Genomic DNA, 133,404 nt, shown 5'->3' on the forward strand with positions numbered 1-133,404 from the left:
AATTCCAATTTAGGACTGCTTTCATGAGTACTATTTGACACAGTTTTCTGTAAAAGAAGAAGAGTTTCCAGAAATATTAGGAAGTTTGCTGTATTTTAGACTAATTGTTCGTTTAGTTGGAGTATGAATAAACAAACTGGTTAAATTTCATACTTACAGCACCGAAATAAAACAGAGGGAAGGATTGCCAGCAAAATAAAAATATTTATTGTTAATTTTAGGAGTGGGCAGACTAACACAAAAATAAATTAAATCATCAAAATGTCTAAAATGTTTCTATTGGACTGTTATTCCTTTCGATGACTTCGTGAATTGATCAAATGGCTTTATTCTCTCAAGATGTCATTCTGTAAACCAATATTTTTCTCTAATCGTTTTAAATTCCCAATCTGTCTCTAAAGACAGAAATCGCATGGTATACCTACATAGTTCACCTTATCTATAGTGATTTTCAAGTGTTCTCCCAGTGCTTGATTTATTTATTTGTTATTATTATTTAAATAACAACGAAACAAAAGCTATTAAAACATAGCCATTAAAAGTACAATAATATCTTTACAATATTTTACTACTACGAACAAAGGTATTGCCAAGTGCTTGAAAGATTCAGGCTTGGACCCATAGAAGCGAAAATTTTCGGCGTCCCCGTATGATATCAATGATTGTTTACTCTTCTGGTTTTTCAAAACGCCAACTGGAGATTCGGGTATTGTAAAATATAATCGAGGCACAGAACCTGTATGCCAGCGTCTAGTGACGCCTCTGACTATGAACAATTTAGAAATTCTCTAAATTTCAAAAAGTAAGTAATACACTGCCGTAAGCTTGACAACTTATAACATTAAAATTTGAGGTTTGAGCCCGTTTCATTGATGTGCACTAAATACAAATAAGTAAAAATAAATGGTGTTTTTATGTAATAATTAATTAAGAAAAGATCTACCACATATTGATTACAAATATGCTCACTGACAACGCAACACTTAAAAATAATTTATAAAAATGTAAACATGAAGTTACTTACTTTAAACTTTATGAGGTTATAAAAACTCCAAATTCATGAAAAAACCTCGAAAAGTTTATAGTAAGGAAGGTAATTTAAAACGTCATTTTACTTTCTTGTATCACAGTTTATATGGTAAATGTAAATATTCGTATATGAACTATTTCCCTTATTTACAGTTAATTAAAGTATCAATAAATAATAAGGCCATATGATTTTTGGTTGACACGAATCCAAAACATCGCAAAGGAATGGCTTTTCAACTGACAGCTGGATAAAAACCAACTATACGAAGCATAGAGTACTAATATTATTTTCTCCGTCAAAATGTTGAAAGGGAATGGAAGATATAGGTTGCTGTCGCTAGTGGTACTGCTCGAAAATAAAACCCGACTCTAAGAGAGGTAGGCAAAATATAGACGTTATGTAAAAAGAGTAATTCTTTGGCTTATTTTTATTTTGTGTAATTTTGTCTAAAAATTTAAAAGAATTAACCTTTACATTATTCTGAAAGGTTGTTACCATAAAATCAAAAGTGAGTCACTTATTCTAATTCTAGTTTTTTCACGTGAAACTCACATTGCCTAAGACTTTAGTAAGATAATTAAAAAAAAAAAATTAAGACTCAAGTTGAACGTAACATTCAGGCATTGTTATGTACAAAACACCATGAATCAGATACACCTGTTTGTATTGTATGTACAAAAATAAAAGAGACATTAGGTATAACAAAGCATCAATTAAGAAATGGACACCAAATTATTATGATTATTGTTTTTATGTTTTTTTTTTTGCAATTAAAAACAAGGATAATTCTCATTTGAGATAAAATACCAGAAACTACATATTAATGCACTAATTATGTCCCCACTACTTTGTGAAATAGAGTTGGGCATGTTGTATCCCCACCCCTCCCCTTGTTTTGTTTTGTTTTCCAGTTTTGTAGATAGAACATTTAAGGTCAAACTTATAAAACAGATACTATATACAAAGTTCAAAATTGATTAACTTTCGAAGACCATGGGTCAAACATTTGAAATTGTATTGTTTCTTATTTTGTGTAATGATTGTATGATAATGTTCTTAGTTTCAATGAACTAGGGGGTCAATAATAGTAATACTCTAAAATGCTTTGTAGTAATAACATTTGTTAGCCATTAGTCTAACATAATCTGCTTGTGTCTACTGTTTGATGAAGTTTGTGCATATTCCATTCAAAATTATTTCTAGCATAAAAATGGTATGTTAAATATAAAAAAACAAATTAATTAGTGTAAAACACAGTAAAAATTATAATATATAAAGTTATTTCATATTGATTACCAAACATATTTTTGGAACTTTTATAGAGTGTTCAGAAAAAATATTCAAAATTGTTATTTCTTGAATTAATTTTGCTGAAGGCAATTATGTTTATTATATTTTTAACTTAAAAATGGCTGTTCTTTTGGAACTTTGTTCCAAATAATGATTGTTTGTATAGTTTGTTTATGTATACATTCTTTTAGAACATAGTAATCTGACAGTTGAACACTGCAGAAATATGAACATCATGAAATTCATCTGTGCTGATTGCAATGTCTGAGAGAAGCATTTAACTTTGATGAAAAATAAATTTGTGTTTTACATTTTGTAAAAATTTCTACAACTTTTAGGTAACTGTTTTATGCTTTCAGTGAAATTGGTTTATTTTTTATGGCTTAACATTCATAATCAGAGATTTGTTTTAAATAACAATAATTCAAAACACAAATCTTGTTATTTAGAATTAATTTGTCATATTCTAATGAATTTTACTTGCAACATAGTTTATTAAGAACAATTAATTATTATGTATATTTATTTTAAAGGTAAGAATGACTATTTTTCTAAATAATGAAACAACTAAGAAAGTCACTGTGTTGATTTTCTTTTAAAAGATCTGATATGAAATTTCTTTAGTAAATTATTCAAATACAAATTTCACACTCTTAAATTACATCTGTTTTTAGTTCATTTTTGAAGTGATGTGAGGAATACAAAATTTTGAAGAATCATTGTAAAAAACAAAATTTGAAATAATTTAAATTTTACTTGATTACTGTGCACAAAGATTTTATTTTACAAACAGAGATTAAAGTGTTATATGTTTTAACAGTGTTTAAAATAGAAAAGTCTAACAGACTAGTTTGTTAACTTTGGTAAATAAGCACATCTGTTGGTGTTGAAAATATGTAATTTAAAGCCTTGCATAAAAGTATATTACTACTGGAATTTCTATGATAGCTGTCAATGAAGTTCAAGTAGACCTTGGACTGATTCCATAGGTTAGGCTTCAAATATTCTTTTACATGGGAGGAAAGTCACCAAGCAGTTTATATGACGTAGCAACACACACACACACACGGGCGTGCTGCAAGGAAACGTAAGATCTAAACTATACAGAAGCACTGATGTTCAAATATTCTGCTGTTTAACAGTGGGAAAAAATAATTTAAAATTAGAGTAGATTAAATATGAAATGAAAAGTATTTGGTGATGAAATAAGCTTTAAAATTTGTTTTGGTTTTATATTTTAACTATAGGTTATCACCTGGAGTAAATGGGAGAAAGTAAGAAATAGCAGCTTTGTCACTTGAAGTTTTTAACTGGAATTTATTTAAATACTTATTGATTTTATGAAGAATGAGTGGCATAGAAAAATAACTATGCTGAAGTTTTGGATGAAAACTATAAATGATTATTGATTAAGTTCTCCAAAATACTAACCTTATTCTTCAAATAACTGGTGTAAAAGTATGTAAGTAAAGATATAGTTAAATATAGTTTATGATGAAAAAGTAAGAAAGAAGCAACTGAGATGTTTAATATTTAAGCTCATACAGATGATAAGCATTTTCTTTAACTGTAAAATTAGTACAGGGGTGGTACTTATTTGATTATTGAAAGGTACTTGAGAAATATTCTGTTTAAAAATTATATAATTTTTCCACTTGTATGTGGTAAAAGAGGAATCTATAAGATCCTATGTGAACTTTACTTTTTAATTGTTCTATTTATTATAAAATTGATGATTAGCTATGGTGCTATATTGGGCCTTAGCTAGTGCAGTGAAGTTACTATTATATATCTGTTTCAATACCCTTCAGTGTGGATTCCTGTATGTGGTGAGAGGATCTCCCAGGGAAGGTTCTGTTCTTTCAGTTTACCTCCTCTTGGATCTAAACATCTACCTGCATGTTTACCATGCATGGTGACCTGTGAAGGGGAGGAGAGGATCCTGGTGGTTGAGGGGTCCAACTTCAACACACCACTTTGGCCTTGAATTCCTACAGACAGGCGGTCTTGGGGTGCCCCTCCATCAAGATCAGTTGGCTAGTCCATTTTGGGCAGGGTTAACTGAGTGCCAGTGTAGGACATCCTCATCGGGTGTTGTGGACACTATGTCTGATACTGGTATTTGGGTATAGTGCTCACGAAACCCTGGCATCACTGCAGTGATCTTATATGGCACTGTAGTACGTCCCCTTGTAGGGCTCCATGGTGGGTGGGGTCACTGGGCACCAAATTTTTTTTTTTTATGGATACCCCACAAATAAAAAAAACAAGCATGATAACATAGAGAAGAATTAGACTACTGGCAAACGACTACGCATTGATGATTCTGTACAATCAAATTCACAACTTGAATCTGCCCTGCAATTTTAATTATACATTCTTTAACTGATACACCCTTAGGGCAGATGTCTCCATTTTTTCATTCAGAAGGTTTTGGAAGGGCTTGCTGGCTCTCCTAAATCAGTGAAAAAGTTATGGTCTGGGGACATTTCAGTGGAAACATCTTCATCACAACATTCCAAACTCCTCTTGAAATCAAAGGCCATTGAAGATATACCCATTGAGGTTACTCCTCATTCTACTTTGAATTCTTCCAGAGGAGTTATAGTTGAGAGGGATTTAAAGACCATTCCTGAGTCAGAGATCCTTGCAGGTTTCAACAGTCAAAGTGTTACAGCTTTGTGCTGAACATTTACTTGTAAAGACAGGATTATGGACCTGACAAATGTTTTAATATTAACATTTACAACCTCACCTCTTCATACCACAATCAAGGCAGGGTATCTGAATTGTAAGGTATGACCTTGTATTCCTAACCCTGTTTGATGTTTCCATTAACAATGATTTGTTCATTTGAAAACATCTTGCCGTGGTCCCTTGACATGTGCCTGTTGTGCTGGTAAATACCATGATGCTTTTCAATGTCAACTAGAACTGGATTATATTAACTATAATGGTCCACATCCTTCCTATTTTACTTCTTGCCCTAAAAGATAGAAGAGAAAGAAGTACAACGTCTAAAGACAGTTCACAATATTACTTACCCAGAGGCTCGGAAATTACTATTCCCAATTCCATCGTGGACTTATGCTGCTGTAAACTGTTCCACTACTATAGAAGGAGTCCAGAAAGACTTTTCCATGCCTCTTACAGAATCCTTAACAGTGCATCTTAACCTAGTACCCTCCACAATAAAAAAAGTTAATGAATAAGTATTTACTTCTATCTCTGTCCCTACCACATCTTCTAGTTTTTGTCCAACTTCACCTTTTTCAAGCCAAGGTGTTTCATGGGGTCTTCCTCTCCTGACACCCCAAAAATTAAACAAACCATTCATTCATGTCCTCAGTCAGTGGAACATATGCCTGAAAACACCAACCTGCCTGCTTGATCCAGAGCAGGATCAACAGAGGGTGACAGACCCACATCCAGTAAAGAAAACAAACGTGGTTTCCAAGCAGAAGGCCTCTTTGCCATATTCTCCTCCAAAATAAATAAAAATGGCCATGCTAATCCAATGGAACTGTTGAAGTTTTTAATCAAATGTGAATGACATCAAGGATTTGATTGACTTTTATCATCCCAAATGTCTTTCTTTGCAGGAAACATTTTTAAAACCTACTGATACAGTCACAATTCAACAATACTCCTTATACTGAAATGACAGTTCATGTGTCGGACAAGGACATGGGAGAGTAACACTGCTGGTGGATCAGCATGTGCCCAGCTGGTCCTTGTCATTAAATATGCTCTTGAAGGTTGTAGCCATTTGTATCTGCATGGGTCATACCATCACTGTTTGCTCTCTGTACCTTATCCCTAGAAAAAATTATAATTCATCAGACCTTGATACCCTCATTGAGCAACTGCCAACCCACTTTTAAATTTTGGGAGATCTTAATGGGCATAATCCCCTCTGGGATGATTCTAGTATTTATGTGAGGAGTCGTGCTATAGAGCATGTGCTCTTGAATCACAACCTGTCTCTCTTCAGTACTGGCTCTTACACTTATTTTCATGCACCTAGTTAGTCATTTACTGCTACAGATCTTTCTTTCTGCTTCTCTTTGCTTTTCACTTGCCTTTCTTAGGAGGTTGACATCAATCCATGGGGTAATGATCATTTTCCTATCATATTAAGAGATATTGGCCATGGTCAGTGCCACCTGACTCTTATGCCTTGGTGGAAGCTGGACCAGGCCAACTGGCTCTTCTTCACTGCTCTCTCAGAACATGATCCTGCCATCTTATGTAAATCATCGATAGATAATTGTGTAGCAGCAGTAACTAACTGTAAAGTCCAAGCGGCTGCTCAGTGCATCTCCAAATCCTCAACATCTTTCTCACAACATCCCTATCTTTGGAGGAATTCTGCTTGATATATAACACAAAAATCTCAGAAACGTGCTTGAGATAAATTTCGTAGATACCCCATGCTTTCAAACTGCATTGCATTTCAGCAAGTCCTTGCACATGCTTGGCAAGTTAGAAATCAAAGTCAGAAGGAATCTTTAATTAAATACACCTCCAGCATTTCTTCAACCACCAATTCGAAAGTCATATGGGACAAGATCCAGAAGGTGAGTGGATGGTATTCTTCTGCCCCCCTTTCTGTCTTAATATCCAATGGCCATGAAGTTGCTGATGCTCAGAGCATTGCCAATACTTTTGGTGAATGTTTCTCTTATGCATCTTCAAACTCATCCCCTTCCTTCTTAGCTATTAAAACACAAGTTGAACATAAGTCTTTTTCCTTTTCAACTGATCATCCCTATGACTACAGTCTCCCTCTTACACTGGTGGAACTCAAACATGTGCTTCATCAATTTGGCAATACATCAGTTGGACCTGATGATATATATTATGAAATGCTACACCACCTTTCTCCTTCATCTCTTACTATTCTCCTGGCTGTCTTTAACCAGATATGGCAGAAGAATGTTTTTCCTGAGGCTTGGTGCTCGGCTATTGTATTCCCTATTCTTAAAGCTTAAAACTGTCCAATTGCTTTGATGAGTTGTCTCAGTAAGATCTTAGAGAGGACAATTAATGCTCCTCTTGTTTGGTTTCTTGAATCAAACAACCTTCTCTCACCCACTCAGTGTGGGTTCCAAAGACAATGCTTCATGATAGACCACTTAATTTGCCTTGAAACATCAGTCAGAGAAGCCTTTTTGAAGCGACAACATCTTGTTTCTATTTTTTTAATTTAGAGAAAGCTTATGATACAACATGGAAATATGGCATCTTGTGAAACCTTCACTCATACAGATTGAGTGGAAAATTAAAAAGTGAACTGCTGATTCCAGGTCCGTGTGCGTTTAACACTTTCCCATTTTTTCCCACAGGAACTTGGAGTCCCTCAGGGCTGTGTTCACAGTGTCACACTTTTCATTATAAAGATTAATGCCATCAGTGAACAGCTATCCCCTGGAGTTACAAAATGGTCTTTTCGTTGATGATTTTCACATCTCGTGTCAGTCCTCAAACATTAGGTTTATTGAGGGGCACCTACAAACTGCAATCAATCACAGACTTAAGCAGACCACAGCAAATAGTTTTCAACATTCTCTCTCTAAAACTGTTTGTGAACCATGAACCACCTCTATATATTCTCCATTTGCAACTGTCTCTTATGTATATTTCCAAACTTTGATCTTCACCACAGCATCCTACTTGGGGTTGTGTTTTCCATCCTCAGTGGACCACACTTTTTTATAATAGAAAATCTGTCATTGTTCCTTTTAGCCTTCGTATCCAGGCACAACCAGAAAAATTGGATTTATCTTTGAATAGCATAGGAGTATTCATAGATCAGCTTCTTCCACCATGGTTAATTACTATCCCCAACAGTGAGCTATCTTTAAGTCATCTGAGTAAGGCAGATACTCCTGATTGGAAATATCACCCTTTATTTGCTGAACATCTTTCAAACGGTCCATTCATTCCCATATATATATAAATGGTTCAAAATTAGGTGACTCTGTAGGCTTTGCCATTGTTTGTTACAGTTCAGTTGTAGCACACAGAATTCTCTCTACAGTTTCTGTGTTCACTGCCAAATTGTATGCCATTTTTCTTGCCCTGAATCATATTGAAACTATGCAATATTTAAGTTGTATGATCTGTACTGATTCATTCAGCTGTCTGTTGGCCCTGACATCATTCCATGTTAGTTACCATCCTATTCTTATCAATATCCAAAACAAACTGGCCCATCTCTCTCTGTCACCTATCTCTGTCCAGTTTTTTTTTATACCAGGTCACATTGGTATTCATGGGAATGAGCTAGCTGACAGAGCGGCAATGTCTGTCTGCACTGCATCTATCACCACCATAACCTGTGTGGAACATGGACTATGGTCCAGTTATCAAAACTGGACTGTAAACCAGTTGGCAGTCAACTTGGAGTGAGCAACGAAATAATAAGTTTTTTAAGTCAAGCCTTCTTTAGCTCTTTGGCCATCTTGTTTCTGTAAAGATCAAAGAGAGGAAGTTGTTTTGGCTAGGCTATGCATTGGTCACAGTTTATTAACTCACCACTTCCTTTTATCTGGTACTGATGCATCACTCAGGTCACAATCATACATATTTTATTATCATGCTGCTGTTACAACTAAGAATGATGATGCCATTTTAAACATATTTTTAAGGTAGGTTTGTCCTTAACATTAGCCAATGTCATAGGTGATACTGCCCATCTCACTCATGTTTTTACATTTTTAAGAGCCATTGGTCATTTTAACTTAATTTAAGGTTTTTATTGGACTTTATACTGTTTTAGCATGATTTCTTTTAAACATTTTAATTTTTATTTTTACCTGAACCCAGGCCAACTTCTGGTGACTGACAGCAAGTTTGAACTTAATGCTTCAGTCTTCCTGGCAGGTCTTAATTTTACCTACTTTACTTATTTTTAACTTAATTTCCATATACCATTATAGTATACTACATCTTGTTTGGCACAGATAGCCTAGTAGCTTCCCATCTGTGTAAATTCCTGTATGTGGTGAGGGGACCTCCCAGAGAAGGTTTTGTTCTTTCAGTTTATTTCCTCTGGGATTTAAACATCCACCCATGTGTTTGCTATGCACAGCAACCTGTGAAGGGGAGGGGAGGATCCTGGTGTTTGAGGGGTCCAACCTTAACACACCACTTTCACCTTGAATTCCTGTAGATGGGTGGCCTTGGGGTGGCCCCCTTGGGTCAATTGGCTGGCCCACTCAGGCTAGGATCAACAAAGTACTAGTGTTGGATGTTCTCAACAGGTGTTGTGGACATTGTATGTGATGCTGGTGTTTGAGTATAGTGCTCATGTAACCTTGGTGTTGCTGCAGTGTCCTTGTTTGATATTGTAATGCACCCACACGTAGGGCTCCATGGTGGGTGGGGTCAGTGGGCACTGAAATTTCCCTTTCTTTATTATGGATACTGCAATTAAAAATCTTAATAAAATAGTGAGAAAACAATCTATAGGGAAATGACCACATCTTGAGGATTCTGAGCAGCAATCCTCACCATCTGTTGTACCTCTTTTTCTTATACTACATTCTCTTTCAGACAAACCTTTAGGGCGAATGGCTCCCTTTTTCATTCAGAAGGGACTAGAGGGACGTGCTGGCTCCCCAAAGTCGGAAAAGATGCTTCAATCTGATGACATATTAGTGGAAACATCCACATCTTCACAGAATGAACTGCTCTTGCATTCAAAGGCACTTGGGGCTATACCTATTGAGGTTACATCTCATGTTACTTTGAATTCATCACAAGAAGTTATTGTTGAGAGGGATTTCAAGAACATCTCTGAGTCAGAAATTCTTGTTGGTTTCTCCATCCAAGGAGTTTCTGCAGTGATGCATATATCCAATCGCAAAGATGGAATTATGATGCCGACCAATGTCCTCATCCTCACATTTACATCACCACATCCGCCTGCCACCGTCAAGGCAGGTATCTCAATTGCACAGTATGGACATACATTCCAAACCCTCTCCAATGTTTCTGGTGTCAACTGTTCAGTCACTCGAAGACGTTATGTTGTGGTTCCTTGACTTGTGCTTGTTGCAGTAGCAAGGACCATGATGCCAACGAGTGTGAAACTGACCCTCATTGCACCAGTTGCAATGGCTCTCACCCATCGTACTTTTGTTTTTGCCCGAAATGGTTGGAAGAAAAAGAGGTGCAGCATTTGAAAACAATTCATAACATTACATATCCTGAGGCTCGAAAATTGATGTCCACCACTTCATCTCGGACATATGCTGGTGCACTTAGTTCCACTGCTACAGTGGGAGTGCAGACAGATATCTCTGTGCCTCCAAAAGAATCGTTCTCAAAACAAATGAAAAGCCATTTGACCTCCATGGTCAAAAAAGTTGATGAATCAACTTCTACATCCATCTTTGTTCCTTTCATACATTTTAACAAACCCCATGATCCACATCCTTTGGTTCCTGGTAAAGGCATTTCTTGGATACATCTTCTACTCCCATTTCAAGATGCAAAACAATCATTCATTCCTGTTTTCAGTCACTGGAATGCCCTTCCAACAACAAAGACCTATCGAATCGACCCATGGCAGGATCCATGGAGTTCAATAGACCTCCCTCAAATAAGGACAGTAAAGAAAAAAGATGTAGTTGTAAACAGAAGGGTTCTCCAACCAGTTTGTCTTCACGTCATTAAAAATGGCCATCTTGATACAATGGAACTGTTGAGGTTTACGTTCTAATCTGGATGACATCGAAACACTGATTGCTTTATACCATCCTGTATGTCTTTCCTTACAGGAAACATTTCTGAAATCTGCTGATATAGTCACCTTTTGTCAGTTTTCTTTGTACAGAAATGATAGGCTGTGTGATAGATGAGTGCATGGAGGGGTTGCACTATTGGTTGATCAGCACGTGCCCACCCTGTTTTGTCACTCAACACACTCTTGGAGGCCATAGCCATGTGTGTTTCTTTGGGTCATATCATCATTGTTTGTTCTCTCTACCTGTCACCTAGAGAGACATATGATCAATCAGACCTTGAAGCTCTCATTGAACAGTTGCCGTCTCCCTTTTTAATCCTGGGAGACTTTAATGGACAACATCCCCTCTGGGGAAGTGCTGTTATTGATAGGAGGGGTCACTCTGTAGAGCATATGCTCTCTGGTCACAACCTTTCTCTTTTCAATACTGGTTCTTCTACTTATTTCCATGAACCTGGTCAGTCCTTTACTGCTATTGATCTCTCAATTTGCTCCCCTTCATTATTCTCCCATTTCTCATGGAGGGTTGACAATAACCCACGAGGCAGTTATCATTTTCCTATAATTTTGAGAGAGACTGTCCGTGGTTAATGCCACCCAACCAGTGTGCCCCAGTATAAGCTGGATCAGACAGACTTGCCCACTTCCACTGCTCTTGCAGAACTTGATCCTGCCATCATCTGTTGGCCATCAATAGAGGGCTGTGTGATGGAATCCTGCTTGCCACATGGCATGGAAGGCTCAAAAATGGGCCTAGGATACTTTCCGTAGATATCCCACACTTTCTAACTACATTGCTTTTCAGCGGGCCCATGCACCTGCCCGGTGGGTAAGACGTCAAAGCCAGAAGGAATCTTGGATTAAGTTCACAACCAGCATATCTTTTACCACCAGTTCCAAAGTCATATGGAACAAGATTTGAAAGGTCAGTGGGCAATATAATTCTGTCCCCCTCTTGATCTTGCTCTCTTACTCTAGGTGAAAGCTTTTGCTGGGTATCTAGCACTTCTGCTTCTTCTTCCATTTTCTTAGCCATCAAGACTCAGGCAGAGTGATCACCTCTTTCCTTTCGAGCTAATTGTCTCTATGGCTATAATTGTCCCTTTACACTGGTGGAACTCAAACTGGCCTTTCATTGATCTGGCAGTACATTGGTTTGACCTGGTGATGTACACTATGATATGCTGCACCATCTATCTCCTGCTTCTCTTGATATTCTTCTGAATGTTTTAACCAGATCTGGCAGGAGAATGTTTTTCCTGATGCCTGGCACCAGGCTATTGCCTTATCTTTTTCTAAGCTTGGGAAGGATCCCAAGATTCCTTCAAACTACTACTGTCCAATGAACTGTCTCTGTAAGACCTAAGTGAGGATGGTTAATGCTTGTCTTGTTTGGGTTCCGACGACAGTGCTCCACCATGGACCATGTGATTTGACTTGAAATGTCTATCAGAGAAGCCTTTCTCAAATGACAACATCTTGTATGAGTATTCTTTGATATATATGGTTATGTGGCCATTTGCCCATTTTTATTAAAAATTTTTAATGGACAGGAGATTCCAAGTTCGTGTGGGTTTTACATTTTCCAATTCTTTTCTACAGGAACTTGGAGTCCCTCATGGCTGTGTTCTGAGTGCATGCTTTTCAGTATAAAGAGTAATGCCATCACTGAACAACTCTCTCTCACTGTTGCAAATGGGCTCTATATCGATGTTTTTCACATCTCATGTCAGTCTTCAAACATGAAGTATATTGAGCGGCAACTACAGATTGACCTCAATTGTTTACTGAAATGGACCACGGCAAACTGTTTTAACTTCTCTCTTTAAAACCATTTGCATGCACTTTTGCCACCAAAAGGGTATTCACCCTGATCTTGAACTCCGTTTTGGTGAAGTTGTGCTGCCTATGGTCCCTGAGAGAAAGTTCTTGGGGCTTATCTTTGACCATAGCTGACCTTTATACCACACATCAAGTAGCTATGGGTCAAATGTACAAGAGCACTGTCCTCTCTTCCACCACTTGGTGAGCAGATCGATATTCTGTGCTAAAGATGTATATCGTGCTCTTATTCGATCAAAACTCAACTATGGATTACTGGTCTTTGGCTCTGCCAGACCCTCAGCCCTAAAAATGCTGGACCCTATTTATCTTAAGAAACTTCGGCTCTGCACTGGGGTTTTTTGCACTTCCCCAGTTTAGAGCTTATGCATAGAGTTTCATGAACCTTCTTTGCTCCTCCACTGTTTGCAACTCTCTTTACTATATGCTTCGAAACTTCGTTCCTTACCAAAGCATCCTGCTTGGGGTTGTGTTTTTTTTCTTCAGTGGGCCATACTTTTTCAGAACGGAAGATCTGTTATTGCTCCTTTTGGCCTTTGTATCCAGGTGCAGTTGGATGAATTGGGTCTGTCCTTGGATAACATTGCTGTATCCACTGGTCAGCCCATCCCACCATTGCTTCTTACAGTCATCAGATGTGACCTTTTTTAAGTCATCTGAGAAAAGTAGACACTCCCGATTGGAAATACTGTCTGCTATTTGCTGAACTTCTTTCAAACCATCCTTTCATTTCTAATTATACAGATAGTTCATAATCAGGTGACTCTGTGGGCTCTGCCATGGTTTGTTGTAGTTCAGTGGTTGCATGCAGAATCTCCTCTACAACTTCTGTGTTCACTGCTGAACTGTATGCCATTTCTCTTCCCCTGGATTGCATAGAAGATAAGCAGTACTCAAAGTGCATTATTTATTCTGACTCGCTTAGTTCTCTACTAGCCCTGGAATCGCTTCACGTTGGTTCATAACCTGTTCTCACCAATATTCAAAACAGACTGGCCCATTTCTCTTTAACATCTACTTCTATTGAGTTTTTCTGGAAACAGGACCACGTTGGTATTCGCAGTAATGAGCTTGCCAACAATCATATAAGTCTATCTGCTCTGGTGCTATCTCTGTTGTACCTGTTCCATGGATGGACTTTGGCCCTGTATTCAAGGCTCAGCTCTGTGCCAGCTGGCCATCGGCTTAGTGTAAGCAACTAAAAAACAACTTTTCCAAATAAAACCTTGTATTGGACTATGGCCATCTTGCTTCCATAAGGATCGGAAAGAGGAAGTTGTTCTAACTAGACTATGCATTGGTCACAGTTTTTTAACTCATCATTATCTTTTAACTGGAACTGACACACCAGTATTTAGTGTGTGTAATACTCAGATCACAATAAGCCACATTTTACTTTTTTACTGTCGTTATGACTCTAAATGTCGGCGCCACTTTAAACGTGTTCTGTTTCAAGGTTTGTTCATAACATTAGACAGTGTTATTTGTGATGGTGACACTGTCCACCTTGGTAATGTCTTTAGTTTTTTAAAGGCCATTAATCTCTTTAATGCCATTTAAAGAGTTTTTAATTTATACATTACACCTTTTAAATGGGGCTCCCTTTTAAAAAGTACAGTTCATCTTGTTCAATTTGAAATTAAAAAATGGCCGTAACGTCAAATAACTGAAAACCATGACTGGAAAGGCCAACTTTAGGTGACCCACACTGCTGTTTGAACTACCCATTAGTCATCCTGGTGAGTTATAATTAAATTTTGCTACAAGTCTTTTAAAACTTTTGTTACTTTACTTTTCGAAAATGATCATGATGTCAAATAACTCGGAACCAGAACTGGAAAGGCCAACTTCAGGTGACTGATGGTGGTTTTTGTACTTACCTGTTAGTCTTCCTGGCAAGTTATGATAATTACAACTTTGAGGCAGAAAGTCCTTTACAACTTGTATTACTGTAGTTTTTTTTCTCTTACCATTGTAGACTAGATGTAAACATTGGTTTTAATGCTGTTTATGTTTTCTTTTTAAACTTTGTTTTGTTTTATCTTAATTTCCTTTTATGAATTTTACTAAATTTACTTTACATTTAACTTTTTACTGGATTTTTTGGTGCAGATAGCCTAGCTGCTTTGAGCCATAGAACACCAAACCAACCAACCAACCTTCCCACAATCATTTGTTGCTTACATCTGCCAGTTTTCGAAGTTGTTGTTCAGTAGTAGCATATTGAGGGAGTTGTACGCATCGCATAATGGAGGTGCTATCCTATTGGTGGAGAGATGATACTTGTTGATTTGCATGACAGACATGGTGGAATGTTTTATTCCAATGGGGGGTTGCAAAAGTGCTTATCAGAAATACATTTTCAATTTAGGAAAAGTATTACATTGTGAAAACCAACCAGTTGACCTTTTGGTAATGAGAACATGAGTTGGTTTTGAAACCTAAAGTATGATTAGTAAGAAACCAAGAAAGCCTAAATAAGGTTGGAATTGATACTCTTATAAATTGAATGCTACTGTTTTATTAATGGTTACAACCTCGGGAGCTAGAAATGAAAGGCCTGCTGGACTGGAACTCTTGGATTTCTTGCTAATGTGAAAAAGTCACCTGGTTATAGTTTACTTTGCAGTAATGGATGTCAAATGCCTACATTTGCCTTAGGTGAAAATTTACAAAGTTGGCTTTGATAAAATTGTATCTGATGTTATAAATTATCTTAGCAATGCGCATAAAAAAAGAGCCTCAATTTTCAATTCAATTCAATTCAAACATTCATTTGACAAATTTAACAGCCTTAAAGATTGAAATCTTAATCACAAAGGAATTGTTATGTCCAATATAGTGACACTGAATGAAACAGGAAGTTTTGTGATATTGTGTGTAGAGTCTCTATATGTGAAAGAGGTCATTTTGATAATACTTGCTGACTCTAAAAGAAAATTAAAATTAAGAAAATGATAAAGAATACTTATTTTTTGAGCTGTTAGCTGTTCCTTTGTTTCAACTGATTTTTTTTTAATAGGAGGTGCAATTGCTTTGTTGATAAAAATAATAAATCACTTACACTTCTGTTATATATTAAACACTTTTTTCACATATTCTTAAATTTTGTAAGTTAAATGTATAATATTTGCTAACTTACTTTTTTGAACTTGTATTGTTATGAAATAAATCTAATTAAAAATTAATCTAAATGCTACTTGAAATAACATTACATAGTGATCTTGAGTTTTATAATGTCATCAAAATACAAGCATTACGCACTTTTAGTACTTTTCTATGAACTTAATTCTGATGACATTATAAAACTCAAGATCACTATGTAATGTTATTTCAAATAGCATTTAGATTAATTTTTTAATTAGCTTTATTTCATAACATAGGTCCATATTCAGTTTTGATAATTTGTTAGTAAAAGATCAGTATTTGAGTTGACCGTGGGTTCTGCTGATTGGTTGCCTTCTGTTTAGCCAAGCATGTTTGGTGACAACAGGATTTGAACTTAAGATTTTTGAATCACAAGACAACGATTCTAATTATCAAACCATGCCAGATTGACACTGAACAAAATTGCATTAATTGAGAAAAATAATAATGAGAATTCTAATAATATCATCACTTGTATATTTGAAATAATCAAAAATAGTAATAATTGGGAAGCCCTAATGTTGACCATTTGATTATTTTTTTAATTGATTTAATTTTCATTTTTCATGAACAGCTATTATCCATGATACTAATCAGTGTAGTTGATGCTTATAGGTAATTGAGTTAATCTCCCAGTTCTACATTGTTGCTATAATGATTAGTAGGTTAGTGTTGGTATTTTGATTGTTCATAAAAGCAAAGAGAATGGTTTTACTTTGGTGTTTCTACATTGATTTCTGAAAGACAGTTAGATAGTACTAGTCATACCATTATCATCAGATGAGATGTGATTATGCAATATGATTCTCTCATCATCATATTCATCCTGCTCTTCCTGCTGTGATATTTGAGTAACCAGTTCTCAAAACATTCTTTGATACAGGGTCTGATCCCATTGACATATTCAGTGTGCATCACAAGACCATTGCAGCTGTTGACAGACAAGGTACAAAATTTCATGTATGGTGCTTGTTCATCCCATACCTGGACACAATCATCAGACTTAGAATTTTCTTCCATTACTGTTTTATCAAAATATCTTTCTTTGATATACACCCACTTTCCTTATTTGCTTATGCACAAATTTATAATAATTAATCACTCTAGAATGTGTCCATTTCATATATTCCTGTGGACAATGCAGAACATATCCACTGGGTGGAGGGTAATACATCAGACCCATTGGGAGCTGTACTTCTTAACTGAACATCAGGAGGTTCAGAAAACAACCAGTCAGCTGTTGCTTAATTATACAAAATGCTATGATATTCAATAAGTGCTTGTTCCAGTCAATTCAGTCAGAGTTCACATATTCTTGAATCTTTGCACAACTCATCAGATTGAGAATCGTATCTTGGAGTGAATATCTTCACTACCATTTAACAAAACTTTGCATTCAGTTAGCTTCTTGATTTGTGTGATATTCATTGTTTAGCCAACACATTTTTGATGGATTATGATAATGTGTCATCTAGTAAATAAACTTTAACCTGTCTGCTGAAGTAATCTGTAACCAGCACTTACCAATGACCTCCCAGTTTTGAGTATAAGACCAGCTATATCTGTGGTGATTCACTTAAGGGGAGAACTTCAACTCTGCAATTTTCCTTGATCTTCCTTCAGGTAATGTATGGGGCATGATGCTTATAGTATAACTCAATATCATTACACAAATGCAGCTGTAAAACTGCAAATGTTTGCAATGATGTGTTCACATGTGTATTCATAACTGCTATAAAAATGTGAGATCTAGCAAAAAAAAAAAGGATATAAATTTGCTTGTTTGTGATTATTGTATCTTTTCTTGCTGTATGGTATAAAACATCAAAGATATTCCTGGGTCCTCACTGGTAATTTGTGGTGTTCATCTAAATGCAGAATTAACACTGCTTATACAGTTAATCTTTACTGCTGTTGCAAATACTTTATGATTACAGTGTGCTAGATATGAACATTCACTAAATGAGTATGATCTCACCGCTTTCAAGTTAATGTTTTGAGATTTCTGTGCTGCTAACCTGAGCTGTGTTGTACAATACAATTGTACTGTTGCAGTGTCATTATCCATTAAATATTGAATTTTATTACAAATTTAAGCAAAGTCCACTCAAATTGTGTATTACATATGTAGAAAGGCTGGTATGGGTAGAGAAAGCACTATGTATAGGAGTGAACAATGTTTCAACCTTCTTCGATCATCGTCAGGTTCACAAAGAAAGAAAGAGGTAACTGACTGGTAGTTGACCACATGTTTGAAGGCGGTTGTGTAATTGAGTGTAGGAATGTAGAGGGCATGCTTAGATGTTGGATATATTTATTAATATAGGTATAAAGAGGTTCCTTTGTATTAGGCTTGAGTTGTTGTATAAGTAAGGCTTCTTTAATTTTGCATTTGTTTATGTTTGTTTCTTTATTTAGTATTTGGGTGTTTTCTATGGTTATGTTGTGTTTATTTGATTTGCAGTATATTCAAACATCTGTTTGTATGTAATAGAAAAATGATATTCAATGTATTACCATACACTATTCACCTGCTATCCAAAGAAAGACCTTGACATTCTTTCCTTGCATTCATTACTAGAGACAATCAAACATCCTCAGAAAGTTATATTATCATATTATATGATGTGTGATTGTTGTTCAACCCAGTTGGTAATCTGATTCCAGGAATTCATCAGGAAATTCTTGAACAATTCACTCAATTCACTGCTCTTTCTTCAGTTCACATTCTTTGCACTACAGACAAGATGTCTGGTGCTTTGGATTCTGCATGTTTATTTTAAGATGTTATTCAGTGACAGTAATACTAACTACTCATCTTGGTAATTTCACTTCTGTCCACTCCTGTGTCAATGATCAATCTGGGTATAAGCTGAATAGCTACACAATATGGTTACAAAATTACTGTGGCACAACTGCAACATAATCATTGTTTGCAAAAATTGCAATTTGCTTTCAAGGCATAAAACAGTGTTTAGAAATGCTGTTGATCTCTTATAGAACAAAGACTTTGCACTTATCCCACAAAGATTTTGCACTTGTATCGAACCTCTAAAGAAACTCCCAACTTTAATGTGTACTGTGTCAGTTTGTGATACATTCAGCATCAGACTAATTTCTTCACCAATTCCATACATTTTGCTTCCCTTGATCACCTTGTGTTTAACCATACTCCTTTTATTATAAATTATGGAATTCTTGTGATATTCTTGTACCTTCATTTTTCATAGTTTTGATAAAAAAAGATTTAAGTTTCTTCTGATAATCAAACTGTATAATTCTGAGATGCACATTCTAGAGTCTATGACATCTTCTTTGGCAAGAATATTCCCCATCATTGTTAATCTAGTGTTCTGATTTTATCAGTATTAAAATAACCAAAGCCTACATACTACAGACATACAAAACCTATCAGAATTGTATTACTATTCTCCATAAATTCGCTTTTGTGTATCTTATTGATTACAATTTCTAATATACATGTTTCTGAAACATTCTGTATAGTTATCACATTTTCTTGAAACCACAACTGGAGTAACTCTGACAATGAGCAATGTTATCTCCATTGTACATAATGTGGTTTGATATATCATTCATTTTTTCATTTCAGACTTTGAGGATTTACTCTCTCTAGTTTCTAAAATTTCTGTTGAGACTTTCTTGTCTTTGGTAATATCTGACCAAATCTCTTCGCCCAACCTGCCTGTGCTTTTGGGTTTTTCTGTCTCTGACAAGGATCATGTAACACACACTTTTGTCATTTGATAACTCAGGTTTAGGTCCTTCTGTGGCTCAGTGGTATGTCTGCGGACTTACAATGCTAAAAACCGGGTTTTGATACCTGTGGGGTGGCAGAGCACAGATAGCTTATTGTGTAGCTTTGTGCTTAATTCAAAACAACAACTCAGGTTTGTGAGATTTGTTCTTTTATTACACCTGTTTCTGCTAGTTTTTGAACAAGCTTGCATGCACCTGAACTCATGAGATGCCCTCCTCACATTTCCTCCTTCATCTGATTTTTGCATTATTGCAAATTAGTTCAGTTTTTGCTTTGTGTAGACTCTCAACTACTATATCATCCCTGAGCTAAAGACACCTTTTCTGTAGCCTGTGATTGGAATTCTTCCACATTTCTAATGCTCCTATTCCTTTACATCTGTCCTCAAATTCCATTGCTTGAACCCAAATTAGAAAATACTGTCTTCATTTGACTTATTACCTGGCCAAAATGGAGTCAGTTATGCATCTCTTTGCTTATATTGTTACCATTTGTCAAAATGGTAGTACCATATACATGATAATGTTGACTAGGTTTCTGACAACTCCATTATTTACTAGTAGTACCTCAGTCTTTCATCTTTATCTTAACATTGGTGACAACTGATTCCCAGTCCATAGTTCTTCAAACTAATAGTTTTAACCTGAGATGCAACTACTGTAGTATTCAAGCTTGTAGGATGATCCTACACAACCTCTACTTGTTTAAGCTTGTTTCATTACCTGCAACCATAGACCTTTAACTTTTTTGCATCTGTTGCTGTATAAGTAGAAATAGTAATAGTATCTGATGGTTGTATGCTGTGATGGAATGTGAACATTCCCAAAATCAATGACCAATTTAATCACAATTGAAACAATTGCTCTTTCTCTTGTTCTTAGGGAGAGTGGGAGTTCTACATGGGCCATATTTGTAACACCTGGGAAACCCTTTTGTCACATATAGAACTGTGATCATGGTTTTAACTATTACTCTGTGTTGATATTATAGACTGTTTCAAGTTAATAAACTAATAGAGTTCTACAATGAATTTATTGAGGAAATTCATTACTGAACCTGTAAATACATTCATATTTTAAGAAAGCAAATTAGGAACTTTATATAACCTAATTGCTTTTCCTTAAAATCATAATTAATCCATATTATTGTTTATTTAAACCCTAAGATTATATTTATTTACTCTGAAACCTTGTGCAATTTAAGAAATCTGTTCAAAACTTTTTTATAAATTCTGCTATAAACCAAATGGAGCCATTGTACTAAACCTTTGAAAGATCTTATTAAAATATTGTCAGATTAATATTTCTGTATATAATCTGATTAATACTACTTAATTAATAGTCTAGTTTAAAAAGGTGACTTCTTCAAATTAATTTATATAACTGTATATAACCTTCAAACTTATTACAGCAAATTTTCAACATATGCAATTCAAGTTTTTTCCATCTATAGGTGTCAAATGTCAATAATATTTATAGAAAAAAACCTGAGCATTAGACATGCTTATTGCATTTTAACTTTTACATCAAACTACCAGTTTAAGAATAGGCTTATGTTTAAAAATAACAAAAAGAGAAACAAGTAAATATGCATCAATTACACTGCACAAAGTTTTTGCTTCTTGAACACAGTTGGGTGTTCCTTATAGATTTTTGGCTGCTGATCACGAAAATCACATCCAAATTTGCCCATCACATATCATTTCATCGAAATCTCCAGTTTTGTCATGTTTTTTCTTATATTTATGTCCAAAAATTTTTAGTTTCTGTAAGAGACGTATGAACAATGTTTTGTGCAGTCGGGGCATGTCCAGGCATGAAATCAGGCCAGGGTGGAAGTTGTTCTGTGGAAGTATGTAGCCTGGGCAGGTCGGAGCCAGCTTGACACTGTCTCATCAGGGTATAAAAGTGGCTTGCATACACAGATGCTGCTCATTGGATTAATATAGACCTTATAGTGTGTACATATTGTTTCAGAATATAGTATTGCCTCAGTAGCACTGTAACAAGCAAGTTACAGACATTTTACAGGATGATTGGTGTTGGTCAGTATGTCTCGTAACAGCGATAAATTCTGCTATATTTGTGGCAAGTATACGCTTGTTCATCAGAGACGCTCAGTGACTGCTCTTGTGAAGAAAGTATATCATCTGTACTTCAGCTGTAAAATTGGTGATCAAGATCAGGAATGGGTCCCTCACATTTGTTGTGCAACATGTGCTGTCTGTCTGAGAGCTTGACTCAGAGGCTCTTGAAAGACAATGCCGTTTGCTGTCCCGATGATATGGCGAGAACAGAAAGACCATGTGACGGACTGTTACTTCTGTTTGACTAATGTGTCTGGTTTCTCTGCTAAAAACAAGAAGTCATTGCTGAAGGCAGATTAGGGTATTCAACTGAGACCCATGCCACATGACGACAGTCGTTCAATTCCAAAACCACCAGAGGAATGGACCTTAGACGAACCAGATGAAGAAACTGCAATGCAGGGAACTGGCAGTGACATTGATCCGGATTTTGAACCGTGATCCTCAGGCGATCCACACCTCATAACACAGTTAGAATTAAATGATATGGTCAGAGATTTGGGCCTGTCAAAAGCAAAAGCCGACTTGCTGGGTTTGAGACTGCAGGAATGGTGTTTGCTGTCACCAGGTATGAAAATTTCTGTTTTTCGAAGCTGCCAAGATGATATAACAGTCCATGTGACGGACTGTTACTTCTGTTTGACTAATGTGTCTGGTTTCTCTGCTAAAAACAAGAAGTCATTGCTGAAGGCAGATTAGGGTATTCAACTGAGACCCATGCCACATGACGACAGTCGTTCAATTCCAAAACCACCAGAGGAATGGACCTTAGACGAACCAGATGAAGAAACTGCAATGCAGGGAACTGGCAGTGACATTGATCCGGATTTTGAACCGTGATCCTCAGGCGATCCACACCTCATAACACAGTTAGAATTAAATGATATGGTCAGAGATTTGGGCCTGTCAAAAGCAAAAGCCGACTTGCTGGGTTCGAGACTGCAGGACTGGTGTTTGCTGTCACCAGGTATGAAAATTTCTGTTTTTCGAAGCTGCCAAGATGATATAACAGTCCATGTGACGGACTGTTACTTCTGTTTGACTGATGTGTCTGGTTTCTCTGCTAAAAACAAGAAGTCATTGCTGAAGGCAGATTAGGGTATTCAACTGAGACCCATGCCACATGACGACAGTCGTTCAATTCCAAAACCACCAGAGGAATGGACCTTAGACGAACCAGATGAAGAAACTGCAATGCAGGGAACTGGCAGTGACATTGATCCGGATTTTGAACCGTGATCCTCAGGCAATCCACACCTCATAACACAGTTAGAATTAAATGATATGGTCAGAGATTTGGGCCTGTCAAAAGCAAAAGCCGACTTGCTGGGTTTGAGACTGCAGGAATGGTGTTTGCTGTCACCAGGTATGAAAATTTCTGTTTTTCGAAGCTGCCAAGATGATATAACAGTCCATGTGACGGACTGTTACTTCTGTTTGACTAATGTGTCTGGTTTCTCTGCTAAAAACAAGAAGTCATTGCTGAAGGCAGATTAGGGTATTCAACTGAGACCCATGCCACATGACGACAGTCGTTCAATTCCAAAACCACCAGAGGAATGGACCTTAGACGAACCAGATGAAGAAACTGCAATGCAGGGAACTGGCAGTGACATTGATCCGGATTTTGAACCGTGATCCTCAGGCGATCCACACCTCATAACACAGTTAGAATTAAATGATATGGTCAGAGATTTGGGCCTGTCAAAAGCAAAAGCCGACTTGCTGGGTTCAAGACTGCAGGAATGGTGTTTGCTGTCACCAGGTATGAAAATTTCTGTTTTTTGAAGCTGCCAAGATGATATAACCAAATTCTTTACGCAAGTTGACAGTCTCTATTTCTCTGTTGACATCGAAGGATTGTTCTCTGCTTTGTGTTGTGACCATGACCCGCAAGAGTGGCATCTCTTTATTGAATCATCAATGTTAAGCCTCAAAGCTGTTCTGTTACACAATGACAACGTTCACCCTTCAATACCTATTGTCTATGCAGCATACATGAAAGAAATCTACGAGAACATGGAAATGTTGCTGAAGCACATCCAGTACAGCAAGTACAACTGGAATATCTGTGTAGATCTGAAGGTCGTTGCTCTGTTACTGGGACTGCAGCTCGGCTATACAAAGTACTGTTGTTTCATCTGTGAATGGGACAGTTGTGCCACAAAGAGTCACATTATTCTAGACAGAGCTGACCACTCTGTGAAAAGTTAGTTCCAGAACAGAAAAGTGTGGTGCATGAACCGCTTGTCAACCCTCCAAAGACTTTTTTTTGCTTCCTCTTCACATAAAATTGGGACTTATGAAGAATTTCGTGAAAGAAATGAACAAAGAAGGTGAAGGTTTTTGTTATTTAAGACAGATGTTCCAAAGAATAACTGAGGCCAAAATCAAAGAGGGCATTTTTGTTGGGCCTTAGATCAGACATGTTATGAGTGACAAGCGGTTTGAAGATCTGTTAGTTGGGCCAGAAAAGATTGCCTGGAAAGCCTTTAAAGACGTTGTTAACAATTTTCTTGGCAATTACAGAGCCCCACATTACATTCAGCTGGTAGACAAACTTCTCAAAGCATACAAAACAATGAAGTGGAACATGTTACTCAAGATTCATTTTCTCCACTCACACTTGGACTTCTTCCCAGCAATTCTCGGTGCTGTCAGTGACGAACACGGTGAAAGGTTTCACTAGGACATTTCTACAATGGAAAAACAGTATCAGGGCAACTGGAATATGTCAGTGCTTGCTGACTACTGTTGGACACTGGAACGTGATACGCCGGTCATTGAATACAAATGAAAATCAGGAGCAAAACACTTTCAATAGTGTTGAACTTAATAGCATATTAGAAACATAAATGCAATTAAATACATTATTGCCGGTAAATAGTTAACTGTCTATTTCACAAAGTTCCTATGTGATGAAGCAAAACCAAAACTATATTTGTGCATACCCACCAGGTACCTGTCACAATCAGCAAAAACATTTCAGGAAGCAAAATTTTTGAAAAAAATTGTTGTGCAGTGCACTGGCATTGATAGTGACACTGTTTGGAAATATTGGTATTTGTGGTTCAAATGTTTATGGGTACTGGTAGCAGAAAGTAAATTCATATTTAAAGTATTAAATACGAATAAAAGTACCCAGCTTTGTATGGGTTATTAGGTTGATATATTCTAGATGAGTTATTAGATCAACCAAAGAACCCAAGCATAGCCAGATATTTTTGTAAATTTGTAATATAAGAAACCACTTGTTTACTCTGTTTTTTTTTATTAGTTTGCTTCATTAAAAAGATGCACATAACTGGGATAAGTAGTAATATGTCATATAAGTAAGATATGTAATAATACATATTCTAACTATCCAGCAATCAAAATATAGTCATTATTATTTGATTAATTAAAATTGTTTAGCTTTATTAATTAATGTCACAACTTATGAGAATAATTAACTAATCGAAATTAGAGTTGCCAGTTGTTATTATTATAGATTATTCCAAGTATTGAAGTAGTTGAAACATTGTCATCATACTTCTTTGTTGTTATGTACAAAGCTATACAAGGGACTGTGTGCTCTTCCCATCATGGGTATCAAAACCTTATAGAGGTATAATTTGTTTTTTTTTAGTCAACTGATCCCTTTACTAGGATTAGGTGTACTAGTTTTGAGCTCTCCTCTTCAGCATCACTTTGGGTTCTTGTATATTCCACTGAGACATAGGAGCACTTTCTCACCACATCCATACCCTTGGATTTTGTTTCGATTATTACATGAATGACTGGCCCCTCCTTGCCTTTTCTGAGGAGGCATCTTTCTCAGTCAAGTCAATTTTCTGCCATATAGCTACTTACGTGGGTTAGTCGGTCAACCTTCCAAGTCATTCCTCACTCCAACATCCTTTATCCATCTCGGACTCCTTTTTTTAAAATTTTTTACTCAGTTGAATTTGGCCATCTTCCATTCGTCTGTGATGTGTGAAGCATTTAGTCACCTTGGCTCTTACTTTTATTGTACTACCTGTTCAGGAAATTCCATATTTTTTGAAAACTCTCATACCTCTAGAACTTCTTTCCACTTTGGCCCAAGCTTTTTCTGTGTACCTTAAAAGGCCAGTGGAATATCTCTTCTAATCCTCTGTTCTCTCTTGTGATACTTGTACTTTCTGTCCTCAAAGACATGTTTTAGTGACTGGACCTTGTTCATACTATAGTTGGCCTTCCACTGCTTCCTCATTGTCTGGATCTCCATCTCTTCACTCATGCATCATCTTAATAGTTGGGGTACATCTCTGAGTGACTACATGGGCTCAAGGACTTGGTGTCATGTGGATAGTAATTTCTACACCAGTGTTCTGGAACTCTTGGCCACATATCAGGAATGCTCCTATTTCCTACCTTGATTTGTGGACCATTTAGTGATTTCCCAAAACATTTGTCACAGTTCCACTGTTGCTTGTTTTCTCCTCTTTATAACTTGGTTATTTGTCTGTGGATTGTCAGCTTCCACTGTAGCAGACTGTCTACTACCTTTCAAATTTTTGAATATGTTGCTTTTCCTCCACTGTTGTTTCAACCTTGTTCCAGTCTTTCCTCATTGTTCATACCCATCATCTGATTCCTTTGCATTACAGGAATCTCGATGTGGTTTTATATGCTCTAATCCAGGCCCCTTTTGGACCATTTACCACTTCCTCATTGTATTATCTTTCTCTTAAAACATATTTCTGTCTCCTCCTTGCTTGTGGTCGAAGCAGGTTTGATCTGTATGTGTTGTATGCATTTGGTACTTTGTTTCATAGATCTTTCTTGATATTGCTCTTTCTTGATTTCATGTTTCTTTCTAAGACTTGAGCAGTTCAGGAAGGCAATCATTTCTTTTCTCTTATGTCTCTTCTGTTCATCTTGGCTCTCTCTGTTTGGGTTCTCACAATTGTTTATTCTTGTCATTGGACTGCTTCTCTTCCAAAGATCTCTCATTCTCTTCACTTACTAGATGGATTTTTCAGTTTATCCAGATTATATATTTTTCCTTGGTTGAATATGTTCATGAGCTGTTTTATGTCTCAGCACATCAGATTGCCACTTGACTTGCTCTTTGTCATTACACTTCTGTCTATCCCTTAGATGAGATTTTCTGTGCTGCAATGTGAAATACACCTGACTCTCTTGTCTTCTATTACCTCTACCATCTGGTAGTTTCATTTTTCTCAGGATATCACTTACAATCAGTTACCATTGCTCAGTTTATTCACCATCTGATGGGTAAGAGTTTCTTTTACTTCCTTACCTGTTTTTATTATGTGATTTGCTTGTTTGAACCCATTTAGTGCCTGGTGTTGCATTGTAAGGTATGCTCATGTCCCCTAAATTTGCATTGATTTAGGGAAAACAGAAAGCATTAAATTCATCATCCTTGGCACTCCTTCAGTATCTCTTCAATACAAATTCTTCCCTTCCTAATCATTGAATGGTGCAAAGGAGACCCTTGCAACTTATCAGTTCCTAGTTTCTTAGGTGGCTAACTTGGAGAGTTCCTCATAAGTTGTGCAGTCCCTTTTGGAAAGAGTTCCAGAGTAAGTAGAGCAGAGGTATTCATGTCAGTGTGTAGTGCATAATGTGCCATTTTTCCATTGATTTGGCCAACTGGATGGAGCACAGAACTTGTTTCTTATGACAGGATGGGACTATCATCCCTGTTTCTGTACTGTTTGATGAATGTATGATACAGTGAAACACTTACCAAACTGTATAATATGACATTGCTTTAATTTCACCATACCTCTTGTTCAACAAACTGACTGAGTGCAAATGCTTCAATGGTCATGCACTTTTCTGCTCATCCTGGCAACACACTGCCTTCTTTTCCTTTTTCACTTCCATCTGGGATAAGAGTGTATACTCTGCTTTAGCTTGATGCAGTCTTCCACAAGTGTTGCTTTTCTAGTAAGCTTTCACTGGAGGCTGTTACACTCCATGGTGTTTTGCTTTTGATCACATTTTCTGAAAGGATCTTGCTTAGGTCTTCACAATTGTGAAGTCAGCTTTTTTATCACATCAGTGCGAGATTATAGCTATTTTGTACTGAGAGGTAAGAATGTCTTTTACAATTTAACAGTTTCCTTAACCCATAAAGGTGTTTTCAATAGATACTTACCTCTTTGCACTCTTTCTCATCTATCACTGTGATAGTGTACATTATTCTTGCCTCATCTGAGAATGAACTTAAAGTTGTTCTGCATGTGCTTATAGGGATCTACTATGCATGGAGAATGTAGCACCCTGCTATTGGTGGAGGAATGTTAAAATGTGTTTGAGATTGGAGATAGCTCAAGGCTAATGCCAACAGCATGCACACAATCTCAAAGTCAAACACATGGGGAACAATTATTATGTGCAGAGAGATAAGTATCTACTGGAAATACATTTTTAGATAAGGAAAGTGTTTGAGTAAAGAAAATTCATGGCAATTGATGATTTAAGGAGTTAAGATAATCTATCAAAGAACGTTCAGATAACTTTTTATAAATTAACCATCAACAAGGTTTAATTTATACACTTGTGTCTTGTTTTACCATGATAATATTTAGTCTGATTATAAAATAGTAATTTTAAAACTAGTGCTTTTGGCAGATGTACCTGTCATTAATTACCTTTATGAAGACAGGTTCATCTGTTGAAAAAAACTAATGCTTGTTGTTTTTGTCAGTTGTTAACCTTTTTAGTCACTTTTCTTTTTGCAGTATCATGAAAAGAGCTATTCATTTTTCCTACAGTTTTTATATTGTTTTTGTTGTAGAGATGTGAACTGTAAATTTAGTTGTGTACAAAGCTAAGTGTTATTACCATTATTGTTGTAAGCAGGACAGTGATTAATGACTTCAGGTGCACCTTGTATCTTAGATTCAATATGGAAAAATCTATTGCCAATGGTGAACACTGGCATAATGATGAGCCACAAAACTTTGAAAAAAGCTTCCAAAGGAAGAGTTTTCATCAAGCTCAAGATTGTGCTAAGGAAAAACAAGATGTCTATTCTTTCCCAGAAGGAGGATGGGGATGGGTGGTCTGTCTCGACTCTTTTTTGACAAATGGAATTATATTTGGAGTGATGAACTGCTTCGGAGTTATTTTTGTAACACTGAAAGACCGATTTGAAGCTACTCATAGTGATGATGCTGCATTTTTGACTTGTAAGTTTACTTAATTTTATACATAGAAATTAGTGACAAATTTGAAGAAACATAAGAGTAACGTCAGTAGGTGTAAAGATATGTTCACTAGATGTTCAGTTTTATCATTTTTCTGATATGTTGGTGAAACATAAAAATACATGTTTTAAAAACATATTTAGGGTTATAAAATTGCAGAAAAATCCCAAAATCAATGAAATAATGATTACAATAATTTACAAAAGACATATCATGTGTAACTTATGCCATTTTTGCCAATTTAAAGAATGATACAGCATTTACAATACATGTTTTGTAACTGTTAAAAATTTTTATGTGCATATCGAGTTTATTTTTTGCTGTTGTACACTTGAATGTGTAAAAGAAATATAGCAAAGTTTTTTTTTCAGATAACAACTTTTTGTCTTCACAGATTGGGCAAAGACCAAAAATACATAATTGTTTTATTCATTGTTTAACTGAAACCTTAAGAATTATGTTATAGTGTAGACTTGCTAATATATATTTATCAATACTATACATTTCCTGAAAGATATTCATATGAAATGCTCAGTTTAAAAGTGAAATAAAGTATGATATAGGGCATTAAAGTTAGTGTGTATAAAATAATATGTAGGTTAAAGGGTACTGTTTGGACTAATTTTTCTTTCCAACCTATTTGTTCTTATATTAACTATTAGTTGGGATATAGAATTAAAAATTTCTTAGTGATTGGTATTAGAATAAAACAACCACTTTGTGCATCAATACAAATATTGAGAATATATTTAATAAGTTATTAACATGTTTTCAAAAGAGAGAAAAAAAAATTTATAATGGTGAAAAATGTTGAATAACTTGGTAACATGATAATAATCTCTAATTATACACTACAAGTTTCAGTAATGCAAGGTGCAATATTTGAAATAAAAAAACTACATCTTGAAGATTTTCTTATTGCTAAAGTTCCCTTACATTAAAGATAGGAATATGTTTATATTATTATAAGTTTTTGAAAAACTTAATGATTTGTTAGTTGATTCCAAATCATAGTGTAATTGATTTGTCTGTATTTGATTTTATAAAAATAAACCTTACCAAAATTTCTCATTCCTGATATACTGGAGTTTAAAAACATTAGTTGTTTTGTACCTAATTGCTTTACTTTATACTTCTTCTGTATCCTCATACAGCCATATCCAGAAATAACACTATACCAATGTACACTACATTATCGAAAAGTAATAACATTAACATGCATGGCAAAAAGTAATAAATAACATTATGATATCTGAAGTTAATGTTATTAAGAGTTCTTTGGGTCAGGTATGGTTTAGTGGTTAGAATTGGTGGTATAAGTCTTGATATGCTGCTGAGTTTGCTAAGTACTTTCAGATGTATGGGGTGTTCTAACTGTGACAGTAAATCTCACTATGCAGTTAAGAATAGCCTATTAGACAGCAGGTGATGATGAATCATTGTTCTCACTTTGGTTAGGAATTTCAAGTTAGGGATTATGATGTGTCTAAACCTTATAGGGCATCAGAAATAGAGTTGGGATCTTGTAATCAGTTAATTTTTGTTTATTAAATTATCATGTTAAAGTAACCAATTATTCTGCAAGAATTAGTGAATATTTATATAATTTTTTTTTTATTCCAGCATGGGTAGGATCAGTATCCATTGGAATGACTTTTCTCCTGTCTCCAATAGCTAGTATCCTTATAGATAAAGTAGGCATTCGGAGGACAGCATTTCTTGGTGGCTTTCTGTCTTCACTTGGAATGTTTCTTAGTTCCTTGATTAACCACTTGGAAGTGTTATATCTTACATATGGGGTGGTGCTAGGCTGTGGTGCATCATTAGCATACACACCATCTTTAGTGATTCTTGGACACTACTTCAAACAACGATTAGGTTTGGTGAATGGCCTGGTTACAGCAGGAAGTTCTGTTTTTACTACCGTTCTTCCACTTCTTTTAAAATACTTGTTAGATGCTGTGGGTCTTATGACAACCATGCAGGTTAGTATCAGAATATTAAGTTTTAATTAACTAAATTTTTACAAGTATCTCTCACTATTATATTAATGAATTGTTGTTATTTTTAATTGATCAGTCAAATTATTGATTTTTAATTAATAGTTTTGTGTTTATCTTACCAAATCTAAAGCACCCTTGTTAATTCTTATAATAGATCATCATTTAAATCTACTATTTTAATTTATTGTTGCAAAATAAAAATTATACAGACATGAAGTGACATAAATTACATAAGCTGATGAAGGTAATAAGCTTATTAGGTCCTTGTTAGATGTGATAAAAAATTACACTCAGGTGCAGATGTTTTAAGTTTTTATGCAATTTTTTGTTTGGTAGTCTGTTATGAATTTCAAATTAGAGGTGTAAAAGCAAAACAAACAAACAAAAAAAAACAGCATTTCAAAACACACTTATCACCTCTCACATTTTTGCTTTATCTCAATCAAATTTTCTCGTCTTTGCCCATCTGACTAAGCACTGATATCAATTCTGCCTCACTTGCTCCAGTATTTATATTCTACTATATTGCTCAGAGCAGTTTTAATTTTATAACTCTTCATCTATGGCAGTATGTCCTCTATATCTAATCTGTACATAATCTCCCTGTTATTCTTTTTTATTCATTTTTTATTGACAAAATAATTACAAAGACAAATTAACATGCTTATTGCAAGTTTTTCTTCAGTATTATTACTATATTTGCAATGTTTTCTTTTGTATTATTTTTGATACTTCTTGTGGGGCTTGAAATTACTGTTTATTTTCTTAATTTTACAGAAACAAAATAATTTTTTTGGAAACATTTTTTTAATACAAACACTCACTCATGTCTTAAACATGGATTTGGCTGATGTCCCTTCTCTATCACCTATAAGTCTAACTTTGGGTGGGATGCACTTTTTGTGGAGGACAGATAATTTCTTATATGCAGAGATATAGTCATATATGTGGTTTAATGTTTTTTCTCATCTTGGTTCTGAGACTGAGTTGTTTGAGATCAAGGGCAGACTAATGAGACTTTAGACTACTTTTCAAGCACCTTTCTTTGCTCAGTAAAACTGCTATGCCTTGTGTATCATGTCTTAAGTATTTCTCCTGTGGCTTATGGATCATCACCTTTTTTATTGGGAGCAACTAGTTCATGTGATTATGTGGTCCTTCCACCTTTGCCAATATTGTTGTCTTCCTCATTTATTGCATCAGCATGCTTTGGCTATCCATCACCTGGAGTACCCTGATGTGAACTCTCAGAGGTTAGACTCTCTATTTTCTACTTGAGGCTTTATATGAGATGCCATTATTCATCTTACTTCATTTTAGTTTTGTAGAATTCATCTGCCACTTACAACAGTTTTATATTTATCATCTTTGCAACTGTTGTTTGAGTTCCTCTGCTCAAATTTCAAGGATCTTACTTACTTATTGGCCTCCAGTTTGGTCTGGTTATTGGCTTCTGCTCACTCCTTAGTATTTTGGTTGGTTTGTTGCTGGTATATTTTGGAGAGAGATGCTTTACTGAAAAGAATTTGGCTTCCTGCATTGGACTTTAGAATTGGGCTATGATCCAGGGTCTCATTGTTGAGAAGAAAGGTGTATTGTTTCATTTGAACAATTCTAGGTCTTTCTGTGTTTGACCAGTGGTCTAGTATGCAATTCCTAATACAGTTCTGCAACAGCTTTTCATAGAGATTTGGAAAAATTCACTTTTTCACTAAAAGCTCTCAAACATCTTGTAATCACACATTAAGTACAGTCATTTTGGGAATAAGTAAAGATTGTTTTACACTTTTACAGAGAATAGAGTTTAACTCTGTATAACATTTTTTTGTAAAACCTTCTGTTATTCTTCAGTACTTCCTATTTACTCTAAAAGAAATCAGTGCATGAAAGAATAATGCAGATTAAATAGGAGGGAAATAGTGTTGATGTTATAACCACAGAATATCTTTCTTCTTATTACTGTGTTTTCCTGTGGTTCTTTGAAGCTTTGTTATATTGAGTTTAAAGCTTCATGTATAAGAATATGGCATTTTCTTTGAGCCAAAGGATTTATGAACAAAGGGAAGGGTTAGTTGGAGAGTGTGAACAACTATGAAAGAGAGTTGCCACATCCTGAAGAAACCCTCTTCTGGATGTAGGACATTGCTGTAAGTGTCCATAATTTCGTTCTTGTTACAGCCATAGACTGGTAAAGAGAACTGTAGTATATAGAACACCCAAAATGGCTGATCAGATTCCCCATGCATGAATTGATTTCATTGCACAATTTGAGCATGTGACTGAGTGTCATCACTGTGATGTGAAGTCTGATATGTGTGAGACTGAATTAGGTGTTCTTAACATGGTTTCCAGGCATTTGCAATCAGAGTAACACAACCTCACATGGGGTCAAGGTCACCCACAACCAAATGATAGAGACCAGAAGTACCATTGTTAAAGAATGTCAGTCAGCCTGAGCTTTTTCATTAAGTTTAGGCTTTGCCAAGGACAAACCAACAGCCAACACAGCTCCAATGTCTTATGGTGAATAAGAATTCTTCCTTGACACATTTATGATTTTTAAGACTTTTCATCAGTGATGCCTCTGCTTGTATATTGTTTTTGAGAGAGAGTCAAAGTATCTGCTTTGGTTATAGGCAGTTTGGTTTCTTTAAAGTAAACTCTCCATACCTTGTCATGCAGCTCAATTGTGCATCAGGTGTAGGAGGGTTAAAAGTAAATGGTGGCTACTTTGGCTCCAGGAAAATAACAGAGTCCAAATCAGGGCTGGCCCTGTACTTTGGAGGGTGAAATTGATAATTTGCACCAAAATATTTGGTAGTATATCCAATTTTCTCTGAACTTGCTGGTACTTTTATGTCCATAAAAAATACAGAGGCAAAAAATACAGTTCCTGGTTGATACAGGAGCTGCTAGGACACTGTTTGATTTTGCTACTCTTCAAGTGAAGCTATTACTGTGGTTATTTGACACTGACGTTTTTTTGGTGAAAAGTGATGAACTAGACATAACTGGAGAGTCTTATTTCTGATCATATCTAGACAGTTTCAGTCACAGAACAATGGTAGTCATCTCTGATGTTGGTTCTGGCACTGGTATCCTAGGTATGGACATACTTTAGGAATTGCTAGTCAGTTTTGCCTGGTGCAATAGGTGAATTGCATTTCTGTGGGAAAATCATCCAGTGCTGACCATAGTAGATCATACAAATGTACATTATAGAAGAAAACACACTACCTCTGTGTACACAGTTAAAACTATGTAACACAAATTTTGTTCCTTGATAGTATGTGGTATTTCTTAATTGCTTATGTTATAAAAGTACAAAAAATGGCCATTATTTCCTTCGAACTTTGCTTTTGTGACCTGGGTAATGAAATTTATAAATTAACCTATTTTCTATGTAAAAACAAGCAAATTTGCACATTTTCCTTTACATAAATTCTGAATAAAACAACATATGAATCAAGATTTACATGTATTTATACTAAAGTTATACAAAAACATTTAGAAGTAAGTAGTTTTCAAGATTTGCAACTGTAATGTAAATGACTTTCACTTATCAGCTTCCAGATATAATGTTTTCATTATACACTCCTTGGTAGTGGCATTCAAAGTCCAGTATATCTTGGTGGAAGTGCTTACCTTGCTCCTCTCAGTATGCTCCCATGTTCTCCTTGAATTTATTAAGATCAGCATCAAGGATATGGAGTTTCAGGGATATCCTGCAGCCCATTTAGCTGTAGTTCTTTACCAGAGCCTCAACCAGTTCCACATAATTTTCAGCCTTGTAATTGCCTAAGAAGCCCTGAACCACTGTGACAAAGCTGCCCCAAGCTTTTTTTTTTTCCTTCCTACTGAGCTTCTTGGGGAATTCTGTGCACTACAGGATCTTCTTTATTTGTAGTCTAACAAAGACACCAGCTTTGACCTTTACCTCAGACAGCTTAGGGAAGAAGTCTCAAAGGTACTTGAAGGCTGCAGACTCCTTATCAAGAGCTGTGACATATTGTTTCATAAGACCCAATTTTATGTGCAGTGGTGGGAACAACACCTTCTGGGGGGTCCACTAGTGGGTCATACTTGACATTGTGCCTCCCCCTGTTGTAGTGCTCTCTCTTCCCCTCTGTAGCATCCTGCAAAAGAGCAAAATAAAATTATTATGAAGAATAAATTTATTTCATCCACAACTAATGTATAAGAGACTCATGCAAAATATTTTATATGTGATATTTTTTCTATACTTTTGGAAATTAGAATAAAATAAATTAAAATATATTTAAATTTTAAAAGGTCTAAAATTTGTATAATATAAAATCTTACTATTCAAGCAAGCAAAAATTGTCTGTCTTAGTTTCTAGAGCTTTTTGTAGTGCTCGCAGATAAAATGAGGTGCCCAAGGTTTGTCTTGATCCCTTGCAGGTATGCTGAAATATGCCTTGTAGGCTTCACACATTTTAGCAGATGCTCTCATAGAGTACTTTTTTGCTCTTTTCTTAGTAAATTGCTCACCTACACAACAGAATGCATCTGGAAAATGCTTGCAGCTTCTTAATGCCATCTCTGATAAAATCAGATAGGTCTGTGTGTTCACTTAGGCAGCTAGAACTAAACTGAAGCAGTGATTGGGTGAGCCCTTGTATATATTTTACTATGGAAAGTTCTAGAAAATTCTAAAAGGTTCTTAAAAATTCTCATAAGTTCTACAACGTTCTAGAAAGTTCTTGTAAGCTCGAGAAAATTCTTGTAAGTTCAAAAAAAATTCACTATCAGCTACTCAGTGCTGAATCTACCTGTAATGTTTTGGAAAATGGGTAAATTTGAAAATTTCCTTATCCAGGTCACAAAAGCAAAGTTTGAAGAGAAAAATAGGTCTTTTCCATTTACTTTAAGCATAAACAATTTGGAAATAACACTTTCTGCCCAAGAACAAGAAAATGCAAACATTCTGTTATGTAGTATAATGTAGTTTACTGCAAATGAGGTCTGATGCATTGGCTCCTTATCATGTCACAATATAGCAAGTGTAGGTAATGTACTATTTCCTGTCCTGAAAACATTTAGCAATAGTTCAAACAGTGTTGTTCTACTTTTATAGGCTTTTAGCTATCTAGCTTTCCAATGGAATGGTTGTCAGCATGTTAAGCAAAATGGAGATAATACCAAAATTTGTGACCAACTTCTTAAAGATATCTGCACCATTATTTTCTCCAATTAAAGCTGATGCAAAATGTAGATGGACTATGAAGTGTGATCATGCATTCTTGTCACTAAAGTACTCTTTAATTGAGACTTCAGTGTTGTTATAATTTTGTTGGATACTGATATCAACAATATTGAAATAATGCTAGTGTTATCCCAGTTGAAGGATGGAGTTGAACATGTAACTGTATATATTACTTTTATACCAATGGTTCTTAAGCACATAAACTGCATGATGAATGAATAACTTTTTGTAATTATGGGTTTTTTTCAGTCATTACCAAAGCATACATTTTGATGATAATTGTATCATCAATTGTATGATACAAGCATTGTATAATGGTTTGTGACTAAAAATCCAGAAAGGATGATTATGATTGCATGTTGGATCACAGTATTACAAGAGTGTGAATTTATTGTACTGCATCATCCTGTTTATGGATTGTCTTTTCAAATGGTGAGACTATAGCACTTTTTGAATGTCTTGGGTATGGACGTTAAAGCTGTTTTTATCAGAGTGACATCACTTATACTGTAATATGTTTTTCTAGTGGTTGGATAATAGTGAATGTTTCACAAGCTCCAAGAAGAGCAACTTGAGGAACCAAATCTCATGAAAACTTTGTTCTGCAGCAATGTGAAATGTGGCAACCACAAATTGAGGAACATAGCATGGATGTATGAAACCTATTTGTATGAGAAACTATGAGTGCATAAAGGATTGCTGTACCACTGTTATCAACTACAAAGATGTAGTTGTAAACTACTTTATAGATAGAGATTCCTATTGATATATCATATGGTTTGCCCCATAGTAGTAGTTGTATGGAAGGATATATGGCGTGGTTAAGATTATACACTGTTTGATTCCCACAAGTTTTCATATCAACAGTGAGGAAAAGTTTTCATGCAGCAGAAGATTAATGTTCTGGCATGGAGACTGGGTGTGCAGCAGCATAAAAGCAACTTGGATTAAGCTAGACAGGTCCCCATCTTGCCTTCTAACATATTAGTCAATTTAAGAGTTTCAATTGCATGACACACAAACACATGAAGCATGTTAACAAGCTGTGAATGTACATTACTGACAAATCTCTTGTACATTGACTAGACCAGGAATCAGAGGTTGAGACTGACAAATTAGTAGGTCATGAGGTATGTGTTGTTTTGTATCATCTTGACTCAGTTGATGAGGAGGAAGATGTTGAATATACTTTTCTAGAAGTGGTACAAGATAGCTTTGATGGTCAGATGAGATGTTGATAATGACTCTCTGATGACAACAGGTAGAATTGTCTACCAGATCCTGAGTTAGTGCAGTCATTTCATTGTTGGATTAATGACTAAATAATTGTAATTTTCTGTTACAAATATTTCTTTTTCCTTGTCCTACTGTTTTTACCATTAAGTATGAATTATGTGCATCAACACTATCAATTCTCTTAACAGATACCCTTTTATTCTTATTTATTCAAGAGAAAACAATTACAGGGATCTTAACCTCTCCTTGTATTACAATCCCTTCATCCCAGGCATTCTAATAGCCTTCCTCCAAACCCTTTTCAATAATTCAGTGCCCTTCTTAAGGTAAAGAGCCCAATACAATATGATACTCTAACTGTGGCCTAACTAGTAACTTATCTAATGAAATTATAACCTTTTTTAAACTTTAATTCAATATTTCTGTAGATGCAACCTAAAATCCTATTTGCTTTACCAGTAGCAACAACACACTACTTGGATAGGTTAAGAGCTGATCAACTATTCCACCAATTACTCTATTACTGTTATTTCCTTGCATATTATATATATAATTCAAATTATAATAATCCACATGTATTATCTTGTAATTATGATAATTAAAACCCATCTGTCATTTATTTGCCCAACTTATTAAGCGATCTAAATCCTTTTATAAGACAGCAACAGCAGCATCCTCACAGCCAGCAACATTCAAGACCTTAATATTAAGGAAGTTTGACACTGATCAATTTCCAAAGACACTGAATAAGCAGTGTATATTTATGTGAGCATGAAAATTCTGCTAAGACTACAAATCAAGGCCAGCATTCAAGATGTAAGTTTAAAAGAAAGAAGAAAGAAAACTTCAGTGAATTTAGAAAATTCTTTTATATTAATTGTATAAAGATAAGCTATTTTATTGTTAGAAATTGCCAAAACATAAATAACATTATTTGCTTAGATTCTGAAGAAAGATTGTTAAATAAAAAAATATGGTCATCATCACTTAATGCTTCTCCCTTTAATGTGAAGTTATGAGAAAAGTGCCAAGGAAAAGGTGTTATGTAGCTTATTTAAGACCCACATTCACCAAAAACAGGTCAAAATTTAGGGGAGGAAATATCAGAACTGAAAAGTGAATTGGAGTGGCCAGATTATGCAACTTTAATCCAATAATATATTCTGAGAAAGGTTCTTTTCTCATTAAAAAAAAATATACTCATAAGTGAAATCTGTAAAATGTCTTACCAGAAATATCAATATAGAAAGAAAGAAGACTGCTCGGCCTGTGGTGCTTGTGAATGCTGCTCACCCTTGGATTCATGCTTGAATAAAGCAAATCATATTAATTGGAAGTAAAAACATGATGCTGAAAGTGGAGAAACAAGAGTAATGAGAAGGATAAGTGCCCTGAGAGGTCAAAATTGAATTAGATTAGAAGAAAACAAGGTGTATGGTATTGATTCTAGAGAAGGTGGAAACACTGAAGCCTCTAAACTCATTACTGCTATATAAAGCTGTATTGTTTTTCATACTTCATGGATTTCAAATCTGAAAAAAATATTCTGAATAGTAGTCATGTAGTTTATTTTGACCAGTCAGCACCTTCTGGGATATAATATATAAAAATTTGTATAATGTCTAGAGGGGTCAGTTTATCATGAACAGGGGTCTTAAAACACAAGAAATTTAATAAAAGTTTAGCAACTATGGGCAAACTGAAATAACTTTCAGTCATTTAGAAGTTTATTTTTCTTGTCCCATTTTGCTTGAACTAGAAAATGGTAATAAATAAATCAATTAAGAACAAAGATAACCAGGAAATAAAACCTTTACTGTTCTTAAGGCTATAGGACTGAAATAATTAATTGAAAATAAACACTAGACTGGGAGATAGAGTTACATGATAATGTGACTAATTTCAGTCAAGGAAAAAATATTCAATCTACAAGTTGAAGTGGCAGTAACTGTTTTTACAGATGAAAAACATATTTTTTAGAATACAAAAAGAGCCTTATTTATTTAATTTTATATTTATTGATTATAGCAGGAAATCTGTAGCCATTAAATTTGAGTTTTTCAGTTAATATTTTTACAAGGAATTAAAATATTAAGATTTAGTACAAACAAGCTTAAATATTTTCTGTTGTGAGATAAATGTATTTTTGATTAAGGTATTATTGATTATGCTGTTAAGAGAAGAATGATCGCATATATATATGGAATTTTAAGTCATTTCTGTTATCATAAGTGTTTAAGTTCAAATTCCCATTCACAAACAAGATAGTTAGGTTAAGAAAATGACAGGAAGTTGTCATTTTGTTGGTCATTTCAACTTCAGTTTTCACAAGGTTGTTTTGTGCATATCTTTGTAGAAGTATGTAAGAAGTAGTATATTTTACTGTGTGTGTGTGATGAATATTTCAAGACCTTAAAATTGCTGTATTTTGGTAAAATAAAAATGGTACAGATGTGACACTTGGAATATATTTTATGAATTATCTACGTTATAAAAATATATATTTTGGTAGTGGTGTATGATTATTTAGATAATCCAGTCAAAAGTTATTGCAAAATGTTGTTTATGGGTTAAGCGGGGATTGGTGTTGAAACAGATAGGTAAGGGATTATTTAGAAAAGAGAGACTTAAAATTAATTGGGTAGCCATGCTGTTTTGAAGCATTGGTCTTTTATCCATGTAATTGTTTTATTTTCTCATGATCATTGAATTCACTCCATCCAATTACATGCACAAAAAGACTTTCTAAAAGTATAATTTTATTTTCTTACACAAACTATGGAAAGTTAGTGGCTCAAATCATAATAACAGTTTGTTTGAATGCATTAAGATGAAGCTTCTGCAAAGAAAAGTAAAATGATTTTTAAACTACTGTGGTAATCTTAAGCATTTGAAAAAAAGTGCTTTATCAATGATAGCTAGTGAATTAAAGCATTAACTTGGATGGCAGAGCACTTTCTTGGTATTTAAGAGGTCTCTGATTTGTCAAAAATGGAATTTCACAGAAAAATGACATCTCATAAGCCTGAGATAAGACTTCAAATTGTGTTTTATTTCTGAAAGAGAAAGATTATGGTATCTTGAATTTAAAAAAAAATGTCTTAATACTTGTAGTTAACTTTCACCGCCACATTTATTGATAAACATTCTCCTAGTACCATGTTTATATTTATATACAGTTTTATTTGCACATTTTAGTATTTCATTACTTATCTTAATTTGTTTGTCTTAGAAAGTGTAAAGGAGAATGTTCTTTCTTTATCATGCATAAAATTTCAATTTCTCATGGGAGTGCTGTGTAGATTGTAGATAGGGGAAGCATATATGTGCAAATGGTATTGAAAGCGGTAATGGATTAATCTTATATCTCACTTTATAGAGCATTTTCCTTGTGCAAGAGCAGTTTGGGCTGAATCCTGTTCAAAATTGATATAAAAATTGAATTAATTAAATCCATTCTATGGTGAATAGCACATAGGAGCTATAGCTGTAGCCTGGTTTTAATGGCACAAGCTGATGATAACAGTGACAAAAATACCTCTAGACAGGATGCCACTGGTACATACTAAACAAATAGACTGAAATATGTGAGGTAAAATGTCTTGTTCAAAGACATAACATATTATGAGCAATCCTCAGAACTGCAGCCTTCTGATTACAAGTTCAAAATACTAGTACTTGGCCTTGTTTCTGCCTTAAATATTCAATTGCTAAACATGGAAGAGGGGCTTAGAAAATTTTAAAACATGTACATTATCTCCTTTCACATGTACAGCTATTCTTGTTCCATGCTACCCTCTATGTTCAAAAAGCTTTTGCATACCACAAACCTTGAACTCCCACATACCCTATGACCAATATGGTTCAATTCCTTCTCACTTGAAAATTATCATGTGACAAGTTCTACACCAATAGGAATGTGACACACCATCATGAGATGTGTAACTCTCTATTCACTTCTGCCAAGCTGTCATTTATCATTGTGTTAGATGCAGAAGTTTTTCAACTGTGCTCATTTCATGTTTTTTGTTTGGTAAAGTCATGATTTACTAATTTATCCACTTGCTACAGTAAATTTTTTCTGTAGTAGTTTGCTGCATTAACTTACTTTTTACTGAATTGTTTCTTTTTTTATTTCTTCGTTATTTACAATGAATTGATAAGTTTGTGTTTTACAACTTTTGATATTATTACCATTGCTTTGAGCACCATTATTGGCCTTAGGGCTGGGGGGTCTTGACTGAAAATTTTTAAGCTATTATTCATTGGGAGATTGATCACTATGTTAGGCATTATTTTTCTCCCAACAAGTATCAGGTTCTTTGTGCACTATCCAAGCCTCTTCATGCCAAGTAGTATTTTAACATTTTTGTTTCCTCCTCCTAAATTTACCAGTTCCCACCACTAGGGATTTGAAATTGTGCAGTGTAACTCAAAGTCTGATTCATTATTGCTGGTGGGGGCATGCTTAGCCAATTCTTTCTCTCTATGGTTGTTATTCACTATCATTTGTTGGGTGATCCAAGTTTTGTCACAGGCATTTTTCATCCTTTTCCTTTATTCTCCACTTTTGTCACCTGTATTGATTTTCTTCCCATTATCTTTGAATCTTTGAATAGACCTGTCAAGAATCTATCCAAGGTTATGTTGACCCTTCTATTATAGAGACCTATCATACCTGTCAGCCAAACTTCTACAGGATTTTATTCCAGGTTTTCCTGTTTTGGTATCCATTTGTTTATCTTCAACCAGTTTTTGGTTCTTCACCAATTTCTCTTGGTGTCTTTTATCACACTTAAGGCCTTTTTTTTCTTGGATTACACATAACCAAGGTAGTCAGCCCTGTATTTATATTTCTCATCAGTCCATATGCTATCTTCAGTTTGTCAACTATGGGGTTATGTGTAAGTTTTGTATCTAGTCTTTTGTGTTTTCCTCAGCATTGTCTATGTTTTATTGGGTGTTCACACCTTTTTCCAATTTCTGCATTTTAGTTGGATACTAAAGTTGATGTTTTCTTTTGCCTACCCCACTATCTTATCCACTTGGGTTTATTTTTCAACACCCTACTTCATTCAGGCCCATCCTTTTCCATCTCTTTCCATTTGATAGTGTTCTCCATTCTCCATTCATTTACTGCTTCTGTGATTTCATCACTGAAGGTTATGTCACTTTTGAGAACTTGGGTTTCTTCGGAAACCTATATTCTTTTGGATGGAGTACATGTACATTTTCTTTAGTGATCTCTACGTAGCTCATGGAATCTTCATTGAGATTCCTTGTACTCCCCAGTTACCCTTCTAGCATCACCTGGATGTCTGTTCTCTGAGAGTGGTTTTGTATTAGAGCCGAACCAACTAACATAAATCCTTATGCACATGTTGGTTGTAGTTACTCATTCTCTGGCTTCATGGCCCCCAGAGGTTGGTGTTCAGCACACGTGTAGTCCACTTTCTGTGTAGTTCTATCCAAGGGATGATGATGTTTGAGGCAAATGTTTTCCCTCTATCTCTCCACTTAAAAATTTTTTACCTTTGTCTGTGAGATTCCAGTGGGATTTGATTTGGTTTGATGTGAAGTACCAAACTTACACATTCTTTCATACTATCATGCAGATTTTGCATTTTCAGATGTATGAGTGGTTGTGGATTTGCACATCTTTGCCCCATTTTGTGGATGCCAACAGAGATCACAATTTGTGGTGTTCTTTGAAAGCTTTTGAAGGATACTTATTTCTATCCTTCATACCAGTCCCCTTGCCTATTCAATGTGAGATAATAAACATACATGTGAGAGGAAGTAATGTACCATATCAGAAGTTACTATTTTCCTGTACTGAAAATGTACTTCCAAAAGGTACTTACTCTCCTCTCAAAGTTCACACTCTTCCTTTACTCTGTAAATTAGTGCTTTTTTTTTCTGTCTAATTTCAAAGTGATAGTTTGGTAGAATCAAATAGAAGGAGCAACATGAGTTAAGAGGGTTGTTGCACAAGGATTTACATGCAAGATAGAGTTGAACCACATTGGTTGTGGGATATGTGGAAATTCAGGGCTTGTGGCACATACAAAAATGCTTGAAAATAGAAGGTGGCACTGAACCAGAATAGCTATGTGTATGAGAGGAGGTAGGTACTTATAGGAAATGTATTTTCAGTATAGGAAGAAAATAACATTTCATAAAGAAGCTCTTTTCTGTTTTTCTGTGGCGGTTAAGCATTTTTAAAAATAAAAAAAAAAAACATTGATGTTAAATACAACTGAATCTGCAAAAAGTAATTAAAAACAAGAACTTGCATTCAAAGTTGATTCCAAACTTGATAACAATGATGACAGATGGTCATTTTAGAGGTTTTGCTGACACTGAAGTTCTAAGAAAATTAGTTTTACATCATTTATGATTGATTAAGCCACAGATATTGCTAATTAGAAGCAAATTATTTATTTCAGATTGGTAGATACAAACTCTAATTCTAAAGAAGACTGCTTATCTTTATGAGTTTCGTTATCACAGTAAATATATAATATATTTATTGAAATTATTGAGGATTAATTAATTAAATGCAAGCATATTCATGATAGATATGCTGTTGAGTACTAAAGTAATGAAGTTCAATAAGTGGCTTTAAGAATGAAATAGGAACACAGATTTATTCATTATGATCAGTACAATCAAAAGCATATATTCATTGTTATAGCCATGCATTAAATCTTGCAGTTCAGGAAATGTTAAGTTTATGTACTTTCTTTTCTGAGTTGTTGACATATTGAATGAGGTAAATAAGGTAGGGGAGAAAAGGACAATTTGGGAAGTTATACCAAGGTATACATTATGGGACTGTTGGAATAAGAGCATTATGTTTCTCCAGAGCCATCACTAGGTAATTAACTGATTTAGGACTGAGGCCCATAAAATTGGGAATTTTTGGTGGTTCAGTATGGTATTGATCATGGTTTTAATATTGTGACTTTTCAAGATGCTAGTTGGGGTTTGGGACTTTGTCAGATAGAATGGGGTCATAGGCCACATATACCAGTGCTGGCAACACTTTTATGTCTCTCTACCACCCACTCACTGTAAAAAATAGCAGTTGATCTTTATTAGGAAATTTGAAATCTCTTAGTTATTTTAACAGAATTATCTAGAAAATGAATTTCAGGTAGTGAAGTAAAAGCCTATTTGCCAAGAGTTATACAATCCACAATGAAATGTTTAAATAATTTTTGGAAGTAATTCTTTTGTCATTACAGACAGCTTCTCAAAATGTCTGCAGCACAGTGAAGTGAATGCAGCAGAGGATCATGGGACTGCTTCACTGAATGTTATAACTCTACAAAACATCAGAAATTAATTATTATGAAACCTACTGGTGAAAAAAGTAAAGGTCTTGCAACAAAAACAATACTAAAGATGAAGTATTTCTAAAAAAAAAAAGAGAAGAAAAACCCAACATTGTAGCAGATTCAAGATGTATCTAGAAAAAAATGTATTTCCAAATAATAAATTGTATAAAAGATATTTGACTAATTAAATTTCAGAAAGTACCACCTATTTTTGAAAACTTGCTGATGATTTAAAGAAGACCTGTGTTATAAATATAAATTAAACACTTCATTGACAGCAGTTAAAGAAACATAAGAGCCACTTAAAACAGTATCACTGAAACTCCCTGTTAATGAAAGCTGCAAACTATATATTTCATCTTCAGTAAAAGATTTAAGAGGATGAAAATCACAAATAGTTAATTAACTTGAAGAAGAAGAAGGTCTTTAAAACAAGATAAATTGTAACATGCAGAACAGAAAACTGATCATGGATAAAGTAAAAGACTGTGTGGAACACTACCGTAATACACACAGACATCAGTATGACAATCATATCTTTGATAAATAACAGGAGAATTGGAATATTAAACCCATTTTTTTTGTTAATATTTAAAAACACCGACAACCAACTCAAATATCGGGAGAAGATGGAAGAAATATGATTTAAGTACTGAAGTGCCTTACATGACAGTGGCACCTTCTGCTTTAACAGAAATTGGTTCAAGACCTAAATTATATGTAAAAGAAAAAAGACCAGAAGAGGATTTTTTAGTTCTAAGGCTAACAGACAATCCAGCTGTTTAGATATTGAAGACAAAAGGTCAGAAAAATATCCACTCTACTCAAAATCATTAAAAATAGTGTCTTCATGACTGTGAAACCTGACAAGGACACCAGCAAGCAATTCAAGAGCAACATCCCAAATATGTTTACTAGTAAGGGCTGACAATATAATGGTGGAATCACCTGCCTACTTTAGGCAAACTATGTCAGTAATGTCTTCAAAGTTAGAGAATAACTAGAAACCAGAAAATTTAGTTATGGTGCAAAAAGCAGTGCTCATTTACATTCTATTTACACAAGTGTAATTAGTATGTGGAAGAATGGAGAACTATGGGGAACTTTGTGCTTGTCTGTACTGTGTTAAGGACATTCAAAATTTAGTCAGTTTTGTTACAAATGTGATTTTCTTTTCAGGTAAAATTAAATTAGCATTAGAAGAATGGGATAGGTGTGCTTAATAACAAGAGGTTAATCAAGATATTTATTATGAAGTAACTTGGAATTCTCTGCATTTTAACGACTTTTAGAAGGAAAGACATTTGACACAGTGAAACAATATTTATTTAAACTCGCAAATACATTAAAAGTAGTGTGAGTGTAGAATGAAGAACAGTGACTTTAATAAGTAATTATCTCTTTAGACCTTAAAAACTTATAAAGATGTTTAGCAAGAATTACTTAGCATTACAGGTTAAACTTTAGGAGAGTATTACTTTTTTATAAAGAAAGAACTTCATAGATTGAGATTCAGACAGAGCTAGCATAAAATCATAATGTAAATCAAATTCTTTAATGCTGTGTTTTTAGGATGTGTGTTCCAATTATGTCTTTGTTGGACAACACCTTAAAAACATAAAAGCAGTCTTAACCTCAATATATCACCTAACCTGTCATTGGAAAATATTATTGTTGATATATTTACAGTCATAAATCTCATGAGCAGAACAGGTGTTATATCCAAAGAATGACAACAAAGACAGCTAAAATGAAATCAACTTAATCACTTTTTAGACTATTTTATGAGAAAATTGTGCATACACAGGATAACTGATAAATTTACAATAATACTGTATTAAAATAAGGTAAAAACTCGTGGTATATTTATACCACATATACTTTTAAGTGTTAAAATATTATTTAGAGTAACAATAACCTATATGTTTCATCAGAATAAATATTGTATTATTCAACAATAAAATAAACTCTTCTAAGTTAAAAAACACAAAAACTTGTACCATCTTACAAAAATTGCAAGAATAATTTCTTTTAGATTTTATCTGCTGCTATGGCCTTGTTAATGGTTTGTGCTTTAACTTTTACCCCACGACTGCACCTTCACCATGAAGCACACCCTCCTCATTTCACATCTTTTGAGAGTCTGAGAGAACAAGTAAGTTTAGCCTATAAGATTTATGAGAGTGACTTCTAATGACATTTAGATGTTACTTTTTATAGTAAATATTTCAATATATGTGGTATTGGACTCTGTATAAAGAATGGAGAATAATAGTAAAAGATTATAAATAATAAAAAGTAATTTATCATTATTCTAAATAATAAAGATTTAGACCCCTCCCTAATATACCATACATATGACGATATTATTGAATAGTCCAAGATTCAAGTTAATTATATTAAAAGAAAGAAGAAATCTAATGGTCATAATACTGTACATGAAGAAACCTATATGAGTAAGAATAAAGTTTTCAAAAATTAATTTAGATTTTGTTAAAAATGGAAAATATTTGGATTATAGTTAAAGCAGTGTGTTTTGCAAAGAAGTGTAAAAATGACCTTATAAATGACTAAAGCTTTGTTTACTCATTGTACGTTTGTTATTTTGGTTTTTACTGAAGACCAGCGGAAAAGAAGAAATAAATTTTGTTTATTGAAGTTATATAAGAACTTGTATTGATACACAATTTTATAAATGATGTAATATCATTCTGTTACTACTTTTGGAATGTGATTTGTATAATTTGAAATTTGTATTCTGTTTTGATATGAATTGTGAACATTCTGTTACTGTATTTTAATATGTGCTCTGAAAGTTGAATCCTTTACTTTATTTCTTTGTGCATTTAATCTGTCTGATGATTATTTTACTATGTTTGTTCTGTGTGTGACCTGAAAGTTGAAAGTAGCTCAATAACCAAAGAGAGCACTTTAGTGCCGAATTTTATAGTGCTCAGGCTCTGCCAAAATTTGTAAGACATGTGACATTATCCTGGTAAAGATCCTGTATTCAAAGCCCAACTTCCATTTTTGTGAGTTAATTTTTGAATAATAAAAATACATGCAATACTAATTAATTTTATTTGGTGGAATGGCAGTGAATTTATGGATTTACAGAGCTAATATCCCATGTACACAGCAGATAGTTCAATGTGGCTTTATTATTAAAAACACATACATATTAATTATTTTAAACTACTTATATTAGTACTGAATTAAATATTACTGAAAAAAAACACCAAAAACTCAATTTCCTTTAAATTAAGCAGCAAGGGAAACAAAAGAACAACTTGCTGCCACATGAAAAATTATCAAAATTAAAACATATATAAATAATGCATATGTTATTATCTAACATTACTTCACACTTGGTTTCTCAAAGTAAGAGGAGTCATATAAGCCAAAATACATTTATCCATATGGGATAATTTAATAATTGTCTGCCTATTATGATTTTAGTAATAGGGATGAAATAGTCTATGAAGGTGGGTGGGTGCCATAAAATCTTGTAAGTGTAGTGAGTGTTGATACAATAAGCTTAAAATAAAGACATACTGTGAGACCATCTAGTTTAGAGTGGAGTTCATAAAATTTATCATAAAAGTAAAAATATAGATTCAATGTTAAACCTTAATTGTTTCTGAATTAAGCTATTTTCTGTTTTATTACCAGTATTTTTAATAAAAGAAAAACCTCTTTAATCAACTACCTTGGTTTTGTATTACATAAATATTAATCCTTTTAAAAATTTGGCCATTTTAAACAATTTAATTGAAAAACATAATTTATCAAGTGCCCTAATACTGTATTCACGTACTTTAATAACTTGATATATGACATGAAATATTTTACCATATTATCACTGATTTCTAATCCTGAGCCATAACAATTGCATGGTGCTTTATGCAAACTCTTCAAAAAGATTTTGATGAAAAAAGTTCTAATATAGTTTTGTTTAAAACTTGAATAGATATTTCTAATGTTACTATTTTTTAAAAATTTTGAGATTGTAACCTCTAAGATTATGCTGTTTCTGTGTTTAAATTGTAATCACTGCTTCTTAAATTGTTTTGTATGAAATTTAAAATAGTTATTTCTAAACGCTACTGTAATTTTAAAAAATTTAAGTTGTTTAATGGCTACATTGAGAGATATTATAACACTTAAATTACTTACAGAATGGAAAAAAGTTGGCTATGTTTATGATAATTGGTTTGTAAATTGCTGTGATCAGTAAATTGTAACCATTAATTCTTATGTTGTGTTCTAAAATATTCATATGGAATTAAAAATGACAAACACTGTAAAACAAATAAAAAATACAAAGTATTTTTTTAAACATCAAATGTAATACATATAGTTTATTTTAGAATCTTTTTGTGAATCCGTCTCACCACGGAAGAATCAACAGGCATGAACGACATGATCTTCCAGTCAGTTGTGATCAGAATGATAAGAAGTCTTGCTGCTTGCAGGTATGATACAGTTTTTACATTACATACTTACCTTCTTTTGCACTGGCCCAGCATGGCCAGGTGGTTAAGGCACAGACTCATAATCTGAGGGTCACAAGTTTGAGTTTCTATCACATCAAGCATGTTTGGACTTTCAGTCATGGGGGCATTATAATGTAACAGTCAACCCCACTATTCATTGATAAAAGAGTAGCCCAAGAGTTGATGGTGGGTGGTGATGACTAGCTGCCTTTCCTCTATTTTTACACTGCTAAATTAGGGATGGCTAGTGCAAATAGTCCTCAAGTAACTTTGTGTGAAATTCAAACAAACCAAAATCTTTCACACTACAGCTATTATTCAACTGTTAGGGTTTTTTACCTTTACCCATCTAAGCACTGACCAAATTTTTTTTTTGCTTGTTGCGGTCTTTTATTTCCTGCTTAATTGCTTGTATATATATATATATGTCTTGTGACACTTTGTAGCACAACCATTGGAGATACTTTGAATATTCTTTGTTACGTATTTGAGTTTTGTACAAAAAACACTGTTTGTCTTGAATTATTGGATTAATGTGTCCAGCATGGAGACAGATTAGATCTCTCCCACCTCTGATATCTAACATTACTCCGGAATTTTGTGCATGTGTGTGGGGAAGTTTCTCTCATTTGGGGCTGTCTGTGACCTTATCCATAGTTAGATGGAGACATACATTTGTTCTGGTAGTGTTTCTCTAGGTAGTTTTGCAGTTGCACTACCAGGCAATCCTTGACATTCTGAAGATAATTTAGATTCACCTTTTACAGTACATTATCTCAGCTTTCATGATTTAGATCAACTGTTCCCATTTTTTTCAGTAGGTTAATTGAGTGTGGGATATTTTGGGTCTTTTCCTGGTTGCTTTTGAGTCTGTGCCTTCCTTGATGCTGGAAAGGTCTGAGGGTGTCTCCATCCCCTAATATTGCAGTTCATTCAGGGAGGTTTGCTGCCCAGTTATGTGATAAAACAGCTAAGCTATGTCTGCATCATTTGTTAGCACAATATGCTTTAGCCTACCACCACCAAATGGAAGCATATTTAGACTCTCAGAGAATAGACCCATTCCTGGAAATATTGGGTTCTAGAATGGTGTCTGTGGTCAACCTGAATAAATAAAAAATTTTCTAGATATTTATCATCCATACACATTTTTCAGAAGCCTCTCAGTTGTCACCAAATCAACCTGATGATTACTTGGGATCATTGATAGCATCCTTCTTGGCTTGGTATGTTGTTTGGATTTGTTATGTATAGATGTGTTGTTTGAGGGCATTTGACTACCTGCTGCTGACATTTGGAGTTGCATGAGGTCTCCTTTTTTAGTTACCCTTTTATGTCAGACAAAACCTTCTTCTGTTTGCTTTATTCTCTGGTATATGGGTCCTTTGGTACACCCCATCTGCTCCCTTCCAACCTCCTTCAGAGGTTCTATTGCTTTTGGGAATGGAGTCTTTGAAGACTCTTCTCCTATTCCCCTGGTCAAACTCATTTGAGGTCCATTTGATGGATTCTTCACAGTAGATGAAAATTTGCTTGTAATTCTTTTGATTCTCCAATTCCTCTTCTTTACTATCATATTGTCTATCTTTTTGTATGGTGAGTTCAGGTTCATAATTCTGTGGAACTCATGCTTCCCACTCTGCTGATAAATTTTCTTTTATTCATGAATGGGTCCATTCAAAGCTGGGAATGCATGGTTCATCCACAGCCTGGCTTTGGGTTGTTGGCCTGAGGCTGTACATTCTCTTCTTTACATCCATTCTACAACTATCAGGTCATCCCTTAAGTAATGTCCGTTTAAAGGTTCAGAAAAAGAGAAATGATTTCAAATGTTTTAATGTTATTTAATCAATAATGTATGTTCCATTATTATTAATTACTTCGTTCCAATGATTCACAAGCTTCTGAATGCCACTTCTATAAAATTCTTGGGGTTTTGAGGAAAAGAATGTAGAGAGGGTAGTTTTGACATCTTCATGTGTTCCAAGTTCTTTTCCATCAAGATAGTTTTGCAAGCTTCAGAACAGATGATAATCAGATGGGGCATGGTCTGGAGAATAAGGAGGATGTGGAAGTTTTTCCCACTCTAGCTCTTCAGTCTTTGCAGATGTGATCCTTGCTGTATGGGACCATGCACAACACCTTTACAATTTATCAAAACAGGCCTTGTTTCTTTCAGTGCAACATTCAAGCACTCTAACTGTTAACAATAGAAGTCTGATATAATTGTTACATTGAGTGGCACAACTCAAAGTGGATCACACCAACAATATCTCACCAAATACAAGACTTTCCTAGGTTGAAGGTCCATTGTGGGCTTGCTTTAGCCAGTTTACCTGTACTGGGTCATTGTCTGCAGCACTTAACATTTTTATAAAATAACCAATTTTCATCTTCAGTTAATAACCTGTCCAAAAATGGTGAGTTACATTCACGAGAGTGCAGAGAAGTGCAAATGTCCACTGTTGCTCTGAGGTTGGCTTGTGTCAAATTTGTCACCTTTCCAAGCTGTTGCTTATGATGATGAACTGTTGAAAGGTTTGAATTAAGCTTCTGTACTAGTTCTTCAACTGTTACAGCACAATCTTTATCAACTGGAGCCAGCACCAAGTCATTATTAAACTCAACAGGATGACCTGAACGTGGCTCATCACTTAAGCTGTAGTCACCTGACCTGAACTTCTGCAACCATCTTCAACGTTTTATTTCATTGAGAGACTCTGCACCATAAACACCTTGAATGTTTCGTGTAGTTTCTGCTGCACTATTGCTTTTTTTAAACTCATAAAGCATTATATGCCTAATGTGCTCCTCAGACACATCCATCTTCATAAGGATTTATTTGATTAATGATTTGAAAAAGTGGAATTGGGTTAGTTTTTTTTATTTGTCTGAACACTTTTATACATGTTTTACTACATATTTTAGTCATTAAAGCCTTTGATAAAGACAGAAATGATGATGCACTTTCTGTACTAAATTTTTGAACGTTACTTATGAGATGATCTGATACTTCTTGTGTGATGGCTTTTGGACTCTGGTTTCCTATATACATGGATGATGTTTCACTCTGACCACTTAACAGTTTTGGTTCATATTTTCATGGATACATGCAGTCAGGATACCCCTATTTTATCACTTGGAGCTTTTGGGCCTGTGATGGTCAGAGTACACACAGGATAGGATACCTTCAGACTTTTGGCACATCATTCTCCTGACTGGAATGGGTTTACACAATGTAATGCTTTTTTTCATTCCTTGATTTTACTGAATTGGCATTCAGTAGTTTGTCCCTCATTTTGGTATATCTTCCTTCTCCTTTCACTAATTAGATTGATCTCTTGTTTCCCATCCTTGGGTTTTGGCTATGGCTGCCTTCATCTGGATTTCATGGAACACATTCCCTTTTCTTTATTCTCCTCTCTGATTACTTTATCCATTTGTCTTTCTCTTCCTTAACATTCCTTTCTTGGTCCTTCAGATTTATCCTTCCTGGCCTGTTTAACAGGCTGCCTTCATCTGGATTTCATGGAACACATTCCCTTTTCTTTATTCTCCTCTCTGATTACTTTATCCATTTGTCTTTCTCTTCCTTAACACTCCTTTCTTGGTCCTTCAGATTTATCCTTCCTGGCCTGTTTAACAGTAGTCTTCATTTATTCCAGCTTCAGCTATTCCTCCCCTACCTCTATCCTTCTTCTTTATTTGATTGATGCCACCAGTTTTACATCATAGTCTCCCTTGTCCTTCATCTTTTTGCTTGTCTACTGTCTGGTTCCTGTAGGTGAATAACCTTATGATATTTGCTTCATAAATATGTTGATTCTGGACCATACCACCCATGAATGACATGGGTAAAGTAGAAGAGAAAACTGTCCATTCTTATCATGTCTTGAGTAAAGAACTTGGTATGGCCTGTTCTTTAAAATAGGGTTTCATGATCACCCATTGCACTTTCTCTGGTAATGATGGTCTTCTGAACTCCTCAGTATGTTACTTCCTCCATTCTTTAAGGGAAGTAAGAGAGTCCTGACCTCTTTCCAGTTTCAAGCTGCTAAGATGGTGGACCATTGAAGCTTCCTCCTGGATGGGATTCACATTAATGGCTATAACCATTCAGTTGAGAGTAGAGCAGTAATATTCTGCTGGTGTAAAATAGGATAAAACATAACAAGACTTGGCTTCTACTGGTGTTGCATTTACAGATTGGGTATTCTTATCTTACGCTTGTGAAATGTCTGTTCTACGTAGAGGAGGTTTTGGATTAAAGTGAACCAATCCAGTTAAGTCATTGCACAAGTAGAAATATTCCAGAATTGGTGTGGATTTTAATTTTCAATTTTGGGCTTAGAGGTGAAGTAGGTCTTCATCCTACCCTTGTTTATTTCTTGTAGATGAGGAACTTGATGCAATGCACCCTTTAATGCTTTTTTCATCCATTTCAATCTGTGGTAAGGCTACCATGCTTTTTCAAACCAAGACTTCAAGAAGGTAGGTTGTGTCTTTAGTCTGTTCAAAGTTTCATATTTTTTTAAACCTAAGTAAATCTTAGTTACCAAGCTTAATAAATTATAGTGGAATTATGTGATATAAGTGTAGTTATTTAAGTTTTTTTGGTTATTCAAATGTATGTATAAAACCTAAAACAATTTTGTTTGATATCATCCACATGTGAAAGTTTAAAAGACTAACCAACCTATGTCTAGCAGCAACCGTTCCAAAGTGGATATGTAACACAAGTGTACATGGGCCTTGTCAATGCAAGTTATGTAATGTTACCTAAGTGTGACTGGAAGGTCAATATAATAAAAAAATAATAAATATATATGTAAATGTATAGCCTTATGAGACTTAAGCTACTTAGACTCTACATTTGTATTTTCATATTATAATATATGTAGTCATTCTAGCATGAAAAAGCATAATTTATATTTGTCTTAATATTTTTATGATGATTGCGAGGTTGATCAAGTGACAGACCCCACACATTTAGAGTATAGAAAATAACATAAAATATAAAGTTTTGCTGAAAATAAACTTTGAAATATATTTATGAGGTTTTAGACTTTATGCAAATAATACTTGAGATTTTGGGATGAAGAATAGTTTTTTAATCATAATGTGAAATCACTTTGCACTCAGACTAGTAATGAAACAGACTCTATTTTTGCAAAAAAATTATTAGTAAAAATATTTCATTAAAAATTTGATTTTCATTGTGTATATAAAATACTTGTAATCTTTACTAAAAGTCTACCAAATTTTGTGAAGATGCATGTGGTATGTTGTATCAAAAGTTATAGTGCAAATACTTAACCTGAGCAGATGTGTAGATGAACTTCTATATACATTATACTGAGCCCATTGTATGTTTTTTTATTGACTTTTTCCAATTTAGTTTAGAAATTGCAAAGTACATAGTTGTTCCCTTAAAAACTTTAAATCTTTTTATAATGTCATTGGTACCTAAACATTTAAACAGAGTAATTTTCAACATTCAGTTTTAACTTTATGTGGTAGTCATATTTATTTATGTTTTACAAAAATGTTTTGTTTTCCAGGTTTCAAACTGCCATCATACGTTAGATATGAGCATATGGAAAAACAAGGCCTATGTACTATGGGTGTTGGCAATTCCAGTTGCTTTATTTGGTTTTTTTGTGCCTTATGTACATTTGGTAAGTTCACATGCTTGTTTATGAATAAAAATGTATTTAATTCTGACAAATTACAAACTGTACAAAAGTAAGATCTATTCATTTAACCTTGTAAAGTTTGTTCTAAACATTTTGGAATAGTAATTTAAAAATAAAGGATTTGTTTCTCTTGTTTTGATTTATTGAAACCCTTTAAAAATAGGATGTAAAGATTGCAAGATAGTGAACTGTACTATGTATATACGGTGTGTATATGAACTATACCTGCATCACATGTTCAGTGTTATAATTGTATTAGTAGACAAGTGTTTGTAACTCAAGTGAATTTTTTCAAGGTTCAACATGTAAAGGATATTCTTCCTGATGCTAATGGTGAAGTACTTGTGACCTGTATGGGTCTGACCTCAGGGTTAGGACGTATTGTATTTGGTAAACTGGCAGATTTTCCCAGAGTCAACAGGATCAATCTACAACAGGTGAGGAAAAGTATTCATCCATAAAGTAGGAAAATGTCCTCTGAATAATGGCATTTCTATCTATCTCCCAGTTTTCTGTTTGTCTGTCTAGCTGTATATATACAACTGATGTAGTAATAACAAATGCAGACCTGTGTGTGTGTGTGTAATATTTATGTATGTGAACATTGAAATATGCATGAAATTGTGATGTTTTACAAACTTCGGTAAAGCAATCAGCAAATTCATAGTATATAGCTTTATAGATGGTCACAATATTAAGGTGTTAGGAGTATGCAACTTCTTTAATAATATAACTTGAAGTTTTGAAATTGTAATAGGAACAAAATGTTAGAAAATTATGGTTGTTCTTAAAAATTTGCTTCCTCCTCCCATTCACAAAAGACATACATGCAAAAATGGAATATACCTTTTAGTTGATCCAAGTAAATTAATTAATGGTATATTTCAAAATAACAAAGAATTAAAGCATGATTAATATATTTAAGATGTAATTATGTTGAGGAATTTTGACTAGGCTTCATCATTCTTGAAAGCTATATGATAGTTATGTGTGTTTGTGTGTGTGTGTAATTAAGAATGTTTTACTGCAAAAAAAAATAAAATTGGAGTGCTATAAAGTAAGAAAGAAAATAAATTTCTTATTCTTATGTAAGACATTTGCTATTATATTCTACTAATATAATTTGTTTCTGTTTTTCACTACAGTTGGCATTTATATCTATTGGCCTTCTAACCATGCTCTTGGTGGTAGCCAATCAGTTTGCAGCTTTGGTGGTAATTTGTCTACTTTTGGGTTTGTTTGATGGCTGCTTTATTTCACTTCTTGGCCCTATTGCCTTTGACATTGTTGGGTCTAAAGGTGCTTCCCAAGCTATTGGTTTCTTACTGGGACTTTGTTCAATTCCTCTTACTGTGGGGCCTCCAGTTGCAGGTGTGGTGCATGAATTTCACAGTCATCTTTTGACAGTTTTTTTAAAATATCAGATCTTTATTTTAAAGTATAAAAATATTTGCTTAAAAAGTTAATGTTGAACTGTTGTGTTTTAAGTAAAAAATATAAATGATTATTATGTTACATTACTGTATATTCTAATAATGATTTTGGTAAGCTGTTTTAAATGTGTGTGTGTGTGTCTTTATAAATAGATATTTTATTTTAATGGTTGTTTTCTAATTAAAAAAAATAATTGCTAGATATACAGGGGTTGGACAAAGTAATAGAGACATCTGTCCTTTTTAACTCCAAGATTTAATGTCTGTAAGAAGGGTTACTTGGTGACTCAGCAATAAGTTTATGGATTTACAACACTGAAATCTGAAGTTTAATTCCTTATAATCAACAGAATGAAAATAGCTCATTGTATTGCTTTGTGCTGAAGCAAAGAAATGAAATATACTAAGAGGATAAATGTAGCCATATGGTAATTATCCGTGCATTAAATCATTCCATATTATTGAATTTATCTGTATGAGAATAGTACATTTTTGATTTTCTTAGAGAAAAGTTTGAAAAATGTCTTTCATATTTTTCAAGAGAGGCATGATTGTAGGTAAATTTATAGCTGGATTTTCAGTCACATCAACACTCAAAATGATGGTATATTTTGGCAAAAAAAACAAAATTAATTCCAGAATAAATAATGAGAAATAGAATGGTATCAAATAAATGTAATAGGGGTCACAAAAGTAAGTTGACAGATGAACATTAACATTAATATGAATAGTGAAACAAAAAGAAGAATACACTATCAGTAGTGTGTATGGAACATAAGGTTAGTCAAAAATATCTGATACTGGTGAAACAACTCAAAGGAACAGCACAAAATAAGTTACAATGGTAAGTCTGTTATTCACAAACTTACAAAATACCACAAAATTGCAAAATCCTGAGCAGAATGATTACAAGAAAATCAAAATTGAACTGATAATAAAGGAAAAAATGGGGTTTTAGCTGATGATTAATTTTTTTACATTTTTATTATCAAATGATCATGATAATATGTGGTGGTAAACCAAACGAACCTTATAACTTTGAATATTACATGCATTAATCATTGTGAGGCTCTTTGAGATATAGGCTGTGTTTTTTTGTTGGAATAGTTTTGAAGGTACAATCTCATTGCAAGTTGACGAACATCATACTAATACTTAAATCTTATTATAAGTGTGCCAAGTTCATTCTCTTATGAACACTATTCCAAAATGGAACTGGACTGTCTCAAGAAGACTGCACCAATTTGTACCACTAAAATAGCATATTATTGGTTCTCCTCTCTGTGTTGATTCCTTTACATTGTGGGGGACCTCCCAGAGAAGGTTCCGTTCTTTCAGTTTACCTCCTCTGGGATTTAAACATTTACCCACATGTTTGCCATGCATGGAAACCCGTGAAGAGGAGAAGAGGATCCTGGTGGTTGAAGGGTTCAACCCTAACACACCACTTTGGCTTTGGGGTGGCCCCCAGTGTTAATCGGCTGATCCACTTGGGCTAGGGTAAACCAAATACCAGTGTTGTATGTTTGCAATGGGTGTTGTAGACACTTTATCTAATGCTGGTGTTTGGGCATTGCTGCAGTGTCTTCGTTTGGAACTGTAGTTCATCCCCTCATGGGGCTTCATGGTGGGTTGGGTCAACGGGCACTGAAATGTAGTTTCTTTGTTATGAATACCTCTCTTTCACACAAAATAAATGAAAATGAAAAAAATTGAAAAGAAACCGATCATTCGTAAACGATCACACATGGACAAATCTGTTGTACAGTCAATATCACAGCCAGATTCTGTACCTCAATTGCTGATTATCCATTCCTTATCTGAGAAATCCTTAGGGTAGATATCTCCATTTTTTATTCAAAAAGGATTAGAGGGACTTGCTGGCTCCCCAAACTCATAAAGAAGTTGCACTCTGGAAACATTTTGGTAGAAACATCTTCACCACAACATATCAAAATTCCTCTTGAAATCAAAGGCCATACTTGTAAGAGATATACCCATTGAGGTTACTCCTCATGCAACTTTGAATTCTTCCAGAGGAGTTATAGTTGAGAGGGATTTAAAGAACATTCCTGAGTCGGAGATCCTCGCTGCAGTGCACCAAATCTTCACTCGTAAAGACGGAATTTTTGACACAACCAATGTTCTGATATTAATGTTTACATCACCACTTTCTCCTGCTACAGTCAAAGCAGGTTACCTGAACTGCAAGGTGTGGCCTTACATTCCTAACTCTCTCAGATGTTTTCAGTGTTAGCAGGTTGATTACTCAAAAACTTCATGTCATGGTTCTTTGATATGTGCTCGTTGTGGTGGTAAAGACCATGACACTTATGAGTACAATCTGGAACCATGCTGAGTGGCCTACACCTCTCTTGCTCTATTTCTTGCCCTAAATGTGTAGAAGAGAAAGAGGTGCAAAGCTTGAAGACTATTAATAATATCACCTACCCAGAGACTCAAAGAAATTATTGTCCTTAACTCCATCTTGGACATATGCTGCTGCATTCCATTCCACTGCCACAGTTGAAGTGCAGATAAATCTTTCTGTGCCTCCACCAGAGTCGTTTGCAAAATATCTTAAGAATCTTGTGCCCTCCCTAATTAAAAAGGTTGATATATCTATGTCTACTTCCATCTCTGTCCCTACAACTCTTTCCAGTGACTGCCAAGTTCCATGTTCTTCAGATTCAGGTGTTTCTTCTGGTCCATCCTCTTCTGCAGCCCCGAGAAGTAACTCAATCATTCGTTCATGCCTTCAGTCATTGGAATCTCTGACCCAGACCAGTATGTTTTTCCAGATGCTTGGAACCATGCTATTATATTCTCTTTTTCCTAAACCTTGGAAGGATCCCAAGATTTTTTTGAACTACCATCCAATTGCTTTGATGCACTGTATCTGTAAGATCTTAGAGAGGATGGTTAAAGCTAATCTTGTTTGGTTCCTTGAATCAAACAACCTCCTCTCACCCACTCAGTGTGGGTTCCGAAGACAGCATCCACCATGGACCACCTGATTCCTCTTGAAACATCAATCAGGGAAGCTTTTCTCAAGCGACAACTTGTTTCTGTATTTTTTTACCTTGAAAAAGCTTATGATACAACGTGGAGGTACGGCATCTTGCGAGACCTCCATTTGTGTTGGTTGCATGGCAGTTTACCAATTTTTATTAAAAATGTTTTAATGAACCAGCAATTCTGGGTCCATTTTGGTTGACACTTTCCCATTCTTTCCCACAGGAATTTGGGAGTCCCTCAGTCTTGAGTGTCACACTTTTCATTATAAAGATTAATGCCATCAGTAAACAACTATCCCCTACAATTGCAAACAGTCTCTTTGTTGGCAACTTCCACATTTTATCAACCTCTTGGGAACAGATTGATGTTCTGCACTAAAAATCTATTGTGCCCTTATTCAATCAAAACTGGACTATGGGTCTCTTGTCTATGGCTCTGCCAGATCTTGACCTTGAAAATGTTAGCCTCTGTTCACCATCAGGGGCTTTGGCTCTGCACAGGGGCCTTCCATACTTCTCTTGTCCAGAGATTGTACATGGAGTTGCATGAACCTCCTCTATACCTTCATCGCTTGCAACTGTCTTTAATGTATGCTTCAAAACTTTCATCTTTACCACAGTATCCCACATGGGGTTGTGTTCTTCTTCCTCAGTAGGCTACACTCTTTCATAATAGATGGTCTGCTATTGTATCTTTAAGCTTTCATATCCAGGTGCAGTTGGGTGAATTGGATCTATCTTTGGATGACATAGCAGTATTCACAGATCAGCCCATTCCCAAATGTGACCTCTCTGAAGAACGCAGATACTCCTGGTTGGAAGTATCACCTTCTGTTTGCTGAACATCTTTCGAACTATCCTTTCATTCCCATTTATACAGATGGTTTGAAATCAGGTGACTTTGTGAGCTCTGCCATGGTTTGTCGTGATTCCGTTGTTGCACACAGAATCCTCTATAGAGTTTTTGTGCTCACTGCTGAATTGTATGCCATTTCTCTTGCCCTGAATTGCATAGAAGCTATGCAGTATATGAACTGTACTATTTATACCAATTCACTTAGTCCTCTGTTAGCCCAGAAATCACTTCAGTTCTCACCCTATTCTTGTCGATATTCAAAACTGACTAGCCCATTTCTCTCTATCATCACTTTGGAGTGAGCAACATGATAATAAGCTTTTCCAAATCTTTTACTGCTCTTTAACTCTCTTGCTTCCACAAGGATGAGAAGGAGGAAGTTGCACTGGTCACAGTTTTTTAAGTCACCTTTTTCTTTTATCTGGTACTGATGCACCAGTGTGTGGTATGTGTGGCACTCAGGTCACAACAGCACACATCTCACTGTCATGCTGCTGTTGTTATGATTCAGAGCAACAGTGCCATTTTAAACATATTTTTGCAGTGGATTCACCCTTGACATTGGTGAGTGTGATTGGTGAAGGTGATAATGTCCACCTCAGTTGTGTTTTTAAATTTATAAGGGTCATTGGTCTTTTTAACTCTATTTAAAATTTTAATCCAAAATTTGAACTGTGTTCTGGTTTAGGATGATTCCTTTTTATGTATTTAACTGATTTTACTTTTTTTTTTTTTTCCAGCTGTTTGGTGCAGGTAGCCCAGTTGCTTTGTGCTGGTAAACACTAAACAACTAACCAACCAACTATTATTGGTTCAAAGAATATGAGGATGAGTTTGGACACTTAACTTGGTCACCACAGCCATTAGATTTAGATACTGTTCACTCTCTCTTGTCAATTTTTATAACTAATATTTGAAATAGATTTACACTATTAATATTTCTTCAATAATTCAAAGGTTTGTTTGACATTGTTCAAAAATATAATTGTTTGATGCAAATACTTACTCGCATCGATTGCATGTGGTATTAATGTTTTATTATCTGCTTATGATTGACTGATCCTGTATTAATAAATGAAAAGCAGAAATTGATGTTTCCATTAATTTGTCCAGCCTCTCTGATTTGTATGTATTTTTCAATTTGTTTGTTTGATGCTTGAAAGCGTTTTTTTAAAAACCACTTGTGAAGTTATGCCAAGATTTATTCCCCTTTTAAAAAAAAAAAAAGCCCATAGATCAGTAAGTAGCCAGACTATATAAAATTTATTTCAAGTGTTGTAAAAAAGAACTTTTTTTCTTGGAAATGTTTCAGTATATGTTGCTAAAATTTGTGGAAATAATAGAAAGTATTTCCTTTTTATCTTTCCTTTGGTTACATACTTTTATGTTTCAATACAGCCTCAATTCTTTATAACTTATGAGGCATTTACATTGATACAGTATTTATTAAATGTTCCTAGGGATTTTGTATGATCATTTGGGAAATTATAAGGCAGCTTTCCTCTCAGCTGGTGTACCCCCATTAATTGGAGCTTCACTCTTGTGTATTACAAGTAGGATTTCTCAGGTGAGATTTAATGAATCTTTCTCTCTCTTTTTTTCTTTTTCTAATGAAATTTTACAAAGGGGAAGATTGGTATAAAAGAAGTTTTTCTGAACAGCATGTCTCAAGACAAATTTTCTAAAAAAGTTTTTTGTCAGACTTTCTCTTATAAGATTAGTCAACTGAGATGTATATGGTTTTATTTTTTAATAAGATTGTTGAGCGAGATTTATTCATTGAACACTTAACGAGAATTCAAATTAATAAGGTAAATGAGGTTATATTTAGGACCGATAAAAAAAACTTGTATGACATGATCTTATTAAATTATTTTATACAGTATTAAGGCAATAGGCTCGGTATAATATGCATGAGTTCATGTGCACATTTGCACACATTAAGTATTTACACTATAACTTTTTATGCAGCATATGTATCTTTACAAAAATTAGTAGACTTTTAGTAAAGATTACAAGTTTTTTGTGTACAAAAAATCAAATTTCTTTAATGAAATATTTTTGGGGTCTGTCAATTGACCAACCTTGTAATCATAAAAAATTAGGTAATATAAATGATGCTCTTTACATGCTAGAATGACTACATATTATAACATGAAAATTTATATATGTTTGTTTGTGTGTGTGTGTATTAATTGTTATTATATTGATCTGTACATGTTATGTATCCAATTATATAAAATTGACCTTTCATCTTCCCTGTCTTTTAGTGAACTAGTATTTTGTAATGTACAGTAACATTTCAGTTACTGTATATAGATTATTATTATTTAAAACAATAAATCAAAAAGTAAAGCAAATAATTATCTCTTCTTTACTCATATTGACCTTTGAATTTGATTGCTGCTGGACATAGTTTGCTAAGTCTTTTAAAATTTCTCATGTGTAGGATATGAAACAAATATCTTTTAGGTTTCATATACATAGGTGAATAACTAATAAATTGTAAATAACTGTAATGATACCATAGAATAACACTGTAATTTATTAAGCTTAGTAACTAGGATGTATTTAGGTTTTAAATAATATGGAACTTTGAGCAGATTAAATACACAACTTACCTTCATGAAATTGTTGTTTGAAAGAACGTGATAGCCTCTTTATAGATAAAAATGGCTGAAAAAGTCACTAGGGAACATTCTAAGCTGTTGATTGGTTACTTATTCAAAATATTTCATCCAGTACTATCTTTCTACAATGCAATAAAACAAAGGAACTGGGTGAACTTGGAACTATCTTTTCTCAGCCTTAATTTCTCTACTTATAGCAATACCCAAGCCATGCTGCAGAGCAACTAGTAGAAGAAGCAGCAGTTGAAACAACCAGTGGTGATGAAGAAAGTTATAACAGTAAGTTAATTTAGATGTAGAAATTTTCTTCTGACAGTAAATAGATTTGGATAAAAAGTAATATGAACAAGTCTTGGATTAACAAGTCTTGGAGTGATGACAATTTAAATTAGAAACTGCTGTAATAGTAAGATGATTATGATTTATAACAAACACCAGTTGGGTTATTATACTATTTTCAGTGACATAAAATAAACAGTACACTAAAACAATGGATTTCATTGCAAAAAATATGATTTATCAATGTTTCAAGTTTAAACTCTCATCACATAATACTCAAGTATTCTGAATGTAAACTACAATGAGTACAAGTATGAATAGCTATGATATAGCATAACGGTATCACTATTGTTGCAATTTTTTTTTTTTTTTTTATATGGTATATTAGGGCTTTGTGACCTTCATTATTTCTATTTACTGTAAACTTTTAAACTTTATTATTGGAGTTTTTAATAAGCAACAACACATTAATTAATATATGTCAGTTGGCATGTAGTATGGTATCATTGGTTTTTGTTTATTTGTCCATCAGATAATCTGTTATTGGGCCTAATATCTTACAATAAAATAATTTAATGTTGTGTTAAGTCCTTATATGTCACTTAAACATTCCTTAATCCTTTTTAAGATATTTAAACCACAATTATTTATCATTAATATTGTTTTTTTTTTTGCTTCCACAGAAGTTTGTTTAGCAGAGAAAATGCCTGGGAGATTTAATGTATACTTTAGAGTATTCCCTCTATTATATTGTTTGTATTCCAGTTTATGCACTTGGAGTGGTTTTAATTGATGATATTTAAATCTTAGCTTACTACAAAGTGGTTCAACACAGAGATATTTCACATAAAGTGTTAAGATTTACCTGCTTGAATATTTATATCTCATATAATGACCACTACAGATAATTGCATCAAACATAAAAAAAACAGTCCACCATGGAAGTAAATATAAAACGAAAATTATACTTTCATACATATATGTAGATATAATACAGTTTACATTTGAAACATTACAAACAACTAACAATACTTGTGAATTCTGATACAGTACTTACTTCTACTCACAAAATTAGCTATTTCCATTCATTGTTGCCCTCTACATGCAAACTGTTTCTTTAAATATGCCACAAGCTTTCTGCTTCCCCTATTGGAATTCCAAAATTCCAACATCTCTCACACAAATCATCATACATCACCTCCTCACCAATATGAGCAAGACATATGCTTACATGATGGATGTACCTTCCTGTACACTCCCCTACCTTCCCATTTGGCAGTGTTTGAGTTCAGACATTTTTTTTGTTTGTTAATTCTTCATGTTTGACTTTGTTGTACCAATGAAGTAGTAGTTCTTCAAATTAATTTTCTTTCATTCAACCTGATTCATATATTAGTATTTACCAGTTAATTATAGTCACTTCTTTGCTGCATTCAAATTTGGTGAACCTTTCTGTGACAATGAATTCTGAAGCTGGTATTATCACTTTAGGAATTGCTCCAGTGATTATCATTTTTTCTTAGGCTGCAGGTGCAGGCAACCTGATGGTGAATTTATCTGCTTTTATATGTCAGGATATTGAACGTTACATGAAACAACCTTTGTCCTCATAAATTCCTAGGCTTTTCCTGGACTGGTTGAGTCTGTGCAGACTGAAGAGGACTTTGATCATCATTTTCCATTTTCATAGATTATCATTCTTTCCCATTCTCAACTTGATGGGTTTTTTAGACCTAATTCAGTCTTTCTGGGTTTTGAGTCTCAGGTTTGTGACATTTTATCCCTTTCCTCTAATTTTTATATAACTTATCCTTCCTTACTACATGAGCAATCTTCCCAACCATTTTTGATTTTTTTTCTTCCCCTGAAAGATCACTTTGCTCTGCAATTAGTATTCCTTGCCTTCTCACAAGAACTTCTGTCCAGTTTACCCTTTCCTATTATCCATTTTTGATTCAGCAGTTATTAGATTCCTAATTACCAATTTGGGGGTCAGCCCCTGAATAAAATATCAGTCTTACCAATGCCCAGTAATCTTGCTTGTATTTTTTCTTAAATAACTTCTTATGGTATTTTTCTTCCTTACACCTGCTATCTAGGCTCTTTAAAGAAATCTTGAGGGATTTTTTACAAATATTCTTGGCCTTTTTTCTTCACTTTAGCTTGCATGTTACTTTCAGCTCTGCTACATTTGTTGTTGAGACCTTATAGGTCATGATGTCATATTAGCTCAGGTTCATTCACCCTTAACAAATATTAGGTTTTTACAAATAGCCCCATTCTGAGACATTAAGTCTTTGATACAGTCCCAGAAACTATGAAGCTTAGTGGACATCGGTCCACCAACAATCCACCCATATGATTATTGTAACCCATTTGTCTCAATCAGATCCTTATATGCCTCCATTTCCTCTCCTACCCTTTTCCAGCTCTTACCCATCCTGTTTGCTCAGGAGGATGGTTTCTCCTTTTCTCTTATTTCACTTCCTTCTATTTCCCATCTTTATCCTTGATCAGATCTAGATAGGCTTCTATGTCTAGTCAGGGCTCTTCATTGTAATGTAGCCCATACTGCTTCCTTCTAGGGTGCATGTTTCCATCTCTTTATCCTCTGGCAGTCCTCTTCCCTCATGATCTTTCACGTTTTATCCTTACCAAGTGGGAGTCCGCCTTTAGATTAGATTGGTTTATTCCTTCCTACCATCTTCCCCTTGGACTTTGTTCAACATCTGCTTTTTCTTTTCATTGCCCAATAAAGGTGATTTTGCAAGCAGGTATATAAACCACTCTCAGTACGTTTATCTCCCACTATCTCCATACTATCACACTTTCTTTGTCAAGTTTCATCTACCACCTGTGGCTGTTCTTCAGACTTTGGTGTGACTCAAACTGCTAAGTTTTATTGATACTATCATTCTTTCAAGGTTAAGATCACTCTCCTGCCACCTTCTCTCCCACTTGGATGTGCTCGTTTCATTTTTAGCCCCTATATCTTACACATTTCACAAAAGGGCAAAGAGTATGTTTGGCTATAAACTAGTATAGTTCTCCTCTTCTTATCTCCAGGTATGAATCTTTAATTTTTAGGGTTATCCTTTGAATGCTTTTGTGGGGTACTTCTGTTGTTCCATTGCACTGGTTCCTTCTAGCTAAGTAACTAAGTAGCTAAGGAGGTAGGTACCACATTGGAAACTATAATTTTCATATACTGAAAATTTATTTTCAATAGGTGCTTACTTTCTCTCACACTTCCCATCCTTCATCCCAACTTTTTTCTGGTGCTAAAATTTTATGTCAAATTTCAAAATGATAGGTTGATAGAGTAGGTAATGCATGATGATTTGCATGAGAGACATATTGGAATCTTGCAATTCCAATAGGAAGAGTGGAAGGCTTGTGGTATGAGTAAAGAAAAATTTTGTGTATATAGAGCAGCACTGAACAGGAATAGCTAATGTTGTTAGTGGAGGTAAACATCTATTGAAAATGCATTTTCAGCATTGTAAAATTTTAACTTTCTCTTGGAACACTGTAACTGTTTGCACTTACTTTACACATTATACTGTAATATTTTGTTAATTAAACATCAGCTCTATATATTTAAATTTTCAAAAATCTAACTTTTAACACTTTATATAATTGAATAAGTTACTCATAAGAGAATAATTTAGACAGTCAATTCATAATTATTCCTGGTTTTTTACTGAAACAAAATGATGCAAGTCTACTGACTTACCATAATTTTATAGGTCAAATCACAGTTTACTAAGCTAAAATATTTCACATCTAACCTCTTTCACAATTTTTACATGCTCACAAGTAAACACAAATATATTCACATAATGAAAATATGCATATGTCACTGCTGTAGTGTAAGTCATTAATAATGACATTATTTTTGTGTCAAAAATATTTACCAATCTGAAGTATTTAACCGTATGATTCAGTTCCACAGATAAAATGCCACAACAATAAACCACAGCACTTATAAACATCAATCACAATTTAAAAATCATTATATTTTTAACTGTTTGCTACTAAATAGCTACCTATGGAAGCTGAATACTACACATGCATGCAGTAATCATTGACATTGGTTATTAAAACTTGCATAAAGTTGCCACATAGAAGATTTTTCACTGACTTTAATGGAGGACAACTTTCCTTTAAAAGTACTGCAAAAATAAGTGTAGTGGGCAGCATAAAGGATATCCTTTTAAAAACTTATTATGAAGGTAAAATGGTAAACAGAAATACCATTCCAATTAGATACAACCATGAAGATGAAATATCTAACCCAAACATTACTATACTTAGCTATTACCATGAAGATAAAGTATCTATAAGAAACACCACTCTAGATGAAATAATTACACTTAGTTATTAAATCAAGATAAATGGCCACCAGAAACATCATGCAAATTAGCTGCTACTGTTAAAATGAAATCATTATAATGCTAATCCACTTACTTTACTGTATCAAAGTAAAACAGTCATCAAAAACATCATTCCATTTAGCTACTTTTCTGAAGATGAAATTGTTACCAGAAACAAAACTCCACTTAGCTATTACCAGGAAGATGAAAAAACTACCAGGAACAGCACTACGCTTGACTATCACTCTGAAGTGATAGAATGATCATAAGAAACACCACTACTTGACTACCACCACTGAGATGAAGTTATTACAATATCATTCAACTTACAGTTGTTACATAAAGATAAAATGGCCACTAGAAACACCACTCTAATCATGATGATGAGAAACCCACTTGAAGTAAAAATGCATTCTAAAGATGGCTGGTATGGTTATTAAAAACTTTAATTAAAATATAAAGTACATAACAATGTTTTGACCTTCTAGGTTAGCTTTAAGTTAACAAAGAGAGTTTGCAATAGAATGCATTTAGAATACATTTTTTTACCACTTCAATCAGCTACCTTTTTATATAAAGACAAATTGGCCACCAGAAACATCACTCTGCTTAGCTGTTACCATGAAGATAAATTACACTATGTAACACAGATTTTATTCCTGGATAGTATGTGTTATTTCTTAATTTGCTTATGTTGTAAAAGTACAGAAAGTGGCCATTTTTCCCTTCAAACTTTGCTTTTGTGATCTGAATAATGAAATCTATAAATTACCCTATTTTCTGTGTAGAAACGGGCAAATTTGCACATTTTCATTTACATAAGGTCTAAATAAAACAACATATGAATCAAGATTTGCATGTATTTGTACTAAAGTTGTACAAAAATGTTTAGAAGTGAGTAGTTTTTTGAGATTTGCAACTGTAATGTAAATCACTTTCATGTATCAGCCCCCAAATATAGTCTTCCATCATGTTTTTATTATATGCTCCCAGGTCACAAAAGCAAAGTTTGAAGAGAAAAATAAATCTTTTCCATTTACTTTAGGCATAAGCAATTGGAAAATAACACTTTCTGCCCAAGAACAAGAAAAAGTAAAAATTTTGTTACATAGTGTTATTACAATACCATTCCATTTAAATTTATCACATCAAAGTATTACAGCTACCAAACACATCATTCCATTTAGCTACTATTATGAAGATTTAATGACTAGCAGAAATACTAATCTATTTAGCTGTAGCCATAAAGATAAGGTGAACATAGGTATTTGAATTTTAGTATTTATCTGCATTTAGTAAGAAAAAAAAATACATTTATTACATATTATAATCATCTAAAAATAAGTCTTTAGTCATATCTATAACTTTCTAATCTGTAGAGATTATTTGGTTTTATTTTGCTTTCTCTAGCTACTTCCATGGATAATTTATTTAAAATCTCCGCATATAGTGATTTGATTTTATTAACTTCTGTTTCTGTTTCAATATTCTTTACATGGGTGTGCTATGGGAATTTGTTATTTATTATATATAACCCCTCATTATACAGTTAGTATGTTCCAGTACCATTTTTGTTTTATTTCCCAGATACACCTCTAGAGCTGACAGAAGAAATAGGAGTTTGGGAAAAATTTAGTCCAAGCTGTCTGAACACTCAAAAGGAATCTACACAGAAAACATTGCATTATATTACCAAACTTATGCAAAATGAGATAAAGCAGCATGAATCCCAGTTACAAACCCATTGTTCTGATGAAAAAGACAAGCTTTCACAAAATATGATAGAAAAAGAATCCAGTGTTTAAGTTTTATTGAAGATGTGCATGTAATGTACTTAAGAGTAATTCCTATGTAAAAAAATTCAAAATTTGGCAAAAAATATATAACTATGATATTTCTCTTAATCCACATTCTTATGCAACTACACAAAATTAAATATTTGACAACTAAGATATGTTTTTCTAAAAATACTTTCAAAGCTAAAAATTAACTCCAGCTATATTGATACAGAAATTGCTCTTTGCACCTTCAAACGTTTTCATTAGTTTTTACCTTATTTATGCACTTATTAACAGCCAAAAGACTTTGTAAAATACTTCCTTTAAAAGTGTGAATTAAATGATTCATGCTTTTGTACTTGTTAACAGAATTCTCAGAATGTAACTAAACATTAGTTAATGAATGCAATTTTAGAAAATTGAATAGCTTAAAAAACAAAACATGCTCAAACATAAAAAAGAGCATATTTTTTAAAAGCACATAATGATAAACAGTACCCAGAAAATTGGCTTTTAAAAAATCTGTTGGGTTCTGTGGTTCTATAGAATTATGTGGATATTATGATTTAAAAATTTTTCTTTAGGAAAATGTTTTAGTTAAATTTTAACAACACATGCATATAGAAATTAACATGCATCTATAAGAGTAACTTTTAGTACGTGTCACATCTATACGTATGATTGTTTGTTTTTTTACATATTTACTTTATCTTCTTCATATGCAGTGTATGGAAAGACATCCATTTCCCCAAGTGATATTATTTTGCTAATAGAATGTGTCAAAATTCAACAAAATATATAGTTGTAGTAGCTCAAGCCACACTCTAAAACTAAGAACTGTTCAATATAAATTGGAAAATTTGTTTACAAAACTTCCTTAATCATTTGAATGGCTGCATCTTGGTTAGATCTACATACAACTGACTGTGAGAAAAAATTGGCTTAATTAAGTGCAACCCAGTGGACAGACATCACTTTTTCCAAGTTTTATTGATAAGAACTTGGTTTCTCAGTATTCAGTTTTGAACTTAGAACATTGTAGAAATTTAAAAACCAACAAAAAACTTATTGAAGTTTCATAAGTTTCACTGTTTTGTATTATATATTATATAATATAAATTATATATTATTTTTACAGACATTTTCTGTTAATCTGTGCAAAAAAATATAATGCTAATCTGCTTATAACTTATATCACCAAGTGTTCTGTGACTGAGCATTTCGTCATCTGGATACAATTTCCACATACAGCTGTTAGTCTTTTTGTTTAAAATAATCTCATTTACAGCCTACTTTATAGCTTTTATAAATCTGTCATCTGTTTTTCTTCACTATGCACTTGAAGGCCATATCTCAACCAGTTTCAGAAAAAATAGCTTCTTGAGTAAAGCATTTCATTAATTTTTTTAACAAATTTCAACCTTATGATTAATATTTTATGGTATACATAATAGTAAATTGAGATTATGTTGAGAATAAAAAATAATAATAAATCATTGCCTTTATATTAGTTAAGGTATGTAAGTGTACATTGTGCTACAGCATATATTCAGTATGTTATTTACCTTAGATTAATGTGATATACATTGAAGTACCAAATAATCTAGATGAAAGAATTAATCAAACACCAGCTTAATATGTCATTTATAACACTGTAGGTATTAGTTAAAATAATTAGTAGAAGAATATCTTTTCTTCTTCACAGTCCTTCCAGGTTCTTTTGTAAACAAGCACTCATACTTATCTGTTTTACTTTCTATCATACTTTATTTCAAAGTGGAACACTTAACTGTTTTTATGTATTTCTTTCTTGAGTTTTTACATAACCTTTGATCATTCAAAATTTGAAGATCTTCTTTAAGTAACCTAATAAATATAGTTGTAGGAGTAATTATAAATAACTTAACAACCATTATTAAAGAAGTAACCATAACAAACTTGATAGTAGAAAAAAAATTGATAATCACTTGAAAGTGTTTGTAATGCTTATGATAGCAGGGATAACATTTCATCTTTTGTAAATAACTTTAACAACAAACAGTTGCAAGAATGACTCCATACAACACTTATGTTACTGTAATGACCTTAATAAGAAAGAGTATTACATGTCACTTGTACTCTTTAACAGTCACTGTTATAGGAGTAACTTACCTGTAATTAAACCCAACATTCATGGTTACAAAAATAGTCTGAACATTAGTGGCAAGTTAACTCTAACAATTAGATACACCTACCTCTAACAGTCATTGTAGCAGGAATAACTTTCCTGTAAGTAACCCCCCAAAACCAATTTGCAAGAAAACGTCTATACATTAGTGACAAGTAACTTTAACAAACATGTGCATTAGTAGAAACAACTGCACATCACTTTTATTAAAATAGCCCTACTAGTCATTGTAATAAGAATACTTTTATGTTTTTTTTTGCTTTATTTATGAATGATCCTGACATTCATATTAACATGTGTAAATGTACATTACTGTTACTGTAAGAATGTTATTGCTTGTCATATTGGAAAATCTACTAACTAGTTTAATACTAAATAGGAAACTTTGCTCAGAATCCTCTAAATAGGATTAAGGTACAAAATATTTTGTATATTTATGATTATTTTTCCCTAAAGCAGCTAACAATATCATATCTCATTTTTGTATTTAGAAATTCTAGGACATTAGTTTTTATAATTATTAGATATGTATAATATTGGAATTAAAACTAATCAAATCAGTCCTCCATTTACATGATGGTTTTGTTCCTGGAAAACACTGTATAACTTGAATCATGTAAAAAGATACTAAAGCTCTATGGAAAATAAGGGTGTTAGGTTCTAGGGTCACATGATAACTCTGTAATATCCATCTAGGAAATATGCATCTTACAAGATACTGGAAGCTTGTGTTAATTATCATTACATATATTTGTTTAGTAAGTTTTTAAGTGAGTGTTGGAAAAGGGTTTTTATTATAAAAACAAGTGTTATACCTTAAAAGAGTTGTATACTTCCCTGTATGGAACCAAAGCATCTACAGTTTCTCTCTTGAACTTCAAGCTGTGCTCCATGACTGAATCCCAAGCAAAACACAGGTCTCTCAATTATTTAGCCAATTGGAAACTTGTATCCAGGCTCTTTGTTGTCAGCTGTGGCTTTGAAACCACCATCACTTTGTCTCATTTTCTTTGTCATTGATGCTTGACTGAATCAGCTCCTTTAGCTCTTCTTTATTCAACTTGGTGTTGTGGAACTGAAGAAGATCCACTATCTTCTTTGCCTGAAGATCATCAAATGCATCCCTTCCAACACAATGACCCATTTCCACTATTTTGTCTACCTCATATAACACTACCAGGAAACAACATTCACTGCCTCACCACAAATTTTTCCAATGTATGTTGAGAATAGAAGGCTTTATTTTATCCAGTGATCCTTCTATATGTTAATAAATTTACTATCATGTAGTCCTTTCAGTACTGGCTCACTGTTAAAATATGATCATTTTCCATAGCATTCAAGATGCAGCAAAAGGTATGCTTTGAAGGTTGCTGTGATACCATGGTCAAATGGCTGCAGGACTGATATGTTCTTGGCAAGCAGGAAGACCACTTCCTATTTTGGATGTGCAGCTTGAAGGCTTGCATGGTGGTGTGGCACATTATCTAGGATCAGTGTGACCTTAAATGCAAGGTTATTGGATGCCAGTTAACATTTCACTTCTTGGACAATATAATTGTGGAACCAGTTCAAGAAACTTTTTCAGTGATTTATGTACTGATATTTGTTCTTTCCCTTGAGTACATGGGGGCTCAGGGCTTGGTAAACATCATCTTTACCTTAAAATCTCCTCATGCATTTCCACATAAAGAAGGGTCAATCTCTCTTTCATAATCTGAAATCTTTAAATCTTGGAGTATGTTTCTCTTCTTTAGAAAGAAATCTTCTCTTTGGTATTTTCTTCCAGAACAAACCAGTCTCATCAGCATTTAAGACTTGTTCTGGTTTGTACCCCTTTTCATTGATGCATTCGGCCACCTCCAGAGGAAACTTCTTTGTGACCTCATGATCTGTAGATGCTGCTTCATCATGCATCTTACCATTATACAGGATGTATCTCTTCTTGAATTTATTGAACCAGTCCTTTTTGACAAGAAAAAAGGTTTCCTTGGCTGCCCTACTTTCCCTTCAGGTTAATGGATCTTCATGTTATAATGGTCATATAATCACTTTCTCTGTTATCAATGCCCCTTCCAATAGAAATTTTTCTGTGTTTGATCCTCAGTCTGCAGAATCATGGCTTTTTCCATCATTTGTATGGTAGTATCACAAGTGTTGTGACACTTTAATGTCTTTGAGTGCACTTGCAGTGACATAGATCTAATTTCCTCTCTACAATTATTTTCACTGTATGCACAATCATATCATTCACCCTCTCTAAACAGCATTTTTTCCTGCACACCTGGAGGTTTTAGTGAGTTACTTCAAATTTAATTAAATTACTTTTTAATGATACACCACTAACTTAGCATAAAAATGTAGCTAATAATCCATATTTTAATAGCATATAAGTTTTAAGTTCTTAATTTTAAAAGACAATATTTGAAAAAAATTCTCAAATACCCCTAGTTTGAGAATTGTGATATGTTCTCTCTAGGCATCCTCTCTTCTCTAATTTATTTACCACCCTTCCAAGAAGTACAAAATTTGACATAAATTACTCATTATAGTCTTACCATTGCTCAAACAAACTATAACTTTCATAGCATTTGGTCTTATTTGGTCAAAAAGTCATCAAATAGAAAATTAGATTTCTCTTGCCATGCCCACCTGTCACATCATTCCTTTCAGAAGTTTTACTTTCAGTTCAAGCTTTATTCCTACTGGAAACATAGTCAGTAGCTAGGATGAATTTGTAATGGCTCTTGTTGCATAGTTAGAAACCCAGAAAAATTATGTTAGTGATGAGAAATTATCTGATTTTGCATGTTATTTTTCTGTGTTCTTTAATACATAATTTATTAAATAAAAATTGTTTAGTACAACCATTATTATAAAAAATAGGGTTAAGTGTTATAATCAGTTGACTGCAAAAAACAAGGAGGCCCATGTAATTATTTTATTTCTTGTTTTTCTTCTGTGTTCTTTATGTATTGTTATGAAAGAAACTGAAATGCCAAATATAGGAAACCTTTGAAGTTAGTTGAGGTTAGATTATTTAAAATAAATAATAACAAAAGCTTTTTACAAGACATGCTTGTAAGCAACTATGAGTAGTTTGACATAATGTAATTTGACATTGTAGCATGAGCTGCATTTTCATCAAGTAATTCACATCTTATAATTGCACAAATAGTGGTTAGATATGGGTAAAAGAGCAATAAAACAATGAATTTTAAGTATAAATAGATATACAGTTGTATGAGCTTAAAGCTATTTAGAATTAACAAATGTAGTTTTATGTTATGACTTGAAGTCATTCTAGAAAAAGAAAAGAGTAACTTATGTTTATTTAGCTAATGTTTTTGGTGGTTATGAGGTCAGTTAAATTGACCAGCTTTGTATAGTGATAGAGTAGATAAAATATAAAGTTGTAGTGGTTTTAATAATATTTTTCAGTATTTTTATTTTAATCATCATGATGTTTTATTGACAAGCTTTTTTAAAAGTGTTTGTACAACAAACTGTTTAATATTATGATGTTAATTTTGGCATATTTCCTTAATCCTTCATAGGTTTTAACTGTTTGATTTTTCTATTACAATCTTAATTTCTGTTATAATGTTAATTCAGAGAAATATTTTTATTTTATTCCCTTAACAAAGTTATCTTCTTAATCCATTAGAGGCTCTTATGTATATTTTGTTTTTCTGCATAACATTACCATATTAATTTTTATCATTGTTTAGTATTAATATTTGGTAGAGTTTTTGATTAATTCTTTGGCATGGTACACTGATAATATTTTGTAAAGCTATCACATTGATTGTGAGCGTTATTCTCTGTTTAATATTTGCAACATTTTGCTACTTTTTTGAACTGATGGTTTTCTGATACTGGGATTGTTATACCTTTTGTCCTATAGTAGGAATGCTAAAAATTGTGTATTGTTTCTGTCATCTAAGGATCTTTTATGATTTCGTATACTGATTACTGAAACATAATCAGAAAGATACAAGTCTGGTTTTGTCCTAAGTCTTGTTTATCATTATGTGGTCAGTCTAAGTTCACATTAACTAAGTAGTAATCAGTTGCCATACCTGTTAAATTAGAATAGTTTTTGTACATGTTTAGAATGTCTAAATGTAGGTTCTCATTTGTGATCAAATTGTAAACTATCTAATATTGTAACAGATGATAAAATAGGGTAGTTTCATAATTAGTTCCTGTAATGTTTTCTAGTTCTTGAGTGCATACTAGAAACTAGTTAACTTTGTAGTAAGGACTTATAGATTTTATCTATTTTAACTGGTGATATAAAAATAAAATGTTTGGTCACGATACCTAACTTTTGACATATGTACTTTTACTAAATAACTTTTAACAAAATAGTTTAGTTAGAACTCATAAATCATGGAGCTGCCATTATAACATTATTTTCAAATCAAAGTGAGCAGCTGCTTAAATGATGCATGTTGTGTACTTTACAATTTTAAATATTAAGCTATTTTCTTTAATTTTTTTTAAATTCTAGTATATATAGAATTGTTATTGTGAAATTATATAGATATTAATCACTGTTGACTCATTTATATTTTATATTAGGTTTTGAATTTTAAAGGCGATGTATTATCACTTTCTGTATACAGATATCTTGCTTTGTTAGTAGTTCTTTTGCAGAAAAAGAAATACAGTTCTGATTTTCATAATATCCTCAAATCAATTTTCAATTTAAAATTAAGTTGCATGATACATGACAAAATTCAAGTTTGACACAACATATTTAAGTGAATGTTATTTAAGTACTCAAACAATAATAATAATTCGGTGCCTTTAAAAACATTTTATGCTTTTTTAATTGAAACGTATGTATTTGAGTTATATCTTCAAAACAACAACAATGCAAGGAACAAATACAGAAGCACATTTTAGACAAAAAGTATCTGAATTTGGGTGAGTTATAAAAAATATTTTGGATATTTAATTTTGTATTAGTATTTCAATTTTATTATTGCAAATGAAACACAAGCTGATGTTTTGCTAAAATTTGTTTCAATTATTGTTTAGAGTTTTGTTGAAAATATAGTTAGCTTATTATATGTGTTTTTATTTAGCAAAATAATTTTATATGCAGAAGAAATAAATTCATATTCTTGGATATACTTGTGAAATGTGTTTAAATGTAATAATTAAACATTAAGATTAAGACAATGAACTAGGATAATTTGAAATGCATAATTCACCGTCACTGAGCACATCTAGGGTTGATAAGAGGCTGAGTTGTTGAGAGAAGAAGTATTTTTATTGAGTGTAAGGTTTCATTATTTACTAGGAATTTACAAGGTGTAAATGCTTCCAAGAAGTGTCATTTCTTACATGCAATATCTAGGCAAAAGTTGTTTTACATGTTATACTTTTTCTCTGACAGATCTTTGATTTATTGTTGGGTATACTACTGCATGTTAAAATTTCAAACAGCCAGAAATATGAATATGAATTTAGAAGTTAATTACATGTTAATGAGTATTCAGTTTATTATATTTGCTAGCAAGATTGATATACACAATTTTCTTTATTAAAACAAATATATTTTAGCACATAAACAACAATACAATTTATAATAACAGTTATTAATAATAGTTATTACAAATGATGGTTTATATACAACAGTTTTACACACTTGCAGATAATACTGAGTCTTATATCTGGTCTAGAACTGAATATTTTATCGATGAGTAAGTTAATTCTGAGTTGGTATTATCACATCTTGATTAAGCTAGCTAGCTTGGTTGGCCTCACACCAGTTACAAGCTCAATTCTTATGGAGGAAGATATTTAATGGTCTCGTAGAAATAATAAGATCAGAAGTAATTCACTGAAGTTGAACTGTTTGTAATACTCAAAATCTATAAATGTTTCTAGTCAATTATGTAGTTTTCCGATTAATAAGCTTTAATTGGAATTACAGCTTCCGTGGCCTGTAGCACATTGAGTTCAGCTGACTAATAATAATAATGCTGTTTCTTGGCACGTTTGTTTACATAATTTAAGATGAGTTTCTAGAACGTTCAACAATGTTCGAACATTCTAGCATTTTCATAAGACAAGTATGTTGATTCGTACTCTTAAGAACCTTCTACAAATTTAGAGAACAATATATATTGTGCAATGTATATCAAAAAATACATGCCACATGCATAAAAATGAAACATGAAGCCTTGGACTTGTTTTTGATGATGTAGCTCATCACCTTAAATATAAAATGGCAAAAAAAAATTTAAAGGTTGTGAACTTTTTGAAAGATCTGATATGATGTGGTTTGTGCATAGTTCCTGCTTTTGTAACAAATTCTTTGGTTGTATCTTTACTTTGCGTTTGGAGGTAGTTGTTCCATAAACTACAATTATCTTTATTCTTTCCTGCCACTTAATTTCTGGTTTGTGTATTCTGAATTAATTTAGTTAACTTGTGTTTTTGTCAAATATGTTAAGGTATTCTATGATCAAATTGATTTTTTACTTAATGATACAAAGTTGACTCTAACTACAATTCTATTAATTGGATGACACCAGTTTTTACATGGAATGTGATACCAGCAGAGGACCTGCTAATATAAGTGAATGGTGTTACTAGATGAATTAAATATGTTTTATAAAATCAAATTGCTTACAGATGTCAACTTATTTTTTGTATTTAATTGTATACGTTATATAACCACTACTTGATAAACAATCAGTTCTCTGTCATGTAATGAAAACGAGAACTAATTTCACAAATGCCATGAATTTTAAAATGGACAAAAAGAGGCTTATTTGCCCATCAAGGATGTGCCTTCTTGCTCTCAACTATAACCACCCCTTACTACGCATATATCCATCCAATCTTTTCTTGAATTCATTTAAGTTTTACACTTCCCACCACTCTTGAAGTTAGTGCAACTTATTCTAAAGGCCAACCACCCTGTTTGAAAAAGTAATACAGTCTAAACTGCAGACAAATCCTATGCTGCCAAAATTTGAATTTATGCCCCTTGTCCTATCGTTTCAATGCTAAAAACCAAAAGTTTGATAGATATATATATTATCAATATTTTTAACAATCTTGAATACATCATTGAAATCCCCTCTGGCCTTTCTCCTTTCCAGAGACAAGTTTAGATATTTTAGTCTCTCCTCATAGAACAACCCCACCATCGTAGATGTTATCCTAGTGGCTTTTCTCTGAACCTTCTCCAACAATTCAATGTTCAACACTTTACACAGTACTCTAAATGAGGCCTTACAAGTAACCTGTACAGTGATATAATGATAATAATTTTTCAATCACAACACCAGAATCTTCTTCAAACACAGTATTTAATGTATTCCCATTTAAATTGTAACAATAATTTTAATTGTGAAAAACCTACATGCATCACCTAACATCTTGAAAAGTTAAACATCACCTGTCATGTATTGGCCCAATGCATAAAATAATCTAAATCTCTTTGTAAGTATACAGCATCTTTGATACAGTTATACACCCCAACAATTTTAATGTTACCTAGAAACTCCAAAAGTTTATGGATCATTCTATAGTTATCATTAATATAAATCACAAATATCAGAAGTCTCAGCACTGCTTGTAATTGTGATCTAGTTAGATCTAACTCCATTTATTAGTACTTTCTGCTTTTTACTCTACAGTGAATTTTGTGCCCAATTTAATAACACGTTTCTTCCACACCCACAGATTTAATTTTTTGTAACAACTATTCTGTGAAGCGCCTTATCAAACGCTTTCTGGAAATCATTTCGTCTGATGTATAACGACACAGAACACTGATAGTGACTTTCACATTTTATAAATCCATCATATTTACTCTACAATGTCTATAATTGAAGAATATACATTACAACCAAAATAGGCTGTAAAACAGTCTACCTTTGTGAAACGTATGCAATTAAATATAAATATAAAAACAAGTTGAAATCTGTGTGCAATCTGACTAGTAACATCATCCACCTATAGTAACATCTGATATCATACTTCGTGGCTCGGCATGGCCAGGTAATTAAGGCACTCGACTCGTAATCTGAGGGTCTCGGTTTCAAATCCCCGTCACACCAAACGTGCTCGTCCTTTCAATCGTGGAAGCTATGGAATGTTACAGTCAATCCCACGATTCATTGGTAAAAGAGTAGCCCAAGACTTTGCGGTGGGTGGTGATGACTAGCAGCCTTTCCTCTAGTCTTACCCTGCTAAATTAGGGATGGCTAGCGCAGATAGCCCTCTTGTAACTTTGTGTGAAATCCAAACCAAATCACACTTAATGTAGAAACATAGTCAGGCCTAAGCAACACTATTCTTCTATAGTAGTGGTACACAAAGTCCGGCCCGCGATGTCCAACGGGAAAGTCAAACATAGAGAGTTCGCGCGCTCAGAGTTGGCGCCTGCGCGAAGATTAAGCACTATAGAAGAATATGCATTAGATTAGATACTGGATGGATTTATATTTGTGTCGAGCAATAAAGAAAATTTAATGAGCAAATCTCGTTAATGCATAGGCATTTAATCATTGTCGCAATGACGTAATATTTCCGAAATTATGAAATCTCACGCGTTCCAATTGTTCTTCGAGATTTACTTACCAGCCCTATTTTGATATTATTTCGTAACAAAAATGGCAGCTCATCGTAAAAGAAAAGTTGACGAGAAAACCGGCAGTTTCATGATGATTGGATTGCGCAATATTGTTTTGTTCAACAACAGAAGAACGTGATTTGTCTACTCTGTCATTCGACAGTAGCAGTGGCAAGGTATCCAATATAAAGCAAAGCGTCATTATGAGTCGAAGCATAAAGATTTCCACAACGTTGTCGGTGATGAACGAACAGCTCGCATTGAATCTCTGCGGCGGTCGCTGAATCACTAGCAGAACGTTTTCTCAAAGCAGTCAGCAGATTTACGTGCAGCATGTGAGGTCACTTACGATTTTTCGTTGATGATAGCGAAATCTGGCCGACCGTTCACTGATGGTGATTTTGTCAAGCAATGTATGATTACTGCATCGGAAAAGTTGTGTCCGAAAGCAGTTCACAAGCTACAGACGGTGGTTTTGAATTGTATGACAGTTCAACGAAGAATTTCACACCTCTCATCAGACGTGACAAAACAGCTTACAAATAAAGCAGCCACTGTTGATGAAGCATCGAGGAAAGCAGAACAAACAGTTGGTGAAGTTGCAATGTATTATTCACCAATAGAACCTGTGCAGTAAAGAACTTGGTTTTCAGGCACCGATGGCATTAGTGACGAAAACCATTAATTTCATCAAATCACGAGGGCTCAATCACTGTCAGTTTCGAAGTCTTCTTGAAGAAATTGATTCAGACTATGATGACCTTGTGTATCACTGTGAAGAACGCTGGCTGAGTCGAGGGAATATGCTCAGAAGATTTTGGGAGTTGATTGATGAGGTGATAGAATTTCTCAGAAGCAAGAACAAAGACACAGAAATGATTTCCATGACTGTTCCAGCATGGAAAGCTGATTTGACCTTCCTGGTCGACATGACACAACACTTGAATGATCTGAATTTGAAGTTGCAAGGCAAAAATCAGCTTGTTGTCAGCTTGCAAATCACATCTCAGCTTTCAGGACAAAGTTGCAGTTGCTCTGGCAGCAAGCAGCATCAGGCAACTGTGTGCACTTTCCCACTTTTCAGTCACAGCTACAGAAGAATCAGGATATTGACACACAAGTTTATGTTGGGAAGCTAGATACCTTGATTCAATTCTTCATCTCATGGTTTCATGACTTTGACCAATGCTGATTGTTGATGAAACTTTTTGCTGATCCGTTCAGTGTGTCAGTGGATGACTTGTCAGCAGAATATCAGCTCGAACTTACTGATCTCTAGGCATCTGATGAACTGCGTGCTATTTACCGAGAAAACAATGTGCTTGACTTTTACAAAACGTTGCCTGATACATTTGCTAATCTGAAAGACAACATGTTTGGCAGCACGTACTGCTGCAAACAGTCTTTCTCGTATATGAAACTGAACAAAAACAACACTCGCAATTAGCTGACTGATGATCATCTGGAAGAAGTCTTGTGTCTTTCAACGTCAAACATCAAGCCGGACATTTCTAAGCTCGTAGATGACACGCAGAACCATCCATCACATTGACTTTGTGACAGTTGACGTATCATAACATTTCTTAGAATAATGTGCAAACTCTAATGTAATCGTTATTTATATGTTCTTAAATGTGATGTCCATCTTGTGTGAAACAACTGTGGGACGATTTTAATCTTCACTTTTTTGTGGCCCCTGACTAAAAAAGTTTGTGCACCACTGTCCTATAGTATCAAACCCTCTGGTATCGAATTGTTTTACGCCATTCTGTGGCTTGAAGATAGTGGCGCCCTATGGTGAGTAGTATTAACACTATAGGTCTTACGAATGTTACGTACAGTTGTGTAATAGTAATGTTATGTGACCTTCCCCCTATATGTGGCGCCCTATGGTTCTACCTCCAGGAACTATAAATTTATTGTTTCTATTTATACATTATCATTATACATATGATATTAACAACAAACCAGAAACCAATATGACACTAAGAGCTATGGTGAATGAAATAGTAGTATATTTGCATCACACGATACATACTAGCATTTGTGACCTTCTTCGTTTACTCGGCTCTTTGCAAATATCCCTTAGACAGGCGTTACTGTATTATATAAATGTTTTGATTAAATTAAACTTGCATCTAAAAGGACACCTTGTGGTAAAGCATTCTTTACCCACCATGTAAGAAAATATTACAAGATACTTCCTTAATTGTTGAAACTTAATTTTTTAACACTGATACATGTGCCACAGATAAACAGAGCTAGTGGTAGACCTACCTAGCTTGTCAGAGTTTTTAGCATTAACAAGCCAAAGACTGATTAAACAAGGTGCTCTGTAACTAACTAGTGTTAAGCATTTAGATGAAATTTACATTGCAGATATTGCTGTGAAGGTATATATATATATTTACTCTTTGTGTAATGAATAAAAAATAAACAATGAAATAATGTATGCCATATGCATGTTTTATAAGTTAAGAAGATATGAGGGGAATGCTACAGGGTGACCTGTAAGCCCCTACCTATCCATATGTTATTATGTTATATTCAATTATGCATGTATTATAAATTTTTCTTTTTTTAAGAGAAAAATGGCTGATGTAAGCCCATTTACACTTGGAGAGCATATTGTGCATAATATTATGAAGCAAGAATGAGGGACAGCACACAGATACACTGGATACATAAGATATATATATGAGTAGGGACTTATGGGCCACCCTGTAGAATGTTTAAATATTTAAATGGTCTGAGATGTTAGCTAGCTTTAATTTTTTGGCACTGTAAACTACACAAAGACCCTTAAGTTTTACTGAGAAGGTTTAGTAATGCAGTCTTTAAGCAGTTTTAGTACCCTTGGAAAATATCCAAGCCAAAATTTTTCTTCACAACTTCAGGGCAAATATTAAATTCATATACATTTATCATATTTCTTTCTCTCTCTCTCTCTCTCTCTATATATATATATATATAATATGCATGCACGCACACACACACACTTGCTCTCCAGACCTATAATATTTTTACAATCTTTTTGCAAACTGAAGAAAAAAATTTAACTCTCTTAATCATCCTATATTATTCTGTAGTAATGTTTCCTTTGTCGTACCGGAAAGGATATATTTCCATTTTAACCTTATATATATCTTTATTATAAGTTTATTGTATTACTGCCATTCACAAATTATTTTATTAAATTGAGGAATACAGTGGTGAGTGAATGTATAAGCACTAACTGGAGGAAATTTATAAATAGAGTAAACAGTTTGACTTTGAGACTAAGATTTTCACAATAAAATACTTTTAATATGTTTATCAGAATATTCTTTGTTACAATCAATTTGGTGGAATACTTTGAATTAGCTAACAAAACTCTTTCAGTATAACAAATGCTCTTTAAATACGTTTTTTATAACATTATTAAATCATTACACTATGTTAACTCAACTATATTTTAGCTATGTTATTTGATGCTGGGAAAAAAGGTAATAAGTTACTTTCAGAGAGCTTAGGTGAGAAACTATGGGCAAATTCATAACAAGGGTAGTTATGATTTTTCCACCAGCCTTGGAGACTATTGGTGATGACTGCAACTTCTTGGTGATTTGATGACAAATAACTTTCGAACTTGAAATGACTTTTTGTACAAACTCTTTCTGGTATTCTTATGATATTCTAGATAAGTCTGATACTTAATTGGTTGTTTTCCTTGATTGTTTCACAGTTCTCAAAACTGGGAACAAAACCATTTGGTCATTGGTTGCAGATAAAGTCACTAAATCAACAGCCTTCTTACTTTTATCCATACACACACAGTTTTGAAATAGATACTACATCAAAGTTCCAGCTTATTCCCTTTTTTGGCAACTTTGTGCAAGATAATGGAAACATTCACTGTAGCTTTTTCACTGCTGTGGTGGTGCCAGTCTTCAGATAAGTCTTATTTCATATCTGTCTAATGATGCTTTAGTAATCCTTTTAATGAGCTTGATAGCATTATTTGTAGTTAGCATGAACAGAAAATTTCTCAATATATTTTTCTTCTTAGTCAATCTTTGTTATATAATTGTTTATGCTTTTGTGCATGTATATATATCACACTTCTTACTGCATCTATTTGCTCTATACTTGAAGTATTTGAAATGCCCAGAAAGCCACAAATACTTCATTCCTCTTTCCTTCACAAATTTTTATCCTCAATGAAAATTTCATCACCAAACCTTTGTTTCCACTTTTCCACTTATACATTGGGCAATGTTTACAAGACTTTCTCTGATATTCTACTTTTTAGTCAGTCTTTAGCTGAGTAACAGACTACTACTTTTACTCCATTTCTCTTTAACTATCCTCATAAATAAATTGAACTTTAATATACATATATACTCTATTCATTTCTACTAGCAACTCTAAACATTAATCGTATATACTTTTCTCATTATTGTCTAACAGTAGTTAATACATTCTGTAATAAGTACAATATCATAATCACAGTAATCAGTAATATTCTTCTTCCTCGTTATATCACTTGTATTTACTTAGTTACTACATGTAATAAGCCATAAGAATTGACATACTATCTCATAACTAGGTTAATATAATTTAATTATTACATCAAATTGAAGACCATCATATGACAATCATTCAATGTCTTCTTTCTTCATTTCATTCAGGTCTTCTAGTCGCTATATCTTCTCTTAATGCCACAAATGCTGACACCAACATTGTTACTGTACATTTTCTTTAGTGAGCTAGTTTCCTGTTCATTTGATTAAGAAAACATTTTATACAAATTAGTGTTTGACTTACAACTTGTATTATATTGGTTATATTGAAATCATAATTTGTTATTTCAAAATAGCTTTTTAAGGGACCTTGGGAATACATTTCTCATAGAAGTTATTGACGTACAAAAGTAATGACGTCTGTTCAATTTCAAACGGACACAGTTGAGGTACCAGTATTGAAGAAAGTGTATAGTGGAAACTACTTCAGCCATGAACAAGATTGTCTTGATACCTTTGACACCTGGCCAGAAAATTCACTAGTAGATAAATTTTCTTTAGCAAAAGCAGGATTTTATTACACAGGTCAAGAAGATGAACTTGTTTGTTTTAGTTGTGGACTACATTTGAAACACTGGGACTGCAATGACTCACCTGCTTCAAGACATAGTCAGGCTTTTCTGCACTGTAGGTTTGTATTATGCACTTCAGCAAATTTCTTTCTGGACAGTTGTCTACACACTAATAATTCCAGTTCGTCTGTCTCAAAGACCTAACCCAAATACTGCCAGAATGACTCTGGGAACATTGAATCCTCTGGAGTACCAGTATGTATTTTTTCTGAAGAAAACATGTTGAATAACTCAAACTATAAAATGGAATTCATGTTTCAAAACCAAATGGTGGACTGCAGCAGAATGTTATAACTGATATTTCTCATTAAAATGGTTATCAGCATGATTTCTATCACAATTATATGAATCATATTTCACAAAAGAAAGATTTTTGTTATGTTTCACAACAAAATAATCATTGAAATGCATTGGATTTGAATAACTCTGAAAGTGTAAATAATTGCATGTTAAAATTAAATGCTTTTTTCTCCTTAAAGGATGAGAGTTAAGAGTAAAAGGCTAAAAACATTTCAGAAGGGTTGGCCATTATCATTTGTAAAGCCTGAAGATTTGGCAAAGGCAGGATTTTTTACTTAGGAATTAGTGATGAAGTACAGTGTCCATTTTGTCAAGGTATTGTGTCTTCTTGGGAAGAAGCAAATGATGCTTTGAAAGAACATGCTCGTCATTTTCCATATTGTTCATTTGTGTTTGAGAAAGGGTGTCAAGATAAAAGAATTTCAAATTCTAGGATTTCTTATTCTTCAAATGGAGAGGATGTATGTTGAAACTATAAAGCAAGTATAAGTGAAAGTGTACAAGATATGGTGGTTTCTAAACTTTTAAAAGTGAAGCAGAAATATCTTAAGCTAGAAAAGCTTGGTATAAGTGTTCAAAGGGGACGTAAACATCTGTCCCAGGCAAGTTTAGCTGCAAGATTGAGGTCATTTGCCATGTGGTCAGAAGGTTCCCCTGTGCAACCTGAAGTTTTAGCAGAAGCAGGTTTCTTTTGTGTAGGTGAGTGCATGTTTCCATTTTTCATTTGCATATAATAGTTTTCCATAGTATTTTATTTGTGTTCTATAGTTTTGTCTGATATTATTAGGACATATATATTTGTAGTTAAAAACCTTGCAGTTTTAGTGTTTGTTTTTTGTGGTGTATAATTAAATGTGAATAGCAGTAGTAGTGTTTTGGATAATTCATCTTAAATCATGAAACAAATTCTAACTTAGAAATTTAATTTTGTCTTTTCATAATGTCAGTTATTAGAATTTTAAAATTTAATAACTTCTTAAGTTACTTCTGCAGCATAACATTTTTTTCCTTCAACTTGAAATTTTTTGTATTGTTACACTTGTGTACTGAAAGAGTTAACAACACACAGTAAAGCTTTTGAAAAGATTAGATGAAAGTATGCAGAATGTGAAATGAACATGAAATTTATCTAATGATGATAATATCAGTTCTTTGGGGCAAGTTCCAGATACCAGAATGTACAAAAAAAAAAGATTTGATAATGAATTGTATATATCTAGAAAGAAAGCAAATCCTTTTTTTAAGTCATTGCTTTTTATAACCAGAAATTAAATTAATGAACAGTAACCCAGGAATTTTCTTTCCATAAAGAAGTTTTCCCAGTACATAATTTGCAAATGTGAGGGTTTTTATTTCTGTATACTTTTAGAGTGAAAAAGCTAAGTACTCTTGAAACTGTACCATTTTAGACATAGTTGTAAAAATTCTTGGAAAATACATTCAGATCATGTTCATGGACGTATGTATAGAACACCTTTGAACATCATGCCTATGTTACATTAGTCTTTGATTAAAAATTACCCTATTCTCTAGAAAAAATTACAAAATCTTTGTGCTGATTAAGTGTAATATATAAGATTATACTTTTGGAGATAAATTTCTTTAAAATAATTGTTTGTTGTTTTTATTTTCTTGGCGACTTGTAAAAAAATGCCTCTTTTTGAGCCAGAAACATGTGTATACATAAGTAGAAAAATGTTAGTAATTGCAAAACTTTTAACCAATCAAGCCATACTTTAGAATATATAACTTTCTAGTCTATAGTTTTTCTGAAATATATTGGTAACATCTAGAATAAAATGAAAAACCGTGACAGTTTATTGAAGATGAATTTTTGTTGCTGGTAACATGTAGATGTAAAAAAAATTAGTGTTTGGAATTTTCACTGGTATAATGGAATGTTTTGGTAGCTTATCCTGCCAATGTGAAACTGTATGTTTTATGCTGTGGCATAATGTGTAGTGATATTCATTAAAATTCATGAATGAAAGCAAAGCAAATATGTAACTCACTGTATCTGCTATATCAAGTTACTGAGTGCTGTATTGATTATAGGTATAGAGCAAGAAGAGAATAGGAGTAGAGGTGGTGGGTGGGTGAGAGAAAACATTTTCAGTTCAGGTGGGACATATTTCCAAATGTTTCCATACTTTCACCCTGACTGGGACATATGGTCCCCATTGTCATTCAAAACTGTTCTGTGTGACATATAGGAGTAAAATGAGTTAAAAGGAAAGTATTTATTGCATTACACTTAATGTTGATATATGGTTTCCCTCTATGCTTCCCACTCAACCCTTTAGTTACTAACAAGATGCCTAAGCAGAATGTATGACATCTGTGTGCCCTTAACACTAGAGTGGCAAGTAGTGATTTGTTTGACCCCTAAACAGTGGGAATATTGTAGGTAGCAGTATCAGTTGATGATAGCTGCCATTTAAGGGTTAATGCACTTGACTCAGACAGCATAGAAGATAGTAAAAGTGAGTCGAGTGGTTTTGAAATGCATGGTGATGAAGAGGCAATGAGACATTGATGCTAACTCTCCATCTGATGATGAAACTGGACCTAGCAAAGAAAGACATAAACAGCATTGACAATGGGAACCATTTGTCCCAGTCACAATATGAGGGGATGGAGCACTGGGAAATTACATCCCAGCTGCAATGAATAGGTTAAAGGACAAAAATAGGGCATTAAAAGATTTTAAAAGAAAAAAAAAATAATATATTTGAGGTGTACAGTAAGCAACATAGAACATAAGGAGACAAAAAGATCATTCATCACTCTGAGTTTACTCACCTGAAAAACAACAACAAAAAAACAAAACATTCAAACCATATGTAATGTACTTTTTTACAATTATTGACATGTCCAGCAATAGTTATAGATAAATTTGTTATAATAGAATATTACATAACTAAGTGAACAATACCACCAGTTTGTAATATACGTAGAAGTACATGTGATTTTGCTAAATAAGCTCCTTGGAACTTTGTTTCAATAGCTACTATAGTCCATAATGCCAAAGTTCCATTTTTTAATACTTATGTTCCCATATTGAACCAGACCTTCCATAAGCAGTGTTTAAGCTAGTGGTTCCCAAAACGTGCACAGCAGCGAACTCACAGGGGCACTGTAGGATATTTCAAATTTTCAAGGGAAATGCAGTGATATCAATGTCTGTTGGAATACCATGCAAACTACTAGCTCGAGATAGTTTACAATTTTAACATTAGATCGAGCTACTTTCCTTTCATGTTCCCGAGTGTTTGAGATATGTTTTTGTTTACTTGTACTTTTGGCTATGCCAGTAACTTCTCAAACTTTCTTTTTCCTTAGATTTTGTATATAAATACCTATTGACTCTCTGGGTCCATCAGTAATTGAAATATCCAAAGGGTGTTGTGATCAAGTATCTGCAAGGTCTAATGAAGTTCATTGAATTATTTTGTTGATTTTTGGTCCTTGTGCATAGAAATGGAGATTTTTAACATTAATAAGAAGCATGGGAGTGAATAAAAGGAGAGCAAACCATAGATCAGTGGCAAAGTTGTGAAGAAACAGAAATATTGAAATATGATAGTTATCTAGATTTTGGTTTTACTTTTGTAGATGTCAATCATGAAGAGTGTCTGCAGTGTATATTATGTATAAAAGTTTTGGCTTCAGAATGCATGCTTCCAAGTGAACCAAAACACCACTTAGAGACCAATCTTCCAAACATGGCTAGTAAATTCTGTGATTATTTTACCAGAAAGTTAAAATAATTGAAAGAACAAAAAGGGACATTTTTGAAACAAGCATCAATACCAAGCAATGCTTCACTAGCATCCCACAAGGTGGCATATAGAGTTGTGAAATGTGAAAAGCCTCACACCATCACAGAAGAACTGATTTTACTGGCTGCAGCAGATATGGTGAACATTATGGTTGGTGAATCTGCAGGAAAACTGCTTTCAAAGGTGCCTTTATGCAACAGTACTATCTGTTGTAGAATTCAACACATGGTTGAAGACCTCAACAATCAAGTAATTGAAAAAATGAAAGAGAAGGAATTCGGGTTGCAGCTAGATGAGGTGATGGATAGTAACAAGGATGCTCATTTGATTTGCTACACATTACTGCTGGTACAAAGATTCAAGACTTGTTTGAGATCCTTCACACCTTTATATGTGAAATAAACTTAGACTGGACTAAGTGCTTTTGAGTCTGAACTGATGTTGGTCACTCTATGTCTGGCTGTTATGGAGGGTTGCAGGCAATCACAGGAAGGAACACTCTTGATGCACTGTGAACCCACTGCATAATTCACAGGGAAGCTCTTGTCTCAAAGCACCCGAGTCTTCCACTGTACCTAGTCCTGGAAAGTGTGTTGAAAGTGGTGAACTTTATAAAGACTCAGCCACAGAAGGTGAGTTTTTTTAAAAAACTGTGTGAGGATATGGGATCTGAGCACACATCTTTGTTGTACTATTGTAGCTCATGATGGATTTTCTGTGGGAATGTACTGCCCTGTGTGTTTGAATTATGACAGGAACTCTACTCTTATCTCAAAGAAGAAGAACACTGTGATAAAAATTTCTTGGATACTGATTTTTTGTCAAAATTAGCATACATGATTAATATTTTTGAAAAACTGAATGCATTGAATATCTCTGTAGGATTGCAACACATACACATTCTGAAACTTACAGTCTTCTGAAAAACATTACTGCTATGGAGAAGAAGAATAAATGAAGATGGTGGCAAAGTCTTTCTCCTGTTGCAACTGTTTGTTACATCCAATGAAGTTGGTTTGACCTAAGAACTAAAATTTGTTTTTGAAGAGCACTTGGTGCAGCTTAGAGACTGACTTGAAAATTACTTTCCAGAAGCTACAGAGAAGTTTGCATGGATCAAAGACCCATTCAAGGGTAAGGCCCCATCTAAAATTACCTCTGCAGAAGAAGAAAATCTTATTCAACTGTCTTGTTAGAAGACTTTAAAAACAAAATTTAGCAGCATGGAACAGAGTTTTGGATATCAGTAAAAGATGAATATCTGCTGCTAAGTGTTAAAGCTCAGCGAATCTTAATTCCATTTGTGATGCCATATCTCTGCAGAGCTGGGTTTTTGGAGGTTGCTGTGATAGAAAAGCAAGTACTGTACAAAAATCAATGTGGAACAGGGAATGAGTGTGGGTGGTATCAAATCTGATTCTAAAGTTTGAGAAGTTGTGCATTGTCAAACAGGTGCATGCATTGCTTCAGTAATTGTGGTTATTTAAAAATGAAATAAAAATATTGCTTTTACTTTGTATTTACATGTATTATTATTTTAAACAGCTAAGTTGTTTGGATCTAACTACTTAATAAATGGAATTGTTAGGTTTTTCTTTTTGCTTGGGGGTACTGTGAAAATATTGCTGAGACACTAAGAGTGCCATGAACTGAGAAAGTTTGGGATACTCTGGTTTAAGCTATTAAAAAGTTTATAACATCTGTATTACCTCTTCTTTTTTTTTCTGAAATTCTAGTTGGTTTCTTCACAGATTAAACTTCTTAAAATTTCTGTTGTATTTTTAGTATGCATAAGTCTTGCCTAGAATAAGGAGACCAAATTTCACGTATCATTATGAATGAGCCATCACTACACATGACTACTAAAACAAAAGTTAAAAGTAAAGAGTAAAAACCTAAAACAAGAAAATTATCAATTAAATACACATAATGCTTTCTGAAAGTGCTTGGATTGAATTAATATCTGTTCAATTGAACTCAATGTTTTACATGCTTTCAGAGTTTTATTAAGCTACCATCTTGTGTTTTAGTGTTTTTAAAATTGAATAGTGTTACCTTTTTTTTTAGTTATACTGCTTTCTTTCCTCAATGCAAATAGAGATTTGGGTTGCACTGTTTTGTTCTTTTTTCCAGGGAATCATGCTTCTTTGAGGTGTAAAATAATAATTACCTTGCAAAAATACCATTTTAAATTCTATCATCAGCAATAAAACTTCAAAAATTAATTTACAATTTTATAATTACAAAAAGCAACAACAGCTATTAAGGTATTGATACAACCAAAAGTTAAAAAAACAAAGCAGATTTAAATAGTGACAGTGTAACAAGATACACATTTTAATGAGATATATGTATGTTTAATATTACTATTAAGAGGGAAAATTATAAAGATTGTGTCTTTAAAAAATAAAGTTAAAATTGGGAAATTATTAAATTAATGATAGCAGAGAGGAGTTGAGATAATTATTTAGTATGAGGTGATTGTTGAAGTATAAAAGCTTCATTTAATAAAAAGTTTGTAATCTGTTGTTCCAGAGTTTAGTTTAAGTTTTCAAGAAGGATGGGATGGTTGCTGTTCCTCATTATGTAATTGGTGAAAGACTAAGTTTGATTAATGATCTCATATTAGACTACAGTTTCATACCACTTTCTGTCAAATGCAGTTCTGTTTTATAATTACAAAAAGCAACAACAGCTATTAAGGTATTGATACAACCAAAAGTTAAAAAAACAAAGCAGATTTAAATAGTGACAGTGTAACAAGATACACATTTTAATGAGATATATGTATGTTTAATATTACTATTAAGAGGGAAAATTATAAAGATTGTGTCTTTAAAAAATAAAGTTAAAATTGGGAAATTATTAAATTAATGATAGCAGAGAGGAGTTGAGATAATTATTTAGTATGAGGTGATTGTTGAAGTATAAAAGCTTCATTTAATAAAAAGTTTGTAATCTGTTGTTCCAGAGTTTAGTTTAAGTTTTCAAGAAGGATGGGATGGTTGCTGTTCCTCATTATGTAATTGGTGAAAGACTAAGTTTGATTAATGATCTCATATTAGACTACAGTTTCATACCACTTTCTGTCAAATGCAGTTCTGTTTTAAATCTCCTGAAAAGAGCATGCAATTTATTTTCTGACTACTTACATCTTCACCCTGAAATTTTCAAAATTCATAATATATCCTTAATTTCTTATACTATCACATGAACATTTTTTAACATAAAATAGAATATACCAAGAACCATAACATGTTCCAAGGTACTTGTTAGTTTTTATCACTTGTTTCTTGAACAAAAATTTAAACTCAGATCTTTAACTGAAAGAATAATTTAGGCATATTACCTGCAGCTTAAGGTAATATTTAAAAATTTAAAACTAGCTTAAAACCAAAGGCTGCCCAACCTTCTGTGTCTGTGTGTGTTGCAAATAAATTGTGGTGGTTGCAAAAACTGCTTGTAGTGATAAATCTACATATCATCTGAAAATACATGCATGTGAATATATGAGAACTTCAACTGGTAGCAGATATAAACTAATAAATCCATTTGAGTCTTGTATCTTATTGCATAGTGAAAATAATAGCCGACTCTTTTGCTTGAAAATTTTAAAATCCCTGCTGGAATAACAAATTCTGTATTAAAGAAATCCTTTACAGTTTTAATGATCAACCAACACTAAGTAATAACATCAACTCATCTCAGCAGGTATCTATTTAGCAGAAACATTGTTGTCCAAGACTCTTTCTTTGGCTGTCTGTCATAGCATAGAAGCAACAGTAGTCAAAATAAATGTATCAGAAACTACAGAAAAGGTAATTTCTTCAGTTTATTTGGTGCAGCAGAGGTTAGAATGGGTCCTAAATGACTATTTTAACACTGATTAATTTTCTTTGACAGATAAAAGACAGAAGACTTTTGAAATGTCATCCCCTACACTTGTGTCTTCACAACAGGTAGTTGCCGTCAATTCTACAGAGTTTCATCTGATTAATTTTGACTAAACTGACTGTCAAACCACAAAAAAAAATCCAAAAGATATTAATATCATATCGTGTAGCAAGTGGTGTTCAGTTAAAATGAATATCTTCAGTGATGCTTAAAATACACTTCAGACAGAAAATTACTAAAAGCATGTAATATGATCTGACATATAACAATTTGGCCTTATCTTTACTGAAGATAGTATATAAAATAAAACAAGCAAAACCTTACCAAGTACTTTTTTTTTTCAACATTCTAGAGGTACAAATTACTAGAGGTTGTGAGAAACTGTCGGAAGCATTTTCCTAATAGTAATTGAGCTCTTTAGTTCCCTTAAGAATATGCTTAAAATTTGTGTGTAATTATTTCCAAGTTTATGGTGTAGAATTTATTCAAAGGAGGTTTTAGCCCTAAACATGTTGTTTGTACAAGAGATCAAAATCTTTAAAAAATAAAATAGTATATTAATTGAAGGGAAATAGCATGAAGTGGATTTCTTTGCTGTTATTTTCATCTGTTAAGCACAGTGTTTGTGCATTAAAATGCAAATTTTAGGAATGGTACCATATCTGTGTTGCAAATAAGCTTTATTGTTATGAAAACTATGAAAATATACAACTACAGAACCTTTGAATGACATATTTACTGCAGGTAGAATATATATACAGTAGTCAATCATACATTCTTTAAAGCATGCTGTAGTAAATGTTTTATTTCTTTCCTTGTTTGAATATTGTATGTATCTTTAATTCATTTCCACATCTACTCACTGCTGATGATTTCTCCTTGACAGAGTAACACATCTACCTTATTACTTAAACCTTTTCTGAACTTTGAGGATCACAATCATGTTCTTGCTGATTTTCACAGCTGTTATAGTCATAAAACTGACATGTATCACTGATCAGAGCATCCCTTTAAAATTAATAATATTAATCTATAAATCTGGCTGTCTTGCATTTAATTAGGTGGGAGAAAAGTGACAAACCACTTAGAAGATAGTTGGATAATTGTGTATTGCCTAAAATGTAGTCTTGTAAATTATTTTAAATATTAACATTTTATTTAAATAAATAATCTATTTTGAGAAAAACATTTTTAATCAAAATTATGACACTCCCACATAAAAATTTGGAATTTATATTAATTTTAAACTATCATTAGAAATCTATTTCTGTTGGTCTTTATCTTACTTCTGTGTTTATCTGTTTACTTAAAATTTATTCCAGTTATACTTTTTGAAGTTTTCATCAGATTGTTACTAGTCTGTGGTATCATTTGGATATTTTATATAGTGTTAGGTATGTATGTAGTAGATTTAAGGGAGCAAATGCATATTTGTAATAATATACTCTTTTTCATATGGGATTTGTCAATGTGCCTGACCTTTTAACCACAAAGGTAACAGTAAGACTTTCAATAATATAACTTTTACCATGTTTTGTGTACCTTCATGAAATTTAGTAAGCTTACAGTAAACATTATTGTTTGTACACTGAACATCAGATTTTCAAGTATTATTTATTAAACATTTATCAGTAACTACATAAAGTCAGATTGTTGAATGTTCTGTGTATAAAGTAATTTTTTTATGTTGAGATTTAAAATACTTTTCCACCTGAACATTTTCAGATTTTATTTGCTAACCCCTAAAACCTAAACAAATATCAAATGTTTCTTTTGTAAATCTATATATTTTTTCTCTATCCTAATTTTGAACGACATAAAGATGAACTGCTTACAAACATGCAATACCTCTTGAAACTTGAATTTTTTTTTCATTATATTACCACCTAATAAATTTCCTATTTCTACATTTTAATTACTTTATACACACACACACACACACTAAGCAAACAGTGTCCTATAACTATTATAATTTGACTGGATTTGTAACTAACACAAGAGAGGCTTGATTTTCTTTATTGTTCAATCTGAATACCACAAGGTAAACTTTGAGACTGAAGATGGAATTGACACTACTCAGTGATAAAAATAATGTAGTATTGTATGCCATTTGATATATTAAGATTTTTGCCTTTTTACTGGTTGTAAATGAGTATGAAATGTTACAGAGAATTACTCGCAATTTGTGAAAGAGAGAATGTGACAGGTGGACATGGCCAATAAGGTTGGTTTTTTAGTTGATTAAGAAGGAAGGTTGTAATAAATTAGACTTCACCTTAGTAATATCTGTATCATAATGAGTAATTCTAAATTCCATACAAAACCTGTTACATTTATCATGTTATAGAAGTTTGGGTATTTTTTAAATATATTGTTATAAAATTAAGAACTTAAAAGTTACATGGTATTAAAACTTGATTTTGTATTTTTGCTTTGATGCCAAGTTCATTGGTATACATTGATAATCAAATAGCTAAATTTTGAATGTAACTAAAAGGTTGTGACAGATGCAGTTTGACCTAATTCTAATGAGAAGGTTAAGTGTAACATATTGTTTTTGTAAGAGTGTATAAATTAATATGGAAATATGGCATTTAGAATTTGAAAAATTTGGGAACCCAAATACTAGCTATCTCAAGAGCTTTTGACTTTTTACCTTAATAGGAATGATACTTGAATAAGCCAACAAATAATACAAGGTATATGTAAGTTGGCTAAAACATTTACTTTGTATGGTTTCTTTCAAAATGGGTGTTCAGAGTATGAGTAAATTTGAAGTACAGGGTGGACAAACATTCTGGATTCCCACATTTACCCTCAAACAAAGATAGTGTACATTAAAGAAAGAATTTATTGCATACTGACTTAGTTACATATCTCAAAGTGACCCAGACTAACAAGACAGTTTTAACGTATACTTTATTTTGGACAAGTTTTTGATTTATTATGTTACATATCCTATGTATTATTATTCTAAATAACCAAAATTTTAATTTGATTCTAGTAGTTAATTAAATTATTAAGTCAGATTATAAAGTTGGTATTTGCCAACAAAGTTGAAACAATTTCCTTTTTTAATGCAAATATATTTTAATATATATAAACATAAAAACAATACAATTTATAATAACAGTTATTTCTAATAGTTATTACAAATGATGGTTTATATGCAGAGGTTACAAACTTACAAATAGTACTGAGTTTGTATCTGGTCTAAAACTGAATATTTTTTTGAAGATCCAGATCCATGATTAGAAAATTAATTCTGAGTTGATATTGTCACACCTTGCTTAAGCTAGCTACTTCAGCTGGTCTCTCACTGGTTAGAAGTGTACTTCTTATGGAGGGAGATATTTAATGTCCATGTGAAAATTCTAACATCCGAAGTAATTCACTAAAGTTGAACTGTTTGAAATCTATAAATGTTTCTGGTTAAATTCTGTAGTTCTCTGATTAATATGTGTTAATCACAGTTATAACTTCTTAGGCCTATAACATACTGACTGTAGCTGTCCAATAATATTTTTCTCTTCTGTCTCTTGGCTAGCTGCTTTTTATAGGAATCACACAAATTTGTAGAAATTTTGAAAGTATTCTAGCATGCTTTTGTTAAATAAGTACTGTTGATTTTTATGCTCAAGAACGTTCTACAAATCTCAAGAATAGGCAGGACTTGTGTAATACAGTGAAGAATATACATTGCATGCAAAAAGGAAAAGTATACAGAAACAAATGTAGACACTAAGACAAATGTACAACAGTAACTCCATTATATGGTTAATTTAATAATCCAAAATGTCTGATGGCCTTCATTTTCATGACAGAAGATGATACTTTTCTATGTGCAGTGTGACATTTCTTACTATATTAGGGGTGATTGTAGTGAAATTTTTAGTATTTTTTTGTTTCAAAGCATCAGTTGTTTGCCACACAGTTTGACAATGTCATCCCCCAGTTAATTATTACACATCAGTAGGGGGTATCCAGGCTTTTTACCTGCTCTGTAGCTTTTAACATAACTCTCTGTATAAAACTTTTATAGTCTGAAAGGGTATTTTTAGGTGTGTTAGTTATACATCATAGAGTGATAATTTAGTATGTTTTAACTATTACTTGAAATTTGATATATATACACACACACACACACACACTTCATTTGTGTGATAATGTCATAAAATATCTTTTAAATCTTTTAAACTTTTTATTTTAGGAGTTCAAGATCACACAAAATATTTCTACTGTGGTGATGGACTTAGCAGTTGGAAGCTGGGTGATGATCCTTGGGTAGAACATGCCAGATGGTTCTGAAATTGTGGTTTTGTTAAAATAAACAAAGGGGATGAATTTATCAGGAAATGTTTTGAAGAACAAGAGGCTTTTCAATCCCCAGTGAGTTTTATACGTATACAAATATATATAAGTAAACATACTGTGGTTTACAAAGTTGAATCCTCATTCAGATTCCATACTGCCTTAACACCACCATTAGGTTGGCTGATTAATAACAGCTAAAGAATGATTTGAGTTTAATAATTGTGCTTGAAAATAAATACTATAAACTTCTGTTCATAATTCAAAAATATTCTTTTGTTCCAGGCACTAAAAAAACCTTTTTTTTATTACCTAGAAAAAGTATACTACTGGAGATTGCAAGTTTACAAATGTATGTATGTATAATGGCTTTGAAGTTTGTAACATCATTGCTAACAAGTTCATGTTGAAAGTCACATGTTTGAAAATAATTTTCAATTGCAGAAGTTATGAATGGGAGGGTGAAATCATGAGACTGGGGAATTTTTGTTGCATTTAAGAAATAAGTGTAACTAATTCTAAAGTGTTATCTGTTATTAAGTTATTGTCTTTTTACTAATTGTAGTTTTCTGAAAAAAAAAATTATCACAATGCAAGTAAATTGTAGCATGAACTATTTTGCTTGACTATTTGAAAGTAAAAATGTCTAGTAGGGTAGGTAGAGGTTTTGTATGAATGTACAAATAAACATTTCATAATCAGAAGTTTTGCTTTTTTTTTTAGTATGACAATATAGCAGTGGAGGGTAATATTGTTACTTTAAAGGAAAAGTATTATACATACAAATTGTTTTGTTCATGGTGCTTTATGGCAGGAGCCTTATGAGTGATGAATAAATCTGATATATATATATGCAAAAAACGGCTTGTTTGGGTTGAGAAAATATTTTTCATGGAAGAGCGAACAACGTTTTGACTTACTATGTAAAATATTTTCTCAACCCAAACGAGCCGTTTTTGCATATATATTTCTCTACAAGTGGGTTTTCTCGACATCACTGATTATTAAATCTGATATATGTTTTACTGAATACAATGAAATGAGGGAGCATTATTTTTCAAATGAAACATTGGGTCAAAGTAGGGTAATATCGTCATAGGGAAGTTAATATTGTCACTGAAATTATTTTTGTTGAGTGTGTTCATTATTTCCATCAATTTATTGTATCATATCATTTTGAATTAAAACAGTTAACTGTGGATTGTTGTATCATTTTTTTATAAAATACCGTTGTCAGGAAGAAGCAATGTTGGCACTAATCTGGATACAACCAGGTAGATATGCCTTGCACCACGAGGTGATAAAACCCTGTCTGATGATATGCTTAGTTGAAATCCGCTCTCATCTGCATTGGACACCTGTCTTGGATCTGCCAACATTTCCACATGATCTGGGACATCCTCTTGTAGATATTGGCAGCATTTTGAGAACCACTTCTGTGGCTTTACCCAGGTGACCATTGTTCTCTCTCTCCCCAGCTTTTATGGCTTGCTCTCAGACAGTTCCTGGTGTCATTTCACAAAAGCCAAATACCAGTCTTTTCCTAGAAGAAATAAAAATGGCTATTTCTCATATCTTGCACCTTTTTCAATGAAGTGAAATTGTATGTCTTGCTGAAGTTTAACATACCTGGCAAGTTGTCTTTGAATGGTTTTTTCCTCCCATCTCTCAGAAGAATTTTTTGTTACCTCCATACAAAGGTCTTGGCTCTGCTGATTAAGTATTTAACTAATACATTTTCTTCTGCTATATGCAGAATTGGCAGCTGACCCAAAGGACAAACCTTCTCAGAGAGGGTCATGCGGGGGAACATTGAACCACTTTACAGTACCCATCTTTGACATACCACCCCTAAAGGCTGCAATGACTCATGCCATTTGCCCTTCATTGTACTGCTGCCTCTTTTTCCTGATAACTAATTGAGATGACATCTATTAAATTCAGAATAGGGATTGTAGATTGAATCATATAGAGCATTGATTTGTCATTCCCTCCCAGGTTGCTCATACACCATGCATGATTGCTGCTACAAACATGCTATATGTGAAAATAATCGCTCCCCAGAATTGATACTGTAACTTAAATTCCATGTTCACATGTGATGTTTCATTTATTTATGTGGAACAATTAGATTGTAAATTGAGAATTTCCAGGATTTTCCTTTGATCTGCAAAGTGTTGGCATTACCTGAACATTGAATTTTTAGGTAGGTAATATTGTAATGCCTGGTTCTGTCACCTTTCAAGGTCATTTGACATGGCAGCCTCCAACAATTTGTTTTGCATTTTCTTAAATGAATAATAGCTGAAGTTTGTTGTTCTACTTCTCAGTTTTAGTGGAATACAAGTTTTTTCCTTTACTGTGCCCCTTATGAACACTGCTTATCAAGATATTTCCCATGTATCATCAATAGGTAAAGAATTATATATAAACCATAATACTCACCTTGATGTATTATCACTTGCCATTGACAAACACAATCGTTGGTAAGCAAAACTTTTGCTCCGAAAGTTTCCCATGCTATTCAACTCGTACATTGAATTTGCATTGGTTAATAAATTATTTATGTCACAGGTGATGATATTACCCTCCACTACTTTATTATATTACATTGTTTTCTGTACAGAAAATTTTTAATTTCACTTGCAGCTCAAGCTTTATTCTCATGGAAAACATATTGACTAGCTCAGATAAATCTAACTATGCTTGTTGCATAGAAAACATTGTGATAAGTTTGTGAAAGAAACTTTGAAAATATTGCTTTCCTTTTCTTTATTTCCAGGAAGAGAAAAAGGGTACTTTTAAATTTATTTAGATTTTTTATATTGTTACAAGGTCAGTCAATTCACCAACTTTCTATAAAATTATGGTAGAAAAATTAAAAGATAAAACATTTGAAATATATTTAGGAGGGTTTAGAGATTATGCAAATAACATTTGAGGCAAAAATGTATTTTTAATATTAAAATGTAAATCACTTATCACTTGGACTGGTATGTAGAAATGCTATCTATATTCACAAAAAAAGTCTTTAGTAAAAATATTTCATTAGAAAGTTAGATTTTTTTGTGTACAGAAACTTAATATTTGCTAAAAGTTAGTCCAGTTTTGTGAAGATGTATCAAGTGTATTAAAATTATAGTTTCCATACTATAATTTTTAATACACTTTATATCTTCACAAAAATGGACTAACTTTTAGCAAATAAAAACTATAACAAGTACAAAAGTGGTTATGAAGATGGTCAATTGGACCAGCTTTATTCTGAAGAAGTTTTTTATTCATTCCTTATTCTACCAAATGTTCACTTTTATTAATTGCCTTGGTAACCCATATTTAAGTGAACTAAATATTATGAAGATAAACTACAACAATAAAAATGGTCTAAAAAGGTTTGTTTAAAATCATCTTACAAGCTATTATTTCTTAGATAATTTGTTTTAAGGTCATCAGTCATGAAAGTTTTTTTTTTTGCGTGCATGCATTTATATATACATATGTGTATACACAATTTACAGTTATCACCATTTCATTAAAATGATGTTGAGAAAAGGATTGTAAGCTGATATTATAAAAAAAATTGAATTCAAGATTCAGGTGTTAGCATTCAGTCAGAGCTTGTTGCTTGTAATTTTCATTTATACTTTCATTAATTAATGTTATAGATATTTTTATCATGAGGATTTCCATTTCTTCTGGTTGTACATTATGTTGTAATGGTAAACAGTTCTGAGCAATGCATTTGTTTGTGTTAAGTCTTGAAAGTGTAGAATCAGTAGAGGGATTTTTTTATTTTATTATTATTATTACTATATATAATTATTAGAAAGTTTGCAACTTAATAGTTTCATTATCTCACTACAGATATATTAGAATTTTGGTTATCCAAATGGTGATAGCAGTTGTGAAAATGTCATTGTGCAAAAACAGATGCAGTTTGGCATAATTACTTCAACTATTCAACGATAAGATTTTTAGGAAGTTAATTGGTCATCAAAATTTTTATATTTTTCTGTATCTTTTGCAATTGTAATGAACTAACTTGTTTCTGAAACCTTCAAAGAAGAAAGAAGAAAACATTTCCTATTACCCACTTACAAAGAAAATTATCAAAAGTAGATAAATAAAAAATGTAACTGCTGAAAAGATTTTATTTCTGTCAAAAAATAATAGTTACAAAATTATGTGATCTGTCATCCATTGCAGCTGCTAATGTTTGATATAAAGTGAGATTTACAATGATTATGAAGCTGTTACTTGTATATTTAGTAAGTGACTTAATGCAAGTAAGAATTTACAAAAGCTTGAAAAGTATAACATTGTATCTAAAAACAAGTTACATTGTTAATTAGAATTTCACAAAAGTAAAATGAGACTAATCAAAGTTCTAGTGAGGATTTTTTGTCTATGTTACATGCATCTATGAAATTGCCAAGCTTCTACATTGTTGTACTTTAATTTTTTGTTATTTAACTAAGGGAACTACTGTTAATTTCCTTTTTATTGAAAAATAAATCCAGTTACTGGTTTTGTGGTGTAGGTGCTTTGTTTTATCACTTTCCTTCTCCATTACCACTTTTCTGTTATTTAATTATTTCAATGAAAGTTTTAGCCAACAACCTTAATGTGACTATTGATGACTTTTATCTGCCTGGAAGGATATGTTTACAAAATTAACAAAAAATATTTGTGCTCAGGACTAAAAAATATTTGCATGTGCATATAGTCTTGTCAAAGTGAACTACTTTTACGTGATGACAATAAAACTCTTTCAAACACTGTATGATCATTAATGTATTAAATGTTAAATATTTTTATCTATTTAACCCTTATCTCAAGTTATGTGATGTTTTTTGAAGAAAATATCTGTATAATTCAGCACACATAATTTTAAAACTCACAATGAAAAGAAGTGAGAGAAATGTTTACAGAAAACTTAAAAAAAACATTATCCTATATATAAATATTGCACTATTATGTGATAGTCTAATTCTTGCTTTATCTAATCTTATTTAAATGTACTCTATAGCTGTTTTCAAAGTTGCATTTCCTTAGTAAATGATTATGCCACTGATGTGGAATGAAATCCTTTATAAAATGTAAGGAAAATGCTAGAAAACCAAGAAATAGGTAATAGTTTTCAAGGATGGTAGGTTCTTATCAAAATAGCTGTTCTTTGGGATGGGAAGAAATGTTATAAAACAAATCAAGTGGGATTATTTTGTTAACAGGCAAAACTGCAGCTGTTTTGAAATGAAAATATGATTTAAGTAAGTATCCACCAATATCAAAATATTGGTTCTAAAATATTTATGAGTTGAAATTATGTTTAAACATAGTTAAAATTAATGTATCGAGTTGCCTTAAAAATTTGTTGGAAAAAGTCTGAAAAGTTAGAGAAAATCCTGCATTGAGGCACAGTGAATTAGGAGTAAGTTACTTTGTTTATCTTAAGTCGTTGTACATGAAAATGTATGATATACAAAATCTGTAAGAACCTGAAAACATAATAAATGAAGTAATAAATAAGTAATAAATTAATAATTAATAAATAAACTTATTACTTTGATATTTTCAAACAACAAATTACTATACAAGGTTAATCAGCCTCATTGCCCTAGAATCAGCAGTAAAATAAAAAAAAAAATCGGATATAGGCCTCATCTTGTGCTAATTAGCCAAATATTTATTTTGTTGTTGGGAAAAAGGTTTTTTCAAAACACTTGCAAAAATGAATACATAAGAGTTCCCAAACAATATTGATGCTAACAGAAAACATTTAATTTCAAAATTTGCTACTGGAGTACGAATATTAAACATTTTTCAAAAATATGATTCATGCATGTTTCAAATTATATTTTAATCTCTAATTGTTAGAGATTCATACTTTGAGAAACCGTTGTTCAGATCATGGATGGATCCAAGATGTTATAAGAGTTGGGCCCAACAAGACTTCTGCTAACACTACTTATAAATTTATATTACTTTTGTATTCTTAAGATGACTGGTATGGGTATTAGAACTTTAGTTAAAATAAAGCACTAACACCCCTACCAGCTGTCTTGAGAATACATTTTTACTTCAAGTGGGTGTCTCATCATCACAAATTATATTATTTTTGTTGTTTACATCACTTAACTATACAACACTAGTTACTTGAAAGCATGATTAAAAGTTGCCCAGCTCTAATTCTCTAATTGTGGCTCGGTTGTGTTATTGAAGTATATATATTAAAGTACTTATTGTATGAGGCTTTTTTATATACAGCTTTGAATATAGGTATTTGATCCTTTTGCATTAGAAAAAAAAAGTGATACTGTGAAATTTTAAAGTAAATTATGACAAAAAAGGAAAGTTTCTAAAAGTAGTTTTATATATATATCAAGATTTAACTTCTATAAATATTTGATAAAATTCTGTTTTTGATTTATTGTATTTTAGTTAATAATTGTTGTGAAACAAAATGTTAAATAATGGAAAGCCATGATTTGAAGTTTAAAGTAAGCAACATAACTTGTGAAGAAAGTTTTGCATATAGGGAATTTTAAATTGGTGTTTATATAAATAGCATGAGCATATAGGTGTGCATGTTATTTCTGGAAAGGAAATATTCTACCTAGTAGCACAATAATGCTTCTGGCACTTGGTGGTTTACACTGAGAAATTGACATGTTTGGAATGGACATATTTTATCTTATATACTCATACTATCAGTTTCATCCAGTTTCATCTTTATTTGTTTCTTCAGTGACTTAATTGTTGTTTGAGAAGCAGAATAAAAGGAAGTGGCTCATAATGCCACTACACTTCTGTTGAATCATCTTTTACAACTGAAAGTAGCAAACAACATAAGTTTGAAGTAATCTCTTGATAACACTGCTGTTTCTAATATGAAACTAATATAAGGTACATTTTGTACATTATAAAGTAGTAATAATAATAAAACTATATTTGCAACCTACAATCATTATACCTATCCTATTTAGTGACTATGGAAAAATATGTTAATTAGATAGGTTACTGCCTGCCTGTTTGTTTGATTCAACTAATTGTTTAACATAATCATGAAATAATACTTAACCACTATAGTTAAATTTGAAAGTCATTTGTTGGTTTTCATAAAACTTTGAGGCTTGAAACATTCTATATTTTATGCAAGCATAATAGTCAGTTCAAGTTTCCTGAAAGTTGAATGTAAACTTATGTAAATTTCACACATTTGGTTCTTGTTTCATGATAACGTATTTTGGTATGAAGCTGTTGATTATTATGAAAGTATTATGTATTTTTCATATTGCTTTTCTGTTAGTATGTGAGACCAAGTGTTGCCACCATGTAACTGAGTAACAAAAAATAAACAGTATTTTGTCACGATAAAAACAGTATTTCTCTTCCTAAAATGTGTTGTCCCATGCAAGTATATTTGCCACACACACACACACACACACACATGCATGCGTGGTTGATGTAACTGTAAGTTAAGTTTGAGTGACCCACTTAAGAGTTAAGTTCAGTTTAACATTGTTTTAGAGAATTGAAACATTTGATACAATATGACTGCAGTCAGGTAATGGTCTGTCATTGGATAGTATTTGGTTAATTTACTGGTTTGCTAACCTTGTATTCATTTATTTTGATCTTATAAATCATGCATATATATTTTTATTAAGTAATTTGCAGAGAATTTTATTATTAAATTTAGCTACTCACTAAAATTTGTTAAAGTGAATATGGAATTATGTTCATGACTATTACAGATTTAATTTTAAAATTTAATTGCAGGTTTTTATTAATTTAGTGTTTTTGCACTGAAACAATAGTCTTCAAGTAGAAAGGAAACAGATTTTACTGCCTCTTCTGTACCCACTTCTCCTGATGTAACAGTATCGGGACAAAATATGAAATTGAATAGTAAGGAGAAAGAGTGTGTGTTGCATCATTCAAGCTGTGGTAAGTTAATATCCATTTCATTAATTTATTTTGGATTATTCATATAAAAGATGTATTCTAAAAGAGAAACTGTGAATTTTCAGGGAAAGAAAGTATTCTGCACTTTTAATTTTTCTTACATACATACATGCAATCTATGTATTATTAAATATTTAAAGAAGTTATTAAATGGTTATTTTCAGGACTTAGATGAAATTGATAGTTAAACTTTTCCCCATTAGTAGAAAAAAATATACTTTGTTGCATGGAGTGAGAAAGGGTTAAAATACTTTTCATCTTTTAACTCTTAAGTGCACAGTATTATTGTTTTAAAGTTTCTCCATATTTCAGATAACTTCTATATTATGTGATTTTTAACATCTCTACAAGAAATTTATCAGTTGGTGAATAACAGTGTTTATTCTAAATTTATTAGTAACATTAAGATTTAAAACAAAATATACAATTACTATACATACTTTGAGTGGTTTCTGATGACAAGAAACCCACTTGAAGTAAAAATGTATCTAAAGCTGGCTGAAATGGTATTAAAAGTTTTATTAAAATAAAATAGAGAATAATGTTTCGATCTTCTAAGGTCTTCTCAGTGTGGATTCCTGTACATAGTGAATGGACCTCCCAGAGAAGGTTCTGTTCTTTCAATTTACCTCCTCTGGGATTTAAACATCCACCCATGTGTTTGCCATGCTTGGCGACCCGTGAAGGGGAGGAGAGGATCCTTGTGGTTGATGGGTCCAACCCTAACACACCACTTTGACCTTGAATTCCTGTAAACGGGCAGCCTTGGGGTGGCATTCCTAGGGTTAGTCGGCTGGTCCACTCGGGCTAGGGTCAACTAAGTACTAGTTTTGGAAGATCTCAGCAGGTGGTTTGGACATTGTATCTGATGCTGGTGTTTGGGTATAGTGCTCCTGAATTCCTGGCATTGCTGTAATGTCCATGTTTGACATTGTAGTGCATACCCTTGAAGGGCACCATGATGGGTGTGGTCAGTGGGCACCAAAACATTTTCTTTATTATGGATCTCCCAAATAAAACTTAAGTAGTGAAAAAAAAAAAACAGTTCATAGGTAAACAAACACATTTTGAAGATTCTGAGCAGCAATCTTCAACATCTGTGGCACCTGTACCTCATTGTCTTATATTACATTCTCTCTCAGACAAACCGTGAGGGCAAATGACTCCCTTTTTTATTCATAAGGGACTAGAAGGATTTGATGGCTCTCTAAAGTCAGTCAAAAACTTTGCTTTGGTGACATGTTGGTGGAAACATCCACATCTAAACACAGTGAACTCTTGTTACATTCTAAAGCAATTGGGGATATATCCATTGAAGGTACTCCCCATGCTACTTTGAATTCATCATGAGGAGTTATTGTTGAGAGGGATTTGATGACATCTCCAAGTCAGAGATTCTCTCTGGTTTCTCCACCCAAGGAGTTTCTGCAGTGAGGCACATCTCCACTCGCAAAGATGGAATTATGATGACAACTAATGATCTCATTTTAATGTGTACGTCACCATATCCACCTGCCACCATCAAGGCAGGTTGTCTTAGTTGCAAAGTACAGCCATATATTTCAAACCCTCTCAGATGTTTCCAGTGTCAGCAGTTTGGTCACTCAAAGACATCATGTTGTAGCCCCTTGACGTGTGCTTATTGTGGTTGCAAGGATCACGATACCTATGAATGTGAAACATACCCTCATTGCATTAATTGTAATGGCTCTCTTCTATCCCATTTTTGTTCTTGTCCTAAGCGGTTGGAAGAAAGAGGTGCAGTGTTTAAAGACAATTCAAAACATTACTTACCCTGAGGCTTGAAAGTTACTGTCTACCACTTCACCTCGGATGTATGCTACTGCACTTCGTTCCACTGCTACAGTGGGAGTACAGATGGATCTCTCTGTGCCTCCAAAAGAATCATTCTCAAACCAAATGAAAAGTCTTTTGACTTCCATGGTTAAGAAAGTTGGTGAATCAACATCAACACCAATCTCTGTCCCTAACATTCATTCCAGCAAACCCCAAGATCCACTTACTTTGGTTCCAGGTACAGGTATTTCCTCAGGTACATCATCTTCTCCTGTCCCAAGATGCAAAACAATCATTTGTTCACGTCCTTAGTCACTGGAGTCCTCTTCCAACAACAGAGATCTGTCCAACTGACCCAAGGCAGGTTTCATGGAGGTTGACAGACCTTCCTCAAATAAATAAAATAAAGGTGATCACCTGTTTCTTTTTGGGCTTATTGTCTTTATGCCTATAATTGCCACTTTACACTGGTGGAACTCAAACTGGCCCTTTATCGGTCTGGCAGTACATTGGTCACACCTGATGATATATACTATGATTTCTATCTCCTGCTTCCCTCACTATTCTTCTGATTGTTTTTAATGAGATCTAGCAGAAGAATGTTTTTCCTCATGCCTGGCACCAGGCTGTTGTCCTACCTTTCTCTAAGCCTGGGAAGATTCCCAAGATTCCTTTAAACTACCGTCCAATTGTTTTTACGAGCTGTCTCTGTAAGAACTTAAAGAGAATGGTTAATGCTCATCTTGTTTGGTTCCTCAATTCAAACAACCTCCTCTTGCCCACCCAGTGTGGGTTCCAACAACAGCACTCTACCATAGACCACCTGATTTGACTTGAAACATAATCACAGAAGTCTTTCTCAAACATCATCATCTTGTATCAATATTCTTTGACCTTGAGAAGGCTAATGACAATATATGGAGGTATTGCATTTTGCAAGACCTCCACTTATGTGGGTTACATGGTCATTTGACCATTTTTACTAAAAATGTGTTAATGGACAGGCTTTTAATTTCTTTCTCTCTAAATCTGTTTGCATGCACTTTTTCCACAAGTGGGGTATTCACACTGAACCTGAACTCCGTGTCGGTAAAGTTGTGCTACCTGTGGCCCCTGAGTTCTTGGGGCTTATCTTTGACTGTAAACTGACTTTTATTCCACACATCAAGCAGCTAACTGTTAAGTATACAAAGGTACTGAACATCCTCCATGTCCTCTCTTCTACCACTTGTGGAGCAGATTGATATTCTTTACTAAAGATATATATTGTGCTGTTATTCAATTGAAACTAGACTGTGAATGTCTGGTCTATGGCTCTGTCAGAACCTCATCCTTGAAGATGCTGGGCCCCATTCATCATCAGAGACTTTGGCTCTGCAACGGGGCTTTCTGCACTTCCCTAGTCCAGAGCTTGTAAACAGAGTCTTATGAACTTCCTCTACACCTCTGCTGTTTGCAACTTTACTGTATACATTGAAACTTTGATTCTTACCACAGCATCCTACCTGGGGTTGTGTTTTCCTTCTTCAGTAGGCCATTCTTTTTCAAACAGACTATTTGCCATTGTTCCTTTTGGCCTTTGTATCCAGGCACAGATGGATGAAGTGGATCTGTCCTTGAATTACATTGCTGTATCCACTGGACAGCCCATCCCACCATGGCTTATTGCAATCTCCAAATGTGACCTTTTTTAAGTCATCTGAGAAAAGCAGATACTCCTGATTGGAAGTACCATCTTTTTATTTGCTGAACATCTTTCAAACCATCCTTCCATTCCAATTTATACGGATGGTTTGAAATCAGGTGACTCTGCCATGGTTTGTTGTGGTTTGGTAGTTGTGCACAAAACCCCCTCTATAGTTTCTGTGTTCACTGCTGAACAGTATGCCATTTCTCTTGCCCTGAACCACGTAAAAGCTAAGCAGCACTCAAATTGCACTATTCGTACTGACTTGCTTAGTTCTTTACTGTCCCTGGAATTGTTTCACATTAGTTTTCATGCTATTCTCGCTGATATTCAAAACTGACTGGCCTATTTCTCTTTAATATCTACTTCTATCCAGTTCTTCTGGATACCAGGCCATGTCGGTATTTGCTGGAATGAGCTTGCAGACACTGCAGCTAAGTCTGTCTGCTCTGGCACTATTATTGTTGTGCCTGTTGCATACATGGACTATGGCGTTGTATTCAAGTTGGCAGTCGACTTGGAGAGAGCAATATGAAAACAAGCTTTTCCAAATAAAATCCTCTATTGGACTTTGGCCCTCTTGTTTCCATAAGGATCAGAAAGAGGAAGTTGTCCTAACTAGACTTCTCATTGGTCAAAGTTTTTTAACTCATTTTCTTTTTTCTGTGACTGATGCAGCAATGTGTTGTCTGTGTGACGCTTAGATCATAATAAACCAAATTTTACTATCTTGCCATAGTTATGACTCTCAACAGAGGCACCATTTTAGACATGTTTTGTCCCAAGGTTTACCCATAATGTTGAACATTGTCATTGATGATGGTTACACTGTCCACCTTGCAAATATTTTTAGTTTTTTAAAGGCAATTGACCTTTTTAATGCTATTTAAGTTTTTACTTCATAAATTAGACCTTTTTTTAATATGATTCCTTTTTACAAATTGAAGTACAACTAGTTCAAGATGAAATTAGAAAATGGCCGTAATGTCAAATAACTCGAAACCAGGACTGGAAAGGCCAACTTCAGGTGACTGATGCTGATGTTTGAACTTACCCATTAGTCATCCTGGCAAGTTATAATAATTAAAATTATGCTGCAGAAAGTCTTTTAAAACTTGTATTACTTTAATTTTTTAAGGACAGCCATGATGTCAAATAATTTGAAACCATGACTGGAGACGCCAACTTCAGGTGATTAACGCCAATGTTTGAACTTACCCATTAGTCATCCTGGTGAATTATGATTATTAAAATTATGTTATAGAAAGTCCTTTAAAACTTGTATTACTGTACTTTCTTTCTTACTGCTGCAAACTAGATACAAAAATTGGATTTAATACTATTTAAGTTTTTAATTCAAATATTAAACTTTGTTTTCTTTTACCTTAATTTCCTTTTATGAACTTTAATAATTTGATTTTAATTTTAACTTTTTACCAGATATTTGGTGCAGATAGCCTAGTTGCTTTGTGCCATAAAATGCCAAACCAGTCAACCAACCTTCTTAGGCTATCTTCAAGTTTGAAGATAACCTAAGAAGGTCAAAATATTGTTTCCTACTTTATTTTGATAAAAGTTTTAATATCCATACCAGCTGTTTTGAGATGCTTACTTTAAGTGGACTTGAAAAAAGTATCAAAATGTAGTCCAAAATATGAAGCCATCTATGAAGAATATAAACAGTAATGTTATACAGAATAAATATTTTGATAGTTCAGATAATGGTAACTTGTGTTAAGATAACAAGTTAATTGGAGCAACAAACATATTAGTTTAAACATATTAGAAACAACATCATTTCAGTATTCTTGGGCTTCAACAGGATTTTCCTTGCAAAGGCATGATCTATAGCCCTGAATAAAAAGTTTTCTGATGGGAGGCAAAGGGACTTCTTTGTTAGTTTTGTGATGACAATCAGGAAGTCAGTCATATATCCTTTTACCCTTCAAATGTTTGCTTCATCCAAGTTCCATCTCGTCCCCAGCATAGTGTTGACAGTGGATGCAGTTCTTGCTTTGTTCGTCAGATGAGCCCCACAGGTTTATGGCTGGAGCTTTTCCCAGCGTGGATGATATGTGTTTGTATCAGACACTTTTGCTCGGTCTTGAATGAAAGTTTTCACCAGGCAGATGATTTCTGGGTCTCTCTGGAGCAGGGATATCCACATATCCAAGTTTTTTATATTTGGGAGAAGCCACAATAATGTTTTTCTACAGTGTAGTAAGGGGAACATGTCTAGAAAACTACATTATATAACAGAAAAAAAATCTTAATTTATAAAACAAAACTTAATGACTTGTGAATTCATCCCATTGCAATTACCAAACTATCAGTTTCCATATTCTTTCTGTTATAAAAAATATAGAGAATGATGAACTATTTAAAAAGATGACAAAAACCAACAAGTTACGTATTCTGAAGCAAACTGATTAGTGTTGACTATTGAAGATTATTTGATTGGGAGTAAGTTTGCATGTAAGGAAAACAAATAAATATTACATCAAGAAAACAATGAATGGTCTTGACACTGATTTTTTTAATAGTAATGCTTTTGCTCAGAATAATAAACAAAATTGAAGTATTACCTGTATTTGTATTTTGTAGTAAATGCAAAAAATTTTATTAAATAGCTGAATTCAAATATTTTATTTGTATTAACTTGTTGCTAATAAGAATTGTGACACTTTCTCTGTAGACATCCTCTCATTTTTTAAATTATTTACCACCCCTCCAAAAATTGCAAAATGTAATGTAGATTAAATTACTTATTATAATGTTCTCATCACTCAGGCAAAGCGTAATTTTTATAGCCTTCAATTTTGCTTAATTACAGAGCCATCAAATAGAAAATCAGACTCTTCTTGCCATGCTCACCTGTTGCATCCTTCCTTTCAGAAATGCCAATAGCTCTCTCTGATATTTAATACTATATTACTTATAGTGAATAGAAAGCCAAGGTTTTAATTTATCAAGTAACATATGTTGTTTTATGTGGAAAACAATGTTTATTTTGCTTCCAGTTCAAACATTATTCCTATGGTAGACATGTTAATGAACTTAACTGAAACTTTTAATGGCCATTGTTGAATAATTAAAAAGCCAGAAAAATTGTGAAAGTTAAGGAATGTTGTCTGATTTTTGCATATGATTATTCTATGTTCTTAAGTGCATTATTTTATTATATAAAAATGTATTGTACTAATACCATTAATATAAAAAGAAAAGTAGGTTTAACTTTCATCAGCAACTGACAGCAAAAAACAAGAGGTAATGGGTAGGTATTATAATTCTTGTTTTTCATGTATTTGTTATTATTAAAGTAACTAAAATATAAAAGTTAGAAACATTTTAGGTTATATTAGATAAAATAATGATAATATTAGTAAAATGTTTTCACAAGGTATACTTGTGAGAATCTCGCAAATAGTTTATGCATTATGTAAATCGATGATGATTAGAACTGCATATTTGCCAAAGTGATTGAAAAATTTTATTATGGGAGTATCAGTTTGTTGCAAGTTAAGGAGAAATGAAACAGTGAGATTTAAGTATAAATAGGTATATACTGTTATTAAGTGTAAAGCTATTTAGGATAAACAAATGTAGTTTCATGTTACAATTTGAAGTCATTCTAGAGAGAGAGAGTAATTTAGATTTTTTCAAATTTTTGTTTTGGTATTTACAAGATTAGACAAACAGACCAATCTTGTATAAAGCTAGGACAAGAAAGTAACAGACAAAATAAAAGGTCTTACTAAAAAAAGGCTTGAAATTTATTAAGGAGATTTTAGAAATTATACAAATGAAATTTGAGATCTTTAAGATGAAGAAAAGTATTTTTAATCTTAATATGATTGCTTTGAGTGCAGAGTGATTTTCAACACTAACTATGTATATTCATGAAATTTTTAGTGAAGTACTGCAGGAGAAATTCTAATTTTTTGGCCACAGATCACTTAATAATTAACTCCTTTTGCCATAGGCAGTCTAAATGTGCATGTAACCTACTTTTTTTTTTTTAAGGGCCTGTTAATAACCAATAGAAAAAACAAATTGTGCTTCATGTGATTCTGGCAGTTGTTTATAAAATTTTTTATAGTAGAAAATAATTTCACTAAGACTGTTGAAATTTTTTGACAATGATGTTGCTGTAAACAGAGATTAGATTTTTATAACACTATATTTATATACCAAGATAAGTTACAGATTTTGTGTGTATACTAGTAGAGTAATTTAATTTTCTTTCTAATATATATATTTGAAATCTACAAAAAGGTTATTTTTTCACCTTCTACTCCAAAGAATAAACAATGCTTTGTGCTACAAGTGCATAAGGGCAAAATATTTTTGTATCACTAACTTCAGGTAATTACTAAACATCATTTTTTAAATTTTTATTCATTGTACCATGCATTAAGAAAAGTAACTAAAATTTAAGCATTTATTAATAAATATATATGTAGTCTCTGATAACTGAAATACTAGTGTAATTTGCAAAATTTTGATATAGTTCGATTTGTACGTTGTAGGGCTATGTAATTATGCCTACTGAGATTGTGTTTTTCTAATTGTCTAAATTGAGGTATCGTAAAAACAAATGATACAATATTAGAAACTTTACAACTTGTATTTATTCATAACAGTTAGAATGTTGCAGTAAAAGGAAGCAATGAAAAGTTGTTACAAAGTCATGTATGCAAATATTTACTCGTGCATTTGAAACTGAAACAAATGTAAAGTAACACAAAGTTGTTCAAGAATGTGAATAACTTTCAGAAAATTACACGCATTAAACTTTGCACAGGAACTATACATATATTTCACATAACTAAATTGAAATATTTATATTTTACAAAATGCACATACATACAATTGTATAAAAAGAAAACTACAAAAGTATGAAAGTTATACAAACACTGATATGCAGAATTCTATACAAATGTTCAGTTTTGGCTACATACTAAGTAAAAAGCTTAATGTTTTTTTAGAGTTACTGGTATGGTACTCTGCAAAGTATTTCAATCATACACATCACAGTGTACACTTGTGAATATCCTGTTGTCTATAAGGCACAGTCTGCATTTTTTATAATTTTTAAAAGTGTTGGAACATGCCGTCAGGAGTGAGTCTTGGGACAAAAGAATTTACTCTTGTTTGTGTAAGTGAAATATCAGAAGGACTGGGTCTACTCTGAAATAAAGACTTAACAAAAGAAATGACCAGCTCCATTCTGAAGGACTTCTGTGATAATTCTGACTTATTGGTCTTTGTCTTATAGAGAATAAAAACATTGACTATGATCAAATCCAAAAGATGGAGAAATGGTAATTTGTGCCATCTCACTGCCCTTCATCCAGTTGAATAGTAACTGAGGTTATTGAGATCCACTTCTCCCAGAAATCTGTGTATATAATTAGCTTATATTTTCTTATAGTTGTCATGGTACTAGTCTAAAATAAAAAAGGCATAGATATCTTCTTTGTCCATCTACTTCACTGCTGTCAGTATTGCACATATAAATATTTGTGTTTCCCCTCTTTGTAGGGTTGTTGCAACCAATTCCTGTAGGAAATGTAGTCTGTCCTTCCTGCATATTCCACAGGCATAAGTTCTAAAAGCCAACAGTTTATCACATAAATGAGGAAAAGTGGAAGAGTTGTCCATGAAAATAATCCTATTCTGTCTCAGGTCCATTACAGTGTTGTCTGCTAAACCTCTGGCTGACATTTTTCCCTTCTTGCTTGTTTAAATCTTGAACTCCATACAATATCTACTAGGAGCTCTACACTTTCCTTTACTGCTCTTAGCTCTACCTCTTTTTTGTGTGCTGGTGATGTTTGTGTTGATCTACCTGGCCTGATTGAGTCCAGAACATTCTCATTCAAATGAGTTTCACCAGCTACAACTTGTTCTGTCTACAAGACAGAGTTAAGAAGAGCTGGCTGTACATTTTATGGCCATCTGGGCTTATAGAAAGATCTGTCAGAGACATTAAAATGGAAGCATCAGGTACTTTAACATCTAATTCCTCTGACTGAGTAGATTCTTCTTCTGATGAGAAAGCTAGATCTAAAAGGAACTGAATTTGTTCCTCTGGAATACATTTTTTCTTCTTAAACTTCTCTACTTTTTGCCTCATTTTTGTTTATGTATTTATAGAAGAAAAAAACATTACATGTCAATTATATGTAATTGTGTATATTTCCTTTATATGTATGTATATATTCTGTGATGTGTAGCATAATTTCAGAAGTAGTACATGATATGCTAAAATAAAGAAACAGCTATACTTGATTTTTATCAACAGCTGTGTATTAAAACTATTAAACAGAGATTTCACATATAAATAATCATTACTTACTGCTGTGTAAGAGAGAGCTGCATTTGGTTACTAAATGTAAAATAATTGTGAAAACTTGGGAAGTTGAAGTAGAATCTATAGTAAAACCAAAAACAAAACTTGCAAACCAAAACCAGAAATTTATTTCTTATTTGTCAGTTTGTAAGTATAAACAACCTAAAAATACAGGATTAGTATTTGGATCTTTCATCATATAGTTACAAAATAGTGGTTGGGGGGATTCGATGATAAAATTGTCCGTCTTTGTCCCAGTGTAAAATTTGTGCAAGTGTGCTGATTGTTGTGTGATGTATTCAGAACTGTATCATAAATGTTTTAACATATTCAAAGTGCTGTTTTCTTACTCTGTAGAATTTTGGTTTCAAACGATGTAGGATACGTAAGTACACTTATTTTGTTCTCGGAGCTAAACATAAGTTAGTTGCTCAGTGCCTGTTTCTTTACACTCAGTGGTGTCATATTACATTGTCATGTAAACAGTCTAAAGAGACAAGTGGTTGTTTATTGCATTATTTCTACTTCTGTTGCTGATAGTAAAATAAACATAGAAAATAGATTTGAAAATTTTTAAATTCAAAACCCAAAATAAGCACTTCAGACTTCATGATCAATAACAAAAATAATTGGACAGAGCTATCCATTTTATTTCACATTTCACAATTTTTCTTTTCAGTATATTTGAATGGCTTGTCTACAGTGTGCAGAATCAAGTATATTGTTATGGAGAAAGTAAAAACAGATAAAATATAAAGTTTTGCTAAGAAAACAAGTTATATTTATTTAGGAAGCTTTAGAGATTACAGAAATGTATTTTTAATCATAACATGAAAATCACTTTGCAGTAAAAGTTGTAATGAAACACTTGATATATTCACAAATAAATATTTAATAAACTTGCTTCATTAAAAAAAAAAAGTGATTTTTGTGTACTGAAGACTTTTATCCAAAGAGTCTGCTGTATTTTATTAAAAGCTATAGTACAGATACTTAACCTATGCAAATGCATAAATGGACTCAGTATTTTATACTGATCCTGTTGCAAAAGAGTTAACTGAAAGTGTTTGAAATTTCATGAAGATACACAAAATATATTAGAACTTATAGAAACTATATAAAGGTCAATTTGGGGTCACAAATTGAGTTGGTTCAACTGAGCAATTAGCAAGAAAGTTAACTCTCTTGTTACAGGTAGGTCAAAATGCACATGTTAAAACTGTTCAGTGTTGCACTCAAAATTTAATTAAGTGTGCATATGCAAAAAGCATTAGTCTTGTTTTACCTATAAAGAATAGAGACATTTGATAGCTTTAAATAATACATCAAAAATTAAGGATCTAAATTAAATTTAAAAAAGTATACATAATTCAAGCATTCCAGCCAGAAAAAGTATAGAGATAAATTTAGGGTTATGTAAGGGTGTTTCAAAACATACCAAGAGAAAGTGCTCAGATCAACATGATATTTTGAAGCATTTATAAGTAATAAGTATATATAGATATTAAAAATCTACTTCAACATCAAAAATTTGTCTTCCTTATGTGATAATACTGAGATTAGTAATTTTGCATCTGAAGATTTAGGTACTTATATTAATGTATTAATTACTTTGAATTTTATATGACAGACCTCACCGTAGACTCCTTAAACCTGAACCTGCATTTTCTATGACACTGCACATGATAACTTGCATTTCATCCTCATCTTATACATTGATTACACACAAGAAAAATGGGAAAATTATAAGGTGAAGAAATGTCATTCAAGCATAGAACAGTAAATAAAAAGAATATTTGGAAAACTATGATCTCTATCGCTTATGATAGTACAAAGTCCTTGCTTGCAGTCATAAGCCATAAATGCTAAACCTCATCAAAATTCATGTGAAGATTGAAAAATATTCTTTTGTAGAATTTATATAAACATTTTGGAATACACAAAAAATTACAAACTATAGCCAATACCACAAAAATATACTATAATCAGGCTTCATAACTAACTTATATTTGGGTAAAAAGAAATATAACTTGTATTCACAAAATACCCTTGATTATAATATTTCAAAATTTCCAATAGCATAAGAGTCTTTCTTTTACAAGTAACTAAAGAAGCGTTACAGAATAATGTAGAGCTTTCAACTGGTTATATTACTAGTATGTAAAAGAAAGCATAGCTAAACAAGTCTTTTCAAATGATGAAGTGGTTGGTAGAGCAAGTGTGGTAGATTTACTAAACATCATGATATCTCGGCAAATAGAAAAGGTAGGAGGTTATTAATTTATATTCTGGCCTGCCACTATGGAACATCTGAGTTTCTAATTTGTGTGAAACTGTACACATTGTATTGTGGGCATCATAAAATGTAATCTGACCAAACCTAGCAGGCCACATACCACGTGACATACAAAAAATTGATATTTAGCCTTTTTTCATATTAACTTTCAAATAAAAAAACTAATATTGAAATTTGAATTATCTATAGTTTAATACCAAACGTATTGACGTACATGTATAAAATAATCTACAAATGTTTGATATACCGTCTAACATTTACCTGTCTCGATAGGAATGTTAGATGTTTTGCACCCAGAAATGAAAGTTATTTTGTATTTACATGTTGCTATATTTATATCTCTGTTGATGTTTAGAGATGTTAATTTATATATTAATATTATTCTTATTGGTAGTATTTCTTTGTTGCATGTAGATGTCAGTTTGGAAGAAGAAAATGAGAAACTTAGGGATCAGCAAATATGCAAAATTTGTATGGATCAAGAGCTGGGAACTGTTTTTCTCCCCTGTGGTTACCTATTGGCTTGTTTTCAATGTGCTCCTTCTCTAAAACATTGCCCACTCTGTCAAAGAGAGGTTACTGGGGTTGTAAGAACCTTTTTCTCATAGGAACGTCTTGGCATCACTTTGACTGTATTTCCTTTTTAGATCATTGTAACTTTAAAAAGTGTGAAATTTGATAGGATTGAAAATGCTGTATTTAGGTTTATTGATATTTTTTAAAAATATTTTTATGAAGATACAGATAAGTCTAAAGTGTATACAAAATTTGACTTCTGTAAGTTGAATTGATTCAAGTACTTTAACTTTTTAATTATAAAATTATAGTTGAATTAACAGCATAAAAAGCAATGTAAGGAAACTGTACTTCTCTTTTTCAGAAGACAATCACAATGCTTTTCTTTTATGTATGTGTATAAATAATAAGTATGAAAGGCTGAAAACTAACTAAAATTCAGTGTTGTAACAAATTTTAGTATAATATGTTGACTTCAGGTTTTATTAATGGTAATTCTCTGAGTATAATGTTGCAGCTTGGGATTTTATTGATAGAATTCTTTAAGTGCAGTTGTGTAACTAGACTTTTTATAAATAGTAAATTTCCAGTACATTATTATAACTTGTATATAATACTATAACTTGCATGTTATTGAATGGTGAATAACACTACTAAAAAAGGTGACAAATTGGTGAACTTTAAAGAAATTTTGATTAATAAGTCGAGGATTTTGTTTTAAATGTTTTGGGATAATTTAAAATTTCTTTATATTTTCTGTTGGCAATTTCTTAAATATGATCATAAATATAAATTTTTTTAAATAGCATATAAAAAGTTTATTTTTATTTGAATTTCAACCCTATTAACCCTGATGCAAGGGAGCCAAACTGTTCCTTGGCCTGAGCTCCACAACAAAAATGCATAAAAACATGTGTCACAGAAATAGAGATTACATGAAAACTACTACATTGAAATGCATAAAATTTGAGAATATTATCTGTAATATGTTTACCTTTAATCTAGTATTAAAACTGGACCTTGGTGTGCCAGTCTTCCCAGCACATTGACCTGTGTTTGATGCAGAGATATTTCTTGCAGGGGGAGCACCAAATTGAGCTATTGACCAGTTTAAAATGAATGCCCTTGTGTGGCACTCTAGGGCAGTTTATTTTATATTCAAGGTGTTTTTCACTGCACACAACACATGAATTCCAGCTGTGCCTGCATTGTTACCATCAAACTGTAAATCAGTCTGGTGCAGAAAAAATTCTCTAACCTGCATCACCCCTGCCGTCAGCCATTCAAAGACTATACCCTCTGGCTTGAGGCATATCGTCATAAATTTAAGATTCTTCTAAACTTTCTCCATTTTCAAATGATTCCAAGTCATCCTCAAGACATGTTTGATTGAATTCCTGTTCATCTGATTTATCTAATTTTTGTAATATGTCAGCAGTTTTAAACATCCTAGGCCTTTATCTTTTCAAATTTGAAGTGCTTGGTTCCAGAGAGTTGCACTTTATGGTAAAAAATTAGCAAATATCTCTACAAAAACAACAAAATTGGCACTAACAGGAGGCTGCCATTTGGAAAATAATATCAGTACTGCACTCACAACCTACCTTTATTTATTCTGATTGGCTTATTTATTTTCAGTTTAACCTCATTTAAGTGATAGGCATTTCCCATTCCTGCTGTACTGGAAAGTTGGCTGATAGTCAAGCCTGAACTTTCTGATAACCCAGAAGAAAAAGTAGTTATTATTTCACTTTTTGTCATTCTTTATGTATGCATCTGCATCAAATTTTAACAATTTTGGGGAGAAACACACACACACACACACCTGAAAATCCTAAACATTTTTTGTGATGTTTAGAGTGTCATCATCATCATCATTCAGAATATGAAATATTGCTCTTTCTTTATCACTGCTCTCACTAAAGAATTGTCTTTTCTCTGTTGTACACTGGTTTTTTAGATAATATACTACTTGGTTAAGCTTCACTTTTTTCTAGTGGTATTTATTTGAAACTTTACTCTTCTTCACAGCACAGATATATGCTGAAAATACTCCTTTTGCAGGCTCTGCATCTACTTTTTTTTTTGTTTTATTGGCTTTCAGCAGTTTTGTTGTAGAATCTCCAGAACTGCATCTGATACTTGTGCTTGTACAGTATTCTCAATTTCTTTCTTTAACAGTTTGTAAAGGAATTTCTGTCAATTTGTAGGAAAGATAAGTGTGGCCTGAAAAGCACATTTGAGATTGAGTGGTGTTTTCTACCATGTTGGATATCAGTTTTTTGTTATAAACTGTAGAAATTCTGACTTAAGAGATCATTACTTTTTTTATACCATTGGTTTGTTATATTTCTTTGCTGTATTGGCAATGAACAATAAAATTCAAGATTCAGAGGTGTTTAGAGTTTGGTGAATCATTTATAGTACACCTTTTGATGATCACCTTTTGTCAGAGTATCTACATTTGAGCTGATTTTTATACCACATACTCTGGCAATAACTTTCCATTGACTTTACCTATATGCATCACTGATATAATGAGAACTTGCTACTGTTAATGATTGTTTCTTGTGTGAACAGCATCTTTGGTTGACTTGGATTGTCACAAGACTTGTCTTATTGAACTTTACAGTATTTGATAAAGGAGCATCTTGTAATAAATTATAATGAAACAAAATCATACATTTATCAGGAATAAGGTCCTTGTGTCAACAGATCATTGATGTGATATATCAAGCCTTTCTCATGACATATTACAGTAAATCTTTTTCTCAGTTAAGGTTAATATTTATATCTGCTGTTTTTCATTTTTAACAGTATTTACTTGTGAAGTGTTTGGGTTCTTACAATGTTCATGCTTCATTCATATGCAACATTCTCTGCAAGGGAGATCATGGAGTTGACAGTAACTGAGATCATTTAAAAATAATTTAGGAACTTGGTCTGTTGTTCTTTTTCAATCTAAACATGGTGATTATGGTGAGGTAAGTTGAGTAAAGCTTCAAATGATTTCTTTCATGTGTAAGATTTATAAGTTACCCTAGCCATATTTACATGTCACTTTGATGTAAATGCTAGGTTTTCATTCCTTAGTTGTTTCTGATAAAATATCCAGGACCTTTTGCTGTAAGTAGTTGTTCTTCCTGTAGTTTGAGGTCATTTGCATACAATGAGCAAACAAACAGAATTTTTAATAGTTTTTCATGATCTTCTTTAAAAACAGCAGACTCGCACACATTTTTAAGTGCCTTAATATTATGCTGCAGACTGTATTGCCTTTTTCACTTAGATGCCAGGAAGACTGCTTGAGAAATTACCACCTGTTAATCAGTAGAGTGATGGTAGACAGGTTGTCCCAAGATAACTGGTAATGTATGCTTTGGAATATAGTAAAAGGGACCCTTTAACACTTGTGCAAACATCAAAGTTCTGAGCTCTCTAATTGTCTTTCAAGATGGATACACAGAACAGCTACACCAGTATCTGGAGAATATCTGGAATTTTGAGCAACATTTGGAATGCAGCAGAATTCTTGAGTATGCCTATTCTTAAATAGAATAGTGACATTCACAATTATTATTTGCAACTTTCACAACATGCCATCCTTCACCGAGTCCCCTGCAGCATATATACTCTGTTTACACTTAAACTTGTCATGTTTACCATGGATTTTGAAAGATATAAATCACTGTAAACTTTATTTTCATAGAAGAAGAAATAGTTACTGCCAAATTGCAAATTTTCTGCCTCTATCTGATGAATGTGGTTCTTCATATCTGGTTGTTGCATGTGGCTACTAGCTACACCTTTTTGTTACAAAAAACTTTACAAGATATTTCAGCCAATATGCAGGACAATTTATCTACAACATTTTCATGCGGTTCCAGTATTTTTTAAGTGTTATTACTATAAGTATTATTAAGTGTTATTAACCAGATAACACATTTCATAAAACACAAAAGAATCAGTCTGTTTTCATGAGCTAGATCACAGTAAATTATAATGAGTTTGTAAAATATTTTTGATACAACTTTTTATCTTTTCCTTATGTGGATGGGTGTGTGTGTTAAAGTATGCATGTTACAACCTTTTATAGAATTACATTCAAAACTTAAAACAGCTTTCTTACTAATGTATGCTACCTTGGAATCAAAATGTAGTTTTTAATTCAAATTTTAATATTATTTAAATTTTCTCTTCTTAGACAAAAATGACAACTGTTTCAAGTATCTATGTAGGTAATTTTCAGCTTTTTCAGAAGTGAAACTTGAAGAATGGGTTTTGTTGAGCCTGAGATTAGGGAATTGGCTTTAGGAACAACAAGGAGACAAATTACAATAATATGTTTGATAAATACATGGACTGAAATATGAGTTTGAAAGTTCACTTCTTAAACTAACATACTATTTTCCTGAAAATCTTGGTGCCTTCATAGAAGAACAAGGGGAAATGTTTCATCAACAAACATAATAATAAAAATCTTAATTATGGTAAGGAAAATAATTTATCTAAGTTGGACTTTTTTTTTTTATTGCAATTTGTAAAATGGCATTACTTGATAGAAAAACCCATGAACAATTCCTGGAACTTTTTCCCTTTTCATAAAATGAAACTTCAGTGAATTTAAATTTGGAGGTCTGTGTTATGTATTATGTATTATGCAATAATAAAATTTAATGAATTAGAAGGGAATATAAGTTATTTTAAATTACATTATTGTTGCACTATATGTATATAACTTACAAACTATTGATTATATCAGTTGTTAATAGGTAGTTAAATCAGCAATGTAAAACTATTATGAATTAAGTATCTTATTACTCTTATCAGTTCAAATTTTCAACTTAGTCATAATGGATAATGTCTGTGGTAAAAGCACCCAAATGTATTAAGGATATTCCAGTCAAAATCCAAATGTCATTGTCAATCTAGTCAGCCATCATGAAAAATCATAAAAAAGTCAACTCAAATATCAAATAATAGTACAAAGCTTTAAATACCTTAAAGTAGAAATGAAATGAAGGCACCCTAATATTTGTACTAATTAAACTCCCAACCTCCACCATTACAAAAAAAAACATATTAAAAAGAACTGTAAAATACTGAATAGAACTAAATGGAATTTTCAGATATTAAGTAGAACAATATACCCTACTATGATATTTGTATTTGATTTTTTATGAAGTTTAACATTGATTAGATTAACATTGGCATTTGGATTTTCACTGATAGATGGGATATATCTAATGCATTTGGGTTCTATTACCACAGACATTATCTTTTATAAGAATAAGTTGGTAACCTGAACTGATAAAGGTAATGAGATGTTTTTATGTATATATAAAATAATTTGGGAATTAACCCAGATTACATAGTAAATTGCATACATAGACAAATAGTTATTCAAAAGCAAAAAAAAACAAAAAAAACTATTTAAGCAGTACACAGACACCATACTGTCACTAGCACCTTGTAGATGCTCATGATAATGGGGCTTTTCAATTTTTTATTATTTATTTGTGGAGGCATTATTAAATCCTGTGTAACTTCACTGTAAGAGGTAAAAACTAATGTTGGTAATTCTTCATTCTGTGTAGGTGCATTTGATGCAGGAGAGACACAGTCACCAGTATGTAAATATTTTCAATTTTCTTACAAACTGTTTTATTGTTTTCAAATAAGTTGAAAATACACAAAACAAACATTTTTGTTTACTTTTAATTAATATACAATAACTGAATATTTATAGGTATCATAAAGGTGAATGAATAGAAATTGTTCATGCTTAAAAATAAACATTTTGTTACAAAAGTATGAAAATTACTTGGTTATATATTTATATTTTTATATTATAGAAGCACTTATTTTTATAATTTAATCTAAGTTGCTGAAATATTTACTTACAGTTTAATTATTTTGTAATCATAACTTCAGTCAACTTCTTTTTTTTTTAGTTTGTATTACAGAAAATAGTCTTAACTGTATTTTGATACAGCTTCTATATGTCATTGCCATTTTATCACTATATTCATTTATAACGTAACAAACCAAAAAGTAAAAAAATGTGTATTATTATTTTTTTTGCTCACAAACCCTTTTTACACTCTGCAGATAGCCTTTTCCCCAATTTTAAAATATTCGCTTCCAATATTCACTAACCTTGTTGAAACAATATATTTCTTAATTCTACAAAATCTTGTAATACATTGTTTGCTTATCTATATCTTTAATAAACAGGAGGTTTATTGATGATGGAAGGTATCACATGTTTCAGCAAAACATTGGTCTGTTTTCTTAAGAAGTGGAAGTCTAATGGTTTGTCTAAATATTTGGTATTTTCTGCCATCAGTAAAACTTGTCTATATATATCAATCGTTGCTTGCCTACCAACTATTATATTTTGCATAATGCTCTTCACCATTCATATACATGTTTAAAATGTTATTGATCAACTTAAGGTATTATTGAATATTGTCTATCAGTGGCCATTTCCAGTAGCAGTTTTAACGTCTTTACTATTTCTTTAATATTTCCTTTAATTCAAGTTTTATTTTCTTAAACACGTGTTCTACATTTTCAAATCTTCATCTTCATCAATGCATCGTTTTTCTACGTTTAACTTATCAAACAGCTTTCTAACAACAAATATGTATCTAAAATTTTAAGAAAAAAGTACTTTCAATCTAAAGTAAGATTAAAATATTCTTTGCTAGATTGTTTAGGCAGTGTGTGTGTAATCGCTAAGAGGAAAGAACTTAGACCTAAAACTTTGCACAAACAGTAAGGGCGTACTGTTGGTGTGCACTTGGGTATAACATTTTAGATTCAATTTTAAAAATGGCCAGGTTTATATATGTGTAAAAACAGCTGATATGGGTTGAGAATTTTTTTAATGTAGAGGAGAAGGTCGAAACATTGTTTGCTCCTCTACATAAAATTTTCTCAACTCGTACCAGCCGTTTTTACATGTATATTTTTCTCTACAAATGGGTTTTCTCGTTATCACGAATGACCATTTTTGTTTTTGCGCTATAGCTCTTAAGCTTTTATTCTGTTTCAGGAAGGTATATAGAAAATATTTTTTTTTGTCACTTACGGAATGAATACCAATATATGGATGTCTCCTGCTAAATACTCGATTTTCAATATAAATATGAGAAGTAAAACAGTTGAAATGAATTAAGTTTTGGAAACAGCAGCAGAGAATTTGAAGAGTGGAAAAAAATTCAAATAAAAACACAAGAAAAACTGAAGTAAAACTATTTGCTTTTAAAAAGAGCTGAACTGGTTTGAGTTCAGAAAATTGCAAAAGAAAAATCAGTTAAAGAATTAGTGCATTGGGATAGATGTGGAAGTAATTAAGATAAAGGAGACAGCGCCCGGCATGGCCAAGCGTGTTAAGGCGTGCGACTCGTAATCTGAGGGTCGTGGGTTCGAATCCCCGTCGCGCCAAATATGCCCTTTCAGCCGTGAGGGCGTTATAATGTGACGGTCTATACCACTATTCGTTGGTAAAAGAGTAGCCCAAGAGTTGGCGGTGGGTGGTGATGACTAGCTGCCTTCTAATTTCTAAATTTTGGTATAATTCTTCCAATTGTATGTAATAATAAAAATGAAATTAACAAGTCTGCAATTTCCTGGACTTATTTAATTCCATTTCTGTCATAGGACAATTTTGTTATCTTAAGAAATTACCTCACTGTACAACTTTAATAAAACCATTGTTAAAAACGCTTGTTGTTCACTTTTTCGTTTTATCTAAACATCTTCACTTCTTTATGGAGAAAAAATTAATAAAAATGAAAAGAAAAACACTTTTTTGCACATTATATGAGAAATAAGCTTTTGCTTGGTTTATTGTACAGTATGTTTGTTTTGAAGTTATATACAAAGCTACACGATGGGCTATCTGTGTGCTACCCACCAAGAGTATCAAAATCCGATTTCTAATGATGTAGGTTCTCAGACACTCCACTGTGCCACTGGGTTGCTATTGTAGATAACATCATATTGTGGTAAATCTCACCATGAATTCAGATGTGCTGCTTCTAATAAATAAACAGAAATATAGAAGTTGGAAAAAGTCTAATTGTTATTTCTCAAGGCATCCTAATTTTACAGAAATTATTTCACATAAAATATTCCACATCTTCATATTTGTTTTCATATTTTCAAAGAAAAAGGAATAGAAAACAAAACAAATCTTTCCAATAAATCATCATGAATATTGATCATTCAACATTCATACCATGAATAACTATAACACTTGCTCAGTGCTTCTGACAATGTCGCTTGAATACATCTTTTTTGAGTTTGTGTTTTTAAACTTTCTATAGACTTTTATATACAGCGCATCTTGTCATTACTTTCAGATTATGAAATATTTTGGTGATTCAAAACGTTAACTTAGCAGTGATTGAAACAAATAATAAGCCAGTGTGTCTTTTGTGTAACAACGTTTTTAGGAATAAGATAAGCAACACTAACAATTTTCACAAGGAATTTAAAGTAAAATTTCCAACTGATAGCAAAAATCGTACGAACGAAATTAGCCATCTGAAAACACAACTTTATGAACAAAAGGAAGGTTTAAAAATATTTTTATCATCGATAGAACTAGATAGATTAGCTAGCTATAAAGTAGCTTGCATTCTAGCTCAAGAAAAGAAATCATCTGATGCTGAACTAGTAAAAGAAATGTTGATTGGTGTCATTGAAACTCTGTTGGAGAGTTATGATTCAAAAATAAAAGACGATATTCTTCAATAGGCAAATAATTTGCAATTAAGTCGAAGAACAATTGTCCACAGAATGCTAGAGTTAGCGAAAGACATAGAAAATCAGTTGCTTGAACAACAAAAGACTTTGTATTTTTCTTTAGCACTAGATGAGTCAACAGATGTTAGTGACACTGCACAGTTAATATTTTGGGTTCGATATGTAACTTCAGATCTTCAAGTGAGGGAAGAAATGTTTGGCCTTTGTGGATTACGAGATCGAACGTGGAAAAAACATCTTTGAAAAATATCTTGAAATGTCAAAAAAAATTCAAGCTGGATTTTAGAAACTGGTTTCTATCACAGCAGACGGTGTTCCCGCCATGACAGGAGCGAAATTAGGATTTGTTTTTCTTTTGAAGCAGCATCTAATTGAAAATAATGTGAAGTCCACGCTGCCGTCTTTTCATTGCATTTTGCATCAGGAAAATTTATATGCTCAGATGTCTAAAAGTGATGAATTGAAAAGTTTAATGAACATTATTGTAAAAATTGTGAATTATATTAGAAGTGGAAGCTCTCTCATCCATCAACAGTTTATTGAGTCTTTGAAGAAAAGCAGTGACTGTACTTTTGATTATCTTACTGATTTTGCAAATGTAAGATGGTTAAGTAGAGCATAGATATTTAGCCAAATTTCACGAAACTTCTTGATGAAATCTCGCATCAGTTTTCACTTGGAGGTTAGTTGAAATGCAATTATTTTGATTAAACTAACATTTTTTTTTTTAATAGCGTGTCCAACATTGTTTTCATTAGTCACAGTTGTGGCCACTATGAAAAATAAATTGCCCACTCCTGCACTAGTGTATCTTAAAATACTGTTGCAAAGTGAATTTTCTAGAATCTCACCCAACGAGTATAAACGCTAGCCATCGCAACATGCGGAGAGACAAGTACTTTCGTAAAACATATTTTTGATTATTACACTCACGAATCTTCTACAAATGTAGAGAACAGCAATACACATTTAACAATATATATGCTACACGCATTAATCTGAAACAAACGTATATATTACAATATATGTATAACAGTAAACGTTACACAGTACTGACTTAATTTATAGCACTTTATAAATATGTTTATAGTTTAGATGAATGAGTCAGGGGCACTGCTTAATATCTTCTGCACCCACAAGTGCTCGGGCTGAATTGTGTGTCGTGCATTACTACGTTAAGTTCAACTGCTTCATTAATGTAAAGTAAGCTAACATCATACATATTTAAATACACATTTTCTTTTCTTCAAAGCAAGTTTAGGCGACACGCTAGAAATCTTGATTGTATTTTGGGACGTTATGTATACGTCTCATTGGATAAATCATGGTCGAAATAATTTGTTATATGTGTTATCACATTCATTATATTTATATTCTCACACCCAAACACGTGTATACATAAGTACGCCCATTTTGAACTTTGATATTTATTTTAGGCCACATTAGAACAACATAAAACAAATTAGCTACTTTCTGAAAGAAAGAATAACGTGAGCAAATCCATTAGAAGAGGGACATTAGGAAAACGTAGTGCTTTTAATAATCGTAGAAGTTACAGCTAATATAACTGTATCATAATACCAGAAGGTGTCAGATAGCTCTGAACTATAATTTTAATGTTTATTCTGATAAAATGATATAGAAATCGGAGAATGTGGGTCAGGAAGACTAGTGAAATTAGAGTTTCCCAAAGATCTGTAACTTTTTCTTTAAACTTCAATGTAAAGTATAGCGTCTAAAATTCATTTTATTCCCACATCGTACTCATAGTTCTAAGACTGCAAGAGAATGTTAAAACACTTTCTTCTTATACTGATCTTTTTTGTAAGTCCCAGACGGTCAAGTCATTTTACTTTACGGGGATAATAATTGTAAATGCCGTGAGAATTACAATTATCACAACTTTTCAATAACGAATATCGAAAAGAAGTTACAAAATGTTTTTTCTTTAAATTAGTATTTACGTAACTGTATTAACTTAACTAACCTTATTTCGTGCTATTTGTTTTCAGTATAAAAGAAAATAATGTAATTTAGAAGTGAAAAATATTCAAGGAATAAATTACATAAACACAAGAGAAATGAAAATATCTATGTGAAAGAATGTTTGCCCGACAGTTTTTTCCTATTTAATTAACATAACTGGTGAAATATAACGACAAAAAACATCACAAATTGATCAATGGTTTGCTTGTTTGTTTGTTTTCTAATTTCACCCAAAGCTATACGAGGGCTATTGGCGCTAGTTGTTTCTAACTTAGCAATGTCAAACTAGGGGTAAGGCAGCTAGTCATCACCACCCGCCTCCAACTCTTCGGTTACTCTTTTACCAACGAATAGCTTTGATCGTCACAGTATAACACCATCACAGATGATAGGGCGAGCATGTTTGGTGTGATAGAGATCCGAAACCGCGACCCTCAGATATGACTCGAGCGCCTGAACCACCTGGTCGTGCGAGCCCAATGATGAATGGATTGTACAACCACAGACGACCTATTTCTCAGCAACATCCAACGTGAAACAACTCATAATTAAATAGTTAAAAACCGTTTATGGTATGCTTGTACTTTTAGCGGTATTAAAATTCTATGGAATGTGACCTTTTTACCATGAATATTATGAAAATACAGTAGTCGTTTTCATTTTCGGGCCAACCCAAAAAGTTTGTTTTATGTAACTCTTAAAATTGTTACATATATTACTTGTTTTACCTTTGTCAGGAATAAAAAAAAGTTGCATAAGTTATACAGTTTCGTCGTATAAATCAAAACTAATTAAATAAAAAGGTTATTTTTTTCTTGGAACCAAGGGCAGTGATATATGAAATCATTTAATGTTTCACGTCAGACAAAGAACAGTGAAAAACGAAATCATTTCAACTTGTGTATCGAACTAGAAATCAAATTGCTGAATGTATTGTACTGTACAAAAATTAATAGTGCAGATTCATTTTATCTTATTCAAAGCTGCTGGCATTACATAAATAATTGTCTTATATAAATAAAAAGGAAGAAGAAAAAAAACTGCATATAAATTTTGAATAACGTGTATGGAAGATGCCCTTGATCAGTTATTTGTTTAAACCACGTGTTAGAAGAATGCTAAGGGTAATTTTTGACGATGAGTAGAGATTCGATAAAAAGTTTAATTCCGACGTGCAAAAAAGAAACCTTTTACGAAACATAAGACGTGAAAGATTCGCTTACGGTACAACGAGCACCCTTAACTCCTTGGTCAGTTTCTTTGTGAGTAGTTACTAAATAATAATAATAATAAAGACCAAGAGTGGGTGATCTGAGTGGAAGTGTGAGAACTTCTTTTAGAACTGTATTCAATTCTAAGTCTGTCTAAATTTTTTTGGAATGTCATATCATCTAACAGCAATCATTACAGAAAGAGAAAGCAATATTTACGTGACTAACATGTCAGGTGACCACTGAAACCTAATCACATGTGATCTCATGTGTAGAAAAACTAGCATCTAGACTGGTTCACCTAACTGCAAGAGTAATGGTTCAGAATTGAGTTTATTCTGTTTATCTACAACTTGTAATTTCACGAATCTATATTAAAATAATAAAAATGTGGACGAATAATATCTTATTTTGAGTTATAGAGGTGTTTATGATATTTGCAATCAAAATATTCCTTTCTTATATATTCAGCCCATTTTTGAATCTACGAGTTTAAATTTTAAGTCAAATCATGATTTAAATCATGATCAATTTGACTCAACAGAACCATGATACTATATCTAGACATCAGATGTCATGAAACTTTGAAGGATAATGTGTTACCCACATATACATGAATGTTTTACTACAACCATAAAACTATACAAGATCAAGCGCAATAAACAAAGTAAATACAAAATTGAAAATTTAAACACTTGCAGCTAGGGATCGTGAAAAGTGAGTAAAGCTGGAGATACTGTAAGCATTGTTTACTCAAATGACAAACCCTTATTTTGGTTCCATGTTTAGAATTACATTTGATGGAGACAAAATAGGGATTTACAGTTTTAGTAAATAATGTCTACAGTATCTTTAGCCTTGTATCTTAGAGCGGTTGGTATGGGTATAAGTACTTTTATCAAAATAAAGCAGAGAACAACGTTTCGACCTTCTTAGGTCATCATCAGGTTCGCAAGGATGATACATTTTTACTTCAAGTGGGTTTCTCGTCATCACGAATATCTCCAGCCTTGTTTGCTTACCTTTTTTTCCGATACCTAGTTGCAAGTGTTTAAATTACCTTGTTTATTTATCTTTTTTTTCTGGCGTTTTTCATGCTTCGCTATGGCCAAAGGATTACTTTATACGGCAGCTAAGTTTAAACATTATAATGATATTAAATATGTAAAACTATATGTTTTTAGAACGTACTTGACGAGATCTGTTTGAATACGTCTCAAACCCTAATTTTAACGCTGGCTTTCGTAAGTACCTGAACTTTTCATAACATTAGTTACATTTTATCATAAAAAGTGTTGTGCACCTGCTATAGTTTCTTAGATCTTCTTATTCCAGTTAGCCTATTTAATTATGTATTTTCTGCATACATTTAATGTTCACCATGCTTTAATTAGTTTTGTCTCTGAAATGTATTAGTCTTACGATTTTATTATACAATACAATGAATTATATTTACATGTACTCGAATCGTGACAAAATTGGCTGATTAGTGTTGATAAGCATGGTTATATAAATTCAGACATATTCTGATTTTTAATACTTGTCTACAAAACAGTCTAATGTTCAGTTAAAGCTGGGTCACTTTTCAATTACAAATTTCCAGTTCCTTTCATTACTACTACTAATTAGATTGATGCAAATATACTACATGGAAGAAAGAATGAGATAGCAATCTTTAATCATTAGTATATCGTTACATGTAGTTCTTCATTGTTAAAGTATAGTATGTACACAGTTTGTTTTGGTTCTGAAGTTTATTCGGTAATTAGAGACAGTAAACATGATAGACGTTTAAAATGCGAATAAAAGTATCCCTATTTTATTGTCTTTTATTAGAGGAAGCAATAGTCCCCGCAGCGGGACAGCGGTAAGTTTTTGAATTTACAATGCTAAAATCAGGGGTTCGATTCTTCTCAGTTGATACGATAGCCAGACATTGCTTTGCTGTAAGCAAAAACACACACATAAGAAACAACAAATTGAAATACGTTCTCAAGAAAGTTTTTTCTTTCTATCCACTTATTTTACACATTTTATTTGTACTTAAAATCTTGAAAGGTATGATATGCACCCTATATTTTAAAGATCGTAGATAAAGTTGTCTTTCTCAACACTTTCCCAGAAAGTTTCATTATTAAGACCATATAAATTTAATTGTTGCTCTTTGATTAAACATATATTGAACAATAAATTTACTCATTCTTGGTTCTACAGATCACATATATAATCATACACATTAATCATGATTTAACATGTTACAAGAATGGGATTCTATCGTAAATTTGTCGATTTCACATGGTTTACAGTGATCTTCCTTCAGCACTTGTAAGAGAAGATGCACTTGTTTAGTGTATGTATTTATAAGGTGATTTAATCTCATTATTCAATAACTTTTCAGCATGAAATATAGTATTTAAGTAAGTTCAAAAATAAGAAATTTGTGCACATAAATCTACCTTTCTAATTGATATGTAGATAAAATAGAGGACCCTATAATAATAAAATTATTAACACATACAACACGAATTACACGAGTTTTTCCTTAAAGAAAAAAAAATGGTTCGGTTTTGTTCTGTACGGGTACACTGATATTTGTAACTTATTACGATTTGAATTCAGAAGTTTATTTCGATACTTGCCAACAAAATTAATATATACATTTTTGTACCTTAATATAAATATATTTTAATATACAAACAACAATAGAATTTATCATAACGGTTAATACAACCAATGATTTATACACAAAATTTTGCAAACTTACAAAGAATAATTCATTTCTGAATACACATTTAACTAAAACAAACGTTGATATTAAAATAAATATATATTGATAAATCTGTAACATCTCTATTTTTAGGATGTTAGACAATTATTAACTAAGATATATATATATATACACACATACATACGTATATATACACACACATAGAAACATATTGGCAACAAAACATTAAATGTAACACATTGTCAAAAAATTATAATAATTCAATAATACCAACATAATCAATACAAATAACCTTATGATCATAGAAATACACAACACGTGAAAATGCTTAAAAACAAATGTTACCCATTTTGGTTAATACAGTAAAAAATCACATGACTGAG

At 32.9% G+C, this 133,404-nt stretch overlaps 1 protein-coding gene and 1 pseudogene across 5 annotated transcripts; both read left to right on the plus strand.

Moving 5' to 3' along the window:
• Positions 1 to 664: 664 nt before the first annotated feature.
• On the plus strand, positions 665 to 78,317 carry LOC143258529 (monocarboxylate transporter 10-like). Of its 4 annotated transcripts, none has more exons than XR_013032340.1 (12): positions 665 to 802; positions 28,829 to 29,118; positions 30,760 to 31,121; positions 46,981 to 47,100; positions 49,316 to 49,420; positions 55,003 to 55,119; positions 55,434 to 55,574; positions 56,283 to 56,508; positions 61,904 to 62,010; positions 63,271 to 63,352; positions 67,871 to 68,155; positions 69,316 to 69,453. XR_013032340.1 is itself a non-coding variant. In XM_076517633.1 (12 exons), exons 3-12 carry the CDS (start codon positions 28,836 to 28,838, stop codon positions 69,531 to 69,533), a joined length of 1,761 nt encoding a protein of 586 aa, XP_076373748.1. In that variant the 5' UTR covers positions 690 to 802; positions 1,183 to 1,407; positions 28,829 to 28,835; the 3' UTR covers positions 69,534 to 78,317. The 4 variants fall into 4 exon arrangements, 3 of the variants coding, with proteins under 3 accessions (XP_076373747.1, XP_076373749.1, XP_076373748.1); XM_076517633.1 differs by lacking the exon at positions 67,871 to 68,155 and adding an exon at positions 1,183 to 1,407 and having other exon boundaries at positions 690 to 802; positions 69,316 to 78,317; XM_076517632.1 differs by lacking the exon at positions 67,871 to 68,155 and having other exon boundaries at positions 69,316 to 78,317.
• A 6,856-nt stretch (positions 78,318 to 85,173) lies between these two features.
• LOC143223870 (putative inhibitor of apoptosis) lies at positions 85,174 to 124,157 on the plus strand (annotated as a pseudogene). Its single transcript, XR_013013175.1, has 8 exons — positions 85,174 to 85,552; positions 85,892 to 86,411; positions 97,599 to 97,777; positions 98,423 to 98,444; positions 99,456 to 99,588; positions 100,482 to 100,494; positions 105,520 to 105,649; positions 118,217 to 124,157. The product of XR_013013175.1 is annotated as a putative inhibitor of apoptosis (transcript).
• Positions 124,158 to 133,404: the final 9,247 nt, after the last annotated feature.

Source organism: Tachypleus tridentatus, chromosome 8 (assembly GCF_004210375.1).
Source record: "Tachypleus tridentatus isolate NWPU-2018 chromosome 8, ASM421037v1, whole genome shotgun sequence".
Classification (NCBI taxonomy): domain Eukaryota; kingdom Metazoa; phylum Arthropoda; class Merostomata; order Xiphosura; family Limulidae; genus Tachypleus; species Tachypleus tridentatus.

Excerpts from the sequence above, each read along its gene's own strand:
- LOC143258529 (XM_076517632.1), top strand. The coding sequence starts at position 741 with ATGCCAGCGTCTAGTGACGCCTCTGACTATGAACAATTTAGAAATTCT. Across the intron at positions 31,122-46,980 it reads GTCTTATGACAACCATGCAG|ATTTTATCTGCTGCTATGGC; the intron begins GTTAGTATCAGA and ends AATTTCTTTTAG. Across the intron at positions 63,353-69,315 it reads TGATGAAGAAAGTTATAACA|ATACACCTCTAGAGCTGACA; the intron begins GTAAGTTAATTT and ends TTTATTTCCCAG.